Source organism: Geotrypetes seraphini, chromosome 8 (genome assembly GCF_902459505.1).
Source record: "Geotrypetes seraphini chromosome 8, aGeoSer1.1, whole genome shotgun sequence".
Taxonomy (NCBI): domain Eukaryota; kingdom Metazoa; phylum Chordata; class Amphibia; order Gymnophiona; family Dermophiidae; genus Geotrypetes; species Geotrypetes seraphini.
In genome coordinates this window covers 82,159,057-82,295,215 of record NC_047091.1, presented here as the reverse complement: position 1 = coordinate 82,295,215, position 136,159 = coordinate 82,159,057, and the positions used below count along the sequence as shown (strand labels likewise).

The following is a 136,159-nucleotide window of genomic DNA, read 5'->3' as shown; positions in this document are numbered from 1 at the left end:
TGCATTACAGTCTTTAAGAAAGTTATGAGACTTCTTGGTAGGCCTTTTTTAAGTTACCTGTGTGTGAAAGGGGTCCATGTTTTCTTTGTTTGATTCGTACAGTTTTTCTGTCATTGGATAATCCTCTTTTTTTGCATCATGGTCTTTAAGAAAGTAACTCAATCTATGCGTCTTTGTGGCAGTCATTTTGTTTTATGGTTTGAGAACCTTTATTTCTGTTGCTAATAGCTATGAGAACTTTTATTTCTGATGTTGAAAGCTGTTTGTTAAAGATCTAAGGCAGGGGTAGGGAACTCTGGTCCTCGAGAGCCGTATTCCAGTCGGGTTTTCAGGATTTCCCCAATGAATATGCATAAGATCTATTTGCATGCACTGCTTCCAATGCATATTCATTGGGGAAATCCTGAAAACCCGACTGGAACACGGCTCTCGAGGACTTGAGTTCCCTACCCCTGATCTAAGGCATATGTCACTATGACAACACCAGGGGGCCGGGACATGTTCAGACAGGTTTAAACACACCTCCCCCTCTCCCCCTAGGCTTTATCAGGGGGGTTGCAAGAACCTCTATGATAATCAGCTTATCAGCTGTCTCCATGACAATCTGGGTGTTACCCATCCCCACAAACATTAACTATCATTTTCTACTGAAAGTGTCTGTTAAAACCAGGAAGGAAAAAAAAGCTGTAAATGTATTTTTCACTTCTGAGTGGCTTGTGCAGTGCTCTTAAAACCTAGGGTCTGTTTTAAAAAAACAGGAAAGAAAAAAAGCAGCTGTAAATGTCATTTTTTCTTTTGTGATTGGCTTGTTCATTGCTCTAACCATGAGATCTTAAAACCTGTCTTTTAACTAAAATGCTGTTAAAATAAAGACACTCATTTTTCTGGCCACATCATTTCCTGGGGTTCGACTAAATCTGTTTTCGCTAACATAAAAAAATGGATTCCTTCTCATCAGAAAAGCGCATTTCCGGTGCTTCATTTACCCTTTTTCTGCCTACGTCATCAGAATGTGCACTTCCGGTAGGGCAGGCACTCCCATTTCCGCTGACATCATCAGAAAGTGAATTGAATATTGGGTTGAATATTTGCCCATTTAGGTGTTCTTACACCTATTTCCTGCGGACTTTGAGGTGGAGGAAGAGACATTTAGTAATTTACTATTGAATGCTGCTAGACTAGTGGTGGCTGCGGTATGGAAGCAAACACACTCCCCCAGTCTGTTCTATTTTGCTTCAAAAACTGAATACAATACTGTACTTTCTCACTGCTTGAAAGAATCATAAAATGGGGGCATTTACTCAAATATGGGGTAGATTTGACCACTGGAGGGAACTTCATGCAGTTGGAGGTTTGGGGGAGGGGAGACCACTCATTCTTTGCTCTATGCGAGGGGCACTGAAGAACTACTGTACTCCTGTGTATCTTGTCATCACATCGACTGGCTCTGTTTTGTTGCATTTTGTTTTTATTTTTTCATTAAACATTTTCAATTTAAAAAAAAACACCCAGAACTGCATACACCTAATATCTTCCCTAAAAGCCAAAAGTAATTTTCTATTCTTTAGCATGTGGATAGGCCATGCCAAATATAAAACTACCATGTGTTTTCTGAGCTTTCCCTATTTTATTGGTTTTTATCCTTCTGTAAGCGTGCTTTTTAGTGCTTAATACACCTTAGTAAAAACATGCCCATAAGTTATTCGGCAAAAAATAAAAAAAGAAGAACTTGAACTCAGGCATCATTTCCCGTCAAGTCACAACCTCTCTTTTTCTTGACTTTTGATACTTTAAGGAAAAAGAAAAGAAATACAGTAGTAGAAGAATAAACTCAGGGACAGTGACATAGCGAAGGTGAGAGGCGCTCAGAGCAGCGGCGCCCCTTCCCTGCCTACACATGCTCCTTCCCCCACCCCCTTATGCCATTTTCCTTCCCCTGTACCTCTGTAACATTCCAGGCACCAGCAGCAACCTCCAAGCTGCTGTCGTACCAATATCAACACTTCCTCTTATGTCACTTCCTATGCATGAGTCTAGGAAAATGGGTGTTTGCGCCCTCAATAAGATATCGCCTAGGGCAAACCTACTCTTACCACACCGCTGCTCAGGGACTCCAATACAAAACAGAGAGATATCCAAGTATTGAACTCCTATTTAGCCCATTGCCAAACTGTACTTTGTTAAACCTCTTTCATACATTTTCTGCATCCTCAGCTTTAATATATTAATGAGACTATCAATTATAATCCAAAGATTTTTGTTTTTATTGCATAAGAGACTAGACTGTGGTAGATTCTTAGGACAGTGCAGAATGGTGTGTGTTATTTCTTTCCCCTTAGATTTGGGTTCTCGGTCAGTATTTTCCAAGAGGAAAGGCTGATTTATGAGCAAAGCAGTTTTACATCTCCTTAAAAACTATTGCAGGGAATTTCTGCCCATGCAGATCCTGACAGTGATATTATTTTCACAAATAAAAAACAGTTGCACCTCTTTGGAAGGTGGGAAAGACCGAAAGAAGCAATGGAAGGGTTCTTTTAGACTTTATTAATATGCATGAGAAGCAAACACTGATTTTAGGGCAAACTATGAACTCTTCTTTACTGATCCGAACGAGAATAATTGTGCAAACGAATGTTATTTGAGTATAAAAAGTTAATTGAGAGGGCTTCAGAAACACAAGGGCGAGAGGAGCCTTTGTCTGAAGCAGGCAGGCGCTGAGCCCGCAGCCAATCAGTGGGCAGCATCTGTTATAAATAGTGGGAGCGGCTTGGGCCGAGAAGCAACTTCATCGGTTTAATTTTTGGCTTTGGTGCGAGTGCGACACAGCAGAGCATGGCCGAAACTGCTCCAGCAGCAGTAGCTGCGCCGCCTCCTGCATTTGGAAAATCTCCATTCGTCGTTCTCCTTTGCTATTATTTGGGACTGTTCCTCATTTTTCCCTCGAGTGAGGGGCGCTGCTGCTTTTCTGAAATGGCTGTCTTGGTGGCCCTGAAATGTATTTTGACCCATTGGCTTGAAGATACAGCTCCTGATTATTCTTTTTGGCGATGTCGGATGATTACCCTTTTGATGTGGGAACGGAGAGATGTGTCGGACCTTTCTTCTCTCCCAGGCCGGGTCTTTCAACGGACTTGGGAACCCTTCTGGACAACAATGACCCCGCTGGCCCGAAGCCGCTTGCTAAACTGTTGAATTTCTGTATTTTGTTTTCCTTTGTTTCACCTGGTTACCTGGTTAAAATTTTTCTGGACTGAGATCTATTTGGAAGGAGGACCCTGGGGGGAGGGGGGTTATTTATTTTGGGGTGTGGGTTGTGTTGGGTTATTTATAGGTACAGGTTTTGTTATTCAAAATGCTGAGCTTGCTTGTTATTGAACATAAGAACATAAGCAGTGCCTCCGCCGGGTCAGACCATAGGTCCATCCTGCCCAGCAGTCCGCTCTCGCGGCGGCCCAAACAGGTCACGACCTGTCTGAATAACCAGAAGGGGCCCCCTTGCCACCTTGGTTTCCCATTGAAGTCCTATCTTCCCATCGAAGTCCTAATTCTCCGGTCTTGCACATTCACGACTTGGTTGGGTTTCCATACTTATTACCTGGTTAGTTTTCTATACTTGTATTACATCCCAGCACCTCTCTCAGTATCCCACGATCCCTTTATCCCTCAGGAATCCGTCCAATCCCTGTTTGAATCCCTGTACTGTACACTGCCTGATCACTTCCTCCGGTAGCGCATTCCAAGTGTCCACGACCCTTTGGGTGAAAAAAAACTTCCTTGCACTTGTTTTGAACCTATCTCCCTTCAGTTTCTCCGAATGCCCCCTCGTACCTGTTGTCCCCTTCAGTCTGAAGAATCTGTCCCTATCCACCCTCTCTATGCCCCTCATGATCTTGAAGGTCTCTATCATATGTAATGTAATGTAATGTAATTTATTTCTTATATACCGCTACATCCGTTAGGTTCTAAACGGTTTGAAGAAAATATACATTAAGATTATAAATGAGAAGTAAGAAGGTACTTAAAAAATTCCCTTACTGTCCTGAAGGCTCACAATCTAACTAAAGTACCTGGAAATTAATAAAGAAGAGAAAATAAAGATGGTTGAAAAAAGAAAAATTCTATGTGAACTTATAGGATGGAAATTAAACTGACAGTGAAGAACTGTATGAAAAATACATATGAATGCAGTTAGAGAGGGTAGGTTACAATCTATTTATGGTATTTGTTTAATTGTTTAATTGTTTAATTATATCTCCCCTGAGCCTCCTCTTTTCCAGAGAGAAGAGCCCCAGCCTATCCAACCTCTCGGCGTATGGACAGTGTTCCAGCCCTCTTACCAGTTTCGTTGCTCTCCTTTGGACTCTCTCAAGTACCGCCATGTCCTTCTTGAGGTACGGCGACCAATATTGAACGCAGTATTCCAGATGTGGACGCACCATCGCTCGATACAATGGCATGATGACTTCCCGCGTCCTAATTGTTATGCCCCTCTTTATGATGCCCAGCATCCTGTTGGCTTTTTTCGAGGCTGCTGCGCACTGTGCAGATGGCTTCAGTGATGCATCCACCAGCACACCCAAGTCTCTGTCAAGTCTGCTGTCTCCCAACAATGCCCCCCCCCCCAATTTGTAGTTGAACAACGGGTTCTTTTTCCCTATATGCATGACCTTGCATTTTTCCACGTTAAAGCGCATTTGCCATTTGTTTGCCCAGTCTTCCAGCTTGTCCAGGTCCCTTTGCAGGTCCTCACACTCCTCCCTGGACCTAACTCTACCGCACAGTTTGGTATCGTCTGCAAATTTTATAACCTCGCACTTTGCCTCCTTTTCCAGGTCATTGATAAATATGTTGAAGAGTAACGGCCCCAGCACCGATCCCTGTGGCACACCGCTCGTGACTCCCTGCCAGTCAGAATATTGGCCCTTCACTCCGACCCTCTGCAGTCTACCTGACAACCAGTGCTCGATCCATCTGTGCACATCCCCTCCCACCCCGTGGTTCCACAGCTTCCTAAGCAGCCTTTCATGTGGCACCTTGTCGAAAGCCTTTTGAAAATCGAGGTAAATGATGTCTATGGGTTCCCCATTGTCCACCCGACTGCTTATTCCCTCAAAGAAGTACAGAAGGTTCGTTAAACATGACTTTCCCTTACAGAATCCGTGCTGGCTTGTTCTCAGTAGGCCATTTCTCTCGATGTGCTCGCAAATGCCGTCTTTGATCATAGCTTCCACCATCTTCCCTATAATTGAAGTCAGGCTCACCGGCCTGTAGTTCCCGGGGTCACCCCTCGATCCCTTCTTGAAGATAGGTGTGACATTCGCCAATTTCCAGTCCTCTGGTACCTCTCCAGTTTTCAAGGATAGGTTGCAAACATGCTGGATTGTGCCCGCTATTTCTTGTCTTAGTTCCTTCAGAACCCTTGGGTGGATCCCGTCTGGGCCCGGCGATTTGCCGCATTTTAACCTGTCTATCTGTTTGAGGACATCCTCCTTACTTACCTCTATGTGCTCCAATTTTTCGGCCTGTTCCCCACTCATGAGCTCCTCTGAGTCCGGTATATTAGATGTGTCTTCTCTCGTGAAAACCGACGAGAAGAACGTGTTCAACCTCTCAGCTACCTCTTTATCCTCTTTAATCACTCCCTTCCTATCCCCATCGTCCAACGGCCCCACCTCCTCTCTCGCTGGTCGCTTCCCCTTTACGTAACTGAATTGCTTGTTACTTAGTTTTGTTGAGCTCAATAAATATATTTGAATATAAAATGGTCTTGGGAAAATCCTCTGTTTATTTCTAGAATACACAGCATAAAATCTGTTTTACTCGGGATGGGGTAAAATGCGGACCTGACGGACCTCACACATCTAAAACCGCACGTCCTTAAAAATCTGAGATTCGTGTCCATGCAGCTTGTAGTTTCTGTCTCTTACAGACCTCTATGACATTTTAGCTGTGACGGATCCGTCTCAGCATAGGGAGGGAAAAGTATTAGGATCCATCAGCGCTAAAATCTCATAGAAGTCTGTCAGAGCCAAATTCTATGTCGAGCTTAAAGGATAAGCAGAGCGCAAAATGGTTAAACAGCCCTGTTAAGCGCCGGGTTTTCTCGATCTCCTGAAAGAGACCTCCAATTTGCGATCCAGGAAGCCTGATTCACTATAATGTACCCTTACTGTAAACTATAATAAGATCCGGCAGGCTTAAACCTATACATAAGGCTTCTGCTCTGCTGCTCCAGCACTAGTCTCTGGCTCTGACAGACCTCTATGAGATTTTAGCGCTGACGGATCCTAATACTTTTCCCTCCCTATGCTGAGACGGATCCGTCAGCGCTAAAATGTCATAGAGGTCTGTAAGAGACAGAAACTACAAGCGGCACGGACACGAACCTCAGATTTTTAAGGACGTACGGTTTTAGATCCGTGAGGTCCGTCAGGTCCGCGTTTTACCCCTTCCTGTTTTACTCATTGAGATTTTGACAGGAACTTGTGATCTAGGTTGGCCACTGTTAGAAACAGGATACTAGGTACTCCTTTTATCAAGCTGCGCTAGCGAGGTTAATGCGCGCTATGTTTCATTACACATTAACCCTTGCGCTAGCCTAAAAACTGCCGCCTGCTCAAGGGAGGCAGTAGCAGCTAGCACAGCCGGCGGTTTAGTGTGCGGTATGTGCATTAAACCGCTAGCACGGCTTGATAAAAAGAACCCTAGGTTTAATGGAACTTCGGTCTGTCACAGTATAGTAACATAGAAAAATGACGGCAGAAAAGGGCCATAGCCCATAAGTCTGCCCACACTAATGACCCACCCCCCTAACTTTGCCCTCTTAGATATCACATAGCCCACACTAATGACCCACCCCCCTAACATTGCCTTCTTAGATATCCCATAGCCCATCAAGTCTGTCAACTCTGATGACCCTCCCCCAAATTTACCCTCTTAGAGATCCCATATGTGCATCCCATTTATTCTTAAAATCTAGCACGCTGCTGGCCTTGATCACCTGCACTGGGAGTTCATTCCAATGATCAACCGCTCTTTCGGTGAAGAAATACTTCCTGGTGTCGCCATGAAATTTCCCACACCTGATTTTTAGCGGGTGTCCTCTTGTGGCTGAGGGGCCTTTAAGAAAGAAAATATTATCTTCCCCCTCGATACGACCAGTGATATATTTAAACGTCTCAATCATGTCTCCCCTCTCTCTATGTTCTTTGAGAGAGTACAGCCGCAATCTAGTCAGCCTCTCCCCGTATGAGAGATCCTTGATCCCCGAGACCATCCTGGTGGCCATTCGTTGAACTGACTCAACTCTCAGCATATCTTTTCGGTAGTGTGGCCTCCAGAATTGTACACAGTATTCCAGATGAGGTCTCACCATGGATCTGTACTAAGGCATTATGACCTCGGACTTCTTGCTAACGAAACTTCTACGGATATACCCCAACATTTGTCTGGCCTTGGATGAAGCTTTCTCCATTTGATTAGCAGCTTTCATGTCTTCACTAATGATTACTCCTAAATCACGATCTTCTGCAGTCCTAGTTAAGGTCTCACCATTTAGGGTGTAATTTCTGCACAGATTTTTACTGCCAAGGTGCATGACCTTACATTTCTTAGCGTTGAAGCTAAGTTGCCAAGTCAAGGACCAATGTTCCAACAAGAGTAGGTCCTGTGTCATACCGTCAGGCAAATTGCTATTACTTACTAAGTTACATAGTTTGGCATCATCAGCAAATAATGTTATTTTACCTTGAAGCCCCTGAGTCAAGTCTCCTACGAATATGTTGAAGAGGATCGGGCCCAAGACTGAGCCCTGCGGTACTCCACTGGTTACCTCCAATGTTTTGGAGAGGGTACCATTAACCACTACCCTCTGAAGTCTACCACTTAGCCGATCATTGACCCATGTAGTTAGTGTTTCTCCTAATCCCATCGATTTCATCTTGTTCAATAACCTACGGTGTGGAATGCTATCAAAAGCTTTACTGAAGTCCAAGTACATGATGTCTAAGGACTCTCCCAAATCCAGTTTTCTTGTGACCCAGTCAAAGAAGCTAATTAGATTGGATTGGCAGGACCTACCCTTGGTAAATCCATTTTGGTGGGGATCCCGTAGATTCTCCTCATCAGGATTGTATCTAATTCATGTTTAATTAGTGTTTCCATGAGTTTAATAATAATAACTTTATTTTTGTATACCGCAATCCCACAAACAGTTCAGAGCAGTTTACAATGTAAGAGACTGTACCACAACAACAAAGGTCCTTAACTTTCGGGGCACTGATTTCAAACGCATGGGAGATTTCGTCCATCGGGCACTGCAAGACCAGGCTGAAACCGATAATGTGGAGACTATGTGGTCAACCCTGAAATCTATCCTACACGAAGCAACAAACCGCTATATAAAAATGGTAAGCAAACGACGGAGAAACAATAAACCCCAGTGGTTCACTACAGAAATCTCGGACTTCGTTAAAAAGAAGAAAAAAACATTTATTTCCTACAAACAATCAGGTAAAGGAGATGCAAAAAAAGAAGACTATCTGGCCAGGTCTAAAGCTGTCAAAACGGCAGCCAATAGAGGCCAAGCTTTGAATAGAAAAGAATCTAGCGAATGATATTAAGAAAGGGGAAAAATCCTTCTTCAGGTACATCAGTGATGGAAAAAGGAACAGATGGGATAGTACGCCTCAGGAAAGCAGATGGGAATTATGTAGAATCGGATTCTGATAAAGCAGAACTACTAAATGAATACTTCTGCTCAGTCTTTACCTGCGAGGCACCGGGGTCCGGTCCACAGTTCCAAGCAAAGCAAAGCTCGGAAGACCCGTTCAGGAATTTTGAGTTTACACCCTGCAGCGTCTACTGCGAACTATCAAGACTCAAAGTGCACAAAGCCATGGGACCGGACAATCTACACCCCAGGGTGCTTAGAGAGTTGTGTGATGTCCTGGCAGAGCCGTTATCCATGCTCTTCAATATTTCCATGAATACGGGAAGAGTCCCTCTGGACTGGAAAACAGCTAATGTCATCCCTCTCCAGAAAAAGGGATGCAGGGCAGAGGCTGCAAACTACAGACCGGTGAGTCTCACATCCATAGTGAGTAAACTCATGGAAACACTAATTAAGCACAAACTAGATATGATACTGGACGAGGAAAATCTACAGGATCCCCTCCAACATGGATTTACTAAGGGAAGGTCTTGCCAATCCAACCTAATTAGCTTCTTCGACTGGGTAACGAGAAAGCTGGATGTGGGGGAGTCCCTAGATATCGTGTACTTGGACTTTAGTAAAGCTTTTGATAGTGTCCCACACCGCCGGTTATTGAGCATGATGAAATCGATGGGTTTGGGAGAAACATTAACTGCATGGGTCAATGATTGGCTAAACGGTAGACTTCAGAGAGTGATGGTAAATGGCACCCTTTCAAAAACGTCGGAGGTGACCACTGGAGTGCCGCAGGGCTCGGCCTTGGACCCGATCCTATTCAACATATTCGTAGGAGACCTAACTCAGGGGCTTCAAGGTAAAATCACATTATTCGCTGATGACGCCAAACTATGCAACATAGTAAGTAAAGGCATCATGCCCGACAGTATGAAGCAGGACCTACTTCGATTGGAACATTGGTCCTCGACTTGGCAGCTAAGCTTCAATGCTAAAAAATGTAAGGTCATGCACCTTGGCAGCAAAAATCCGTGCAGACCTTACACACTAAATGGTGAAACCTTAGCTAGAACTAGGGCAGAACGTGACTTGGGGGTGATCATTAGCGAAGACATGAAAACAGCCAATCAAGTGGAGAAAGCTTCATCAAAGGCAAGACAAATGATGGGTTGCATCCGTAGGAGTTTCGTCAGCCGGAAGCCCGAAGTCATAATGCCGTTGTATTGATGCATGGTGAGACCTCATCTGGAATATTGTGTACAATTCTGGAGACCACATTACCAAAAAGATGTACTGAGAGTTGAGTCGGTTCAATGGATGGCCACCAGGATGGTCTCGGGGCTCAAAGATCTCCCGTATGAGGAACGGCTGAAAAGATTACAGCTATACTCACTCGAGGAACGTAGAGAGAGAGGAGACATGATTGAAACGTTTAAATATATCACGGGCCGTATCGAGGTAGAAGAGGATATCTTCTTTCTTAAAGGTCCCTCGGCCACAAGAGGGCATTCGCTGAAAATCAGGGGTGTGAAATTTCATGGCGACACTAGGAAGTATTTCTTCACTGAAAGGGTGGTTGATCATTGGAATGAACTTCCACTTCAGGTAATTGAGGCCAGCAGCGTGCCAGACTTTAAAAGGAAATGGGAGGTAGGTAATGTCATGGGGGGGTGGGTCATTAGAATGGGCAGACTTGATGGGCCATGGCCCCTTTCTGCCGTCATCTTCTATGTTTCTATGTTTCTTTACAGCAAAGATACAATGTAAAGGAATGTACTATGCAGTTGAGAGCAAATTACAATGCAGGGACTGTACATATTTAGCATAGGTGTTAATACTGCGGAAAGCAGTGGAAGACCCGTTTCAGAATTTTGAGTTCACACCTGGGGACGTCTACAGCAAACTGACAAGGCTCAAGGTAAACAAGGCCATGGGACCGGACAATTTACACCCAAGAGTGCTCAGAGAATTGAGAGATGTTCTGGCGGAACCGTTGGCAGTGCTCTTCAATCTCTCACTAAGTACGGGGACAGTTCCGTTGGACTGGAAAACAGCCAACGTCGTTCCTCTGCATAAAAAGGGTTGCAAGGCTGAGGCTGCGAACTATAGACCGGTGAGTCTCACCTCAATAGTGTGTAAACTCATGGAAACACTAATTAAGCATAAATTAGATATGATCTTGAACGAGGGAAATCTCTGGGATCCCAGTCAACATGGATTCACCAAGGGTAGGTCATGCCAGTCCAATCTTATCAGCTTCTTTGACTGGGTAACAAGAAGGCTGGACTCAGGAGAGTCCTTGGACGTCGTATACCTGGACTTCAGCAAGGCTTTTGACAGCGTCCCACACCGCAGGCTGCTGAACAAGATGAATTTGATGGGGTTAGGAGAGACTCTAACTGCATGGGTTAAAGATTGGCTTAGTGGCAGACTTCAGAGGGTGGTGGTTAACGGTACCCTCTCTAAAATGTCGGAGGTGACAAGCGGAGTGCCGCAGGGTTCAGTCCTGGGCCCACTCCTCTTCAACATATTCATTGGGGATCTGACTCAAGGGCTTCAAGGTAAGGTAACCTTATTCGCTGATGACGCCAAACTATGCAATATAGTAAACGGCTACAATCTACGGGATACTATGGAGCATGACCTGCGTACTTTAGAAAGTTGGTCCTCGATCTGGCAGCTGGGCTTCAACGCCAAGAAATGTAAGGTCATGCATCTCGGTAACGGAAATCCATGCAGAACTTACACCCTGAATGGAGAAACTTTAACCAGGACTACGGCAGAACGAGACTTAGGATAATCATCGGTGCTGACATGAAGGCTGCCGCTCAAGTGGAGAAGGCTTCATCTAAAGCATGGCAGATGATAGGTTGTATCAAGAGAAGCTTCGTCAACAGGAAGCCTGAAGTCATGATGCCATTGTACAGAGCCATGGTGAGACCTCATCTGGAATATTGTGTGCAATTCTGGAGGCCACATTACCTTAAAGATGTGCTCAGAATTGAATCGGTTCAGCGGATGGCCACCAGGATGGTCTCGGGGCTAAAGGGTCTCCCATACGAAGAAAGTCTGAGCAAACTGCAGCTCTACACTCTCAAGGAGCGTAGGGAGAGGGGAGACATGATTGAGACATTTAAGTACATCACGGGACAGGTCAAGGTGTAAGATGATATCTTTCTTCTCAGGGGACCCTTGATCACAAGAGGACATCCGCTCAAACTCAGGGGAGGAAAGTTTCGTGGAGACGCCAGGAAGTACTTCTTCACGGAGAGAGTGATTGAGCATTGGAACAAGCTTCCAGTGCAGGTGATCAAGGCACGCAGCATCCCAGACTTCAAGAACAAATGGGATACCTAGGTGGGATCCCTACGAGAGTCATGCCAAGGGATAGGGTCACTAGAGTATAGACTTGAAAGAGCGGGTCAGTAGAGTGGCAGTATAATTACAATTATACTTAAGGGGGTCAGTAGACTTAAAAGGGTGGGTCAATAGTGTGGGCAGACTTGATGGGCTGTAGCCCTTATCTGCCGTCATCTTTCTATGTTTTTGTGTTTCTAAAGCAAAGCAGAATTACAGTGCAGGATTCTGTACATCTACAGCAGCGATATTTATACAGTGAAAGAAATGGTACGAGAGAGATCGGAGGAGGAGAGGTGGAAGGGTTTGGTTATTTGGAGGGGAGGGGTTCGAGAAATTTATCATATAGGTAAGATTTGAGAGATTTCCTGAAGTATGAGTAAGATGGGGCAGATGAGATGAGGGTGGTCAGGCAATCTGTCCATCTGCCAGCTTGGAATGAGAGAGTTCTATTAAGGAATCTTTTGTAGGTGCATCCCTTTAGGGATGGGTAGGTAAACAGATAGGCATTGCGTGTGCGAGTGGTACTTGGGAACGCAAAGTGGTGAGAGAGAGATATCAGGGACAAGCCAGTTAGGGTTTTGAAGTAGAGGCAGGCTAATTTGAAGATGATTCTTGCTTCTAGTGGCAACCAGTGAAGTTTTCTGTAGTAAGGGCTGATATGGTCTGACTTTTTGAGGCCAAGATTAGGTAGATGGCGGTGTTTTGAATGAGTCTTAGACGTTTGATGGTTTTCTTGTAGGAGCCCAAATCCTATATAATAAAAAGCTAGCCACGCATGCGCACTCAGACCTGCGTGATCTGTAATCCCTGATCCGTAGGTCCGTGGCCAGAGTGCATATGCGGCGGACAGATCGGGAAAGCACAGCACAACCGGCGACTCCCCCCCTCCCGCCCTCACTCACTGCCAAAACCACCACCTCCTCCTTCTCGCCGGCTCAGCCGCTTCACCCGCTTTTAAAAATAAAGAGAAAAGCGCTGCACTGCGCTAACGCTGGCTTTGCTGTCTTCTGTCCACTGCGGCCCGCCCTTTCTGACTACTTCCTGTTTCCGCTAGGGTTGGCCGCAGTGGATAGAAGACGCCGAAGCCAGTTGAAGAGTTCCACTTTGAATGGGGGGGGGAGCTATTTTCATGATGGAGGGTGGGCAATTATCTAGTAGGCAGTTGGATTTGGAGTATTTGGAGTATAGCTCTAGAAATAGGTTCCAGTCTGGGTCTGCTAGGACTTCACGGAACCGTTTTCCATGCTGTTCAATCTTTCACTAAGTACGGGAAGAGTCCCCTTGGACTGGAAAACAGCTAACATCACTCCACTGCACAAAAGGGGTGCAGGGCAGAAGCTGCGATTTACAGACCAGTGAGTCTCACATCGATAGTAAGTAATGCTTCAGTTCTTATGTTTCTACCACCCCTAACCCCACTCCCAGTTAACCAGTTTCTATCCTCATCCTTCCTCCACCCTGGAATCCGTTCAATCTCTCTCCACTCAGCTGGCTTGCCCTACGATCCACCTACTTATTTCCCCTTACAATCCCCACCGTGGATTAAGCCCCAATCACTTTCCATTTTTCTTCCTCCTTGATTTAGCAACCTTCATCCGGTCCTGCACATCATCATTCACCCTCCACGATTGTTAGTAGGATAGGAGCTGTACAAGGCCTTTGCTCCATATTTCTCCTTCTTCTCCCCTGCTGCTCGGGCCCAATTATCCTGCCTCTATGTCCCATAGGTGACAAAAGGTTAAAAGGATTGCGGAGAAGGCAGTGCTTGGAGACGAGACTGTTGCCTTTGTCATACAAAGTTCAAATTTTGTGGCATTTAAGATGGATACAGAATCAGGATAAACCAGGGTCACTGGACATGGTTATCCTGTCTGCTCTGCAGTGCAACATTTGCGCTTCACTCCTATGTCATGTACTGCTGCCTTGGTTTACCGCATCTCCAGATACATAGTCCTACCCATTTTTGACACAAAATCTTATATTTTGCTCTCTCTTCAAGTTTCCTTAGATCACTACTCATTTTTCCCCTGCCCTATGGAGTGCTCAGGGTGTGGCACATTTGATTTAGAATGGTGCTATTCATTTCTGTTCCACATTTATCCTTCATGCAGATCATGGTGTAATGACAATGCATTGAAAATACTGAGACAATAACTCAGCTTAAATCAACCAACCAAGAGACCCAAGAAAAAGGAAAGTAGCTTTAAGATGGGAGTGAGTGAAGGTTTGAGCTGTGCAGGGTAAATAATACTTCATGTCCCCATAACAGCGGAAGCTGGAGCGGCCCGCTTCCCCAATGCATACCATTTCAACATTAATTACCAATCCCACCCTCACACCAATAAGACACATAGACCTGAGTGGATAAACCTGGCCGCAGCCCTGTTTATTGTAAAACATATTTAAATACAATTTACATATAGTAAACAACATATATAAACATCCTTAACTAACATTTTATCTAATTAAACCGCCACAATGGAACCCACCATTGTGACCCCTGATCCCGAGCTACCGACATAGATGAAAATGGCCCCCGACCCTGCCGTCTAAGCAAGGGTCCGAGGGGTGGCATGTCCCCACATGCCCCATTGTCCAGGGTCATCCGACCCACCGGCACGGCTCCCAGCCGGCCTACCACTCATCCCATGATGAGACCAGCCGCCAGTAGCTCGGGATACCGCCACAGGCCTGAAACTCGTTGCAGGCCCCCCCCCAACAATGAACAGAGCTGCGGTTAGAGGTCCAGCACTCGTTCACAACAAGAAGCAAAATCGTCTAACAATAGATCCCACCCAATGTCTGAAAGATGCACTCTATCCCTGTAAAACAACCCGGAACAAGAGACATCAACCCAAGAGTGCCTAATCTGCAATCCCCCTCTAGATTCCACCCACCGACCGATCTGACGATTAACCTTGATGAGCCCTCTGGTCCACCTGCGCAACACCAACCGCTTAGGGCGCGGTATAATGTCAGACCAAACAATCCGAGCAGCAGGAAACCAACCCCGAATCACCCCGAGATCATCGATTACAGTGTCAATTAAACATTTCCCGCTAAACGAGTCAACATCGTTGCCCCCAAGATGAAGCAGCAACAGATCCGGACGCCGAGCATGATGTCGAAGGTCATCTAGAAGAGGCAGCAGCTGATGCCAACGCATGCCTCGCTGACCCCACCACGAGACGTAGACTCCGTGCCGACGAAGGCCCAAGTGTTGACCGCACGGTCTGATCACCGCACGCTCCCCCGCCCAATGGACGAAGGAGTGCCCAATGATCCAAACCGACAGTAATCGCCGAACAGCATCTGCAAGGCAAAACTCAGCAGTCACGCACAGCACATGTTCCCGTAAACCCAGGGGTTAGTAACAGAAAGCCATGCAGTGAACCAGTGCCACCCACCCCAATGCAAGCACCCCCCAACACCACTAGCTGTATCACCTATCAACTCCGTCCCCCCAGCTGGGATCCTGTCAGTCCAGAACCCGACGGACGAATGTAGCCACAATAGGCCGCGGACGACCAACGGCCAAGCTGTTGAATAGCCGCAGCAGGCACACCCGCTTCAAAAGCACTAGTAGCTGCACCAATGCGGAAGGAGTGAGTGCCGTAGCGCACCGGCTCCTCACCACACCGACTCAGAGCCCGCCGCAAGACCGCCAAAAATTGATATCGCATGAGCCGAGCCCCATCCACATGGATCAACAAGGCCAGATCTAAATGAGGACGAACCGCCATATAGGCAGCCAGGGATAGGACGGGGCACGAAGCGCAACACGCCACACGGTGTAGAACCACCATGCGTCCCCTGCCCAGCTGGTCCGACTTAGAACGGGCGATGAAGAGGCGCACCGAACTCTGATCCATCCGAACTTGGCTAAACTGGAGACCCCTCGAACCCGAGCCGTCCGCTGGGTGAACTAGCAACTCCCCCACTCGCAAGGCTCCGAAAAAGGCCAAGGAAAAGGCAGCACGGAACAAACAGGCTTCGAAGGCTGAACTCGCCACTACCGGCAATACTTCAATAAGACGGGATAGCAAGGCATGCGTGACCGGCAGCCGGGAGTCAGGCAGCCGCGGAGCCACCCTACCCCAGGCCGCCAGCATCCGGCGGGGCAAAAAGCCTGACGCAGGGCATGACCAACCAAAGGCCCTACAAAAGAAAGCAAAGTCCGCTAAGTGGCCAGCCGCCGCACTACGGGAATAGCCCTCCAGATGAGAACCGGCCAAGAAGTCAGCCAGCAATACCTCAGATACGGGGCCTGGTACCCAACCCCGAGCGCGCAGGAATCCGAACACGGTCGAGAAACCCCTATTGTACCGGGTCCAAGTGGAAGGAGCTACCGACTGCTGCAATATTCGCCAGATCCGCTCACCACCAGGTTCCACAAACGCTCTGGCATCGGCGACCCTTCCGCCTTCGCTGTAGGAGCCAGCTCTCGAAACTGCAAGAATTGAAAACGAGAGAGAGCGTCAGCAAGCCTGTTCTGAACGCCTGGTACGTGACGAGCCCTAATGTATAAGTTAAGCCGTAAACAACGCAGAATAAGTTCTCGCATCACAGCATTCACCTGCAAACATCTGGCAGCCTGCCGATTCACAACTTCAACCACACCCATGTTGTCACACCAGAAAACGACACGCCTATTCCGCAACTTCTCCGGCCATAAGTCGCACGCCACCAACAAGGGGAAAAGCTCCAGCAAGGTCACATTGCGGGTAACACCAGCCCGTCGCCAACTCTCCGGCCACGCCGCAGCGCACCAGTCTCCTTGACAATAAAGACCGAAACCCACACCACCGGCAGCATCAGATTGCAGGTCTAGATCTAAACTGGAAACGTCCGGGAACTGGATCGGGAGAGACCCATTAAAATGAGTGAGGAACAACGACCACATCTGCAAATCCGCCCGGATCCCGGCTGTAATACGAACAAAGTGACGACGATCACGAACACCCGACGTCGCCGCCGCCAAACGACGGGAAAAAGCCCGTCCCATAGGCAGGACCCGACAAGCAAAATTAAGGGACCCCAACAAAGACTGAACAACCCGCAGAGTAGGCTTTCGAGTACCCCGTACCAAGGTGATCAAAGACAGCAACTGACGTACCTTGCACTGAGGAAGCCGAGTCACCATGGACAGCGAGTCGATCTCAATGCCCAAAAAGGTGAGAGAGGAAGTAGGCCCCTCAGATTTATCAGCAGCTAATGGGACTCCAAATTCCGCAGCTAGGTGCTCAAACGTAGTCTTTAGCAGTTCACAATCTTCCGAACCCGCCCCCCCCCACGAAAAGAAAATCATCTAAATAGTGAACTACCGACACCTTCCCCGCTCGCCGCACAGTAACCTAATGGAGGAACGAACTAAATAACTCGAACAAGGCACATGATATCGAGCAACCCATCGGCAGACACCTATCAAAATAGAATGTACCTTCGAACCGAAACCCCAGTAAAGGATAGGAGGACGGATGAACCGGTAGCAACCGGAAGGCCGATTCAATGTCAACTTTGGCTAACAAGGCTCCACGGCCTGCAATGTGCACCAACTGTAAAGCACTATCAAAAGAAGCATATCTAACCAAACAGAGGTCACGAGGAATGCCATCGTTCACAGAGTGCCCCACAGGCCTGGATAAATTATGGATCAAACGATATTTACCAGGCTCCTTTTTAGGAATGATCGCTAATGGAGACAACACCATCACCGGGAACGGGCGCTCCCGAAAGGGACCTGCAACCCGCCCCATGTCAAGTTCCTCACGCAACTTCCGCCGCACTACCTCCCGCAACTGAGATACAGAAGACGCGTTAGAAGCCTGTACATTAGACTGAGGCATCGAACAAGGAATCACAAAACCCTCGCGAAATCCCCGAGCTAGAACCCCCGCCGCCCGAACATCCCTGTATTGGTCCAACCAAGGCTGCATGACACCCACCCGGACCGGGCAACCCCTGATCCCCCAAGTCACTTGGCTGGGGCGGAAGGCGCCCCAACTCCTCTCTTGGGGCATTTGAGCGCCGAGTGCGCTTGCCCACACAAGGAACAGGCATAACGGAAGCGACATTCGGGAAAGGAACAGGACGATTTATTAAACAGCCAACAGACGCCTGGGCCACCCCCCGCCCCAGGGCTTCCCGGGGGACGAAAGGAACGAACTCCCACAGGGAATTGAGACCCCGGCTTACCAGAAGCACTCGGACCAGACCCACCGGGTTTCGCCATATGCGTCAACCACAAATTGATGTCTTGCGTGCCCCAAGACAGGTGCCTGTTCTCTTCCATCTTATCCCGAAACACTTCATCATAATTAAGCCACGCCCACCCACCGAACCGCTGATAAGCATCCAGAATGGAGTCCGCATAGGCCAGCAGAAGACCATAGTCCTGTGGATGCTCTCGCCCCCAGACACTGGCTAACCTCAGGAACGCCCGTGTCCAGTTCAAGACATTGCGAGACACCAACCCCACTTTCGGCTTCCCTGCCGCCTTCTTAGTTTTCTTCTTACGTCCGCGCACCCGACCCTCTAAAAGCTGAAAAACATCAATACAAGCACGCTTCTTAATCTTGCGACGCAGGGACCGCGGAACCTTTTCCCATAATTCCGAGAGCGCCACGAGGGCAGGGGCCCCCCGATCATCACCTTCCTGCGCATGCCCATCACCCGCTACCCGCCGCAGTGACTCCGACGAAGAAGACGACGTCGAAGAAGAAGAAGAAGAGGTTAAAGAAGACGAAGAGGACGAAGAAGAAGCCCTAGTCCGACGGCCCCTCTTACCCTTCCCCTTCCCCTTTCCCCTCCCCTTCCTCCCTTTGCCTCTATTCCCAGCCACAAGGGCCATGTTACCCGTGGTCCTGTCGCTGTCAGTCCTGTGTCCGGCAACCTCCGCTCCAGGAGTGGCGCCTTCCGAAGCAACCACCATCGCCGAGCCTCCACGATCTACTCGTGCTGGCTCCTCGACTCTCGGCTGATGAGCAGCAGCCTGTCCTCTGCTTGATACGTCCGCCGCAGACGGCCCGGAACTGCTCTCCCGTCCAGCGATGACATCCTGGGGGAAAAAATCCAAAGAGGGGCCAGCAACCTGCACAGTATGAGGGTATGTTAGCCCCGGATTCCTAGCCCCCGGCTGCCGATCACCCATCCCCTCGAACCCCCTCGGACCACCACCTACCGCAGCCCCAGCGCCCCAAGGCGGAGGCAGAACTGCTCCAGGAAACGGAGGCGGACCCACTGCCCATGGACCAGAACCCCAAGGAGCCCCCCAAGGCCCCGACAACCAAGGCGGCCACCAACCAGGGGAGCTGACTGGAAACCCCTGACCCGTCCCCGACGTAGACGGTAGGACAGGAGGATCAAACGCCCCCCCCCCGCCACAGACTCTCCCCCCCTCGTGGAAGAAGACGCCTCCCCCATCTGGTCTAAACCCGGTCCATCCCTGGCCATCCCGACGGCACCCAGCACAGCCACCGGCAAGCTGGATGCTGAAGGAACCCCAGCAGAAGGAGGGCCCATAACCCCCCCGAGGGCCCCTGCAGGAGTTACCCGCAACCCGGCCCCACACCGAGACGCCCCACGGCTCCTCCCCCTGACAACCGGCCTCCTGCCACCGCCCCTGCGGGTCGACCCCGCACCACTATTCAGAGCCGGCACCACCCCTGCAACCTCCAGCGCTATCGCTGTTCGGGCTGCCGAACGCGAGCGCCGTGGAGGCAAAGATCTACCCCTCCCCGCCGCATTACTCACCGGCTCCGGGTCCGCCTCATCTAGGGAATCACCGGCCAAAAGGGACAGTTCGAAGGGATCTGGGGAGTCATCGACGCACCGAGTAGCCATCGCACGAAAACCAGCCAACCGCACCGTCAGGAGAAAATGAAACTGGACACGTGGTAGGCCTCAGACCGCCCGACTCCGCCGAAAGCTGCCTCGGAGGACCGGAAACCGTTACGGTCCTCCGAGCCTCCAGCTTATATACCCCCCCACCCACCCAACCCTGCGGCCCCAATTTGACCTATAGGAGGTCCGTCCCACGGTGGGAAAGACCTCCTCCCTTCTTTAAAATTTTACCTGCCTACCCACCTCCTCCTGTCTATCTTCCCGACGGACGGCAACGCGGGCCACCCAGCTCCGCGTTAGAGCCGCCCGTCGAGACAGGCTCTCGGGCTTTTTATTAGTGCTTATATTCCATGTTTATATTATTCACAGCACTTTAACAACGCCAGCATGTGTGTGGAGCAGGGAAAGGATCAGTTCAGTTCTCTGTCTTTTGAATACGACCTTGGAGAATTTGCAGAATGGACACAAATTTGGAGGCATAAATTGTAGCTTGGTTTTCCCGCGTTTGCAGAAAACTCAGTTCTCCATCAGGTCGGATCCTCTTGTATATTAAGAGCACTTCGCCTGCCGATTTATCACTGTAGTATTTTCAGCTTTGCTAGCACGAGATGTCTGGACGTGGCAAAGGCGGAAAAGGTCTGGGTAAAGGGGGCGCCAAGCGGCACAGGAAGGTTCTGCGCGATAACATCCAAGGCATCACGAAGCCTGCAATCCGACGCCTGGCGCGCAGAGGTGGCGTAAAACGTATTTCTGGTCTTATCTATGAAGAGACTCGTGGGGTGCTGAAGGTTTTCCTAGAGAATGTCATCCGAGATGCCGTCACCTACACCGAGCACGCCAAGCGAAAGACCGTAACCGCTATGGATGTGGTATATGCCTTGAAACGCCAGGGCCGCACTCTGTATGGCTTCGGAGGTTAAAGAGTGTCATTGATTTTTCAGTTCACAAAACCCAAAGGCTCTTTTAAGAGCCACCTACGCTTTCAAGAACAGAGCTGTAATCTCAGTGTCTTTTTAGCTATCTGTTGCAACAAATTGTCTTAGCCACGGGGATCTTAACCGCCCCTCTTTATATATGTTAATTCACAGCTCAGGTTTCAGATTTCATACTTTCAGGTCCGGGTTTTAGCCACTCATTCCACTCCTGGTATATGTTACCCACAGCTCTGTACTGACAGTCTTATTAATAAATTTGAGGATACACTTTAGCCACAGCAGCAGAGCCCAAGACAGCTGCCCTAACCTCTAGGCTACTCTCTTCGCTTGTAAAATGATAAGTTTTGTCGCTTTTAGGCTCTGATGTCTTGGGCCCAGCTGATCTGAGTTCAAGACCAGTTTGAACCAAGCAAAAATACCTTTTCTTAGCTGAAGTGTTTCCTTAAAAAGACTGTCAGCACACACCCGTAGTGTTAGAAACTGCAACAGTTACAGCGCTGGAATGAGGGGCATGCAGACATGAAACCTGAAATAATTGTTAATGAACATTTTTAAGGATATGAGGCTGAGATCCGCGTTTTACCCCTTCCTGGGAAGACGCGCTCTTGGGTGTTTTATGCTATCTTATTTAGGGTATGCGGGACATGGGGGCTAGCAACAACGAGGTTTTAAAAACAGGTGAGGGGAAAAGGAAAACACCTCGCTCAGAACTTTGAAGAGAAGTGCTGTATAAACTAGAAATCCATCTCTTTATGTGTAGCACGTGGGTGGCTCTGAAAAGAGCCTTTGGGTTTGGTTTGTAGAGCTGTAGGCTAAGCCCGCAATTACTTGGAGCTGGTGTACTTGGTGACTGCCTTGGTGCCCTCGGACACGGCGTGTTTGGCCAGTTCACCGGGCAGCAGGAGGCGCACTGCGGTCTGGATCTCCCTGGAGGTGATGGTGGAGCGCTTGTTGTAATGAGCGAGGCGGGAGGCTTCTCCGGCGATGCGCTCAAAGATGTCACTCACGAAGGAGTTCATGATGCCCATAGCCTTGGAGGAAATGCCGGTGTCGGGATGAACCTGCTTCAGCACTTTATAGACATAAATAGCGTAGGTTTCCTTCCTTCGTCGCTTGTGTTTTCTCCCATCTTTTTTCGGAGTCTTGCTCACCGCTTTCTTGGAGCCCTTCTTGGCTGCGGGAGCTGATTTGGCTGGCTCGGGCATCTCAGTATAGCTCCTAAATGCTTTCCAAAAGTAAGCAAACAGAGTATGCTGAAGAACGGCCGAAGGCTTTATTTATAGTACTCTTATGCAAATTCGTGTTGCTGCGCCTTTCCTTGCTATTGGATCTAGCTAAGTGTTGGCGATATCCTCGGGTTACTTTTTAGAGCGGGATTGGACCGCGATAATCAGCCTCATAGGCGGGGCTGAACTGGTTTATCCAATCAAAAACGATGTAGTGAAGCTTTAGGAAAGTATAAAAGTTCCAGGATTGAAGCGATTGTGATTCTTTTATTCTCACAAAGTCAATTTAATTATAAAATGTCTGGGCGCGGCAAACAAGGAGGGAAGGCTCGAGCTAAAGCCAAGACTCGCTCGTCCCGAGCAGGGCTGCAGTTTCCCGTAGGGCGTGTGCACAGGCTGCTGAGGAAGGGCAACTATGCTGAGCGGGTGGGTGCCGGCGCCCCGGTCTATCTGGCAGCGGTGCTGGAGTATCTGACCGCTGAGATCTTAGAGCTGGCCGGCAATGCCGCGCGCGATAACAAGAAGACTCGGATCATCCCCAGGCACTTGCAGCTGGCCATCCGCAACGATGAAGAACTGAATAAGCTGCTGGGGAAAGTCACCATCGCGCAGGGCGGCGTCCTGCCTAACATCCAGGCTGTGCTACTGCCCAAGAAAACCGAGAGCCACAAAGCGGCCAAAGGCAAATAAAGCTATCCCGTTGAGAGGACGTTAACCAGAAACCCAAAGGCTCTTTTCAGAGCCACCCACTCTTATCATGGAAAGAGCCAGTTTGCTGAATGAACCCGTTTTTCTTCTGTAAACACTAGTTGTAAACTTGGCAAGACTTAAATCTATATATATAAAATCGGAGGTATGTATGTGTGTGTGTATGTGCCGCGATCACGCAAAAACGGCTTGACCGATTTGAACGAAACTCGGTATGCAGATCCCTCACTACCTGGGGTAATATGTTCTGGGGATCTCGCGGCCCACCTGCACACGTGGGCGGAGCTACAAACAGAAAATCAGATTTCACCCATTCATGTCAATGGAAAAAATGTAAAAAGCTGCCATTCTCACAGTAATTCAAAAACGGCTTGACCGATTTGAACGAAACTTGGTATGCAGATCCCTCACTACCTGGGGTGATATGTTCTGGGGGTCTCGCGGCCCACAACTCTATGTTGCTTGCTCAGGGCTGGGTTCACCCAATAATTTATATGTTCTTGCTCCAGGAGGTGAAACTAAAAATGTTGTTTATAATCACGTTTTGCGTTAGTTGTATTGTATTCATTTTGTCAAATATTTCACATTATAATTTGAATATTGTACTTTTTATTAAGCTGTAAAAAATAATTTTATTTACCACTATAAAGTATCTTTATTTGAATCCATTTACAGTGTTATTGCTATAATTAAATACCCGTGCAACGCCGGGGCATCAGCTAGTGTACTATATGGAAGTGGGTGTGTTAATTGTGAGCTAACCTTGTTACAGGGATCGGGACTGGCTGTGTAGTATTTTGGCGCACAGCTCAAGCTTATAAGGAGATGAGGCAAAGTGTTCAGTGGCTTACCTGCTAGTAGAAAGATGTCGAAGAAAAGGGACAAAAAGAACATGACATAGCCAAAATGATAGGAATATCAATGGGGTTTTAGAACAGAAGGTAACATTAGGAAAATGACAGCTTTGAGCCGTCCAGGGAAAATAGGGTTGGGAATAAAAACTTTCCCTCCCACAAACAACACCTTATCAAAATCGATTTCTAGAGTATTCTCTTCCGGCAGGGAAGGAATTCTTGTCTGACCAGTCACTTCAGGGGCGGGCTTTTCAAACTTTGCCAACGAGAGCTGAGAGCTGGGGCCTGAACACTTTTTAAAGACTTCTGTTAGCTTTTTTTAAAGTACTGATGGTTTATTCGTTTCTTAGAGCGCACCGGTGCTAGAATATGTGTGTGTCTGTATTTCTTTCTTTCTCTGTCCTTAGCCTGTTTCTGTATTTCTTTCTTTTCCTCAGCTGTCCACTACCACCCCTTGCCTGTTCTCCCTGTCCATTCTCCCTTCCATTTTCTTCCCCTGTGTCCATCACCACCCCTTCACTGCTCCCCTTATCCAGCAGAAGCCCTTCTCCCTTTGTTTTAACACCCCCCCCTGTCCAGCAGTAGGCCTCCCTTCCTTTTTCTGCCCCCCCCTGTCCATCAGCACCTCTTCCCTTGTCCTGTAGCATCTCTTTTTTGCTCCCCCTGTCGAGCAGTAGGCCTCCCTTCCTTTTTTTACCCCTCCCATCAGCACCTCTTCCCCTGTCCTACAGTACCTCTTTTCTGTTCCCCCTGTCCAGCAGTTGGCCTCCCTTCCTTTTTCTGCCCATCCACCCCCCCCCCCGTCCATCAGCACCTCTTCCCATGTCCAGAAGCAACCCTTACCTCCGTTCTTTTTTGTCTGCCCTTCACCGACATCCGCCTGAAGCCGCCACGGCCTGCAGGCACCGACAGCCTCTGTGGCCTGCTCCCACTCCCTCCTCTCCGTTGCTTGCCGTTCCCCTCCCTCCCAGGGAAGCTTCGTGCGTACACATCTGTGGGAGGAGGAGGAGGCCGGGGTTGCGCGGAGCAGCAACAGCAGCAGCTCGGCTGTGCAGCCAGCGCTAGGCAGAGCCGGGGTCGGGCTGGACCTTGCGCCGCCCGGGCCGGCTCCTCACTTTGTTCGTGTAGGTGATCGGTGGTTGGCTGCGATCCCCGGCCCGTTCGAGAGAGGAGCTGCGGCGGGCGGGTGAGCAGGCAAGAGGGAGGAGGGTGAGAAGATGCTGGCAGGTGCGCCTGTGCCCCCCCCCCCAAATCAGCGGCAGCAGTGAGGCGGCACTCTGGCGGTGAGTGACGGCGAGAGGGAAGTTGCTCCATGTTCGAAAATCGGAGCCAGGAATCACAAAACTCTAAGTGCGCATGCGCGCTTAGAGTTTTATTATATAGGATATATATATAGAGAGAGAGAGCAATGATTTTGAAAACAGGTGCAGCATTACAGGTTTGGCAGGTGGGGCTTAAATATATGAAAGACTTTCTGTTGAACAATGAGACCGATAGCCTTTCCAAAAGTTAGGTCATTTGATCCCAGATTGACATTTAGAATAGAAAGCAAACTGACCTTCATTAAACATTTTCAAGGAAATACCAGAATAAGAAAAATACAGACAAGAAGTAAACAATTAGCACAATATTCCTAAAGGCTACAGTGGTTAATCATATCCGTGCCCTCTTCCTTCTCCTCCCTGTTACTCTCTTTCATGACAATCGGTCTACTCTGATTGCTAGCCTTCTGTTATTGCTCTTCTGGCGCTCACTCAGGATGGCAGGAGAAAAGGCGTACTTTTCAAAGTTTGTAAAATATGTTTATTTATTCATTCATCTGCTACTGTGAGGGGAGAAGAGAGCAGTTTGGCAGAAGGATTTAATGATGTCAATGTATGAGTGAGGTAACAGCAAGGAGTATGGGGCAAATGTGTGTGGAAGTGTATGAGGGAAGTCCAAGCTATGCAGATTTATGCAATTATACTATCTAAGTCACAGTTCTTCAACCGCCAGTCCGCGGACTGGTGTCGGTCCGCAGGAAATTTTTGCCGGTCCGCATAGGGCCAGCAAGATTGACTCCCTTCAATTTCCTGCCGGTCCGCACAGGGCCGGCAAGATCAACAGCTGAAGTCTGCCCTGGGCCGGAGAGATCTTGGGGAGCCTCCGACAGTGGCTTTCTCCCCTCTCTGCAGCTCTCCTTTACTTCCCAGCGCAGCGATTCATAAAGGCAGCCTCGGGGCTTTTGCTGAGTCGCGGCTGCCTCTAATGATGCAACTTCCTCTTTCCTCAGAGGCGGCACGACCCAACAAAGGACCCGAGGCTGCCTTCCTGAATTGCTGCGCTGAGAAGTAAGGAGAGCTGCTGGAAGGGGAGAAAGCCACTATTGGAGTCTGGGAAGCTGCTGGTCAAGGGAAAAAAGGTACAGCTGCTACTGGAGAGGGAGAAGGAAAGATGCTGCTAGGAGGGGAGGAGGGAAAGGAGTCTTGGAAGCTGCTGGGCAAGGGAAAAAAAGAGACAGCTGCTTCTGGAGAGGGAGGAGAGATGCTGTTGGGAGGGGAGGAGGGAAAGGAGTCTGGGATGCTGCTGGGCAAGGGAAAAAAGGGACAGCTGCTACTGGAGAGGGAGAAAGAGAGATGCTGCTGGGAGGGGAGGAAGGGAACAGAGTTACTGCTGGACAGGAGGAGGAGGGAAGGGAGAATGAAAAAAGGAAGGAAACAGCTGGCAGAGAGATTAGAGGAGGGGAAGGGGAGACACAGGCATGATAAAGTAGAGAGATTGATGATAGGAAGGGGTCAGCAGAAAAATAAGCAGAGAGGGACAACAATGATAGATCTGGTGTAGGAGAGATAAAAATGAAGAGAGCAGTGAAGCTGGAATGAATCATGTAAAAAGGAGAGAGGGGGCACAAGCTGGATGGAAAGGGGAGAGGGGCATAGAAAGAAGACAGATACCATATGGAAGGGGGAGAGGACAGACAGTGGATGGAAAGGGGCAGATGCTGGATTGAAGAGACAGAGAGGGCAGACGCTGGAAGGAAGAGAGTGAAAAGAAGATTGAAAGCAGAAACCAGAGACGACAAAAGGTAGAAAAAAATAATTTATTTCTATTTTGTGATTAGAATATATCAGATTTGAAATATATATCCTGCTAGAGCTGGTGTTAGACATAACTGGGGACTGCAAAACCCAGGCAGTTCTTCTTTAGCTTCCAGTTAGCTTAGGGCACTCTCTGACCAGGGGGCAGTTGCCCTTGTTGCACTCCCCTAAAACTATTCCTGTCATGTGTGACTGCAGTATTCTGTTATCATGATATTTCTGTGTAGCATTCTGTAATAATTTGGCTTGTTCAGTTTTCTTGATAGTAGAGGGGATATATGTGAAGGGGAGGGGAGACAGGGGTTTTGTTGATCCTTGCTCTGAATTATTTGTATTTATAAAATGACAATTGTACAGAATATTGTTTCTTTTTATACTTTAATAAAATACATTCAATATAAAATCATAACTGAGGCTTGTGTGGATGGGATCAGATGATTTGTGGGGACTGAGCTCGCGGAGATGGGGCGGAAACAGGGTTTTTAAATTTTAGTCCTAGTAGTTTGCTGGTCAATAAAATAATTCTTTTTTTTCTGCCGGTCCACGGGTGTAAAAAGGTTGAAGAACACTGATCTAAGTTACTCCTAGCGGAATTCTGCTTAAACATTTTGATAATTTTGTGCCTCTGTCGGCCAGGTCCTGCCACTGCTGTTTCCTTGGGAGGCTCCCAGATATATTTGATCTCATGAAGGAGATGGGGAGGTCAAAAGGAGGGAATGAGGCCAAGCCCACTTGGGAGAGAAGGAAGAGATGGGGCAGTTTGGAAGAATTGTGCAAAATTCTGCACAGTTGCGCAGAATTCCACCAGAACTTGTACATAAAACCACTTCAACTGTGGTGTATTTGGATTTTAGCAAAGCCTTTGACAGTGCTCCACACAGGCATTTAATAAATAAACCGAGTACCCTAGCTATGGCCCCCAAAACAATGAACTGGATCAGGATCTTGTTAAGTGGAAGGTGACAGAGGGTAGTGGATACTGACAATGGACACACTGAATAGGCCATTTGGGCCTTTATCTACCGTCATGTTTATATGGCTGTGAACTGATTATTTGAAATATTGTTTTGTAAAGATCCTGGTATTTGAAAGAAACACAACAAAGTCACCTTTAGGCACATTTTTGTTATTTTGAGAGAGATTTTATTTTTTAGGATAGGGATTACAATTAGCGGGGGATGGTTAAACCGCTGCCAGGGTGATGAGAAGAGGGCTGTGGGGAAAAGGGTTTTGAGTCGAAGGCAGAAATTTCTCGGTAATTCATTTCTGTCCAGCTGTTCTCTCTCTAGCAACCCTCTAAACCCAGAGAAGAGTTAAGAGATGTTGCTATGAGAATGTTTGGAAAACAATTCTGACCCTGGGTTTGGCTGCGGGAGTAGTAGAGGACCAGCTTCAGGGTGCATTTCTCACTGTATCCAACATGATTGGGGAGGGGGCTCACACACATCACATTCCTGGCTGCTGATGGCAAATCAATTATTAAGGGCCCTATTACTAAGCAGTGTTAAAAAGTGGCCGGCGTTATCATCGCTGCGAGACTTTTCCGCATGCAGAAAACACTTTCAGCACAGCTGTAAAATGGCCACTTTTCCTATTTTCTCTTCTTCTCCATGCAGTAATTTCCATTTTTATCATGTGGAAATTAATGCATGAGTCCTTGCTAACACCTAGTGTCTCTTTTACAAAGCCATCGTGGCGATGCTGCTGTGGTAAACGCACCGAAGCTTGTAGGAATTGAATGGGCTTTGGTGCATTTACTGCAGCTTTGTTAAAGAAGCCCCTAATTTCTAGCTGGTAAGAGCTCCTGAGCTATGCTAACCTATTACTGGCCAACACTCATTTTGGTGCCTCAAATGTTAGACCAGTTTCTGGGTATATTTGACCTACTGATCCCTGAAATGGCACCAGTTTTCTCCTAGCAGCTCTAGTATTTGAGATACAGAATATGTTCCATATACCACTCTTCACTCTGCCCGCTCATTAATGTTCAATAATTTTTATTGAGTTTTAAAAATAAAATATACATAACAAAAATCTTACAAAGAATATCATCTCAACTCAATTAATACATTGTAGATATAAAAATTCTAAAAAATCAATTATCATTACAATACAGACACGATTAATACCTCTCAACACTCCCTCCTCCCTTCCCTTCCCATCCCCCCTACCCCACTCTCCACCCATCCCATTTCTGAATATTACTAATAAATAGTGCTTCAGTTTATGATTACAAACGTAATGAGTTCACTACAAAACTTCGTGCTCTGAATGATAATTGCTGTATATAAGGTTCCCAGATCATCCAAAATTTACTCTGTTTTTTATAAGATGGGGAGGTCGCCCTAGCTTCCATAATCATAAGAGCATGAAATGCTGCCCTCTAATGCCAAAATGAGGGTGGACTTTCTTCTAACTAATGTTGTAAAATACATTTTTGACATATAAGAAAGGATTTACGAAATAATTCCCTAACTCCTTTCTTAAAAATCCTGTCCCATTGAAGAGATAATACCATCTGGGGGGAAGAAACCACAATTCTAGAAATAATTGATCCAAGAAAAACACAAACAACATTCCAGATGTTCAAACAAAGTTCCCTATCTATATCCCATTCCCAATGTCAAACCTTCCTTTTTCAGCGTGGTAATATAATGAACTGATTGCATATAAGCCTCACACCCGAATTAGTCAATAATACATCAAATAAAATTATATTTTTGTCCTCTCCCACAAAAGAAAATATATGTTCCAACATAGAATCTGCCCATCTACAAATAGGTCCATGTTCCATACCAGGAGAAAAGATGGCATTCCCCACTATTGGTAGAGAGTCAGTATGGAGGTCCCTAAAATTTCCAAACCTTCATCAAAGCAGTCCATATCATCCTCATATATTTCAATATCGGATGATTCCTATTATTTGAATTAAATAGATTGGCCCTAAATATTGATAAAACAAACGTTATGGTCTTTCCTTGGAAAGACAGATGTACTCTTTCTTTCCCAATCACCATTAAAGGCATTTCCTTGAAATTGATTCATAAGATCAGGATTCTCGGAATTATTTTTGATGAAAAACTAACCTACCACGATCATGTTAGTTATGTCATAAAATCTACTTTTTACAGGCTCCGTCAAATTCGCTCAATGGCAAAATTCTTATGCCCAAAATCCTTAAATATATTGGTTCACTCTTTGATTATTTCCAAGATTGACTACTGCAATGCCTTATTTAAAGGAGTAGCTCAAAAAGAAATCAAACGTTTACAAATTATTCAAAATGCCTCAATCAAGCTTATTGAGAAAACTAAGAAATTTGATCATGTTACTCCTTTACTTGAGAAAGCACATTGGAATAATGTATAAATTATGTTTGCTCACTCTCAAATCCATACTATTCAAAACCCCAGCATTTATTCACAAAGTTTTAATTCCTTATACTACTTCGAGAGTACTACGGTCAACAGAACAATATCTATTGGTTGTTCCTTCTTTAAAAGTTATTAGTACACGACGTCATTCTATTTTCTCAGTTACGGCTCCCCAAGCTTGGAATGCCCTGCCAATTTACCTAAGACAGGAAAGAGTTCTAGACAAATTTAAGAGCAAACTTAAGGGCTTCCTTTTTAAAGACGCTTTCAGTGATTAACTGAATTCCTTATGTTTCTAATCTCTCCTTAAATTACAATAAATTTCTTCCCCTTTTCCCAATGTGTTATTAACCTTATTTGTTTCTTTCATATTCAATTGTATTTCTTCCTGTAACTTTCCCATTACTTGATCTTGTAAGTAAAAATAGTCTTGTTAGTTATGTTTAGTCATGTTATATTATGTCATGTATTTTATGATATTTTAAGATGTTTAGTAATAATTTTGTTAGTCATGTATGTTTCCCCTAACTTTGTAATTTTTAGCTATACATCGCTTAGAATTTGGAATAGGCGATTAATCAAATATTATAATAAACTTGGAAACTTATCAAAGGGTATATTACAAAAAGATGTTTGTAAAAGAAAATGAAGGTTCAAAGGCCAAAAAAGAGAGCGTTCCATCTCACACCATGTATATTCCAAAGTTGCAACAAACCAATCTATAAGATGTCGAAGGCCACAAGCCAAATTATATAAATAAAGATTAGGCACCCCCATCCTTCCCCTCTTCCAACTCTCCATCATATAATCCAACCTCAATTTAGGTTTCTTCCTCTTCCAAAAAAACATTGTAAACCAGAATTCAAAGCAACAAGATCTGTCTTCTTAATCCACACTGGTAACTGCTGGAGAGTATATAACCAATGTGGATAAATGATCATCCCATAAAGCTATTAGTCTCCTCACTTAGTTCCAGAGAGGGGTTAATTCACAGGGACTCATGACATCCAGAAAGAAGATTGATGTGGATAAATCATTGGCTCGCCAACCACATGGCATAGGCAAGTATTTGGAGCCTGTGTTTCTGCCAGTGGCCCAGCAGATGGACGACAACGTGAGCAATATGTTAGAAGAGTCAGGTAAGTGGAACGCTGTACTTACCAGAGTGGATATGCAAACCTGGATTGCTGAGATTAAAAGTGAGATCTTAGCAGTAGCCTCTCAAGTAACAGCATCGATTCATGACCTTAAGCAAGATTTAACGGATATGAGGGGTCGCCTGGATGCTTTACCAGGACTTGGCATTCAGCACTTTGCAGAAGCATCACTATTTCAGAGCAGTGACCTGAGCTCTCTCCAAAGCTGACATCCATTATAGATGGACCTTTCTTTTCAGGAAACTGATCACTATCAACGGAGTCCATAAGAGTATCTTCCCTATCTAAGGCCAAGCTGTTAGTGCTGAAAGAGGATATTGAGATCTTGGAGGAGCCAGGCACTTCAAAGGGTGCTCCTACAATACAGCAACGATTGGTTGATCATCTGGAGCTGCAGTTGGGGCTGAGCTGACCTTCCATGGGTGTGCTGTTACCCCTGCATGGTGGTTCCTGCTTCTGGACACAGAACATTGCATTGTTCCATTTTTGTTGGCAATGAGGGAGAGCAGTGAAAGGTTGCAAGTATGGTTTTTCTTTTCTTGGTGTTGGGGTATGTTTTGAGGGGAGAGGTGCCTGATACCTGTTACCCTTCTCCCCTCTTGCTCCACTTCTCTTCAGGACCTCTTCCCCTGATTGGGCCACCTTCCTCCCTACCCCTCACCTTCACGGGCACTCTTCATAGCTTTCTCTTTCTGACATGTCTAGACACGGCAATGTTCTCTCCAAGATCCGCATGACTGCCCCAAAGCTTCTCCTATGATGCAACTTTATCAGCCTTTATCAGCCTGGGTGGCTTGCATCAGAGGAGAAGCTTTAGGGCACTCACATGGGACTTGGTGAGAATGTTCCCGCATCTGGACACCTCAGAAAGAGAATAAAAACATGTTTTAAAAAGCATTTATTTTGAAGAATAATTTATAATCGGTGTCACGGATTAAATCGTTTACAGTCTCTACATATTCACCATCTCTCATGAAATTGACCAATCTATTGAATAGTTGTGGTCTGTTTATAGAGGTTTCAAGAACAGAGCTGTGATCTCAGTATTTTTTTTAGCTATCTGTTGTAACAAATTGTCTTAGCCAGGGGTATCTCAACCGCACCTCCTTAAATATGTTAACTTATTCACAGCTCAGGTTTCAGATTTCATGCTTGCAGGTCTGCATTTTAGCCTCTCGTTCCACTCCTGTAAATGTTACCGTTCTCCCACGGCTCTGTACTGACAGTCTTAATAATAAATTTGAGGAAACACTTCAGCCAGATCAGCAGAGCCCAAGACAGCTGCCCTAACCTGTACTCTACTTTCTTAGCTTGTAAAATAATCAAGTTTTGTCACTTTTAGTCTCAGCATATGTCATGACTCTTGATCCTAGTGATTCTCCCTCCCCATGCTGGGACTAAAAGTGGCACGGACCTCAAGACAAAAGTCGCTTAGAAGCTAGGGTAGCTGTCTTGGGCCCTGTTGATCTGGGTTCAAGACCATGTTGAGCCATGGAAAAATACTTTTTCCTGCCAGACCTCCCTTAGCTGAAGTGTTTCATCAAATGTATTATTCTTAATAAGACTCAGCACCCATCCGTAATGTTAGAAACGGCAACAGTTACAGCGCTGGAATGAGGGAACAGTTGTTAAATAAATGAACATTTTTAAGGATATGCGGTTGAGATCTGCGAGGTCCGCGTTTTACCCCGTCTCGCCTAGAGGTTAGGGCAGCTGTCTTGAGCTCTGCTGATCTCTGGCTGAAGTGTTTCCTCAAATTTATTATTAATAAGACTGTCAGTAAGTGGATAAGAAATCGGTAACATTTACAGCAGTGGAATGAGTGGCTAAAATCCGGACCTGCAGGCATGAAATCTAAAACCTGAGATGTGATATTTAAGGTGGTGCAGTTGAGATCCCCGTGTCTAAGACAATTAGTTACAACAGATAGCTAAAAGGACACAGATTACAGCTCTGTTCTTGAAAGCGTGGGTGGCTCTTAAAAGAGCCTTTTGGTTTTGTGAACTGAAAAGTCAATGACACTCTTTAACCTCCAAAGCCGTACAGAGTGCGGCCCTGGCGTTTCAAGGCATATACCACATCCATAGCGGTTACGGTCTTTCGCTTGGCGTGCTCGGTGTAGGTGACGGCATCTCGGATGACATTCTCTAGGAAAACCTTCAGCACCCCACGAGTCTCTTCATAGATGAGACCAGAAATACGCTTTACGCCACCTCTGCGCGCCAGGCGTCGGATTGCAGGCTTCGTGATGCCCTGGATGTTATCGCGCAGAACCTTCCTGTGCCGCTTAGCGCCCCCTTTACCCAGACCTTTTCCGCCTTTGCCACGTCCTGACATCTCGATCTAATAAAACTGAAAACACTCCAGTGACAAATCCGTTTATAAACATCCTTTAATATACAAGAGGGACCGACCTGAAGGAGAACTGAGTTTTCTCCAAACGCGGGAAAATCAAGGTACAATAAATGCCTCCATCAATCACCAACGACCATTGTTCTCGTAGAGAGAAAAGGACCAATCCCGGCAAAGGGCGGGCTTTTCATATTTAGCGGAGGACAAGGCACAGCCTATAAAAGGAGGCGAGCAAGAGAGTTGATTTCTATCGTTATTTTTTTTTCTGTGGTATAAGAAGAAAGGAGTCGTGTGTTCGATATGGCACGTACCAAACAGACCGCCCGTAAGTCCACCGGAGGAAAAGCTCCTCGCAAGCAGCTAGCGACCAAGGCAGCCCGCAAAAGCGCCCCAGCCACAGGGGGTGTGAAGAAACCTCATCGCTACCGACCGGGCACTGTAGCGCTTAGAGAAATCCGCCGCTATCAGAAGTCCACCGAGCTGCTTATTCGCAAGCTGCCCTTCCAACGCCTGGTGCGAGAGATCGCGCAAGATTTCAAGACCGACTTGCGCTTCCAGAGCTCGGCTGTCATGGCCCTGCAGGAGGCTAGCGAGGCTTATCTGGTGGGGCTCTTCGAGGACACCAATCTCTGCGCTATCCACGCCAAGAGAGTCACCATCATGCCCAAAGATATCCAACTGGCCCGCCGCATTCGTGGGGAGAGGGCTTAGAAAGCGCCCTTGGTCAACAGGCATTTAACCCAAAGGCTCTTTTAAGAGCCACCAAATTCCCACGTGAAAGGGCTTAAATGAGTCTTTGTGGTGTAGTGAAGACAGCAGTTAGTGCATGACACCTACTGCAAAAGGTTTACTCTAAACGGCTTCTAATAAAACACAATAAAATACTGCTCTGTTCTCACGCATGGCTACTGGCCTGGAGCAAAGGAATGCCTTGCCCCAACGTCTAGTGTCCACTGGGTTAATCATATATCAAACGGGCTGAATAATGTGTGTGGGGGTAGTTTTTCTATGAAGTAGAGGATAAAACACTTTCTTGGAAATTATTGCAGAACGAGAGGGAGGGCAGCGGAACTGACCCATCTATGTACTGTTCCAGAGAATATTATCTTTGAAACCTGCTCTTTCATTGATGTGTGAGGTGGCTCTGAAAAGAGCCTTTGGGTTTAATAAGCGTCGCCGGTTGTCGAGCAGAGCTTCACTTTTTCTTTGCGGCTTTTGCTGCCTTGGGCTTGGCAGCCTTGGCCGGGCTTTTCTTCACCTTCGCTTTCACCGCTTTGGCTTTAGCCGGGCTCTTCGCCGCTTTCTTGGCTTTAACCGCTTTGGCCTTTTTGGGGCTCTTGGCTGCTTTCTTGGTGGCGGTTGCCGACGGCTTCTTGGCCCTCTTCGGACTCTTTTTCACTCCGGCCCCTGCCGCCTTTTTCGCTTTCTTCACTGCCGCTTTCTTGCTTTTCGGAGGGCTCTTCTTCTTCGCCTCCGGCTGCTTCTTGTTCAGCTTGAAAGAGCCCGAAGCTCCGCTGCCCTTAGTCTGCAGCAGGCTGCCTTTACTCACCAGACTCTTGACGGCTAGCTTCACGCGACTGTTGTTCCTCTCTACATCGTAGCCGGCTGCCGCCAGAGCCTTCTTCAGGCCAGCCAAGGACACGCCGTTGCGCTCCTTTGAAGCCGAGACCGCCTGCACGATCAGCTCGGAGACGCTGGGGCCCGATGCCTTGCGCGCTTTCGCCGCTCCCGCCGGCTTCTTCGCCTTCTTCTTGGCCGCGCCTGGAGCAGGAGGGGGCGCAGCTGCTGCTGCTGGAGCGGTTTCGGCCATGCTCTGCTGTGTCGCACTCGCACCAAAGCCAAAAATTAAACCGATGAAGTTGCTTCTCGGCCCCAGCCGCTCCCACTATTTATAGCAGATGCTGCCCACTGATTGGCTGCGGGCTCAGCGCCTGCCTGCTTCAGACAAAGGCTCCTCTCGCCCTTGTGTTTCTGAAGCCCTCTCAATTAACTTTTTATACTCAAATAACATTCGTTTGCACAATTATTCTCGTTCGGATCAGTAAAGAAGAGTTCATAGTTTGCCCTAAACTCGGTGTTTGCTTCTCATGCATATTAATAAAGTCTAAAAGAACCCTTCCATTGCTTCTTTCGGTCTTTCCCACCTTCCAAAGAGGTGCAACTGTTTTCTATTTGTTAAAATAATATCGCTGTCAGAATCTACATGGGCAGAAATTCCCTGCAACAGTTTTTAAGGAGGTGTAATACTGCTTTGTTCACAAATCAGCCTTTCCTCTTGGAAAATACTGACCGAGAACCCAAATCTAATGGGAAAGAAATAACACACACCATTCAGCACTGTCCTAAGTATCTACCACAGTTAGTCTATTCTCTTATGCAATAAAAACAAAAATCTTTGGATTATAATTGATAATCTCAATATATTAAAGCTGAGGTATGAAAGAGGTTTAACAAAGAACAGTTTGGCAATCAGTTAATTAAGAGTTTGATACTAGCATACCTGTCTATTTTGTATTGGAGAGTCCTTGACAAGTGGTGTGGTACTGGGCGATATCTTGTTGAGGACGCAAATACCCGTCACTCCTGGACTCACGCATAGGAAGTGACATCAGAGGAAGAGCTGATGTTGGCGCGACAGAGCTTGGAGGTTACAGGTCATACCAGGAATGTTACAGAGGTATAGGGGAAGGAAAGTGGCAGAAGGGAGTGGGGTAGGAGCATGTGAAGGCAAAGGAGTGGCACCGCTGCTCTGATGTCCCTCACCTTCGCTCAGGGCCGGATTAAAGGATAGGCCCAGTGGCACGGGCCTAGGGCCCGAAATGATCAATGGGGACCGCTGGTGCCATGCTTTAGGGTCTCACCCTTGCTGGATTCACCGGAGGCAGCAGTAGCGTCGTCATTGTCTCAGCCCATCCCAACATGACCCGACCCTTCCTCTCTCCATTTGCGAGACTCTAAACAGCACCGCAGTACTCTAAGCAGGCTGCTTGGCAGTTTGTCCTGCCAGTGATTCCCTCTGGCGCATCACTGTGTACTTGTGTGCCTAGGGGCCCTCAAAGTATTAATCCTGTCCTGCCTCCACTATGTCATTGTCCCTGAGTTTATTCTTCTAAATGCTGGTTGTGCCTACTACTATACTCCTTCTTTTCTTTTTCCTTAAAATACCAAAGGTCAAGAAAGGGGAAAAAAAAGAGGCTGGGTCTTGACGGGTAATGATGCCTGATTTCAAGTTCTTTTTTTATTTTTTGGCAAATAACTTAGGGGTATATTTTTACTAAGCTGTATTAAGCACTAAAAAGCATGCTTACAGAAGGATAAAAACCAATAAAATAGGGCAAGCTCGAAAAACATACGGTAGTTTTTTTTATATTTGTTGTGGCCTATCCACATGCTAAAGAATAGAAAATTGCTTTTGGCTTTAGGGGAGGATATTAGGTATACGCAGATCTTGTTTTGTTTTGTTTTTTAATTGGCAATGTTTATTGAAAAACTAAAACCAAAATACAACAAAACACAGCAAGTCAATGTGATGACAAGATACACAGGAGTACAGTAGTTCTTCAATACCCCTTGCATAGATCAAACAATGAGTGGTCCCCCCCCTCCCCTCACCCAAACCTCAAACTGCATGAAGTTCCCTCCAGTGGTCAAATCTATCCCATATTCCAGTAAATACCTCCATTTTATGGTTCTTTCGAGCAGTGAGAAACTACAGTGCATACCAAGTATTCAGTTTTTGAAGCAAAATAGAACAGACTGGGGAGTGCGTTTGCTTCCATACCGCAGCAGCAGTCAATAGTAATTTACTAAATGTCTCTTCCTCCACCTCAAAGTCCGCAGGAAATAGGAGTACAAGCACCAAAGTGGTCAAATATTCAACCCATCTGTTCAATATGGACGAGAGAAGGTCTAAAATATGTATCCAAAATACGCTCCCAATAGCCATTCACACATCAAAATAACACACACACAGGTAGGTATTCCTTAAGCTCAACAATGAAATACTCTTACGGCTAAAACAATCAAGCAAATCCATCCAATTTCCATAGTCACTCAAAGTGATCCACACCATTTTTCCCTTCAAAACAAACCCCAAGACCAAGAAGAAAAAAAACAAACTTGAAACCAACTCTTACCGCTCTACCTCATTGCTATCAAAAATGGAACAATGCAATGTTCTGTGTCCGGAAACAGGAATCACAATACATGGGTAACAGCACACCCAGGAAAGGTCAGCTCTTTCTCAACCATTGCTGGGGCTACTCCCTTCTCCAGCTCTGGATGATCTCCCACCTTGCTGAAAATGGAATCCAGGCAATAGTTGCTGTACTGTAGGAGCACCCTTCAAAATGCCTGGCTCATCCACGATCTCGATACCCTTCTTCAGCAGCAACAACTTGGCCTCAGATAGAGGATAATCTCCTTTTGGACTCTGTTGATAGTGATCAGTATCCTGAGAGAAAAGGTCCATCTATAGCGGATGTTAGTTTTGGAGAGAGCTCAGGTAACCGCTCTGAAAGAGCAACACTTCTGCAAAGTGCTGAAAGCATAGTCCTGGTAAAGCTCACTCGACACTCGTGTCAGGTGATGGTCTCCAGCTCTCTAGCACAGCACAAAATGCACACTTTTAAGGTGAAACTCTGGAGGCACACTACTATGTCTCTAGAGTGGTGAGGGTTGCGGGAACCCAACAAGTGATAGGCCCGCTCAATGCCATGCTCGAGGTCTTCCATATTCAAGAGGAAACTACACAGGCCAGTGACCACCTCTCTGGCATCTCCAAAAGCACTAGTATCAGGCACCTCTCACATCTGGAAGTTATTCCTTCTAGCTCTGTTTTCCAAATCCTCCATTTTAGTGACCAATTCAAACAGTTCAGCCCGCACATTAAGAACATAAGAATTGCCACTGCTGGGTCAGACCAGTGGTCCATCATGCCCAGCAGTCCGCTCACGCGGTGGCCCTCAGGTCAAAGACCAGTATTCTAAATGAGTCAAGCCTCAACTGCGCACGTTCCAGTTTAGCATGAACTTGTCCAACTTTATCTTGAAACCCTGGAGTGTGTTTTCCCCTATAACAGACTCCGGAAGAGCATTCCTGTTTTCCACCACTCTCTGGGTGAAGAAGAATTTCCTTATGTTTGTACGGAATCTATCCCCTTTTAACTTTAGAGAGTGCTCTCTCGTTCTCCCTACCTTGGAGAGGGTGAATAGTCTGTCTTCATCTACTAAATCTATTCTCTTCAGTATTTTGAATGTTTTGATCAAGTCCTCTCTCAGTCTCCTCTTTTCAAGGGAGAAGAGGCCCAGTTTCTCCAGTCTCTCACTGTACGGAAACTCCTCCAGTCCCTTAATCATTTTAGCGCTCTTCTCTGGACCATTTCGAGTAGTACAATGTCCTTTTTCGTGTACGGCGACCACTGCAGGACACAGTACTCCAGATGAGGGCGTGCCATGGCCCAGCACAGCGGCATGATAACCCTCTCCGATCTGTTCGTTATCCCCTTCTTAATCATTCCTAGCATTCTGTTCGCCCTTTTTACCTCCGCTGCGCATTGTGCAGACGGCTTTATTGACTTGTCGATCAGAACTCCCAAGTCTCTTTCCTGGGAGGTATCTCCAAGTACTGCCCCGGACATCCTGTATTCATGCATGAGATTTTTGTTACCGACATGCATCACTTTACACTTATCTACGATGAACCTCATTTGCCATGTCGATGCCCATTTCTCAAACTTGATTATGTCACGTTGCAGATCTTCACAATCGTCCTTTGTCTTCACTACTCTGAATAACTTTGTATCGTCCGCAAATTTAATTACCTCATTCGTTGTACCAATGTCCAGATCGTTTATAAAGACCCGGTGAGTGTTACCCACGTGTAACCCGCCAAAATATGGAGGAAAAAACCTGGTCACCGTGGGTACAGGGACAAGGCCATTCACAGCATCGTGGAGCGGTGAATGGCCTTGTCCACAAAGTAAAGTATCTGCCATGTTGTTTCCCTTCCCAGACATCCTCGCTATCGCTGCACTCGCTCTTTTTCACCAGTGGCAAAAAAAATCAAACAAGCAGCCCATCCGGGCATCACTTCCCTTAACCTAGCCATATCCAGACGTTCTTCTCACCTTTGCGGGCACTCTTCATAGTTTTCTCTTTCTGAGAGCACCAGAAGCCTGAAACCATAACCGAGTTCTGTTAGCCAAAAGATTGGGCACCAGAAGCAAGAAACCATAAGCGAGTGCTGTTAGCCAACAGATTAAATAAAAACAAAACAAGCAGCTTGTGTTGCTAGCCTGTGCTCATCTAATCAGTGCATCCTGAGTGAGCGATTCCGTCGTCTTTTTCTCCTCCTCACTATTGCTTCCTGAGTGCACATCTCATAAACTGTGTGCCCATCGTAGAAGTGCAAGTTGCAAGAATGGCCCCTAAGAAGAAGCAGCATGAAAAGGAAGGCAATAAGAAGGAGATGATTACAGTGGCAGTTAAGAAGGAAATAATCCAGAAACATGAACAAGGTATGCGAGTGGCCGACGTTGCAAGTTGTTATAATAAACCTACATCAACCATTTGCACAATATTAAAAAATAAAGAAACATTAAGAAGGCTAGATGCAGCAAAAGGAGTCACGAGAGTATCAAAGATGTAGAAGGAGTCACGAGTTCTGGAAGATGTAGAAAAGATGCTTCTCCTATGGATTAATGAGAAGCAACTCGCAGGTGATACTGTGAGCGAGAGCATTATCTGTGAGAAGGCAAAGGCATTGCACACCGACCTTGAAAGGAAACTGCCAGGTACGTCAACAGACAATGAAGAAGGCTTCAAGGCGAGCAGGGGATGGTTTGATAACTTTAAGAGGAGAAGTGGCATCCGTGAGGTAAGGAGAGGCTGCAAGTTTGGATGCTCGGGCAAGTTCCCGCAGCAAGTTTTTAACTGCGATGAAACGGGCTTTTTTGGAAAAAGATGCTTAGGAGAACCTACATTACAGCAGAAGAGAATGCAATGCCCAGTCACAAGCCCATGAAAGAACGTCTCACCCTCTTGTTCTGTGCTTATGTAAGTGGGGATCTCAAAGTCAAGCCCCTGCTTGTGTATCATTCTAAGAATCCATGAGCCTTCAAGAAATGCAAGATGCGGAAAAGCCAGTTAAACGTTGTGTGAAAGTCCAACAGCAGGGCTTGGGTCACTCGGATCATGTTCATTGAGTGGGTCAATGAAATCTTTGGTTCTGCAGTGAAGAAATGCCTTTTAGAAAAGAATCTGCCACTCAAAGTCTTGCTAATTATGGATAATGCTCCTGCTCATCCTCCAGGCCTAGAGGATGACTTACTGGAGATATTCCAGTTCATTATGGTCAAGTTCCTTCTTCCAAATACAATTACACTAATCCAGCCCATGAACCAGCAGGTCATTTCAAACTTTTAAAAACTTTACACCAAAGCATTCTTTCAGCGATGCTTTGAGGTAACTGATGGAACAAATCTTACCCTCCAAGAGTTTTGGAAAAATCATTTTCACATTGTTAACTGCCTCAAAATCATCGATAAAGCTTGGGATGGGGTCACCAAGAGAACCCTCAATTCTGCTTGGAGAAAACTCTGGTCTGATTGCGTTCTTGACTATGGATTGGAGAGGTTTGTTCAAGAACATGAGACTCCGCTTGTCAATGAGATTGTGTCCTTTGGGACGACCATGGGACTGGAGATGAATGAGGATGACATCCAGGAGCTGGTGGAGGAACATGAGCTAACCACCGATGAACTGATGGATCTGCATTGTGCACAACAACAAGAGGTGAAGGAGGAGATCTCATCTGAGGAGGAGGATAACAAAACGGAGGAATCTCTCACTTCAAATGAGATTAGGGAGATATTTAAAATGTGGGAAAAAGTGCAAAATTTTGTAGAAAAGTACCACCCAAATAAGGCTGTAGCAGTGCGAGCGATGAATCTGTTTAACGACAATGCATTGTCACATTTCTGAGAAATCCTCAAAAGGAGGCAGAAGCAACTATCACTGGATAGGTTCCTTGTTAAAGTCTCACAGAAAGAAACAGATTCCACTGAGCCAACAGATAGCAATGATTAAGTTGTCCTACACAATAACCCTCATCCTCTCCTCTCCTGCCTCACACCAGCCACGATTTGTGCCATCTCATCAGGGCCTCCATTGTGCCTATCAGTGCATTTTGTGTGCCCATCTCATCAGTGCCTCCTGTGTGTCCATCTTAGAAGCAGAAGCAGCATGAAAAAGGTGGCGGTAAGAAGGAAATTAATATTTTTACTTTAAACAGTACAGTTTAGTACAAAGTTTTTGGGATGTGGAACAAATCATTCGAGTCTACATTATTTCCTATGGGGAAGCTCGCTTTGATATAAGAGCGCTTTGGATTGAGAGCATGCTTCTGTAATGAATTATACTCTCAAAACAAGGTTCCACTGTATTACCAAGGAATTTCTTCCTTCGACTCAAAACCCTTTTCCCCACAGCCCACCTCTCATAACCCCGGCAGCAGCCGCTAACTGTAACCCCTACCCTAGCATCCCATACTTAATCCTAAAAAAAATATCTCTCAAAATAACAAAAATGTGCCTAAAGGTGACTTTGTTGTGCTTCTTTCAAATACCAGCATCTTTACAAAACAATATTTCAAATAATCAGTTCACAGTCATATAAACATGACGGCAGATAAAGGCCCAAATGGCCTATTCAGTGTGTCCATCGGCAGCATCCACTACCCTCTGTCGCCTTCCAATTAACCAGTTCTTGATCCAGTCCATTGTTTTTGGGGCCATAGCAAGTGTACTCAGTTTATTAAATGCCTGTGTGGAGCACTGTCAAAGGCTTTACTAAATTCCAAATGCACCACTATTGATGTGGTTTTATGTACAAGTTCTGGTGGAATTCTGCGCAACTGTGCAGAATTTTGCACAATTCTTCCAAACTGCCACATCTCTTCCTTCTCCCTACATAGGCCTGGCCTCATTCCCTCCTTTTGGCCTCCCCCCTCCTTCATGAAACAGCAGTGGTGGGACCCGGCTGACAGAGGCACAAAATTATCAAAATGTTTACGCAGAATTCCGCCAGGAGTTACTTAGATACTATAATTGCACAAATCTGCATAGCTTGGACTTCCCTCATACACTTCCACACACATTTGCCCCATATTCCTTGCCGTTACCTCGCCCATACGTTGACATCATTAAATCCTTCTGCCAAACTGCTCTCTTCTCCCCCCCACTCCAGCAGCAGATGAATGAATAAATAAACATATTTTACAAACTTTGAAAAGTAGGCCTTTTATCCTGCCATCCTGAGTGAGCGGCAAAGGCAATAATAGAGGGCCAGCAATCAGAGTAGAAGGGTTGACCTGAAAGAGAACAACATGGAGAAGGAGGAAGGCACAAATATGATTAACCACTGCAGCCTTTAGGAATATCGTGGTGCTAATTGTTTACTTCTTGTCTGTATTTTTCATACTCTGTTATTTCCTTGAAAATATTTAATGAAGGTCAGTTTGCTTTCTATTCTAAATGTCAATCTGGGATCAAATGACCTAACTTTTGCTTGCACACACTCTCTTTTTATACATCTATAATAATAAAATGCTAGCCACGCATGCGCACTCTCGCCGCGTGTTCCCTGATATCTGATCTGTCGCACTGTGCCTGCGAGAGTGCGCATGCGCGCATACTACGTCACCAGGATCGACTCCACAAGCCGGGACCGCAGCCAGCCGCTGATCGCCTTCACAGCGCAGAATTACTTCTATGGTCTTCATCGCCGGTCCTAAAAGAGAGACCCGAATCGTAAAAAAGAGAAACGGAGCGAGTGTGACCGGGATGAAGATGCTCGCAGAACGTTTCTCCGGTTGTTTTAGTGCCCTTTCTTTCGTCGGGGCCGGGGGGGGGGGAGGGCCGGCCGTCGAAGAAACGAGATGAAGCGGGCGCGCTTTCCTTGACTACGCGGCTCGCGGCTCTTTCCCTCCATCAATGGCGCCGAAGCCCCGGGTCGAGGATAGCCCCGTGCATGTGGCGGTGCGCGTCCGACCCTTGCTGCCCAAGGAGGTACTGCACGGCCACCAGTCGTGCCTGCGGGCGGACCCCCAGGGGCCGGCGGGTTGAGCCTACCATCCAACCCTCCCACTGCGAGACAAACACAAACCTCCGGCCTGCAGCAGCTACACAGCTGCCAATTGCCTCCACAAACCCACGAGGGGAGGAGGGAGAGGGCTGGGGCTGTCCCGCTGGCAGCATGGCCCCGATCCCCTTGCGCCCGCTCTCCGCCCCACTGACGAGCTCTGGAGCGAAGAAGCCACAGTCCGGCATGGCCCGCTGAGAGGGAGAGCGGCGCTGACACCGGAGAGGGAGGGGGGATACACACGAGAGCTCTGCCGCCAGCTCAGCTCTGCCGCTCCGTCTCTTCCGGGGCTAGCAGCAGCAGCCCCCGAAGCTCCTCACCAGCCTGTACCGCCCCCTCGAGAAGGGCTCCCGCAGTGTCCGCTCACGCTAACGACCAACCCCAGGTCTAGGCCGAGCAGCTGCCATCAGCGCTGCTGCTCGGAGGCCGCCGGGACAGAGCTGTGGGCCTGGAGCCGCTCGGCCCACCTCGGCCACCTGTGAAGCATGAGCAAAGAATGGCCCGGCCTCGCTCCGACCAGGCAGGACATGGCGCCGCCGGTTAGAGAGACAGAGAGACCACCCGCATCACCCCCAGCATTCCATGAAGTGTATGTATTGCCTGGGCTCGACTGGCACATTGAGTCACGCAGCACTACAGTGTCTCACGCTGTTAAAGTGAAATTCTGGCCTGGGCAGCTGTAAAAGGCAGACATGTAACAAAGCACTCTTATGCTTCATAGGGGATCCGATCTGGGAAGGGAAGAAGAGAATTGGCTTGGGGGTAATAAAAGGGGGAGAGGAATAAGATGGGGAAAAAGGAAAAAGAAATGAAGTAGGGGAAAGGAAAGATCAAGATAAAGGGTCAGATAAGGAGAAATGAAGAAGCCTGGTAAGAAGAATTCTGGTAAGAAGCCTGGTAAGAAGAAGGGATGAGAAATTAGATGGTGAGGCTGAAGGAAAAGGCAGAAATGGAACTAGGAGACAGCAATGGAAAACCTAGGAGGGGGAAAAATTGAATAGGATAGTGGAAGGAAAACGGTCTGGTAAGAATATTAAAAGAATAGAGAGAGGCAACAGGAAATGCATTTTTAGAAGGAGAAAAGAATGTAATCGCAGAAAGCATGGGAGGAGAAGAAAGAATGGAAACTAAGAGTTGAACCCAGAAACAGAGACAAGAATGAAATAAAAACATAAAAAGATCAATTAAAGGGGTGCTGCTGGATAAGGTGAGCAGTGATGGGGTGGTGGAGGACACAGGGGAGGTAAAAGGAAGGGAGAAAGGGTGGTGGTGGACAGCCAAGGAAAAAAAAAGAAAGACAGAAATACAGAAAGCGGCTAAGGAGAGAGAAAAATAAATAAAACCACACACACATATTCTAGCCCGTTAATGTAACGGGCTATAAGACGTGTATATATATACACACTCCGCTTCATGTGCGCTCTAGAAAACGATAAACCATCAATCAGTGCTTAAAAAAAAAAAAAAAAGCTAACAGAAGTCTTTAAAAGAGTGTTCAGGACACAGCTCTCGTTGGCAAGGTTTGAAAAGCCCGCCCTGTGAAGTGATTGGTCAGATAAGAATTCCTTCCCTGCCCAGACCGGAAGAGAAGCCTTAACAAATCGCTCTTGCTATGTTCGTGGTGCTATGTGGTGTTCGTGGGAGGGAATTATTTTATTCCTAACCCTGTTTTCCCTGGACGGCTCAAAGCTGTCACCTACCCATTGTTACTTTCTTTTCTAAAACCCCATTGATATAGCTATCCTTTTGGCTGTGTCATGTTTTTTTCTCGCTTTTCTTTGACATCTTTCTACTGCTAACAGGTAAGATACTGCACACTTTGCCTCATTTACGTATAACCTTCAGGTGTGCCAAAACACTGCAGCGGTGATCAATGCCATCTCCGATCCCAGAAGCAAGGCTAGTTGTTAACACACCCACTCCCACCAAGTTTACAACTAGTGTTTACAAAACAAAACCGGGTTCATTCAGCAAACTGGCTCTTTCCATGATAAGAGTGGGTGGCTCTGAAAAGAGCCTTTGGGTTTCTGGTTAACGTCCTCTCAACGGGACAGCTTTATTTGCCTTTGGCCGCTTTGTGGCTCTCGGTTTTCTTGGGCAGTAGCACAGCCTGGATGTTAGGCAGGACGCCGCCCTGCGCGATGGTGACTTTCCCCAGCAGCTTATTCAGTTCTTCATCGTTGCGGATGGCCAGCTGCAAGTGCCTGGGGATGATCCGAGTCTTCTTGTTATCGCGCGCGGCATTGCCGGCCAGCTCTAAGATCTCAGCGGTCAGATACTCCAGCACCGCTGCCAGATAGACCGGGGCGCCGGCACCCACCCGCTCAGCATAGTTGCCCTTCCTCAGCAGCCTGTGCACGCGCCCTACGGGAAACTACAGCCCTGCTCGGGACGAGCGAGTCTTGGCTTTAGCTCGAGCCTTCCCTCCTTGTTTGCCGCGCCCAGACATTTTATTTTCAAATTGGTTTTCTGAGAATAAAAGAATATCAATCGCTTCAGTCTCTGAATTTTTATACCTTCCTAAAGCTTCACTACCTCGTTTTTGATTGGATAAACGAGTTTAGCCCCGCCTATGAGGCTCGCGGACCAATCCCATTCTAGAATTTAAACCGAGGCTATCCCAACACTTAGCTAAGTCCAATAGCAAGGAAAGGCGCGCAGAAAATCGAATTTGCATAAACATACTATAAATAAAGCCATCGGCCTTTCTTCAGCATACTCTGTTTGCTTATTTTTCAAAGCGCTTAGGAAATATACCGAGATGGCCGAGCCGGCCAAATCAGCTTCTGCAGCCAAGAAAGGCTCCAAGAAAGCGGTGAGCAAGACTCAGAAAAAAGATGGGAAAAAACGCAAGCGACAAAGGAAGGAGACCTATGGTATTTATATCTATAAAGTGCTGAAGCAGGTTCATCCCGACACCGGTATTTCCTCCAAGGCTATGGGCATCATGAACTCCTTCGTGAGTGACATCTTTGAGCGCATCGCCGGAGAAGCCTCCCGCCTCGCTCATTACAACAAGCGCTCCACCATCACCTCCAGGGAGATCCAGACCGCAGTGCGCCTCCTGCTGCCCGGTGAACTGGCCAAACACGCCGTGTCCGAGGGCACCAAGGCAGTCACCAAGTACACCAGCTCCAAGTAATTGCGGGCTTAGCCTACAGCTCTACAAACCAAACCCAAAGGCTCTTTTCAGAGCCACCCACGTGCTACACATAAAGAGATGGATTTCTAGTTTATACAGCACTTCTCTTCAAAGTTCTGAGCGAGGTTCATATATCTGTTTCCCTTTTCTCCTAGATGCCATGTGTCTTTTTCCATTTCCTATTTTTAAAACCTCTTGCTGCTAGCTCCCATGTCCCGCTTACCCTAAATGAGAGCATAAAACATCCAGGAGCGCGTCTTCCCAGGAAGGGGTAAAACGCGGATCTTAGCCGCATTTCCTTAAAAATGTTCATTTATTAACAATTATTTCAGGTTTCATGTCTGCATGCCCCTCATTCCAGCGCTGTAACTTGCAGTTTCTAACACTACGGGTGTGTGCTGACAGTCTTAAGAATAATAAATTTTAGAAAACGCTTCAGCTAAGGGAGGTCTGGGCATAAAAAAGTATTTTTGCCTGGTTCAACCTGGTCTTGAACCCAGATCAGCAGGGCCCAAGGCAGCTACCCTGCCACTTTTAGTCTCAGCATAAATGAGAAGCACTAGGGGCCATCATAGCCTAAAAGTGTCGAGACTAAAGAGTGATAAAACTTGATTATTTTACAAGCTAAGAAAATAGCCTAGAGGTTAGGGCAGCTGTCTTGGGCCCTGCTGAAGTGTTTCCTCAAATTTATTAATAAGACTGTGAGTGCAGAGCGGTGGGTTAGAAAACGATACCATTTACAGAAGTGGAAAGAGAGTCTAAAATGCGGTCCTGAAAGCATGAAATCTGAGCTTAGAATTAACATATTTAAGGAGGTACGGTTGAGATCTCCGTGGCTAAGACATTTGTTGCAAGAGATAGCAAAAAAAAAAAAAAAGACACTGAGATTACAGCTCTGTTCTTGAAAGCGTGGGTGGCTCTTAAAAGAGCCTTTGGGTTTTGTGAACTGAAAAATCAATGACACTCTTATCCTCCAAAGCCGTACAGAGTGCGGCCCTGGCGTTTCAAGGCATATACCACATCCATAGCGGTTACGGTCTTTCGCTTGGCGTGCTCGGTGTAGGTGACGGCATCTCGGATGACATTCTCTAGGAAAACCTTCAGCACCCCACGAGTCTCTTCATAGATGAGACCAGAAATACGTTTTACGCCACCTCTGCGCGCCAGGCGTCGGATTGCAGGCTTCGTGATGCCCTGGATGTTATCGCGCAGAACCTTCCTGTGCCGCTTGGCGCCCCCTTTACCCAGACCTTTTCCGCCTTTGCCACGTCCAGACATTTCGTGCTAGTAAAGCTGAAAACACTAAAATGATAAATCCGCAGACGAAGTGCTCTTAATATACAAGAGAGACCGACCTGAAGGAGAACTGAGTTTTCTGCAAACGCGGGAAAATCAAGCTACAATGCATGCCTCCAAATCTGTGTCCATTCTGCAAATTCTCCAAGATCGTATTCAAAAGACAGAGAACTGAACTGATCCTTTGCCTTGCTCCACACACATGTTGGCGTTGTTAAAGTGCTGTGAATGATATATAAAATATGGAATATAAGCACCAATGGGGATATAAAGTATCATCTACCCTGCCCAGCTCAAACCTCCACTCACTCCCATCTTAAAGCTACTTTCCTTTTTCTTGAGTTCCCTTGGTTGGTTGGTTGGTTGGTTCTATCATAGCTGCTTTAAACTGAGTTATTGTCTCAGTATTTTCAGTGCATTGTCATTACACCATGTTCTGTATTAAGGATAAATGTGGAACAGAAATGAATAATACCATTCTAAATCAAATGAGCAGTCCATAGGGCAGGGGAAAAATGAGTAGTGATCTAAGGAAACTTGAAGAGAGAGCAAAATATAAGATTTTGTGTCAAAAAGGGGTAGGACTTTGTATATTGAGGTGCAGTACATGACATGGGAGTGAAGCAGAAATGTTGCACTTCAGAGCAGACAGGATAACCATGTCCAGTGACCCTGCTTCATCCTTATTCTGCAGCCATCTTAAATGCCACAAAATTTGAACTTTGTACGACAAAGGGAACAGTCTTATCGCCAAGCACTGCCTTCTCCGCAATCCTTTTCGCCTTCTATCACCTATGGGGCTCAGAGGCAGGATATTTGGGCCCGAGTAGCAGGGGAGAAGGAGAAGAAATATGCAGCAAAGGCCTTGTACCGCTCCTATCCTACTAACAGTCGTGGAGGGTGAATGATGATGTCCAGGACCGAATGAAGGTCGCTAAATCAAGGATGAAGAAAAATGGAAAGTGATCGGGGCTTAATCCACGGTGGGAATTGTAAGGGGGAAATGAGTGGGAGGATCAGAGGGCAAGCCAGAGGAGTGGAGAGAGACTGAACGGATTCCAGGGTGGAGGAAGGATGAGGATAGAAACTAGCTGACTGGGAGTGGGGTTGGGGGCAATAGAAACATAAGAACTGAAGCATTACTATACTGGGACAGACCGAAGTTCCATCAAAACTAGTATTCTGTTTCTAACAGTGGCCAACCTAGATCACAAGTTCCTGTCAAGATCTTAATGCCTAAAACAGATTTTATGCTGTGTATCCTAGAAATAAGCAGTAGATTTTCCCAAGACCATCTTAATAATGGCTTAGGAATTTCCTTTTATAAAGTTAACCAAACCTTTTTTTGAAATACTGCTAAGCTAACTGCAATCACCCCCATTCTCTGGAAACAAGCTCAGGAGTTTAATCACACCTTTAGTGATGAAAAGTTTTCACCTCTGTTTTAAATCTACTCATTTCCTTCATAGTATGTCCCCTAGTCCTAGTGTTTTTGGAAGGTGTAAACAAGAGATTCACAGGTATAAGCAGCAGATTTTCCTAATTCCATCTTAATAACGACTTATGGACTTTACTTTTAGGAACTTGTACAAACCTTTCTTAAACCCTACTATGCTAATACTCTTACCACATTCTCTGGCAACACACTCCAGAATGTAATAACACATTCAATGAAGAAATGTTTTCTCAGCATGAACGTGGAGGGAGAGATATTCTAGATATGTCTCTTGAGGAGGGGATTTAGGAGCTGTAATATGAGTCAAACAGCACAGGAACAGTCTAAACATTACATAAGTAACAAGAGTGCAGATAATAATAAAGATTATAACAATAAGAAGGTCTTTCACCCACCCCTGCATCCAACTAAAATACAGATCCCAAGGATTAGATAAACCAGAATTACGTTTAAGTTCAGCAGAGAGGTCTTCTAATTTTTTAATGGCCATAGTAACCTTACCCGTGGGACCTGTATTGTCAGGAATAGTAACCTTACCCGTGGGACCTGTATTGTCAGGAATAAAGGTGCAACAGGATAAAGTACTGGGGATAATTTTACAGACACCCCCCTTCTCTGCAAGGATCATATCCAGGGCCATGTGATTTTGGAAAGCCATTTGAGAAGTGGGGCCTAACTGATCAGCAATACTTTGTAAGGCGTCCCTAGAGTAATTCACAAGGCATTGCTGATAAATGTAATTAATCTAATCAACATTCTTATTGATAGTAATAAGGGGAATAAGGGACTCAAACCCAGTCTTAACCTGATCTCGGGCCTTGAATTCATTTGGGACCCCTCTTGGGACCCATAGAGCATCTATGTATACATACGGATCAAAACTACCAAGGAGATCACGTTTATGTCGAGGCAAAGTGGAGGAGGAACCATGCGAATAGGAAGGGTGTCCTTCAGAAAGGATATGCAGGGGCATGATAACCTTAGCTAAAGCGCACTGGCCTATCCACTGGCTGGGTAGTTTAACACGGAGCAGAAGACATCAACATATTAACACCTTTTAGCTAAGCACTCAGGGTCTATCTGCATCTACATTCCAGAGTCAGATTGATATAATTTTCCATAGGCCCTTGCCGACATTAGCTATGCCAACCAAAAATGCTAATTGCTAGCAATAGCTATGCTGACATCTCCCATACTTTGTTTAATTTAATTTTTATTCTTTGAAATGAAGGCAAGCTTGTGGTACCCTTCTATAAACAGCCAGTCTGCATTTTGCAGATGCCTCGCTTACCTCCAACATTATAGCAGCACGTCCCCTGTCCTGCAGAATCTCCAAGCTATGAAGATAAACAGTTCCCATTATGAGTTCAAACCTCTGTCTTAGGTTGTACAGTATGCTATATCTTACCCGTCATTGAGCGAATGAACGGTGCATAAGGGATGCAGGAAACTTTCTCAGGAGGTTCAGGCATAAAGGTACCAAGATGTCAAGAGAGGGTATGCAAGTATGGGATATGAGATAATTATGTCTGACTCTGGTATGCAATGCAATATGCCAAATAAAAAACCAAATTAGCCAAATTAGCAAGTGTCAGAGAAGATACTGGAAATATATGTATAACTGTCTTAAAAGCTAGAAATAACGTTGTGGGATAAAGAAATATACATGTGTTTCACTTCACAGCAAAGGAGAATCATAACAATACATAGCAAAATTTGTAGAATAATTAAGATAATGATAGGGTGAATTAAAACATTAAATACGTGGTTTGCAGTGGGCAAATACTCAAAGAAAAGTTCCCAAACTAGAGGCATGAGCATCTCGGAGCAAATTTTCTACAGTTTGTGCAATCTGTCCATTTTTAAAAGTGATAGTATGATTCACTTCTTTGCAGATTTTCTTAAGTTGTTCAATGTAAGTATGGAGTTCAGTAAAATTCAGCAGCTTGTGAAATGTCTCGTTCCCCATACCAAGAGGTAGTGGATGTGCAGCATATGAAATAAAGTTTGGAATATCCATAGAATCATTAGTTACCAGAGGTGTGCAGTAGTTTCTATTGTTCAGTAAATAGGTTTAAATGTACAGCAGAGCGTTCTTAGGAATGTGGATATCATGAATCCGTAGATCCAACGAACAGGAAACAATGAACAGGAAACATTGCATACAGCATGTGTGAGAAGATAGAGAAGTCTTTGCATTCAGGGTGCAGGAAGATGAATTAGTCCAGCAGGAACCGACAGTCTCTTTAAACTGGAGAGATGCATACTTGGGATGAAATGATGTCTGCACAGGATCTGTGAATCACTGGAAACTGGTGATATTCACCCTTGGGATTAAATGATGTCTGTGTCTACAGGGATAGATACACCGGCTTGAAAAGAGTCCAGATATCATTCAGCAGCTGTACTCCAGTGTGATTCAAATAAGAGATAGAAAACGAGAGATAAACCATGTTGCCTGTACTGAATGTAGAGAGAGAGAGATCAGGTTGCCTGTACTGAATGTGGCAACATGTGACAATATTACTTGGTATAGTTATGGCAAAAGAGAGACAATATTCAGTTACTTAAGGTTCTTAATCGGACATTCCAAAAGATATGTTTTTGTGTGCTGCATATAACTATTATGACATTTCAGAGAGACCATAATTCTGTACTGAATGTATTCGGAAATGTATACTGAATGGTTCATATCTAGTGAGCACCATAGAATAAACACTGTATAACCTTTTCTTAAACATATAACCCCTAACTAAGCTACATTTAGAATATGAAAGCTATAAGTAAAAAGATCATTGCGCAATTAGGCTAGTAAAAAGTGGAAAAAGAGCTCTAGAAATGGCCAATGTTATGTATCCTGGGGTACCTACTAAACTAAAATAGTAGACAAAACACAGACCACATGGCACAGACAAAACATAAAATACAAAGTTTTTTTAAGCGTGAAGCTATTTTTCCATCTGTCAAGTGTGCAGGGCTGAATTTAACTCTGCAAATAAACACATTGTTATAGAAAACCAAAATAAAGATGAACACATGAGTAATACAAATAATGCATATCATAACCATCTCATAATCGGAAAAGGCATAAGGCTAATATCTTTTTTGGAACGTCTTTATCTCTGCAGTGATAAAGAGGATCCTTGGAAAACACTGGAAATATCTTTGTGCCAAAACTGGTCTGGGATGGCTATGTATATATCCGAACTGCTGCTAAGAAAAAGAAAAAAAAAAAACATTTTAAATTGGCAACATCCTAATTTCAGCTAAAACAATAGGAAGGAATTTTTTTTTTTAATTCAGAAACGTGCCAGCTGTGCTTTAAAGTAAATCTGTAAGTGTGTAAAAGGAGAAGTGGGGTAAGTAAGGTGTCGAGCTATATATTTCTGTAGCAGGGAGCAAAGGTCAAGAATGAAAAAATCACTGGCAAGAAGTTGAAATGTCGAGCGAGCACTGCGGTGACCAATGCCATGATATAGGACAATGAATAAGGGAGAGCTAGCAGCTGGTATACAAGGTTTCCCCTCTTTGCACCAAAGTCCTTCCGAAGGGCGGCTTTGGGCACCTGCCAGATGCCAGGCATCAAGTTCAGAGGGGGTAACAAAGGACTGCTGTAGTGAGCTGGATGAGAAGAGGAAAGAAAAGATCACGACCAAGAAGGCTGACAGGACAATGGGGAATAATAATGATTTTCCCAGTTAAGGATGGTTTCTCCTCTTCCGTCCCTATTACAATAAACTCTGTTCCTGTTCAAATAATTATTTCTATTAAACTTCTTGGAGTTATTCTTGATGGAAAATTCTCGTTCCATGATCATATAAGTTCAGTAGTCAAGAAATGTTTTTACCGCCTCCGAATGATTAGATCTCTTTCTACTTTATTAGACCAAACTTCTTTAAATACTCTTATTCATTCGCTAGTCATTTCATGTCTAAACTATAGCAATGCATTATATAAAGGCATCACTAAGAAAGAAATAAAACGCCTCCAAATTATTCAAAATACTACCATTAAAATCATTTCAAAAGCTCAAAAATTTGATCATGTCACACCGCTTTTGATTAACGCCCATTGGCTTCCCATAGATCATCGAATTACTTATAAAATAATGTTACTGATACATAAAACTATAGCTTCCGGTCTAACTGATTTCATCAACAGGTTATTAATCCCCCACACACCCCATTGCACATTACGTTCTTCTTATCAAAACCTGTTATCCATTCCCTCTTTAAGACACATTGGCACCATACATACTAATATCTTTTCTGTTACGGCCCCTACCATCTGGAACTCAGCACCAAATTATATAAGAGAAATTTCATCACTTGATAAATTTAAAAGTAGCTTGAAGGCCTTTCTTTTTAAAGACGCATTTGGAGTATAATAGTCCTTTTAAGGACTATAATGGAACTTCGCTCCTTGCTTTTCTTATTCATTTTAATCTTTTCTACATAGTGCTAGATTATTTATTTTTTGTTCCCTCCCTTTTGTTTTTATCCTTCTCCCTCTCTTTTTCATTACACAAATGTATTTCTACCCTTTTTCATTTTGTTTCGGCAAGTTAATGTTCGTCTATGTGTCTGACTTTCTGTTTTAATAATTATAATTTGTTTTTTAATGTATTTTTAATGTATGTATTGTTTTTATATATTATGTAAAACCGCTCTGAACCTTGACAAGGCGGTATATCAAATCCCCAAACAAACCTGAAACCTAAAACGGAATTTTTTCTTTCCAGAAACACAGCACAAGAAACAGCAGAAGTTTCCTTCTTCGGCAAAAGGATAGCAGCCAAAGAAGGAACTCAAAACATGAGTCAAAGTCAAACTATTGTACGTTCGAGAGGAAGACAAGAAACAGTTCTTGTGTACAAGCTGCGAAGAAAAAAATCTTAAACTGAATACAGCTATCAAAATTCAGGACTGGTGACACAGAGAGATGTTAGCTGGAGGGAGAGTGTCACACACACGAGCAACATAAGCCTTACAAGTCTCATCTGTCTAGGAGGGGGGAATCCTAAGTGTCTTTATGACCCATAACAAGAACAATATAACAATGCAGAAATTTTCGCTTACCTTACCTTATAAGTGAGGTACATTAATAATATACAATAAAATCTTATACTCTATAAAATCTTATCTAAGCAATAGAAAAGAAAAAGCACATGCAAAAGACACAGGCGACAGAATGGGCAGGCGATTATATAAATCCACAATAGAGAGACTTCCCAAAAGTCTTCACTTAATTTCGTTCTTTCCGAAAGAACGGCAGCTGCTTATTTTCACGGCGGGAGCTTCCCAAAAACTCCACGCAATAGAAACAGGTTTCCCAAAAGCCTTACTTAATAAATAAAGGGTTGGAACAGGACGCCAATACCAGTGAGTATTAAAGAACAGAAAAAAATCAGAAATACTCACAAGATATTGGTGATGTCCAGTCCATCCCGGACACAAGCCCCCAACTGAAGCGAACTGGGTCCGTTTCTTGGTCCCGAAACAGCCCTGCACACACCCTGTCATCTGTCCAGATATCTGGAGGCATTCCCCTTAGAAAGATACTCAGACAGTGTCCTAAAGAGATTGCCTGTATTTTATTAGTTTACATCCATTTTTATATCTTTTTACATGGGTCAGTGATAACCAACACAGGAAAAGGGGGTTGGACAAACAAAAGGGGGGTGGGTGAGTGAGCAGGATATGTGCTTCATTGTCTAAATCTAAAGGTGTTAAAGCTTCCCTTATCTCTCTCAACCGGTACATGGCAGTGGGGGGTTGAACCTCCATTGTCTCAAACAGCTAACTTCATTAACAAGATTAAATGGCCTTTTCCCAGAAAATCAAGAGAACAAACACAAACACTGTCTGTGTTTGAGCACCTCCAGCACAGACAGAGACAGAAAACTTATGATATATGTGTCCTTTCAACCATACGTCCTGTTTTGAACGGGACCGTCCTGTTTTTAGATCCCATGTCCCGTTATCCCCATGCACAGCTTCAGGACGCCGAAATGTCCAGTTTTCAGAGACAGCGTCCCGAAGCTGTGCTTGGGGATAACGGGACAGGCAATCACTTCCCCTCTCTTCCTCCCTCCCTGCTGCGCTAAAGCCAGTCTGCCTGTCTGCCTCCCTCTCTCTATCGCCGATGCCTGCCCCCTTTGAACCGGCCCCCGCTGCAGCTTGCTACCCGCCGAAGCCTACCGCCCCTTCAACCCCCCTCCCCCGAGTCCGCTGCCACCCGCCGCAACTAAAAATAAGGAAGGTCCAGGCGCCGGTAGAGAGAAGTTCCAGGCTAGTCAATCGCCGCCTGGCTGGCCCGAAACTTCATCTCCAACGTCCGAATTGACGTCGGGAAGGTTTGTGGGCCGTGCCTGGACCTTCCTTATTTTTTAGTTGCGGTGGGGGGCGGCGGACCAGAGAGAGTGGAGTTGAAGCAGAGGTAGGCTTCTTGGTTGAGTACCTGATTGTAAAAAAAAACGCTTAGATAACCTTGATAGGCGGTATATAAAATCCTAATAATAATAAACTTGATAGCAAGCCGCAGCAGGGGCCGGTTCAGGGAGGGGGGCAGGCTTCGGCGCTGGAGGGAGGCAGACAGGTAGGCTGGCTTTAGTGCAGCAGGAAGGGAGGGAGGGAGGCTGGCTGGAAGGCAGTGAGGGTGGCTGGCTGACTGGCAGGTAGTGAGGGTAGCTGGCTGGAAGGCAGTGAGGCTGGCTGGCTGTGAGGGTGGCTGGATGGCTGGCTGGAAGGCAGTGAAGGTGGGTGGGTGGGTTACTGGCTGGCTGGAAGGCAGTGAGGGTGACCAAGGTACAAAGGAGAACTGATACTGGATCTGGGTGCTCTAAGGACATAGGAAGGAGGCATTGGGGGCACTAAGAACACAGGAAGGGACACTATGGACATAGGTAGGAGGCACTGGGGGCACTAAAGACATAGGAAGGAAGGAGGGAGGGAATAGAAAGGGACAATTGTTGGGCCTGAGTGCAGAAAGAAAGAAAGGATCCACAGTCAGAAGGAAACACAACCAGAGACTCATGAAATCACCAGACAGCAAAGGTAGGAAAAATGATTTTCTTTTCAATTTAGTAATCAAAATGTGTCCGTTTTGAGAATTTATTACTGCTGTCTATATTTTGTACTATATTTGTTTATTTTTCTATAGTTACTAAGGTGACATTGCATATTTTAAAGTCATCTGCCTTGACATCTTGACATCCCAAATATAAATGATAATTAACATTTTCTCTGTGTATAGTATGCTTTGTGTTTTTTAACAATTTTATGGATACCATTATGAATTAATAAGATATTATGTGTACATGAAAAATGAATTGAAGAAATTGGGGGCGGGATTGGGGTGGTGCTAGGGCAGGATTGGGGGCAGGACTGAATATTAATAATGCAAGAAGACAGAGCGAACTACAAGAAATGAACGGATGGCTAAGGAGATGGTGCGAGGAGGAGGGATTCCACTTTGTTCGAAACTGGACGACCTTCTTGGGGAAGAACAAGCTCTACAGGAGAGATGGACTGCACCTGAGCACAGCTGGGACGAGGCAGCTGGCAAGAAACATCCAAAACACCATAGACCTAGCTTTAAACTGAGGAGAAGGGGAAAGCCGGAAGTCGATCTGGCCTCGACACACCGGACATTGGTATCAAAAAATGATACTGAGCAAGGACATTGCAAAAGAGAGCTTGGGACCGAGTGGGATCTGATGGACAAAGGGACTGAGAGAAAATTCTTGGGCAAAGGGACTATGAGGGGCTTCTTGGGCAAAGGGACTGAGGGGACACTTTTTGGTAAAAGGACCGATTGGGAACTCTGGGACAAAGGGGCTGAGAGGAACTTTTTGGACAAAGGGACTGGGAGGGAACTTTTGGACAAAAGGGCTAAGTGGAAATCTTCAGAAAAAGGGCCCACAGATGCAACAGGAGAGCCAGGGGACCATCCAAAAAAGGGGATACTGGCTGGGGGTAGAACAGACACGCCACGGGAGGTGGAGGACCGAGTAAAGGCAAGCCAGGTGGGAGCGCCGAGCCAAGGAAAGAAAACAGCAGGGCGGGCGACAAATCAGGACCTATATTGCCTCTACACAAATGCGAGGAGCCTCAGGGCCAAAATGGGAGAGCTGGAAATTATAGCCAGTCAAAAAGCCCTGGATATAATTGGAATCACAGAAACATGGTGGGCTGATGACAATAAATGGGATGTGGTCATACCAGGGTACAAACTTTACAGGAGAGACAGAACACACAAGAAGGGTGGAGGAATAGCGCTATACATAAAGGACTCCATACCCTCAACCAAAATGGAAACAACAGTAAGGTCGGAAGGCTTGGAATCAATATGGGTTAAACTACCAGGAGGATCTGGAGCAGACATCAAATTGGGCCTATACTATCGTCCGCCTGGCCAATCGGAAGAAATCGACCGGGACCTGGAGACGGAACTGCGGCAGGTATGCAAAAATGGAAGTGTGGTGGTGATGGGGGACTTCAACTACCCTGGGATAGACTGGAGTATCGGGCACTCAAGTTGCGAGAGAGAGACCAAATTCCTGGAAGCCACGAGGGACTGCTTCCTGGAACAGCTGGTCACGGAACCTACACGAGGAGTAGCCACCCTTGATCTAATCTTCGGTGGACTGGGGGGACCTGCAAAGGAAGTAGCAGTATTAGACCCACTGGGGAACAGCGATCACAATATGATCCAGTGCAGACTAGAACTGGGATCAACCAGGGTGAAAAGAACCACAACGACAGCGCTCAACTTCAGAAAAGGGAATTATGATGCAATGAGGAAAATGGTGGGGAAGAAACTCAACGGCAGCACAAGGGAGATAGAGTCCGTAGAAAGAGCCTGGTCCCTGCTCAAATGTACGGTGCACGAAGCACAGAACCTGTACGTCCCCAGGTTCAGAAAAGAGTGCAAGAAAAATCGAATTAAGAACCCAGCATGGATAACGGCTGCGGTAAAAAAAGCGATCAGTGACAAGAAAGCATCGTACAAAAAATGGAAACAGGACCAAACGCAGGCCAACCAAAAGGAACACAAGGAAAGCCAAAAGGAGTGCCACCGAGTGGTTAGGAGAGCAAAGAGGGAATATGAAGAGAGACTAGCGGGAGAGGCAAAAAATTTCAAATCATTCTTCAGGTACGTAAAGGGAAAGCAACCAGCGAGGGAGGAAGTGGGGCCCTTGGATGATGGGGATAGAAAGGGAGTATTGAGGGAGGAAAAAGAAATAGCGGACAAGTTAAACGACTTCTTTACGTCGGTCTTCACGAGGGAAGACACATCCAACATTCCGGAACCAGAGGAAATAGAAAATGGAGATCAAGATAGCAAGCTGGTCCAATTAGAGGTGAGCCAGGAGGAGGTCCTCAGGCAGATAGACAAGCTAAAGAGCGACAAGTCGCCAGGCCCGGACGGCATTCACCCAAGGGTGCTCAAGGAATTAAGGAATGAAATAGCAGAGACACTTCAGCAAATATGCAACCTATCCCTAAAAACTGGAGAGATCCCGGAGGACTGGAAAATAGCAAATGTCACGCCCATCTTCAAGAAGGGTTCAAGGGGCGACCCGGGAAACTATAGGCCGGTAAGCCTCACATCGGTCCCGGGAAAAATGATGGAGGCGCTGATCAAGGACAGCATCTGTGACCATATCGAAAAAAATGGACATCTAAGGTCGAGCCAGCATGGGTTCTGCAAGGGTAGGTCGTGCCTCACAAACTTATTGTACTTCTTTGAGGGGGTAAATAACCAGGTGGACAAAGGTGAACCCATAGACATAATCTACCTAGACTTCCAAAAAGCCTTCGATAAGGTACCACATGAGCGGTTGCTCAAGAAGCTATGGAATCACGGGGTGCGAGGGGAGGTCCACCGATGGATCAAAAACTGGCTGGCAGACAGGAAGCAGAGGGTTGGTGTAAAGGGCCACTACTCGGACTGGCAAGGGGTCACGAGCGGGGTTCCTCAAGGGTCAGTGCTGGGACCGCTCCTGTTTAACATATTCATTGACGACCTGGAGGCGGGAACAAAATGCGAGGTCATCAAATTCGCAGATGACACCAAACTATTCAGCAAGGTTGAAACCACGGTAGACTGCGAGAATCTCCAAAGGGATCTTACGACATTGGAAGAATGGGCGAAAAAGTGGCAAATGAGCTTCAATGTAGGGAAATGCAAGGTCATGCATATAGGGAGAAGGAACCCGATGTTCACTTACAAAATGGGGGGATCAATGCTAGGGGTCAGTAACCTTGAAAGAGACCTGGGAGTGATGGTAGACACGACACTGAAGGCGTCGGCACAATGCGCCACAGCCTCGAGGAAAGCAAATCAAATGTTAGGTATCATTAAGAAGGGTATCTCGACCAGAACGAAGGAAGTCATCCTGCCACTGTACCGGGCTATGGTGCGCCCGCACCTGGAATACTGTGTACAGTACTGGTCACCGTACCTCAAAAAGGACATGGCAATGCTTGAGGGAGTCCAGAGAAGAGCAACTAAACTGATTAAAGGTATGGAAAACCTTACATACACTGACAGACTGAAGAAGCTGGGGTTGTTCTCCCTGGAAAAGCGGAGACTCAGAGGAGATATGATAGAGACCTTCAAGATCCTGAGGGGCATCGAAAAGGTTGACAAGGATAGATTTTTCAATTTGAAAGAAACCACAAGAACAAGGGGTCACTCGATGAAATTGAAGGGGGACATGTTTAAAACAAACGCAAGGAAATTCTTCTTCACACAGAGGGTGGTGGACACATGGAACACCCTTCCGGAGGCCGTAGTAAGAAATAGCACAGTACAGGGTTTCAAGGATGACCTGGATAGGTTCCTGGAGGACAAAGGGATTGAGGGGTACAGATAAGAGTAGTGGAAAGTTTAGAGATAAGTGTTGAGGTAGGCATAAAATTAGTCAAGGACCGCAGATCAGGCAATATGCCTGATGGGCCACCGCGTGAGCGGACCGCCGGGCTAGATGGACCTCTGGTCTGCCCCGGCGGAGGCGACTACTTATGTACTTATGTACTTATGTCACCTTATCTGTGACTGAATTTGGCCACAACAAGCTGCATGTGTACAGGTGTATGATGTCATCATAAATGTTAGTTTGGCTGCAGCTGGCTTTGCTGTATTGGCTGCTGTTAACTTTGCTGATTTAAAAAAAAAAAAAAATTCAGAAGTACAAAATGAGGAACTAATGAGTTGTCTCCTTCTGCAACTACAAACTTCATCTGTAGCAGTCATAAAAGTTTCAGTTGATTCCACTCGTTAATTCTCTGCCAAACCGCTTTCTTCTCCCACAACAGCATGGGTGGAAGAGATTATTGAAAGGTTCAAACACATAGTCATATATAGAAAAGGTGGGGGTTTATTGAAATTGGAATATGTTTATTTTATTATGTATATTATCTTATTATATTTGATGCATTATAGTTGTAATCAGTGACTTGATGTTGTATTTGATGATGTTTGCATCAATAAAACTGTTTGAATCCTAAATATACATATTTTACAAACTTTGAAAAGTACGCCTTTTCTCCTGCCATTCTGAGTGAGCGGCGGAAAGGCAATAATAGAAGGCCAGCAATCAGAATAGAAGGGTTGACATGAAAGAGAGGAACAGGGAGGAGGGCACGGATATGATTAAACACTGCAGCCTTTAGGAATATTGGGGTTTTTTTTAAATCTTTATTGATTTTCAAACTTTGACAGTGCATTACAATTAATTGAACATAAAATACTGCATAAAACGCACTATTATTACACACATAATACATAAAACAAATAATTTTCTCCCACCTTCCTCCCAATTATCTAATATAATAAAACGGTAAGCCGCGCATGCACACTTCCTATGCGTGCGCCGGTTTTCCGTGAGTTGTAGCGACCCATAGGAAGTGCGTATGTGCGTGAATCTATCTCTCTCCCTCCCCCGAGGCGGATGACACCGAACCAGTTCTGAGACCGCGCTGGAGGGGGGAGGCTAAATATTTATTCCGCTGGCCCTCTCAGCTCTTACCGCGTCTGCCAGAGAGTTGGGATATAGGACGCTGTCATGTCACCGTCTCCAAACTTCAGCACGGGACCGCAGCCACCTGCTGATCGTCTCCAGAAGCCCGCTCCGCTCCTGCAACAGCGGAAGGCCCCGTGCCCGAGTCAGCTCGCGCCGCCTTCAAAATTAAAAATAAATGGCCCCACACCACCTCTCTGCTCGCCCAGACCTCCATCAAGGAAACACAGCACTACTGGCCAAAGTTTTTTTAAAGTTTAAAGCCACTGCGGCGGCTCCTCTCATGAGGCTTCCGACGCAGGCAGTGATAGTGCAAGGAGCTGCCGCAGCGGCTTTAAACTTTAAAATAAACTTTGGCCGGTAGTGCTGTTTTTCCTTGATGGAGGTCTGCGCGAGCTCTCCCAGAGCCTGGCCCGCACCAAGACGCGCTCCTAAGGCAGTACGGCTAATGTGACGGCGCCTCTGGCCGAGATCTACGTGGCGCACCGGGTGGGCGACGGCGATACGCTGCAGGGCATCGCGCTCAAGTACGGAGTTACAGTAAGGCGCATTAGACCAAATACCCCACCCGGAAGCACTTCCCCCGCGGTGAGGGAGCCCTGTGGAGGTCCTAGACAGCCCACCTTCTAATTATTGACAGCGGTATTTTGAAGGGCCACAGAGGCTTCCTAGCACTCTACAAACACACCGAAGTGGCCTGTTAACAGAGAGAGATGCTGGCTTTCTCCATGGACAAGCAGTATAAGTCAGCCCCACTTTTGGTGACGTCATCTACGTCCCCAATTCGGATTTGCTCTCCCAGAGCTCAGGTGAGGCTTTGGGAGCCTCATCTGAGCATGTGCAGGTAGCCCTATATATACCTGTGCTGTCCCTCATTTAATCCAGTTTAGTTCATCCGCCCTCCCAACGGCCGGATCACAGCTCTCCACAAAAAAAAAAAAAAAAAAACGAAAAACAGAAAGAAAGAAGAAGAAGAAGACAAAGAAACCAGAAGAAAAGGGCAAATGGAAGCAGAAAAAACCACTGCAAAACCGGGATTCAAGAAGTGCCCGACATGCAAGAGGAAAATGAGCTCCACAGACCCCCACGAGGTGTGTGTCCGATGCCTAGGAGAGGCTCACCTCATGGCCGCCTGCCCTCAGTGCCTCAAGATGTCCCCGAGAGCCTGCAAAAATCGCCTGCACACGCTTCAGAACCCGGGGGAAGACAAGCAGAAGGGGAAAATAATCCCCACCAGCAGCAGGGAAAACACTATCGGCACACCCGACGCTGGAAAAGCCCCCCCGGGGAGCCCAATCGGCAGCTACAGCTAACTAAAGAAACCCAGCAACAGCAGAGCAGGCTGCTTTTAAAACTCTCTGGCCTAATGAGACATTCCCCGTCGGCTGCTCCATGGCCCGGGTCGAATGCAGAGGCACAGACAGTGGCAGAAACGGCCGAGGGTCTCCTATCCCCTCCGCCTGCTTGCCCCAGTGCTCCGACAGTGCCATGCGTCGATACAGCACGGCGCCATGTTGCCTGCAGCCCAGGATCACTCTCTGCTCCGATTCCAGCTCCCGATGACGTCAGCACGTCGGGATCCGCCCCCTTAAAGGCACAGCTACACCTAAAAGCTGCACAGCCTAAAGACAGTGCTTTTTCAAGCATGAGCACTGACTCTGCCCAGCAAACCAGCCAAGATGCAAAAAACAACAATCACCAAAGCTGCAAACAGGGAAAAAGAAGGAAACGATACAGGACAACTTCATCTTCTTCCTCCACCTCCTCCTCCTCTGCCTCTTCGCCGAGACGGCACAGACACCACCACGGAGCCAGAAGCAGGGGCAGGTCCCGCCAACACAGCGCCAGTGCCCCCGACCAACCAGCCGCCACCATGGACCACCAACTATTTAATCTATTCAGCAGAATCATCTCACAACAGCTGACAGGAAGTCCAGCACAAAATGCAGAACAAGTGCGGCAACCATCACCGGCAGGGAGGCATGGAGCACAGACAGCGGCATCTCACTCACCGACCACAGGCGGCTATGCCTCCGACCAGAGTGAGTGCTACCAGCCAAGCTATGCCACAACAAAAAGCAGCCCACATGCATCAGCAACTGGGGAGACTCCAGACACTGAGCCTGCAAATGGGACAGCACAATCTGACACTCCCGCAGAAGACCTCACCTATCCCAAGTTCCTCCAGAAGGTGGCCACCCGCCTAGCACTTGCTCCAACACCGGAGCGAGAGGCGACAAACGAAGTGCCGAGACTGCTAAAATACCTACAAGTGCAAAAGGCCACAGCGATACTACCAGCCCACAAGTTGCTACTAGATCACCGGGACGAGATCTGGAAGACCCTAATGTCAGGCACCGCTGTGTCCAAGAAACTGGACCAAAAATACCAGATCAGTGAGGCACCAGGCTTTGACAAACCACAGCTCCCTCACCATTCTATCATAGTGGAATCTGCACTCAAAAAAGCGAAGAGCAACCGCCCTCATGCCAACGATCCCCCGGGCAAGGAACACAGGACCCTGGATTCCATTGCAAAAAAGGTCTACCATGGCTCTATGCTCAATGCAAAAATTGATACCCACTTATTCCACCTGACCCTGTATAACGATGCCCTCCGGAGGAAAGTAGAGGAAACCCTGGACACTCTACACCCGGAGGGAAAAGCCTGCATAGCTTCCATACTGCAGGACATGGAAGAATGCAGAAAACATATGATAAGAGCGACCTTCGACGCATTCGAAACCTCGACCCGCACAGCTGGAGTAGCCATAGCAGCCAGACGCCTGGCATGGCTACGAGCCTCGGGACTCCGAGAGGACACCCATGAGCGTATTGCAGATGCGCCATGCTCAGGGGAGAAATTATTCGGAGACAAAGTGACGGAAGCAGTGGACAAAATGAAGGAGCATTGCACTACTCTCCAAACCCTCTCCTCAGATGGCCTGGTAAAAGCCGCAACAATAAGACGGCACATCAACCAGTATCGCCGACAGAACACCAATGGAAGGCGGTATGACAGCCAGACCAGATGGCCGCCACACAGACAGAAAGCACATCAACCCAGCGCCCCTTACCAGCAAAGGCAGCGCCAGAGGGAACGAAAACAACACAAGCCAGCCACTTCCACCGGCACGAAAGCGGGGCCCAGTTTTTGACTCATCAACAACGCCCCCCACCCCAGTAGGGGGCCGCCTCTACCTTTTCCACAAGGCCTGGGAGAGGATAACCACAGACAAATGGGTGCTGCGAATCACAAAAAATGGATACCGCATCAGATTCCGCACCCACCCACCATCCAACCCACCAAAAAGAAACTACAGGGAACCGCAGCCAGAACTCATCTCCAGAGAAATAAAAGCTCTCCTCCAAGCGAGAGCAATAGAGCCAGTACCCAGGTCACAGCACAACCAGGGATTCTACTCTCGTTATTTTCTCATCCCCAAGAAGACGGGAGGGTTCAGACCCATCCTAGACCTACGAGGCCTGAACGAGCACGTAGTCAGGGAAAAATTTTGGATGCACTCCCTAGGGACAATCCTACCATTAATTCAAAAAGACGACTGGCTGGCCTACCTGGACCTTCAAGATGCATATTCCCACATCCCTATGCATCACTCCCAAAGAAAATTTCTACGATTCAGGACCCTAAACCAGCACTTCCAATACCGGGTCCTGCCCTTCGGACTCTCATCCGCACCGAGAGTCTTTACAAAATGTGTCGCCGTAGCAGCGGCCCATCTCCGCAAGAGCGCCATATGCGTGTTCCCCTACCTGGAGACTGGCTACTGGTGGGTCCATCGGCCCAGGCAACAGCAACAGTAGTAAAGACAACGATGTCACTCCTGCAATCCCTGGGTTTCCTCGTAAACATAAAAAAATCCATAATACAACCAACACAATCAATAGAGTTTATAGGGGCAAGAATTTGCACACCCCAGAATGCAGCCTTCCTGCCCCACTCAAGGGGAACAGCAATACGAAAACTAACTCAGAGTATATCAGAGACACGTACAGTCACAGCTAGAACGATACTACGTCTCCTGGGCCATCAAGCTGCCACCATACACGTCGTCCCGCTTGCCAACCTCCTCATGCGACCCCTGCAATGGTTCCTCAGAAAAAATTGGAACCAACACACACAACCTCTGTCACACAGAGTCATAATGGACCAGAAAATCTGCAACAGCCTCGAGTGGTGGACACAGCAGCAGAATTTGTTCAAGGGCAGGCTCTTCCAGCAGCCACAACACCAACTGACACTCACCACAGATGCCTCAAAGCAGGGGTGGGGAGCCCATCTCCTCCACCTGAGAACCAAGGGCCCCTGCTAGAACTCAGGGCAATTGGGAATGCCCTACAAGCCTTTGTCCCCTGGATCTCCAACAAGACCTTACTGATTCAGACAAACAACCAGGTGGCAATGTTCTATATCAACAAGCAGGGAGGCACGGGCTCACTCACCCTCTGCAGAGAGGCCCATAAAATCTGGACATTCGCTTTAGCAATCAACACTCTCATTCAGGCCACCTACCTCCCGGGCCAGAACAACGCCCTGGCGGACAGCCTCAGCAGAAAGCTGGACCCCCACGAATGGTCCCTCTACCCGGAAGTAATCCAGGAACTCTTCCACAAGGCCTCCCAACAAGAGACCTCTTTGCAACGGAGGACAACAAAAAGTGCCCACAATTCTGCTCCAAAAGACCAGCACAATACAGCCAAACCAGAGACGCTTTTGCCATACATTGGGGAAAACACCTACTCTATGCCTTTCCCCCCATACCACTTATCCACAGAGCGCTCCAGAAGATCAGGCAAGAGGAAGCCTCAGTGATCTTCATCGCGCCCTACTGGCCGAGACAAGTGTGGTTCCCCTTCCTACATCAGCTGTCGACACAGCCGCCGATCAGCCTACCACTGCGACCGGACCTGATCACCCAGAACCAGGGACAAACTCTGCATCCCAGTCTGAAAACTCTAGCACTTACAGCATGGATGTTGAAAGGCTAATCCTGGACCCTTTCCACATGTCAACAGAGGTGACTGAGGTACTACTAGCAGCCAGACGCCCGTCCACTAGAAATCATACAGGCTCAAGTGGAAAAGATTCCACATATGGTGTGTTTCGAAAAGAGAAGACCCATTGAACTGCCAGGTCCCAACTGTACTCCGATACCTACTTAACCTATCCAAGACGGGCCTCAGAACATCCTCCATACGGGTCCACCTGAGCGCTATATCAGCGTTCCACAGCCGCATTGAGGACAGGACCCTAGCCACACACCCGCTAGTGTCCAAGTTCATGAAAGGGCTTACAAACCTGCACCCCCCGGTCCGCCGCCCGCCACCCGCGTGGGACCTGGGCATCATCCTCCACAGGCTAACAGCGCACCCCTTCAAGCCGTTGGAGGAGGCGCCAATCAAATTCCTCACCTGGAAAGTAGTTTTTCTCATCACCATCACATCAGCAAGACGCATTAGTGAGCTACAGGCCCTGGTGACATACCCACCATACACACAGATCCTTCATGATCATGCAGTGCTGAGAGCTCACCCGAAGTTCCTACCAAAGGTAGTCTCACTTTTCCACATAAACCAAGCAATAGTACTTCCCTCCTTCTACCCGGGACCACATAACAACAGCACGGAACTCCTACACACTTTGGACTGCACCCGTGCACTCCGCCTATACATTCAACAAACACAATCCTGGTGAAAGGCAGTACAACTGTTCGTCTCCTTTGATCCCAACAAACCAGGATCACCAGTGGGAAAATGCACTATTTCCAACTGGATCTCAAACTGCATCGCCTTCTGCTATGAGCAGGAGGGAGCGTCCCTTGAAGAAAAGGCCACAGCACACCAACTAAGAGCCATGGCCACTACATTGGCAAACCTCAGCAACACGCCACTCCAGGACATTTGCAGAGCAGCCACATGGTCTACCCCACACACCTTCACCAGACACTATTGCCTGGATCGCCCACTGCAGACCTCCAATGACTTTGGCCTCAACATATTACGATTGGTGACCAAAACAGACACAGCAAAGGACACCAACACCTGAACTAGCTGATCAGGACTATTAGCCAAATCAGATAGAACAGACTGTCAGCAGATTATATTCTGCCATGTTGGCACAATTTGCACTGTTTGCACATGTTAGCACAATTTGCACTGTTTGTACATGTTAGCACAAATTTGCACAGTTACTTGTTATAATCGCATCTGTTATTGAGATACATACTCTACCATGTTGTAAGAAAGAAAGTGTTGGTCCAGTTCTGAGGACCAAAATAAAGTACCTATTGTTTACAACACATAACCTCTGACTGGTCTCAGTAATTGGGGGTTTATCTCTGTCCCTCACCTGACCTTTATGCAGCCTCACCCTACCGCAGCAAGGTAGCGGAGACGCAGAGGGGACCATCCCCTGATGGGGACCCTGTCCTCTTACACCCTCTGCCCCCCGCAGCTGGAGAGTCACCAAAAGTGGGGCTGACTTATACTGCTTGTCCATGGAGAAAGCGAAGTTACTTACCTGTAACGGGAGTTCTCCGTGGACAGCAGGATAAGTCAGCCACACTGACCCTCCCTCCTCCCCTAAGGGGTGACACTGCAATAAGACTCAAGCTATGGAAATCACTGGATTAAATGAGGGACAGCACAGGTATATAGGGCTACCTGCACATGCTCAGATGAGGCTCCCAAAGCCTCACCTGAGCTCTGGGAGAGCAAATCCGAATTGGGGACGTAGATGACGTCACCAAAAGTGTGGCTGACTTATCCTGCTGTCCACGGAGAACTCCCGTTACAGGTAAGTAACTTTGCTTTGCCTGTGGGTTTTACTTTATTTAAGATGCTTATAAACAGTCTTCCAGGGTAACTACAAAGATAGAAGTAGACTTGGTTATCCAAGTGATCACCCCCCCCCAACTCCTCCCCCCGCACAAAAAGGCTGGTGTTAACTTTTGTCAGATCAATCTGTTTCTTGAAACATTGCCTTTCAATGGCAGGAGTCATATACCTCAGATGTAGGATGTCAGAGCTAATTTGCTTTAGTTAGGTTGGGGGAAGAAAAATAGACCAGTGACTGGATAACTGGGGGGCAAAACTATTCTCTGAAAATATAATGGAAAGGTACCAAATTTGATGTGGTTAAAGCTGCTGCCTCAGCACTGTGAGGTTCTAGAGAATGACACGGTGACAGAATTTGTCCCCATCCCTGCGGATAACCGCTATAAACCTTCTGCATTCTTTCAGGAGAGAGGGAAGAATCAAAAGTATGAATGGACACAACCACTGACCCTCAAGCCTTGCATTGAAGAATGCTGGTGTAAAAGGACTGAAGTTGAGATAAACACTAAAGAATGGCATGGGATGGTTTCCCACGGTTATGTGTGGAGGCGGTGGCAGTGACGGATTCTGTCACCGTGTCATTCTCTAGAACCTCATAGTGCTGAGGCAGAGAGAAACAATGACAGATGGGGGCCAGAGAGACAGACAGAAAGAAAGACAGACATCTATTCTAGCACCCGTTAATGTAACGGGCTTTGAAGGAGGTGGTGATGGACAGGGGGGAGGTAAAACAAAGGGAGAAGAGCTGCTGCTGGATAAGGTGAGCAGTGATGGGATGGTGGAGGACACGGGAGGTAAAAGGAAGGGATAATGGACGGGGAGTAGAATACAGAAAGCGCTAAGGAGAGAGAAAAAGAAATAAAGACAGACACACACACTTATATTCTAGCACCCGTTAATGTAACGGGCTATAAGACTAGTTAATACAATAAGACATATTAAGTGACTACAATATTATAATTAAGTAACTTTAATCCTCAAAAAACATTTCACTCCCCCACCCCCTACCCTGGATGTGTAAGGAAATCTAAGAAAAGAGATGCATGACCATTATTTCAGGTAACAAATGTAGTCAATGGGCTCCACACTTTATTAAATGAATTACTAACCCCCAAACATTCCGCATTCATTCTCTCATATTTATATATGGTACACACATTTGCCTAACAAAATGTGTAATTAAGTCTATCCTGGCTCTTCCAGTTATGTGTGACCATTTGGACAGCTATTCCCGTCATGATCAAGAAAAGACGGCTTTTTTAATGAGCCTTAAGGAATATTGTGGTTTACTTCTTGTCTGTATGTTTCTTACTCTGGTATTTCCTTTAAAATGTTTAATCAATCTGGGATCAAAGGACATAACTTTTGGAAAGATTATCAGATTCACTGTTCAACAGAAAGTCTTTCATATATTTAAGCCCCATGTGCACTCTAGGAAACGATAAACCATCAGTGCTTTAAAAAAAAGCTAACTGAAGTCTTTGAAAGGAAGTGTTCAGGCCTCATCTCTCATTGGCAAGGTTTGAAAAGGCGCCCTGTAAAGTGATTGGTCAGATAAGAATTCCATCACTGCCCAGACAGGACGAGAAACCTTTACAAATCTCTCTTTCTAAGGTGGTGTTCATGGGAGGAAAAGTTTTTATTCCTAACCCTGTTTTCCCTGGACGGCTCAAACCTGTCACTTACGTAATGTTTCCTTCTGTTTTAAAATCCCATTGATAGAAACATAGAAAGATGACGGCAGAAAAGGGCTATAGCCCATCAAGTCTGCCCACTCTACTGACCCCCCCACCCCCCCTTTAAGGCTGAGTGCTAATGTCCTAGTTCCTTATCTCGACCCTCGTAAGGATCCCACATGGATGTCCCATTTATTCTTAAAGTCAAGCACGCTGGTGGCCTTGATCACCTGCACTGGAAGCTTGTTCCAGTGATCTACTACTCTTTCTGTGAAGAAATACTTCCTGGTGTCACCATTAAATTTCCCTCCTCTGAGTTTGAGCGGATGTCCCCTTGTGACCGAGGGTCCTTTGAGAAAGAAGATGTCGTCTTCCCCTCGACACGTCCTGTGATGTTTTTAAATGTCTCAATCATGTCCCCCCTTTCCCTGCGTTCCTCTAGAGCAGCGATGGCAAACCTATGGCACGCGTGCCAGCTGTGGCACGCGAAGGCTTGCAGCTGGCACGCGGGAAGGTCCGCAATAGAGAGCTGCACGGGTCGCGGGGATCCCGTGGGGACGCCTCCGAGGGTCGCGGGGTTCCTGCGGGACTGGATGTACTAAGTCGCGCGGCTTTTCTCCCTACCTGCTCTGCTTGCAGCACAGAGCCGAACGGAAGTCTTCCCGACGTCAGCGCTGACGTCGGTAAACAAAGCCCTCCCTCCCTCCAATGTCTGCGCTGACGTCGGGAAGACTTCCGTTCGGCTCTGTACTGCAGGCAGGGTAGGTAAGGAGGAGTAGCCTCGCGGCTACCAAGAGAGGGGGGCGGTCCGCCCCGCCCCGTGTGCAGCACAGCCGGCCAGGTCCCCTTATTTTTGTGGCGCTAACCCGACCGACCGACAACGGCCCTGGTCCGACAAACCTCCCTGCCCTTAACCGCAAATCTAAATTACCTTCTTACAGCAGCTGTAAGAAGGAAATTTAGATTCGCGGTTAAGGGCAGGGAGACTTGTCAGACCGGGGCTGTTGTCGGTCACGGAAGCACCACAAAAGTAAGGGGACCTGGCCGGCTGTGCTGCACCCGGGGCGGGAGAGAAGGAGGGGGGAGAAGGATGCTGAAAGCACTGGGGAAGACAAAGGGGTGAAGAAGGACGCTGAAAGGCCATGGGGAAGACGGGGTGGGGGGGAAGGACACTGAAAGCATTTGTGGAAGACAGAAGGGGGAGAAGGACGCTGACAGGACATGGGGAAGACGGGGGGAGAAGGACGCTGAAAGCACATGTGGAAGACAAAGGGGTGGAGAAGGACGCTGAAAGGACATGGGGAAGATGGGGGATGGGGTGGAGAAGGACGCTGAAAGGCCATGGGGAAGACGGGGGGTGGAGAAGGATGCTGAAAGGCCATGGGGAAGACAGAGGGGGGAAAAGGACGCTGACAGGACATGGGGAAGATGGGGGGGAGAAGGACGCTGAAAGGAAATGGGGAAGAGAGAGTGGGGAGAAGATGCTGGCAGGGAAGAAGACAGAGATGCCAGACTATGGGGGGAGCGGAGGGAAGAAGATGGGTGCCAGACCAATTTGGAAGGGGGGAGAAAGGGAGAGGCACGGTAACAGAGCAAATGGAAGACGCAGAAGGAAGAGAGACAGTGGATGGAAGGAACTGAATGAGAACATGAGGAAAGCAGAAACCAGGCAACAAAGGTAGGAAAAGAATTCTATTTCTTTTTTCCTTTTTTTTTTTGCTTCAGGATAAAGTAGTATATTAGTTGTGTTGATAAAAATTTATAAACAAAAGAGGCTCTGGTAGAAACCCGTTTATAAAGTGTGTATTCTTCCCAATTAATATTTCCAAATTAATAAAGTCTTTTTGCTTATTTGTAAATGGGTTTCTACCAGAGCCTTTAATTCAGTAGCATAATTAAATGAAATAACTATTTCTGAAGTTTATAGGGATGGGCGGGGCAGAGGGGATTCCTCACGGGGACGGGCGGGGACGGAGGACATTCCTCGCGGGGACGGGTGGGACTTTGGCGGGGACGGGTGGGATTTCTGTCCCCGCGCAACTCTCTAGTCCGCAATTAAGATATGCGGCGCGGCGTGAGGCGAGTGTGCCGGTGTCTGCTTTGCAGCTCACCTGGCAACAGGGCCGGACTGGCCATTGGGAGGACCGGGCATTGTCCCAGTGGGCCGCGGCCCATCCTCCTGTGCTGGCTGCAGTCCTGTGAGTAGATGTTTAGCCTGCCTGTCTTCCCCTTAGTATCCTATGAGCCAGGCAGTGTGTGAGGGGGAAGTAGGGGGAGGAAGAGAAGCTTCACACTGAGTCTGTCACAGGAACTCAGTGAGGCTGTAGTGTGACTCCACATGTGACATCTGTAATCAGGAACAGTTCCTAGTGCTCCCATGCTAGAGAGGTGAGGATATGGGGGGAAGTTACATTACATTAGTGATTTCTATTCCGCTTGTGCCTTGCGGTTCTAAGCGGATTACAAGTTAGAAGACTGGACATTTCCAGTAGCATTGCAGTACATATAATCAAGAATGCGTTAAGTTACAATTGTTATTCTGGACTTTTCCAGGATAGATTGGTAGGAGATAGTAGATAGTGATAGGTTGTTTAGACGAATAGAGATAATATTGTCCGGATTCTGTTGTTTAGACGAATAGCGCTAATACTGTCCGGATTCGAGGTGTTGCTGGTGGTGGTGTTAGGGTAGTCATGAGAGCATTTTCTAATACTTTTGTGAGGTTATGATGATGGGAAGTGTTTTTTGAAGAGATGAGTTTTGATTTCTTTTCGGAATGCTTTAATGTCTATTGATTTGGTCAGTAGATTGGTGATGGTAGTATCGATCTTTGCTGCCTGTGTCGCTAAAAGGCTGTCATATAGTTTCTTTCGTCGTGTTCCTTTGAGAGGGGGGTGAGTGAATAGGCTCTGAGTTCTCCTTAATCTGTGTGAGAGGTTACGGTGTAGTCTGTTGTTTAGGTAGCTGGGTGCTGTTCCATGTATTACTTTGTATAGTAGACAATAGAATTTGAACTGGGATCTTGCTTTTATTGGTAGCCAGTGTGAGTCTAGGTATGCTTTGGTGATGTGGTCATATTTGCCTAGTGAGTAGATGATTCTGAGGGCTGTGTTTTGAACTGTCTGTAATTGTTTTATCATGTAATTTGGGCATGATAGGTATAGGCTGTTACAGTAATCTACTATACTCAGTACTAGGGATTGTACTAATATCTTATATTGATCTTTGTTGAAGAATTTTCTTATTTTTCTTAGGTTACGTATTGTGAAGAATGCTCTTTGGATGATTTTGTGGATTTGGGACTGCATTGTGCAGTTTCTGTCTAGTAGAATTCCCAGGATCTTGAGTGTGCTTTGCATTGGGTACTTGATTGTATTTACTTCTAGTTCTGTGAGAGATGGTTTTTTTTCCCTTTCCAGTAGTAGGAATTTAGTTTTTTCCGAGTTCAGTTTTAGTTTATGACTTGACATCCATTTTTCTACCGTTTCCATTATCATTTTCAGGTGGTTTGTGGATAAGGGGTCTTGAATATTAAAGGGGAGGAGGATAGTTATATAATCTGCGTAGCTGAATGATACTGTGTTTAGGGTGTCTAGGGTTATGCCTAGGGATGCTATGAAGAGGTTAAATAATATGGGTGACAATGGTGATCCTTGTGGTACTCCACATGGGTTTGACCATGGGTTGGATATGTGCTCTTTTGATTTGACTTTGTATGTTCGTGTTTTGAGGAAGCTTTGGAACCATTTGTGAACATTACCTGAGATTCCTATTGCGTCTAATATCTGGAGTAGTGTGTGATGGTCAACTAGGTCGAATGCCGCAGAAAGATCGAGTTGAATGAGAAGCAGCTTGTTTCCTTTGCTGAGGTGTTGTCGGGCAATGTCTAATAGTGATACCAGTAGAGTTTCTGTGCTATGGTTGGATCTGAATCCAGATTGTGATGGATGTAGTATGTGATGGTCTTCAAGGTAGTTGGAGAGGTGTTGTGCGACAAGGCCTTCTGTTATTTTAATATATAGTGGGATTGAAGCGATTGGTCTATAGTTTGCAGGATTGTCTATAGGACCTTTGGGATCTTTTAGGATAGGTGTAATTATGATTTCTCCTAATTCCGGTGGGAAATGACCTTCACTTAGTGTTGTTTGAAGCCATAGTGTGAGGCTAGCTTTAAATTTGGTGGAGGCTGTTGTTAGTAAGTATGAGGGACAGTTGTTCAAGTCACATGAGGATTTGCTGTATTTTTTGTAAAGCCTGTTCAAGTCTGACCATTGTATCTTTGGGAAGTTTGTCCATATCCTGTCTGCTGGGATTGCTTCGTCTGTTTTGGGATTGATTCGTATTTCTTCTATGTTGATTCTTGAATTGTTGAATGTGGATCTGGTTGTGATGATTTTGTGTTTGAAGTGATCCGCTAATTGGGTGGCTGTGGGAGTTTGGTTTCCTTGGGTGGCGAGAAATGGTTTGGTATCAGTGAGATTTCTTAAGATGTCAAAAAGTATTCTTGTGTCTGGTTTTTTCGGTGCTGATGAGTTTGGAGTAGTAGTTTTTTCGTTTTTCCTTCAGTTTGGTATTGTATTGTTTGATTAGGATTTTCCATTCATCTTTGATGTGATTGTGTTTTTGTTTTTTCCATGTCCTTTCTAATTGTCTGCATTTTCTTTTTAGTTGTAGAAGTTCGTCGTCGAACCATTTATTAGATGGTCTGTCTATTTTGTTTTTGTTTTTTATTGGAGCTAGTTCGTTTAGTGTAGATTCACTGAGGGTCCGCCAACTGTTTATGAATTCTTTGGGGTTGTTGGGGTCGATTTTGGGGTCGACTGTATTCCAGAATGTGTGAGGTTCGATTTTCGGTCTGAATTTGATGAGTGTTTTCTTTGGGATGGGTTTGTTGTTATTTTGAGCCCAATTGATGGTGAATGAATATTTGAAATGGTCTGACCATAGAGTAGGGTGCCAGGACCCGTTTGAGATGTAGATGTTTTGTGTGTTTTGATTTGGAGATGAATAAGCTGCTATATCGAGTTGATGACCTTTTTCGTGTGTGGGTTCTGGGTTGAGAATTTGATAGGATAGAGTGTTGAGGTATGAGAGTATATCTGTTGTTTGTTTGGATGATTGATCTTCTAAGTGGAGATTTAAGTCTCCGAGGATCAAGTTATGTGTGGAGGAGAGTGAGTTCTGGAAGATGAATTCTTCAAGTTCTTGTTTTGAAGTGTTCCATTTACCTGGTGTAATGTAGCAAATAAGACAGTTCAGGTTTCCATTGAGTGATTTGTCAGATATTTGGCAGGCTAGCAGATCAAGATAAGGGGTGGAGTGTTTGGTTAGTACGTCGATGTTGAGATTGTTTTTTGTTATGATTGCTAGACCTCCTCCTCTTCTGTTTTCTCGACATACTACTTCAAGTTTATATCCTTTGGGGCAGAATTCTGTGATGCTTGGATCTGACTCAGAGGTGAGCCATGTTTCTGTTAGGAAGAGACAGCCTAGATTGTCTTTGGTCAGCCAATCTTTGATTAATTCTGCCTTTGGGCTGACGGATCTGATGTTCATATAAGCGCAAGCAATTGTAGTGTATTTTGTGGTTGGTGTAGTGGTTGTATTGATGATAGTTCTTGGTGAGGTTTGGTATTTTTGTGTGTTTGAGTTAGGTTTTGGTGGGGGTCTTTTTCCCCAGATGGTGGGGATGCTGGCTTGGCTGGATAGTGGGCATGGAGTTAGCGTTCTAGTGGTATGCAGTTTTCTGGTATGTTGAACAGGTCTGTGTGTTGTTGTTAGGATAGGGATGGTTTGTATTTGGTAGCCTGTGGTTTTCCATTTTGCTATGAATGTGGCAATTAGTATGAGGGCAAGAATGAGGTTGTGTGTACGCAGTGCCATTTTTTTTTTTTTTTATATTTGTGAAGACTGCGGTTTAGTAGTTATTTGAGTTGGTTGTGAGAGTGGATGTATGGGTTGTGTTCAGAGTTCGCTGGAGAGGTGGCTGGAGAGGCAAGGGCTCTAATAGAGAGCAGAGTCCTCCTGCTTGCACGGTGTCGGGCGGAGGGAGGAGGGACAAGATGGCAGAAACTTCCTCCTTCCTCTGCCTAGGAAGTCGCTGGGTGGGGGAGGCTGTCGGTGGCCCTCGAGGGCTGAAGAAAAAGTCCGACTCAAAAGTCGGTCTGCGTTCGGCGATCCGCGGTTGCTGGAGCGGCAGGGGCTCTAATAGAGAGCAGAGTCCTCCTGCTTGCACGGCGTCGGGCGGAGGAAGGAGGGACAAGATGGCAGAGACTTCCTCCTTCCTCTGCCTAGGAAGTCGCTGGGTGGGGGAGGCTTTCGGTGGCCCTCAAGGGCTGAAGAAAAAGTCCGACTCAAAAGTCGGTCTGCGTTCGGCGATCCGCGGTTGCTGGAGCGGCAGGGGCTCTAATAGAGAGCAGAGTCCTCCTGCTTGCACGGCGTCGGGCGGAGGAAGGAGGGACAAGATGGCAGAGACTTCCTCCTTCCTCTGCCTAGGAAGTCGCTGGGTGGGGGAGGCTTTCGGTGGCCCTCAAGGGCTGAAGAAAAAGTCCGACTCAAAAGTCGGTCTGCGTTCGGCGATCCGCGGTTGCTGGAGCGGCAGGGGCTCTAATAGAGAGCAGAGTCCTCCTGCTTGCACGGCGTCGGGCGGAGGAAGGAGGGACAAGATGGCAGAAACTTCCTCCTTCCTCTGCCTAGGAAGTCGCTGGGTGGGGAGGCTTTCGGTGGCCCTCAAGGGCTGAAGAAAAAGTCCGACTCAAAAGTCGTTCTGCGTTCGGCGATCCGCGGTTGCTGGAGCGGCAGGGGCTCTAATAGAGAGCAGAGTCCTCCTGCTTGCACGGCGGAGGGCGGAGGGAGGAGGGACAAGATGGCAGAAACTTCCTCCTTCCTCTGCCTAGGAAGTCGCTGGGTGGGGGAGGCTTTCGGTGGCCCTCGAGGGCTGAAGAAAAAGTCCGACTCAAAAGTCGTTCTGCGTTCGGCGATCCGCGGTTGCTGGAGCGGCAGGGGCTCTAATAGAGAGCAGAGTCCTCCTGCTTGCACGGCGTTGGGCGGAGGAAGGAGGGACAAGATGGCAGAAACTTCCTCCTTCCTCTGCCTAGGAAGTCGCTGGGTGGGGGAGGCTTTCGGTGGCCCTCAAGGGCTGAAGAAAAAGTCCGACTCAAAAGTCGGTCTGCGTTCGGCGATCCGCGGTTGCTGGAGCGGCAGGGGCTCTAATAGAGAGCAGAGTCCTCCTGCTTGCACGGCGTCGGGCGGAGGAAGGAGGGACAAGATGGCAGAGACTTCCTCCTTCCTCTGCCTAGGAAGTCGCTGGGTGGGGGAGGCTTTCGGTGGCCCTCAAGGGCTGAAGAAAAAGTCCGACTCAAAAGTCGGTCTGCGTTCAGCGATCCGCGGTTGCTGGAGCGGCAGGGGCTCTAATAGAGAGCAGAGTCCTCCTGCTTGCACGGCGTCGGGCGGAGGAAGGAGGGACAAGATGGCAGAAACTTCCTCCTTCCTCTGCCTAGGAAGTCGCTGGGTGGGGAGGCTTTCGGTGGCCCTCAAGGGCTGAAGAAAAAGTCCGACTCAAAAGTCGGTCTGCGTTCGGCGATCCGCGGTTGCTGGAGCGGCAGGGGCTCTAATAGAGAGCAGAGTCCTCCTGCTTGCACGGCGTCGGGCGGAGGAAGGAGGGACAAGATTACAGTTATATCTGGAAAAATAAATTCAATGACCTGCGTGCGGCTCTTGAACATATTGAGTGTGAAAGGGTGACAAATGAAATCACTGCTAGCAGTTCTGAAAATGAAATCCTAAAAGCGTGGAATTCTCTGCCAGACAATTTTAAGTCCATGAAAGCACTTGGGATTGCTCTTCTTACTTTGTTTGGGTCATCCTATGCTTGTGAGCAGCTGTTTTCGGCTTTGAATCATATAAAATCTGATGCTAGAAACAGATTAACGGATGACATGAGTGCTGCATGTGTTGCTCTGAAATTAACGCACTATGAGCCAAGGATTGACAAGTTATCAGCATGCATGCAACAACAAAAATCACATTAATTTTTTTCAGAGCATGCCCAATGCATATGTTTACATGAAGCAGTGTTTTCAGTTTGCAGTTAAGACACTTTCTAAGTTATTTAAATATTATTTAAAGGTGTTATTTAAAAAAGGGACTTTACATGGCCTTGTTGTATTCAAATCTGGAATTTCCAATAAAAACGGTTGGTTTAATTGAAAGCTCTTTTGTTTTCTTTACATCATATTATTAGAAATGTAATGATTTAACTATTTTCTAATTTGATTGTAAATGTTACAAAAAAACATGTATAGACTCTTTGGGAATGCACACCGAGTCTTGACACAGTAAACAGTTTTAAGAAGTTTATCTTTTTTTTTACTCAGGATACATTTGACATGTTATGTGAATAATACATTTAAAATATATTGTGTAACTGAATCAAATTCTTCCTAAATTCATTAAATTGAATGAAATCATTAAAACATTATAAATTGCCAATAAATTGAAATGAAAACCAAAGGATTGTAAATCAAATTGATTCTCTGACAATACAAAGATTCCAACCTTTAAAAATGATGTTACATAGTTCAGGCCACTTTATAAAGAGTTTTTAGATACTAAAATCTTGTTATTAAGGTTTAATTGACGTGCTGGCACTTTGAGGAAATTCTTTGGTTTTGTGCGGCAGTTTGGGCACTCGGGCTCAAAAAGGTTAGCCATCACTGCTCTAGAGTGTAGAGCTGCAATTTGTTTAGTCTTTCTTCATACGAGAGACCCTTGAGCCCAGAGATCATCCTAGTGGCCATCCGCTGAACTGACTCAACTCTAAGCACGTCTTTATGGTAATGTGGCCTCCAGAATTGCACACAGTATTCCAGATGAGGTCTCACCATGGTTCTGTACAGTGGCATTATGACTTCAGGTTTGCGGCTGACGAAGCTTCTATTGATACATCCCATCATTTGCCTTGCCTTGGATGAGGCCTTCTCTACTTGTTTGGCAGCCTTCATGTCTGCACTGATGATTACTCCCAAGTCTCGTTCTTCTGAAGTCATAGCTAGTGTTTCTCCATTTAAGGTGTAAGTTCTGCATGGATTACCACTGCCGAGATGCATGACCTTACATTTCTTAGCGTTGAAGCCCAGCTGCCATGTCGAGGACCAGTTTTCCAATGTAAGCAGATCCTGCGTCATACTATCCTGCAGATTGCTTTCACTCACTATATTACATAGTTTGGCGTCATCGGCGAATAGTGTTACTTTACCCTGAAGCCCTCGGGTCAAGTCCCTTATGAATATGTTAAAAAGGAACGGGTCCAGGACTGAGCCCTGGGGCACTCCGCTAGTCACCTCCTATACTTTTGGCTCTGTCATGTCTTTTTCTCGCTTTTCTTTGACATCTTTCTATTCCTAACAGGTAAGCGGTGATCAATGCCATCCCCGATCCCAAAAGCAAGGCTAGCTCACAGTTAACACACCCACTTCCATATTGTACATTTAAGTCTTGCCAAGTTTACAACTAGTGTTTACAAAACAAAAACGGGAAACTGCAGCCCTGCTCGGGACGAGCGAGTCTTGGCTTTAGCTTGAGCCTTCCCTCCTTGTTTGCAGCGGCCAGACATTTTCCTTTCAAACTGGTTTTGTGAGAACAAAAGAATTTCAATCTCTTCAGTCCCGGAACTTTTATACGTTCCTAAAGCTTCACTACCTCGTTTTTGATTGGATAAACGAGTTCAGCCCCGACTATGAGGCTAATTATCATCCAAGGTTTGCATGCGGTCCAATCCCACTCTAGAAAGTAACCCGAGCATATCGCCAACACTTAGCTAGATCCAATAGCAAGGAAAGGCGCGCAGCAACACAAATTTGCATAAGTATACTATAAATAAAGTCTTCCGCCTTTCTTCAGCATACTCTGTTTGCTTACTTTTGGAAAGCACTTAGGAACTATACTGAGATGCCCGAGCCAGCCAAATCAGCTCCCGCAGCCAAGAAAGGCTCCAAGAAAGCGGTGAGCAAGACTCAGAAAAAAGATGGGAAAAAACGCAAGCGACAAAGGAAGGAGAGCTACGCTATCTATGTGTACAAGGTATTGAAGCAAGTTCATCCCAACACCGGCATTTCTCCAAGGCTATGGGCATCATGAACTCCTTCGTGAGTGACATCTTTGAGCGCATCGCCTGAGAAGCCTCCCGCCTCGCTCATTACAACAAGCGCTCCACCATCACCTCCAGGGAGATCCAGACCGCAGTGCGCCTCCTGCTGCCCGGTGAACTGGCCAAACACGCCGTGTCCGAGGGCACCAAGGCAGTCACCAAGTACACCAGCTCCAAGTAATTGCGGGCTTAGCCTACAGCTCTACAAACCGAACCCAAAGGCTCTTTTCAGAGCCATCAAAGTAGTATAAGGCAAGAGAACAGATTAACCACTATTAACAAGATCCCCAAAAGGTTAATCTACCGAAAACTATAGACCATTAAATATAATGGCAGTTTTACAAATGAAGGAAAGATCTCAGAGTTGCCACTCCCAGGATAATATTGTTATTGTCCAGAAGGGAATTGTGGCTTGTGGTATCTTTCATTGATCAACCTTCATTGTTAATATGTAATAATATAATTATTCTTTAAATCTACTTTAAAAATTATTAAATGCTACCACTCTAAACTATTTTCTCATTTTCTTTATGGAGTATTTATCCTATATATTTTTTCTTATTTTTTTGTGCAAAAATGCAAATATTTCCTGAAGTGACTAGTGCAAATCTAGCTTAATATAAGGCAAACGGGTTATATCACAACAACAGCCCGGATTGCTATGTGATATAACCCGTTTGCCTTATATTACCCTGAGGAAGCCGCTCGAGTGCGGCGAAACGGGTTCCCGTTGGTTGGGATACACGGGTTTCTTACGGCTAGATGAATGTGCCGTTTTTCTGATACATCATGTTTAACAGATAAGTGCCAGTTTTAGGCCTCTCTCATGATGCTTTATCTTTGCTATTTTGCACAGCATATTTAGATAAATAAGCTAGATTTGCACTAGTCACTTCAGGAAATATTTGCATTTTTGCACAAAAAATAAGAAAAAATTAAGAAAAAATATATAGGATAAATACTCCCTAAAGAAAATGAGAAAATAGTTTAGAGTGGTAGCATTTAATAATTTTTAAAGTAGATTTAAAGAATAATTATATTATTACATATTAACAATGAAGGTTGATCAATGAAAGATACAAGCCACAATTCCCTTCTGGACAATAACAATATTATCCTGAGAGTGGCAACTCTGAGATCTTTCCTTCATTTGTAAAACTACCATTATATTTAATGGTCTATAGTTTTCGGTAGATTAACCTTTTGGGGATCTTTTCAGAGCCACCCATGTGCTACACATAAAGAGATGGATTTCTAGCTTATAGAGCTTCTCTTCAAAGTTCTGAGCGGTGTTTTCCTTTTCTCCTAGATGCCATGTTTCTTTTTCCCTCCCCTGTTTTTAAAACCTCATTGCTGCTAGCCCCAATGTCCCGCATACCCTAAATAAGATAGCATAAAACATCCAGGAGCGCGCCTCCCCAGGAAGAGGTAAAACACGGATTTCAGCCGCATGTCCTTAAAAATGTTCTGTTATTAAAAATTGTTCCAGGTTTCATGTCTGCATGCCCCTTATTCCAGCGCTGTAACTGTTGCCGTTTCTAACACTAAGGAAACACTTCAGCTAAGGGAGGTCTGGGCATGAAAAAGTATTTTTGCATGGTTCAACCTGGTCTTGAACCCAAATCAGCAGTGCCCAAGACAACTACTCTGCCACTTTTAGTCTCAGCATAGGGAGGGTGAAGCACTAGGGTCCATCTGAATCATGACCTACTAGTCATTAAGCCCGTTACATTAACGGGTGCTAGAATACTGTTCACCCTCTATGTTGCCCCTTCCATTCACTGCCCTCTCTTCTCTTTCCATCCAGTGTCCGCCCCCTCTCTCTCTGTCCCATATGGCCTCTCTCCATCTCCTCTTTCCTTTTCCCTTGGTCTGGCATACCTTCCTCCTTCCCTCCATGCCCTGCCATCTGTTCTTCCCTCCAAGCCATTCTCTCCCCCTCTGCTCACTTTCCTCTTTCAACTACTTCATCGGGCAACAGCAGCATTCACAATTCATTGCTGTTGCTGGCTTCAGGTCTTCCTCTCTGGCCGGTCCTGTGTTCATGAGTGGAATGAGGGGCTAAAATGCAGTCCTGAAAGCATGAAATCTAAGTTGTGAATTAACATATTTAAGAAGGTGCGGTTGAGATCCCCGTGACTAAGACAATTAGTTACAATAGATAGCTAAAAAGACACAGATTACAGCTCTGTTCTTGAAAGCGTGGGTGGCTCTTAAAAGAGCCTTTTGGTTTTGTGAACTGAAAAGTCAATGACACTCTTTAACCTCCAAAGCCGTACAGAGTGCGGCCCTGGCGTTTCAAGGCATATACCACATCCATAGCGGTTACGGTCTTTCGCTTGGCGTGCTCGGTGTAGGTGACGGCATCTCGGATGACATTCTCTAGGAAAACCTTCAGCACCCCACGAGTCTCTTCATAGATGAGACCAGAAATACGCTTTACGCCACCTCTGCGCGCCAGGCGTCGGATTGCAGGCTTCGTGATGCCCTGGATGTTATCGCGCAGAACCTTCCTGTGCCGCTTAGCGCCCCCTTTACCCAGACCCTTTCCGCCTTTGCCACGTCCTGACATCTCGATCTAATAAAACTGAAAACACTCCAGTGACAAATCCGTTTATATAACATCCTTTAATATACAAGGGAGACCGACCTGAAGGAGAACTGAGTTTTCTCCAAACGCGGGAAAATCAAGGTACAATAAATGCCTCCATCAATCACCAACGACCATTGTTCTCGTAGAGAGAAAAGGACCAATCCCGGCAAAGGGCGGGCTTTTCATATTTAGGGGAGGACAAGGCACAGCCTATAAAAGGAGGCGAGCAAGAGAGTTGATTTCTATCGTTATTTTTTTTTCTGTGGTATAAGAAGAAAGGAGTCGTGTGTTCGATATGGCACGTACGAAGCAGACCGCCCGTAAGTCCACCGGAGGAAAAGCTCCTCGCAAGCAGCTAGCGACCAAGGCTGCCCGCAAAAGCGCCCCAGCCACAGGGGGTGTGAAGAAACCTCATCGCTACCGACCGGGCACTGTAGCGCTTAGAGAAATCCGCCGCTATCAGAAGTCCACCGAGCTGCTTATTCGCAAGCTGCCCTTCCAACGCCTGGTGCGAGAGATCGCGCAAGATTTCAAGACCGACTTGCGCTTCCAGAGCTCGGCTGTCATGGCCCTGCAGGAGGCTAGCGAGGCTTATCTGGTGGGGCTCTTCGAGGACACCAATCTCTGCGCTATCCACGCCAAGAGAGTCACCATCATGCCCAAAGATATCCAACTGGCCCGCCGCATTCGTGGGGAGAGGGCTTAGAAAGCGTCCTTGAACAGGCATTTAACCCAAAGGCTCTTTTAAGAGCCACCAAATTCCCACGTGAAAGGGCTTAAATGAGTCTTTGTGGTGTAGTGAAGACAGCAGTTAGTGCTTGACACCTACTGCAAAAGGTTTACTCTAAACGGCTTCTAATAAAACACAATAAAATACTGCTCTGTTCTCACGCATGGCTACTGGCCTGGAGCAAAGGGATGCCTTGCCCCAACGTCTAGTGTCCACTGGGTTAATCATATATCAAACGGGCTGAATAATGTGTGTGGGGGTAGTTTTTCTATGAAGTAGAGGATAAAACACTTTCTTGGAAATTATTGCAGAACGAGAGGGAGGGCAGCGGAACTGACCCATCTATGTACTGTTCCAGAGAATATTATCTTTGAAACCGCTCTTTCATTGATGTGTGAGGTGGCTCTGAAAAGAGCCTTTGGGTTTAATAAGCGTCGCCGGTTGTCGAGCAGAGCTTCACTTTTTCTTTGCGGCTTTTGCTGCCTTGGGCTTGGCAGCCTTGGCCGGGCTTTTCTTCACCTTCGCTTTCACCGCTTTGGCTTTAGCCGGGCTCTTCGCCGCTTTCTTGGCTTTAACCGCTTTGGCCTTTTTGGGGCTCTTGGCTGCTTTCTTGGTGGCGGTTGCCGACGGCTTCTTGGCCCTCTTCGGACTCTTTTTCACTCCGGCCCCTGCCGCCTTTTTCGCTTTCTTCACTGCCGCTTTCTTGCTTTTCGGAGGGCTCTTCTTCTTCGCCTCCGGCTGCTTCTTGTTCAGCTTGAAAGAGCCCGAAGCTCCGCTGCCCTTAGTCTGCAGCAGGCTGCCTTTACTCACCAGACTCTTGACGGCTAGCTTCACGCGACTGTTGTTCCTCTCTACATCGTAGCCGGCTGCCGCCAGAGCCTTCTTCAGGCCAGCCAAGGACACGCCGTTGCGCTCCTTTGAAGCCGAGACCGCCTGCACGATCAGCTCGGAGACGCTGGGGCCCGATGCCTTGCGCGCTTTCGCCGCTCCCGCCGGCTTCTTCGCCTTCTTCTTGGCCGCGCCTGGAGCAGGAGGCGGCGCAGCTGCTGCTGCTGGAGCGGTTTCGGCCATGCTCTGCTGTGTCGCACTCGCACCAAAGCCAAAAATTAAACCGATGAAGTTGCTTCTCGGCCCCAGCCGCTCCCACTATTTATAGCAGATGCTGCCCACTGATTGGCTGCGGGCTCAGCGCCTGCCTGCTTCAGACAAAGGCTCCTCTCGCCCTTGTGTTTCTGAAGCCCTCTCAATTAACTTTTTATACTCAAATAACATTCGTTTGCACAATTATTCTCGTTCGGATCAGTAAAGAAGAGTTCATAGTTTGCCCTAAACTCGGTGTTTGCTTCTCATGCATATTAATAAAGTCTAAAAGAACCCTTCCATTGCTTCTTTCGGTCTTTCCCACCTTCCAAAGAGGTGCAACTGTTTTCTATTTGTTAAAATAATATCGCTGTCAGAATCTACATGGGCAGAAATTCCCTGCAACAGTTTTTAAGGAGGTGTAATACTGCTTTGTTCACAAATCAGCCTTTCCTCTTGGAAAATACTGACCGAGAACCCAAATCTAATGGGAAAGAAATAACACACACCATTCAGCACTGTCCTAAGTATCTACCACAGTTAGTCTATTCTCTTATGCAATAAAAACAAAAATCTTTGGATTATAATTGATAATCTCAATATATTAAAGCTGAGGTATGAAAGAGGTTTAACAAAGAACAGTTTGGCAATCAGTTAATTAAGAGTTTGATACTAGCATACCTGCCTATTTTGTATTGGAGAGTCCCTGACAAGTGGTGTGGTAAGGGGAGGTTTCGTACTGGGCGATGTCTTGTTGAGGACGCAAATACCCGTCACTCCTGGACTCACGCATAGGAAGTGACATCAGAGGAAGAGCTGATGTTGGCGCGACAGCAGCTTGGAGGTTACAGCTCATACCAGGAATGTTACAGAGGTATAGGGGAAGGAAAGTGGCAGAAGGGAGTGGGGTAGGAGCATGTGTAGGCAAAGGAGTGGCACCGCTGCTCTGATGTCCCTCACCTTCGCTCAGGGCCGGATTAAAGGATAGGCCCAGTGGCACGGGCCTAGGGCCCGAAATGATCAATGGGGACCGCTGGTGCCATGCTTTAGGGTCTCACCCTTGCTGGATTCACCGGAGGCAGCAGTAGCGTCGTCATTGTCTCAGCCCATCCCAACATGACCCGACCCTTCCTCTCTCCATTTGCGAGACTCTAAACAGCACCGCAGTACTCTAAGCAGGCTGCTTGGCAGTTTGTCCTGCCAGTGATTCCCTCTGGCGCATCACTGTGTACTTGTGTGCCTAGGGGCCCTCAAAGTATTAATCCTGTCCTGCCTCCACTATGTCATTGTCCCTGAGTTTATTCTTCTAAATGCTGGTTGTGCCTACTACTATACTCCTTCTTTTCTTTTTCCTTAAAGTACCAAAGGTCAAGAAAGGGGAAAAAAAAGAGGCTGGGTCTTGACGGGTAATGATGCCTGATTTCAAGTTCTTTTTTTATTTTTTGGCAAATAACTTAGGGGTATATTTTTACTAAGCTGTATTAAGCACTAAAAAGCATGCTTACAGAAGGATAAAAACCAATAAAATAGGGCAAGCTCAAAAAACATACGGTAGTTTTTTTATATTTGTTGTGGCCTATCCACATGCTAAAGAATAGAAAATTGCTTTTGGCTTTAGGGGAGGATATTAGGTATACGCAGATCTTGTTTTGTTTTTTAATTGGCAATGTTTATTGAAAAACTAAAACCAAAATACAACAAAACACAGCAAGTCAATGTGATGACAAGATACACAGGAGTACAGTAGTTCTTCAATACCCCTTGCATAGATCAAACAATGAGTGGTCCCCCCCTCCCCTCCCCTCACCCAAACCTCAAACTGCATGAAGTTCCCTCCAGTGGTCAAATCTATCCCATATTCCAGTAAATACCTCCATTTTATGGTTCTTTCGAGCAGTGAGAAAGTACAGTGCATACCAAGTATTCAGTTTTTGAAGCAAAATAGAACAGACTGGGGAGTGCGTTTGCTTCCATACCGCAGCAGCAGTCAATAGTAATTTACTAAATGTCTCTTCCTCCACCTCAAAGTCCGCAGGAAATAGGAGTACAAGCACCAAAGTGGTCAAATATTCAACCCATCTGTTCAATATGGACGAGAGAAGGTCTAAAATATGTATCCAAAATACGCTCCCAATAGCCATTCACACATCAAAATAACACACACACAGGTAGGTATTCCTTAAGCTCAACAATGAAATACTCTTACGGCTAAAACAATCAAGCAAATCCATCCAATTTCCATAGTCACTCAAAGTGATCCACACCATTTTTCCCTTCAAAACAAACCCCAAGACCAAGAAGAAAAAAAACAAACTTGAAACCAACTCTTACCGCTCTACCTCATTGCTATCAAAAATGGAACAATGCAATGTTCTGTGTCCGGAAACAGGAATCACAATGCATGGGTAACAGCACACCCAGGAAAGGTCAGCTCTTTCTCAACCATTGCTGGGGCTACTCCCTTCTCCAGCTCTGGATGATCTCCCACCTTGCTGAAAATGGAATCCAGGCAATAGTTGCTGTACTGTAGGAGCACCCTTCAAAATGCCTGGCTCATCCACGATCTCGATACCCTTCTTCAGCAGCAACAACTTGGCCTCAGATAGAGGATAATCTCCTTTTGGACTCTGTTGATAGTGATCAGTATCCTGAGAGAAAAGGTCCATCTATAGCGGATGTTAGTTTTGGAGAGAGCTCAGGTAACCGCTCTGAAAGAGCAACACTTCTGCAAAGTGCTGAACGCATAGTCCTGGTAAAGCTCACTCGACACTCGTGTCAGGTGATGGTCTCCAGCTCTCTAGCACAGCACAAAATGCACACTTTTAAGGTGAAACTCTGGAGGCACACTACTATGTCTCTAGAGTGGTGAGGGTTGCGGGAACCCAACAAGTGATAGGGCCCGCTCAATGCCATGCTCGAGGTCTTCCATATTCAAGAGGAAACTACACAGGCCAGTGACCACCTCTCTGGCATCTCCAAAAGCACTAGTATCAGGCACCTCTCACATCTGGAAGTTATTCCTTCTAGCTCTGTTTTCCAAATCCTCCATTTTAGTGACCAATTCAAACAGTTCAGCCCGCACATTAAGAACATAAGAATTGCCACTGCTGGGTCAGACCAGTGGTCCATCATGCCCAGCAGTCCGCTCACGCGGTGGCCCTCAGGTCAAAGACCAGTACTCTAAATGAGTCCAGCCTCAACTGCGCACGTTCCAGTTTAGCACGAACTTGTCCAACTTTGTCTTGAAACCCTGGAGTGTGTTTTCCCCTATAACAGATTCCGGAAGAGCATTCCTGTTTTCCACCACTCTCTGGGTGAAGAAGAATTTCCTTACGTTTGTACGGAATCTATCCCCTTTTAACTTTAGAGAGTGCTCTCCTGTTCTCCCTACCTTGGAGAGGGTGAATAGTCTGTCTTCATCTACTAAATCTATTCTCTTCAGTATTTTGAATGTTTTGATCAAGTCCTCTCTCAGTCTCCTCTTTTCAAGGGAGAAGAGGCCCAGTTTCTCCAGTCTCTCACTGTACGGAAACTCCTCCAGTCCCTTAATCATTTTAGCGCTCTTCTCTGGACCATTTCGAGTAGTACAATGTCCTTTTTCGTGTACGGCGACCACTGCATGGACGCAGTACTCCAGATGAGGGCGCTGCCATGGCCCAGCACAGCGGCATGATAACCCTCTCCGATCTGTTCGTTATCCCCTTCTTAATCATTCCTAGCATTCTGTTCGCCCTTTTTACCTCCGCTGCGCATTGTGCAGACGGCTTTATTGACTTGTCGATCAGAACTCCCAAGTCTCTTTCCTGGGAGGTATCTCCAAGTACTGCCCCAGACATCCTGTATTCATGCATGAGATTTTTGTTACCGACATGCATCACTTTACACTTATCTACGATGAACCTCATTTGCCATGTCGATGCCCATTTCTCAAACTTGATTATGTCACGTTGCAGATCTTCACAATCGTCCTTTGTCTTCACTACTCTGAATAACTTTGTATCGTCCGCAAATTTAATTACCTCATTCGTTGTACCAATGTCCAGATCGTTTATAAAGACCCGGTGAGTGTTACCCACGTGTAACCCGCCAAAATATGGAGGAAAAAACCTGGTCACCGTGGGTACAGGGACAAGGCCATTCACAGCATCGTGGAGCGGTGAATGGCCTTGTCCACAAAGTAAAGTATCTGCCATGTTGTTTCCCTTCCCAGACATCCTCGCTATCGCTGCACTCGCTCTTTTTCACCAGTGGCAAAAAAAATCAAACAAGCAGCCCATCCGGGCATCACTTCCCTTAACCTAGCCATATCCAGACGTTCTTCTCACCTTTGCGGGCACTCTTCATAGTTTTCTCTTTCTGAGAGCACCAGAAGCCTGAAACCATAACCGAGTTCTGTTAGCCAAAAGATTGGGCACCAGAAGCAAGAAACCATAAGCGAGTGCTGTTAGCCAACAGATTAAATAAAAACAAAACAAGCAGCTTGTGTTGCTAGCCTGTGCTCATCTAATCAGTGCATCCTGAGTGAGCGATTCCGTCGTCTTTTTCTCCTCCTCACTATTGCTTCCTGAGTGCACATCTCATAAACTGTGTGCCCATCGTAGAAGTGCAAGTTGCAAGAATGGCCCCTAAGAAGAAGCAGCATGAAAAGGAAGGCAATAAGAAGGAGATGATTACAGTGGCAGTTAAGAAGGAAATAATCCAGAAACATGAACAAGGTATGCGAGTGGCCGACGTTGCAAGTTGTTATAATAAACCTACATCAACCATTTGCACAATATTAAAAAATAAAGAAACATTAAGAAGGCTAGATGCAGCAAAAGGAGTCACGAGAGTATCAAAGCAAAGGCCACGAGTTCTGGAAGATGTAGAAAAGATGCTTCTCCTATGGATTAATGAGAAGCAACTCGCAGGTGATACTGTGAGCGAGAGCATTATCTGTGAGAAGGCAAAGGCATTGCACACCGACCTTGTAAGGAAACTGCCAGGTAAGTCAACAGACAATGAAGAAGGCTTCAAGGCGAGCAAGGGATGGTTTGATAACTTTAAGAGGAGAAGTGGCATCCGTGAGGTAAGGAGAGGCTGCAAGTTTGGATGCTCGGGCAAGTTGCCCGCAGCAAGTTTTTAACTGCGATGAAACGGGCTTTTTTGGAAAAAGATGCTTAGGAGGACCTACATTACAGCAGAAGAGAATGCAATACCCAGTCACAAGCCCATGAAAGACTGTCTCACCCTCTTGTTCTGTGCTTATGTAAGTGGGGATCTCAAAGTCAAGCCCCTGCTTGTGTATCATTCTAAGAATCCATGAGCCTTCAAGAAATGCAAGATGCGGAAAAGCCAGTTAAACGTTGTGTGAAGGTCCAACAGCAGGGCTTGGGTCACTCGGATCATGTTCATTGAGTGGGTCAATGAAATCTTTGGTTCTGCAGTGAAGAAATGCCTTTTAGAAAAGAATCTGCCACTCAAAGTCTTGCTAATTATGGATAATGCTCCTGCTCATCCTCCAGGCCTAGAGGATGACTTACTGGAGATATTCCAGTTCATTATGGTCAAGTTCCTTCTTCCAAATACAATTCCACTAATCCAGCCCATGAACCAGCAGGTCATTTCAAACTTTTAAAAACTTTACACCAAAGCATTCTTTCAGCGATGCTTTGAGGTAACTGATGGAACAAATCTTACCCTCCAAGAGTTTTGGAAAAATCATTTTCACATTGTTAACTGCCTCAAGATCATCGATAAAGCTTGGGATGGGGTCACCAAGAGAACCCTCATTTCTGCTTGGAGAAAACTCTGGTCTGATTGCGTTCTTGACAATGGCTTGGAGAGGTTTGTTCAAGAACATGAGACTCCGCTTGTCAATGAGATTGTGTCCTTTGGGACGACCATGGGACTGGAGATGAATGAGGATGACATCCAGGAGCTGGTGGAGGAACATGGCCAGGAGCTAACCACTGATGAACTGTTGGATCTGCATTGTGCGCAACAACAAGAGGTGAAGGAGGAGATCTGATCTGAGGAGGAGGATAACAAAACGGAGGAATCTCTCACTTCAAATGAGATTAGGGAGATATTTAAAATGTGGGAAAAAGTGCAAAATTTTGTAGAAAAGTACCAACCAAATAAGGCTTTAGCAGTGCGAGCGATGAATCTGTTTAACGACAATGCATTGTCACATTTCTGAGAAATCCTCAAAAGGAGGCAGAAGCAACTATCACTGGATAGGTTCCTTGTTAAAGTCTCACAGAAAGAAACAGATTCCACTGAGCCAACAGATAGCAATGATTAAGTTGTCCTACACAATAACCCTCATCCTCTCCTCTCCTGCCTCACACCAGCCACGATTTGTGCCATCTCATCAGGGCCTCCATTGTGCCTATCAGTGCATTTTGTGTGCCCATCTCATCAGTGCCTCCTGTGTGTCCATCTTAGAAGCAGAAGCAGCATGAAAAAGGTGGCGGTAAGAAGGAAATGAATATTTTTACTTTAAACAGTACAGTTTAGTACAAAGTTTTTGGGATGTGGAACAAATCATTCGAGTCTACATTATTTCCTATGGGGAAGCTCGCTTTGATATAAGAGCGCTTTGGATTGAGAGCATGCTTCTGTAATGAATTATGCTCTCAAAACAAGGTTCCACTGTATTACCAAGGAATTTCTTCCTTCGACTCAAAACCCTATTCCCCACAGCCCACCTCTCATAACCCCGGCAGCAGCCGCTAACTGTAACCCCTACCCTAGCATCCCATACTTAATCCTAAAAAAAATATCTCTCAAAATAACAAAAATGTGCCTAAAGGTGACTTTGTTGTGCTTCTTTCAAATACCAGCATCTTTACAAAACAATATTTCAAATAATCAGTTCACAGTCATATAAACATGACGGCAGATAAAGGCCCAAATGGCCTATTCAGTGTGTCCATCGGCAGCATCCACTACCCTCTGTCGCCTTCCAATTAACCAGTTCCTGATCCAGTCCATTGTTTTTGGGGCCATAGCAAGTGTACTCAGTTTATTAAATGCCTGTGTGGAGCACTGTCAAAGGCTTTACTAAATTCCAAATGCACCACTATTGATGTGGTTTTATGTACAAGTTCTGGTGGAATTCTGCGCAACTGTGCAGAATTTTGCACAATTCTTCCAAACTGCCACATCTCTTCCTTCTCCCTACATAGGCCTGGCCTCATTCCCTCCTTTTGACCTCCCCCCTCCTTCATGAAACAGCAGTGGTGGGACCCGGCTGACAGAGGCACAAAATTATCAAAATGTTTACGCAGAATTCCGCCAGGAGTTACTTAGATACTATAATTGCACAAATCTGCATAGCTTGGACTTCCCTCATACACTTCCACACACATTTGCCCCATATTCCTTGCCGTTACCTCACCCATACGTTGACATCATTAAATCCTTCTGCCAAACTGCTCTCTTCTCCCCCCCACTCCAGCAGCAGATGAATGAATAAATAAACATATTTTACAAACTTTGAAAAGTAGGCCTTTTATCCTGCCATCCTGAGTGAGCGGCAAAGGCAATAATAGAGGGCCAGCAATCAGAGTAGAAGGGTTGACCTGAAAGAGAACAACATGGAGAAGGAGGAAGGCACAAATATGATTAACCACTGCAGCCTTTAGGAATATCGTGGTGCTAATTGTTTACTTCTTGTCTGTATTTTTCATACTCTGTTATTTCCTTGAAAATATTTAATGAAGGTCAGTTTGCTTTCTATTCTAAATGTCAATCTGGGATCAAATGACCTAACTTTTGCTTGCACACACTCTCTTTTTATACATCTATAATAATAAAATGCTAGCCACGCATGCGCACTCTCGCCGCGTGTTCCCTGATATCTGATCTGTCGCACTGTGCCTGCGAGAGTGCGCATGCGCGCATACTACGTCACCAGGATCGACTCCACAAGCCGGGACCGCAGCCAGCCGCTGATCGCCTCCACAGCGCGGAATTACTTCTATGGTCTTCATCGCCGGTCCTAAAAGAGAGACCCGAATCGTAAAAAAGAGAAACGGAGCGAGTGTGACCGGGAGGAAGATGCTCGCAGAACGTTTCTCCGGTAGTTTTAGTGCCCTTTCTTTCGTCGGGGCCGGGGGGGGGGGGCCGGCCGTCGAAGAAACGAGATGAAGCGGGCGCGCTTTCCTTGACTACGCGGCTCGCGGCTCTTTCCTTCCATCAATGGCGCCGAAGCCCCGGGTCGAGGATAGCCCCGTGCATGTGGCGGTGCGCGTCCGACCCTTGCTGCCCAAGGAGGTACTGCACGGCCACCAGTCGTGCCTGCGGGCGGACCCCCTGGGGCCGGCGGGTTGAGCCTACCATCCAACCCTCCCACTGCGAGACAAACACAAACCTCCGGCCTGCAGCAGCTACACAGCTGCCAATTGCCTCCACAAACCCGCGAGGGGAGGAGGGAGAGGGCTGGGGCTGTCCCACTGGCAGCATGGCCCCGATCCCCTTGCGCCCGCTCTCCGCCCCACTGACGAGCTCTGGAGCGAAGAAGCCACGGTCCGTCATGGCCCGCTGAGAGGGAGAGCGGCGCTGACACCGGAGAGGGAGGGGGGATACACACGAGAGCTCTGCCGCCAGCTCAGCTCTGCCGCTCCGTCTCTTCCGGGGCTAGCAGCAGCAGCCCCCGAAGCTCCTCACCAGCCTGTATCGCCCCCTCGAGAAGGGCTCCCGCAGTGTCCGCTCACGCTAACGACCAACCCCAGGTCTAGGCCGAGCAGCTGCCATCAGCGCTGCTGCTCGGAGGCCGCCGGGACAGAGCTGTGGGCCTGGAGCCGCTCGGCCCTCCTCGGCCACCCGTGAAGCATGAGCAAAGAATGGCCCGGCCTCGCTCCGACCAGGCAGGACATGGCGCCGCCGGTTAGAGAGACAGAGAGACCACCCGCATCACCCCCAGCATTCCATGAAGTGTATGTATTGCCTGGGCTCGACTGGCACATTGAGTCACGCAGCACTACAGTGTCTCACGCTGTTAAAGTGAAATTCTGGCCTGGGCAGCTGTAAAAGGCAGACATGTAACAAAGCACTCTTATGCTTCATGGGGGATCCGATCTGGGAAGGGAAGAAGAGAATTGGCTTGGGGGTAATAAAAGGGGGAGAGGAATTAGATGGGGAAAAAGGAAAAAGAAATGAAGTAGGGGAAAGGAAAGATCAAGATAAAGGGTCAGATAAGGAGAAATGAAGAAGCCTGGTAAGAAGAATTCTGGTAAGAAGCCTGGTAAGAAGAAGGGATGAGAAATTAGATGGTGAGGCTGAAGGAAAAGGCAGAAATGGAACTAGGAGACAGCAATGGAAAACCTAGGAGGGGGAAAAATTGAATAGGATAGTGGAAGGAAAACGGTCTGGTAAGAATATTAAAAGAATAGAGAGAGGCAACAGGAAATGCATTTTTAGAAGGAGAAAAGAATGTAATCGCAGAAAGCATGGGAGGAGAAGAAAGAATGGAAACTAAGAGTTGAACCCAGAAACAGAGACAAGAATGAAATAAAAACATAAAAAGATCAATTAAAGGGGTGCTGCTGGATAAGGTGAGCAGTGATGGGGTGGTGGAGGACACAGGGGAGGTAAAAGGAAGGGAGAAAGGGTGGTGGTGGACAGCCAAGGAAAAAAAAAGAAAGACAGAAATACAGAAAGCGGCTAAGGAGAGAGAAAAATAAATAAAACCACACACACATATTCTAGCCCGTTAATGTAACGGGCTATAAGACGTGTATATATATATATACACACACTCCGATTCATGTGCGCTCTAGAAAACGATAAACCATCAATCAGTGCTTAAAAAAAAAAAAAGCTAACAGAAGTCTTTAAAAGAGTGTTCAGGACACAGCTCTCGTTGGCAAGGTTTGAAAAGCCCGCCCTGTGAAGTGATTGGTCAGATAAGAATTCCTTCCCTGCCCAGACCGGAAGAGAAGCCTTAACAAATCGCTCTTGCTATGTTCGTGGTGCTATGTGGTGTTCGTGGGAGGGAATTATTTTATTCCTAACCCTGTTTTCCCTGGACGGCTCAAAGCTGTCACCTACCCATTGTTACTTTCTTTTCTAAAACCCCATTGATATAGCTATCCTTTTGGCTGTGTCATGTTTTTTTCTCGCTTTTCTTTGACATCTTTCTACTGCTAACACTTTGCTTCATTTCCTTATAACCTTCAGGTGTGCCAAAACACTGCAGCGGTGAGCAAGGCTAGTTCAGTTAACACACCCACTCCCATATAGTACATTTAAGTCTTGCCTAGTTTACAACTAGTGTTTACAAAACAAAACCGGGTTCATTCAGCAAACTGGCTCTTTCCATGATAAGAGTGGGTGGCTCTGAAAAGAGCCTTTGGGTTTCTGGTTAACGTCCTCTCAACGGGACAGCTTTATTTGCCTTTGGCCGCTTTGTGGCTCTCGGTTTTCTTGGGCAGTAGCACAGCCTGGATGTTAGGCAGGACGCCGCCCTGCGCGATGGTGACTTTCCCCAGCAGCTTATTCAGTTCTTCATCGTTGCGGATGGCCAGCTGCAAGTGCCTGGGGATGATCCGAGTCTTCTTGTTATCGCGCGCGGCATTGCCGGCCAGCTCTAAGATCTCAGCGGTCAGATACTCCAGCACCGCTGCCAGATAGACCGGGGCGCCGGCACCCACCCGCTCAGCATAGTTGCCCTTCCTCAGCAGCCTGTGCACGCGCCCTACGGGAAACTGCAGCCCTGCTCGGGACGAGCGAGTCTTGGCTTTAGCTCGAGCCTTCCCTCCTTGTTTGCCGCGCCCAGACATTTTATTTTCAAATCGGCTTTTCTGAGAATAAAAGAATCTCAATCGCTTCAGTCTCTGAATTTTTATACCTTCATAAAGCTTCACTACCTCGTTTTTGATTGGATAAACCAGTTCAGCCCCGCCTATGAGGCTCGCGGACCAATCCCACTCTAGAATTTAAACCGAGGCTATCCCAACACTTAGCTAAGTCCAATAGCAAGGAAAGGCGCGCAGAAAAACGAATTTGCATAAACATACTATAAATAAAGCCATCGGCCTTTCTTCAGCATACTCTGTTTGCTTATTTTTCAAAGCGCCTAGGAAATATACCGAGATGCCCGAGCCGGCCAAATCAGCTCCTGCAGCCAAGAAAGGCTCCAAGAAAGCGGTAAGCAAGACTCAGAAAAAAGATGGGAAAAAACGCAAGCGACGAAGGAAGGAGACCTACGCTATTTATGTATATAAAGTGCTGAAGCAGGTTCATCCCGACACCGGCATTTCCTCCAAGGCTATGGGCATCATGAACTCCTTCGTGAGTGACATCTTTGAGCGCATCGCCGGAGAAGCCTCCCGCCTCGCTCATTACAACAAGCGCTCCACCATCACCTCCAGGGAGATCCAGACCGCAGTGCGCCTCCTGCTGCCCGGTGAACTGGCCAAACACGCCGTGTCCGAGGGCACCAAGGCAGTCACCAAGTACACCAGCTCCAAGTAATATGCTGGCTTTAGTCTCAACGCTCCGACAAACCAAACCCAAAGGCTCTTTTCAGAGCCACCCACCTGCTGCACATAAAGAGTTGGAATTCTAGTTTATACAGCACTTCTCTTCAAAGTTCTGAGCGAGGTGTTTTCCTTTTCCCCTCACCTGTTTTTAAAACCTCGTTGCTAGCCCCCATGTCCGCATACCCTAAATAAGATAGCATAAAACACCCAAGTGCGCGTCTTCCCAGGAAGGGGTAAAACGCGGATCTCAGCCTCATATCCTTAAAAATGTTCATTTATTAACAATTATTTCAGGTTTCATGTCTGCATGCCCCTCATTCCAGCGCTGTAACTGTTGCAGTTTCTAACACTACGGGTGTATGCTGTCAGTCTTAAGAATAGTAAATTTTAGAAAACGCTTCAGCTAAGGGAGGTCTGGGCATAAAAAAGTATTTTTGCCTGGTTCAACCTGGTCTCGAACCCAGATCAGCAGGGCCCAAGGCAGCTACCCTGCCACTTTTAGTCTCAGCATAAAATGAGAAGCACTAGGGTCCATCAGAGCCTAAAAGTGTCGAGACTAAAGAGTGATAAAACTTGATTATTTTACAAGCTAAGAAAATAGCCTAGAGGTTAGGGCAGCTGTCTTGGGCCCTGCTGAAGTGTTTCCTCAAATTTATTAATAAGACTGTGAGTGCAGAGCGGTGGGTTAGAAAACGATACCATTTACAGAAGTGGAAAGAGGGTCTAAAATGCGGTCCTGAAAGCATGAAATCTGAGCTTTGAATTAACATATTTAAGGAGGTACGGTTGAGATCTCCGTGGCTAAGACATTTGTTGCAAGAGATAGCAAAAAAAAAAAAAAAAGACACTGAGATTACAGCTCTGTTCTTGAAAGCGTAGGTGGCTCTTAAAAGAGCCTTTGGGTTTTGTGAACTGAAAAGTCAATGACACTCTTTAACCTCCAAAGCCGTACAGAGTGCGGCCCTGGCGTTTCAAGGCATATACCACATCCATAGCGGTTACGGTCTTTCGCTTGGCGTGCTCGGTGTAGGTGACGGCATCTCGGATGACATTCTCTAGGAAAACCTTCAGCACCCCACGAGTCTCTTCATAGATGAGACCAGAAATACGTTTTACGCCACCTCTGCGCGCCAGGCGTCGGATTGCAGGCTTCGTGATGCCCTGGATGTTATCGCGCAGAACCTTCCTGTGCCGCTTGGCGCCCCCTTTACCCAGACCTTTTCCGCCTTTGCCACGTCCAGACATCTCGTGCTAGCAAAGCTGAAAACACTAAAGTGATAAATCCGCAGACGAAGTGCTCTTAATATACAAGAGAGACCGACCTGAAGGAGAACTGAGTTTTCTGCAAACGCGGGAAAATCAAGCTACAATGCATGCCTCCAAATCTGTGTCCATTCTGCAAATTCTCCAAGATCGTATTCAAAAGACAGAGAACTGAACTGATCCTTTGCCTTGCTCCACACACATGTTGGCGTTGTTAAAGTGCTGTGAATGATATATAAACATGGAATATAAGCACCAATGGGGATATAAAGTATCATCTACCCTGCCCAGCTCAAACCTCCACTCACTCCCATCTTAAAGCTACTTTCCTTTTTCTTGAGTTCCCTTGGTTGGTTGGTTGGTTCTATCACAGCTGCTTTAAACTGAGTTATTGTCTCAGTATTTTCAGTGCATTGTCATTACACCATGTTCTGCATTAAGGATAAATGTGGAACAGAAATGAATAATACCATTCTAAATCAAATGAGCAGTCCATAGGGCAGGGGAAAAATGAGTAGTGATCTAAGGAAACTTGAAGAGAGAGCAAAATATAAGATTTTGTGTCAAAAAGGGGTAGGACTTTGTATATTGAGGTGCAGTACATGACATGGGAGTGAAGCAGAAATGTTGCACTTCAGAGCAGACAGGATAACCATATCCAGTGACCCTGCTTCATCCTTATTCTGCAGCCATCTTAAATGCCACAGAATTTGAACTTTGTACGACAAAGGGAACAGTCTTATCGCCAAGCACTGCCTTCTCCGCAATCCTTTTCGCCTTCTATCACCTATGGGGCTCAGAGGCAGGATATTTGGGCCCGAGTAGCAGGGGAGAAGGAGAAGAAATATGCAGCAAAGGCCTTGTACCGCTCCTATCCTACTAACAGTCGTGGAGGGTGAATGATGATGTCCAGGACCGAATGAAGGTCGCTAAATCAAGGATGAAGAAAAATGGAAAGTGATCGGGGCTTAATCCACGGTGGGAATTGTAAGGGGGAATGAGTGGGAGGATCAGAGGGCAAGCCAGAGGAGTGGAGAGAGACTGAACGGATTCCAGGGTGGAGGAAGGATGAGGATAGAAACTAGCTGACTGGGAGTGGGGTTGGGGGCAATAGAAACATAAGAACTGAAGCATTACTATACTGGGACAGACCGAAGTTCCATCAAACCTAGTATTCTGTTTCTAACAGTGGCCAACCTAGATCACAAGTTCCTGTCAAGATCTTAATGCCTAAAACAGATTTTATGCTGCGTATCCTAGAAATAAGCAGTGGATTTTCCCAAGACCATCTTAATAATGGCTTAGGAATTTCCTTTTATAAAGTTAACCAAACCTTTTTTTGAAATACTGCTAAGCTAACTGCAATCACCCCCATTCTCTGGAAACAAGCTCAGGAGTTTAATCACACCTTTAGTGATGAAAAGTTTTCACCTCTGTTTTAAATCTACTCATTTCCTTCATAGTATGTCCCCTAGTCCTAGTGTTTTTGGAAGGTGTAAACAAGAGATTCACAGGTATAAGCAGCAGATTTTCCTAATTCCATCTTAATAACGACTTATGGACTTTACTTTTAGGAACTTGTACAAACCTTTCTTAAACCCTACTATGCTAATACTCTTACCACATTCTCTGGCAACACACTCCAGAATGTAATAACACATTCAATGAAGAAATGTTTTCTCTGATATGTTTTAATATTTACTACTTAGCAACTTGGTTGCGTGCAAACTAATCCTTGTATTCTAGGAAAGAGAAAACAAGTGATTTATGTCTCTCTGTTCCACTTCTACCATACATATCTTCAGTCTGCTGTCTTTTCTCTTAGCTGAAGAGCCATTGCCACCCCCCCCACCCCACATCATGCTTGTCGCCCATCTTGGCAGTGGGGTAGTAAGATGAGTGCGGCCCGCCCCGTGTGCCATGTTGGAGGAGGCGCTGACACCCCTTTTCCTCTCTGCCTCTTCCCATACCTCCATTCGCCACGCGCCCCTATCCTTCCCCATACCTCTAGTTGATCACTGTTGTGAATAACAACTTTAACGTGCTCTTTGTGACCGCATCAACTCTCCCGCTGATGTAAATTTCGGGTGCCGTGTATAGGAAGTGACATCAGAGGGATAGTCGCTGGGGTCACGAGGTACACATTGAAGTTGTTACTCGCAGCGGTGAACTAGAGGAATGAGGGAAGGTAAGGGGTTGCACACTAAGGACCTTGTCCTATGCCGGCAGGGGGAGCGGCGGACAGAGATGAGGGTTGAGGAAGGGCTCCGGGGAAAGAGCGAGGAAGGAGATGAGAGTGGAGGAGGGGCTCCTCTGATCCTCGCTATGCCTCTGCATCTCAATACTGAGTTGTGAGATTGTAGCGGTATATAAGAGTACTGTTATGTTATGGTACCTTTTGTATTTCTCTGTATCTTTTTCTGTCATGTGGTGACCGCTGTACAGCTATTTCATCACCTGACACATCATCGCTGTTGATATTTCCTCATCACTCAACATTTCATCACATACTTATAATTTGAATAGATTTATCTTGAAAGGGTGTTGGAATGTCGCAACCTAGACTGTAAGCTCACTTTACACAGAGAAAAGTACCTTATATAATATGTAAGCTTGTACCATAGAAAATACATAATCTGCAAAAGCCATGACATGTCCACAATGATGAAGTGTATCGGTCATGATGTATTAGCTGAAGAAATGTTGTCAAAATATTTGAGGTGCCATTGCACCATGGAGTGATAAAAAGCCATTATAATATTCTCAGTTTTGTTCTCTATTTCAGTCCTAATAATGTTAGAGAATTTGATCGTTTTTGTATTTAGTTATTAATACTTTTTTTCTCCTTCAGATAGTCATCTTTTCTCCCCCACACGTTTGATATTTCTGACCTTAAATGTGTGCCAACACCCTAGTGATAAGCTGTACTGTATTTAAAGAGAGAGTCTATTTTGAATGGTCATGACATCCTTTCCTTATGAGCCTGATGTAACAAGGTCTGCATACTTGTTCTATAGCAGTTGTGATAATAGTTTTAGAAGTATAGACAAGTAACTGAACAGATTGGATGGTCCAGACACCCTGTTGCTGCTATCATCTACTATGTTATTTTCATATACCGTATATCATGCTACAAGATGTAGGAAAAAAGTCAGGACAGCAAATGGTATAAGCTGTGTTAAAAATAGGAGATAAAGCAAGGTGACTATGCTTTTTTAGATATGTCACTTAAAGGAGAAAAAGAAGAGGCAGAATTGTAATATAGAAATATAGAACATGGCAGTACAAGAGACTATATGGTATATATAATCTGAAGATCTCATGATGACAAAACAATGTGATAAGGGGTTGGCCAGAGCCAGAGGGATACTAGGAGTCTTCGGGAGAGTTATAACCCCAGGAGAGAGATAAGTGGAAGTGATAATGCCTCTGTGCAATTTATTGGTGAGGCTTCATCTAAGTAGACACACAAAGGAACAGATAAGGCAACCTGTAGTGCTCAATATATTGTGAACAAGACTCGACACGTTTGTGTTTCGGCCATAAGGCCTGCCTCAGGAGTCTATAAACATATAAGGAAACATTTTTTTGTTTAAACTTAAGACACTTAAATAGAAATAAATTAAGAACAGCTTAAAAAATAAAAACATGTTGACTTAATTGACAACTAACAAAATTGATATATGAAAAATGAAAATTTTGAAGTAAAATTATAAAACCGTAAGGGCCTTCCAATAAAAATTAAAATATAATACTAATATGATAAAAACCAATGGTAACATGTGTTACATGTAAATATGAGGACACAAAATCTGAGACCTTGTGACATGTTCCTAACAGCTTGCTTTCTAAAGTGCAACCAGTCAATGGGTGCAGATTTGAAACATATTCTAGGATATTTAACATTGCTTAGCTGTGAATGCAGTACAACAGTCATGAAAACGTATACAAATCTTAAATGTTACAAAGGTGTACCTGAGCCTTGATGCAGTATAGTATATCACAATATCTTTCTCTGTAAAGAAAAGTAATTAAATGACAAAATTACAAAAACGCTCATCATCAATTTTGAGACAAAAAAAGGGGAAGAACAAACAAAAGAAAAAAGGCAAAGGAAGATAAAAAGAGGGGAAAAAAGGGGGATGCAGGAATAAGGGAAGAAAAAAGTGAAGTGAGAAATGTAAACATGCCTTATGACTTTGGTGCCTGACTCAAACAGTCAATTAAACAAATGAAACAGACAAGACAACCAGTGAATTAACACATATTAAATACATCTTTAGTTTTAGTTAATACATGAGATTTTGAGCAGATGTCCAATGGTTTCTTATGGAATGAATCACAAATATCAATTAGAAAAATGATTGTTTGAATTATTTTATATTTCTTCAGGTGATCGAGATATGAGCTCATCTAACATCATAAAGTCAATTTTCAATATGGTAAAATATCATGGTATAGTGTGACTACTTCTTAAAAATGTTAGTGTGTTCTCTGTCAAAATGGTCTCAATCAGCTACTGTGCGAGCTGTGTGACTTAGTCGCTTTGAAGTAAGGAACACAAAGAAGCCTATGTATAAACATGGTGAATGAAAACATCTTATGTGGGAATAACCCACTGAACTAAACCTCGCATCCATTTGATGAAATTAGTATATTTATAAGCGTTATAAAATTGTTACATATCTAATTGATTAATTAAAAATTAAGAGAACAATTACAGAGGTGGCGTCAAGACTCTAAAATGACGGGTTGCTCATTTCCTATTATAAAATACTGGAGGCATATTAGGATAGGCTGGATGCGCTGAGAGGATCACTGTAGAGCTGTGCATTATTGAAGCCAAACTTTTCTTCTACTTATCTAAGATACCGACACGGAGAGGCTGGTGCGCAGCTGCCACCGCACAGCACACTGAGGTGCCCGTTCTCAGAAATATCGAGGAGCTCTTGAGACATAAGGGTTCTGCCCCCTGTGACAAACTTACTACATTCCCAAGGTTTGCCACAGGGAAATGTAGGAAAGTATACAAACCCAGGTGCAGAAGGGCTGACCAGGTCAGTGCCCAAGATAATAAGTTAGCTGACTACCCTGTGAGTAAGGATAAGGAAATGGAAATAGAACAGGAAAGCTTAGACTTACCTGAAGCAGTCCCAAAGCCAGGCAGGAAGTATCTGCCTTGCTATTGTCCAGTGCCTGTAAGGCAGAAAGCTCGCAAGCAGTTTCCCCTCAGAGAAACGGCACAGGCTGAGGAAGGAATTCCCTTCCCCCATCCAAAGCCAAGGGGGAGTGGTTCTTCCCCTCAGCTTAAAGCCTTAAAGTCAGAGAGCAAGGGGGACGGGGAGGAGAACGAGGCTTGGCAAAAAGAGCAGGATGAGAGCAGCGGCAGGAAGTGCAGGACGAGGCTGAGCTTGCCTCAGACCCTGCAGGGCAGTTCATCAGCACGGACTTGGAGATGACTGAGGAGCAGACTGGTAATTTGGCCACAGAAATCCTTCCCCCCAGAGCCAATGGTGTTCGAGACAGTAGTGCTGAGGAGAGCTGGCCAGAGGAAATGGAGAGCTGAACACACTGGGAAAAATTCTGTGAAATGGTTTTTCTTTCTGGCTGTTTTTTCTGTTTTCTCATTGAGCTAATGACTGTGGGAGTTATCAAGGATCGTAGTTCTCTATTGCAGTTTTCATATGCTAGTTTGCTGGACTTTGTGAAAGACACAGTAATCTCCTCTTCAGGAAATGTGCACAGCTGAACCAAACACTAGGCTGTAATTCTAGCCAGGTTAAACACAGAGGTTCCTGGTTTCAGGACTCCGTGCAAGAGCCCAGCTGTGAATTGATTGCCATAGCAACTAGGTAATTGAATTACCCTGATGCCTCTTAGGAAAAGGAGATTAATCCTCTCAGCTTGTAAAGCCTGCTCCCTTTCTGTGTGGAAAGTCCAGCCCAGCTGGAGAGAGTGAGTGCACTATAGGAAAAGCACAGAATGTCTCTTAGGCATGAATATGAATAATTCCTCTGTAGCTCTACAATGAAAAGTTATTTTTGCCAACTGTTTCACCTATAAGCCCTATGAAGAGCTAAATGACTGTATATGATTTGCCAAGAAAGCTCAGAGCTGATTCCTGAGTTATAGTGAGTGAAATGAACTTTTTCTTTTTGGTTTTGTATTATCTTCATGCTACCAGGGGAACCTGGAGTGGCACAGTGATTCTACGGCCGGTGGCCAAATAAAAGCTTATGTTTTTGCACCAAGGCCATTCTGACAAATGTGTTTTCTTCAAAGCCCTTGGGAGTAAGCTTAGTTAGGCATTTGCCTAGAGGCGGCCAACTTGAAAGGACAACCTAATTCTAAAGGTACCACGCCAGTAGCAAACATCGTGTCACTATCCGACGGCTCAGGGTGTCCACAGAGAGCACGGTTGTGACACCCCGCAGCCTCAGATTACCAGCTCTCCAAGGGGTGTGGAAACCCTGGAGCTTGGGGTGTTTCACTCTCCAGAGGCGAGTATTATTTAAGCGATGAGTCTGGAAGTTGGAGCTCCGATTCAAGGGAGCCCTATTGAAATGTCTGGGGCAATTCCAATTTCGGAGGATGGTTTGGGCCAAGCGGGTGAACAACAAGAAAGTCTACAGACTGGTGAGCACCCTTTTACTAGCAAACCATTAATACCATTTGGAAAAACCCTTGGTGGTAACCCTGGGGTCTTTATGGGATCTTATGGCCGGTTTGATGAAGGCCATAAGTCCCAATCTTCAGCAAATTGAAGGGAAATTACTTGAACATTCTAAAGAGTTAAAAGATTTGAAAACTGAAGTGACTGCCTCTAATTCTTTGCTTCAGAAACGTGAACAGGACATGATAACTTTTAAACAATTGCATGAGAACTTGATGAAGGATAATATCAATCTTAGAAGAAAAGTAGATATGCTTGAAAATAATTCATGGTATAATAATTTAAGATTTATTAATTTCTTTAGGCTTATGTTGGTAACTCCTAGGGAAATGCTTAAGAGATACGTATTAGAAATATTAGGAACCTCGGAGGAAACGCTACCTCCATTTTCTCGTGTATATTATCTCCCTGATAAAAATCAATCTCAAAAAAGTTCTCCAGATCAGGAGCTTCTGAATGTATCAGAAATGCTGGAGATATCAGATAAAGAGGCAGCAGTGCCATCTACTTTGATTATACCTGTAGCTCTCTCAATTGATAAAATATGGTTGTTGAAACTTTTCTTTAAAAACAGGCAAGCATAATTTATGGGCCTTAAAGTACAAATGTTCCCTAATCTTGCACGGGAGACGCAGAAGCGTCACCGTAAATTTCTTTTGATTAAATCTGGGGTTACATCCTTGGGTGCTACTTTTTACTTACGGTATCCTTGTAAGTGTATTGTGTGCTACCGTGCTGTTAAATATGTATTTTTTTGAGCCAATTCAGTTGACAACTTTTTTGTTGTTATCCCGCTTGGAGATGGAAAAAGCTTGAGACCTAGTAAAATGAAATATGCACCTTCGTACTCAGCTCTATAGCCAGCATTATTCTTTAATATATTCTCCTTTTTTGCTCAATAAATCTTAACATTTTGGATTTCATTGGAGGACTTGAGCCCCTGTTTGTGTATCATTCTGAGAATCCACAAGCCTTCAAGAAATGCAAGATGCAGAAAAGCCAGTTAAATGTTCTATGGAGGTCCAACAGCTGGGCTTGGGTCAATCGTATCTTGTTTGTTGAGTGGGTCAGCGAGGTCTTTGGTCCTGCAGTGAAGTAATACCTTTTAGAAAAGAATCTGCCACTCAAAGTCTTGATAATTATGGATAATGCTCCTGCTCATCCTCCAGGCCTAGAGGACGACTTACTGGATGAATTCCAGTTCATTAAGGTCAAGTTCCTGCCTCCAAACACAACTCCACTAATCCAGCACATGAACCAGTAGGTCATTTCAAACGTTAAAAAGCTTTACACCAAAGCACTCTTTCAGCGATGCTTTGAGGTAACTGATGGAACAAATCTTAACCTCGATAATGCTTGGGATGGGGTCACCTAGAGAACCCTCAATTCTGCTTGGAGAAAATTCTGGTCTGATTGTGTTCTTGACTATGGCTTGGAGGGGTTTGGTCAAGAACATGAGCCTCCGCTTGTCAATGAAATTGTGTCCTTGGGGACGACCATTGGACTGGAGATGAATGAGGATGGCATCCAGGAGCTGGTGGAGGAACATGGCCAGGAGCTGACCACCGATCTGCATTGTGCGCAACAACAAGAGATAATGGAGGAGATCTCATCTGAGGAGGAGGAAAACAAGACGGAGGAATCTCTCACTTCAAATGAGATTAGGGAGATGCTTAAAATGTGGGAAAAAGTGCAAAATTTTGTAGAAAAGCACCACCCAAATAAGGCTGTAGCAGTGCAAGCAATGAATTTGTTTAACAACAATGTATTGTCACATTTCAGAGAAATCCTCAAAAGGAGGCAGAAGCAACTATCACTGGATAGGTTCCTTGTTAAAGTCATACAGAAAGAAACAGATTCCACTGAGCCAACAGATAGCAATGATTAAGTTGTCCTACACAATATCCCTCATCCTCTCCTCTCCTGCCTTACACCAGTTACGATTCTGTTCAAAAGTAAAGTGCAGGCTATTTGTGCCATCTCATCAGTGCCTACATTGTGCCTTTCAGTGCATTTTGTGTGCCCATCTCATCATTGCCTCCTGTGTGTCCATCTTAGAAGCAGAAGCAGCATGAAAAAGGTGGTGGTAAAAAGGAGATGAATATTTTTACTTTATACAGAACAGTTTAGTACAAAGTTTTTGGGATGTGGAACAAATCATTCGAGTTTCCATTATTTCCTAAGGGGAAACTCGCTTTGATATAAGAGCACTTTGGATTGAGAGCATGCTTCTGTAACGAATTATGCTCTCAAACCAAGGTTCCACTGTATTACAGAGGAATTTCTGCTTTTGACTCAAAACCTTGTTCCCCACAGCCCTCTTCTCATAACCCCGGCAGCAGCTTAACCATTCTCCGCTAACTGTAACCCCTACCCTAGCATCCTATACTTAATCCTAAAAAAAATCTCAAAATAACAAAAATGTGCCTAAAAGTGACTTTGCTGTACTTCTTTCAAATACCAGCATCTCTACAAAACAATATTTCAAATAATCAGTTCACAGTCATATATACACGACGGCAGATAAAGGCCCAAATGGCCTATTCAGTGTGTCCATCGGCAGCATCCACTACCCTCTGTCACCTTCCAATTAACCAGTTCCTGATCCTGTCCATTGTTTTCAGGGCCATAGCAAGGGTACTCAGTTTATTTATTAAATGCCTGTGTGGACCACTGTCAAAGGCTTTACTAAAATCCAAATACACCACTATCGAAGCGGTTTTATGTACAAGTTCTTGTGGAATTCTGTGCAACTGTGCAGAATTTTGCCCCATCTCTTCCTTCTCCCCACGTGGGCCTGGCCTCATTCCCTCCTTTCGACCTCACCCCTCCTTCATGAGATCAAATATACCTGTGGGCCTCCCAAGGAAACAGCAGTGGCGGGATCCGACCAACAGAGGCACAAAATTATCAGCATGTTTACGCCAAATTCCGCCAGGAGTAACTTAGATAGTATAATTGCCTAAATCTGAATACACTTCCACACACATTTGCTCCATATTCCTTGCCCTTACCTTACCCATACGTTGACATCATTAAATCCTTCTGCCAAACTGCTCTCTTCTTCCCCCCCCCCCCCACCAGCAGCAGTTGAGTGAATAAATAAACATATTTTACAAACTTTGAAAAGTACATAGCTAGGTAATCTGATACTTAATACATGAGAAAGTCGCATTAGGGGACATAATTTTCCATTCCAGGTGTAGTCAGTCTGGCATATGTTCCATGAGCTCGGGGAGGATCCAATACATTCCCTGGCGCATAATATAGGCCTGATGGTATCTATAAAAATTGGGAAAATTTACCCCTCCCTCCGCAATCGGCTTTTGTAAAGTTACCATAGCAATTCTAGCATTTTTACCCAGCCAAATAAATTTAGTGAGAATACTATTCAATTTTTTTATAAAAAGACCCTTGAAAGTATACCGGTATCATACCCATTTGGTAACAAACTACAGGCAGAACCATCATTTTTACAGTCTGAATTCTCCCCCACCAAGACAAATGCAGTGGATTCCAATGCTCACACATCTCTGAGACCTTTAGCAATATGGATTTTTTATTTACCTGCATTGTTTCTTCCAACGTTTTCTGGATCCAAATACCTACATTTTTAATACCTCTTTCCTTCCACAAGAATAATCCTTTGGAACAGTGAACGTTTAAAGGAAGGACCTCTGATTTACAACTGTGTAGTGCGTGCGGCACTGTAGCGCATGCTACCCCGCACTCTAAAGCCCCAACACAGCTCAGCAAAAGGAGCCCCCAGTATTTCTAATAAACTTCTCTCAAACTTAATATTTTTTCTTTATATAACCATATATAAAAATCCATTTACACTTGCCTATTTATACTTATACATATGCATTTATATAATTAAATAAATAAATATATAATTAACTATATAAATAAACTGTGTAAATTTTAAAATTTTCTAAATATTTCCATATTCAGGCACCACTAAATAAATATTTACCTAATAAATAAGTATACCGATGTGTGTAAATGAACAAATAATTAGCTATATCATTAGATAAAGTAAGAAATAAATAGATAAATAAATATATTAATAAACAATTGGTCAAATTAGAGACTAAATCATTAACCCCCCCTTTTACCAAAGTGCACCAACTGACCAGCGTATGCTAATCAAACCAGCACGCACTAATCACCAACATGTGGCAAATCAACCAGCCAATCAGCCAGCGCGCCCCAGCAAAAGAGGTCCCAAGTATGATAAGAAATAAATGGATATATGTTTCAACTGAAATTTAAATAAATAGATGTTTGTATACTTATATATAAATAAATAGGCACATAACTAAAAAATCCCCCTAATTTTACAATTTAAATTCAAATTATCAACAAGTGCCAAATATAAGGGAATAAGGGGATTGAGGGGTACAGATAGAAGCAGAGGTAGGTTATAGAAATGGTCAAGAACCACTTCACAGGTCATAGACCTGATGGGCCGCCGCAGGAGCGGACCACTGGGCGCGATGGACCTCTGGTCTGACCCAGTGGAGGCAACTTCTTATGTTCTTATATCATTTCACAAGTATTACAACTCAAAACATTTAAGAATCATATACATAACTAACAAAGTCTGCAATATAAAGATTCTGGTAGCCACAAAGGAAAAACTTGTCAGATGACTATTAACTCCTCAGATTATTAAAAAGCACTATTGCCTTCTCACATAAACATTCAATTTATTGTAATAGGGAGGCTGCACTTTTAGGAATAAATGAGTTAATTGTATGCTTCTAATCAGAAAAATGTCTCTGGTCTGATCTAATTGAGTGAGCTGAGGTGAGTAATAACCCTCTGACTTTGGTGGCAGAGAAGAATACTCCCTATAGTGAAGAACAAATGTATCAACAAAATCCTTCAATGAACCAAGGAAATTATTAAACAGAAGAGGCATTTCAGCTTGACTGTGAGCACTCTATGACTAAGGTGGCCATTGAAGCGAAAGGGGTCCGTTTCATGGTCCCGAAACCGCCCTGCACACACCCTGTAATCTGTTCAGATATCTGGAGGCATTCCCCTTAGAAAGGAAAGATACTCAGACAGTGTCCTAAAGAGATTGCCTGTATTTTATTAGTTTACATCCATTTTTATATCTTTTTACATGGGTCAGTGGTAACCAACACAGGAAAAGGGGGTTGGACAAACAAAAGGGGGGTAGGTGAGTGAGCAGGATATGTGCTTCATTGTCTAAATCTAAAGGTGTTAAAGCTTCCCTTATCTCCCTCAACCGGTACATGGCAGTGGGGGGTCGAACCTCCATTGTCTCAAACAGCTAACTTCATTAACAAGATTAAATGGCCTTTTTCCAGAACATCAAGAGAACAAACACAAACGCTGCCTGTGTTTGAGCACCTCCAGCACAGAGACAGAAAACTTATAAGATATATGTGTCCTTTCAATCCCCTCTTATGTCATGAAAATGACATCATAAATGCACAGCATGAACGTGGAGGGAGAGATATTCTAGATATGTCTCTTGAGGAGGGGATTTAGGAGCTGTAATATGAGTCAAACAGCACAGGAACAGTCTAAAAATTACATAAGTAACAAGAGTGCAGATAATAATAAAGATTATAACAATAAGAAGGTCTTTCACCCACCCCTGCATCCAACTAAAATACAGATCCCAAGGATTAGATAAACCAGAATTACGTTTAAGTTCAGCAGAGAGGTCTTCTAATTTTTTAATGGCCATAGTAACCTTACCCGTGGGACCTGTATTGTCAGGAATAGTAACCTTACCCGTGGGACCTGTATTGTCAGGAATAAAGGTGCAACAGGATAAAGTACTGGGGATAATTTTACAGACACCCCCCTTCTCTGCAAGGATCATATCCAGGGCCATGTGATTTTGGAAAGCCATTTGAGAAGTGGGGCCTAACTGATCAGCAATACTTTGTAAGGCGTCCCTAGAGTAATTCACAAGGCATTGCTGATAAATGTAATTAATCTAATCAACATTCTTATTGATAGTAATAAGGGGAATAAGGGACTCAAACCCAGTCTTAACCTGATCTCGGGCCTTGAATTCATTTGGGACCCCTCTTGGGACCCATAGAGCATCTATGTATACATACGGATCAAAACTACCAAGGAGATCACGTTTATGTCGAGGCAAAGTGGAGGAGGAACCATGCGAATAGGAAGGGTGTCCTTCAGAAAGGATATGCAGGGCATGATAACCTTAGCTAAAGCGCACTGGCCTATCCACTGGCTGGGTAGTTTAACACGGAGCAGAAGACATCAACATATTAACACCTTTTAGCTAAGCACTCAGGGTCTATCTGCATCTACATTCCAGAGTCAGATTGATATAATTTTCCATAGGCCCTTGCCGACATTAGCTATGCCAACCAAAAATGCTAATTGCTAGCAATAGCTATGCTGACATCTCCCATACTTTGTTTAATTTTATTTTTATTCTTTGAAATGAAGGCAAGCTTGTGGTACCCTTCTATAAACAGCCAGTCTGCATTTTGAAGATGCCTCGCTTACCTCCAACATTATAGCAGCACGTCCCCTGTCCTGCAGAATCTCCAAGCTATGAAGATAAACAGTTCCCATTATGAGTTCAAACCTCTGTCTTAGGTTGTACAGTATGCTATATCTTACCCGTCATTGAGCGAATGAACGGTGCATAAGGGATGCAGGAAACTTTCTCAGGAGGTTCAGGCATAAAGGTACCAAGATGTCAAGAGAGGGTATGCAAGTATGGGATATGAGATAATTATGTCTGACTCTGGTATGCAATGCAATATGCCAAATAAAAAACCAAATTAGCAAGTGTCAGAGAAGATACTGGAAATATATGTATAACTGTCTTAAAAGCTAGAAATAATGTTGTGGGATAAAGAAATATACATGTGTTTCACTTCACAGCAAAGGAGAATCATAACAATACATAGCAAAATTTGTAGAATAATTAAGATAATGATAGGGTGAATTAAAACATTAAATACGTGGTTTGCAGTGGGCAAATACTCAAAGAAAAGTTCCCAAACTAGAGGCATGAGCATCTCGGAGCAAATTTTCTACAGTTTGTGCAATCTGTCCATTTTTAAAAGTGATAGTATGATTCACTTCTTTGCAGGTTTTCTTAAGTTGTTCAATGTAAGTATGGAGTTCAGTAAAATTCAGCAGCTTGTGAAATGACTCGTTCCCCATACCAAGAGGTAGTGGATGTACAGCATATGAAATAAAGTTTGGAATATCCATAGAATCATTAGTTACCAGAGGTGTGCAGTAGTTTCTATTGTTCAGTAAATAGGTTTAAATGTACAGCAGAGCGTTCTTAGGAATGTGGATATCATGAATCCGTAGATCCAACGAACAGGAAACAATGAACAGGAAACATTGCATACAGCATGTGTGAGAAGATAGAGAAGTCTTTGCATTCAGGGTGCAGGAAGATGAATTAGTCCAGCAGGAACCGACAGTCTCTTTAAACTGGAGAGATGCATACTTGGGATGAAATGATGTCTACACAGGATCTGTGAATCACTGGAAACTGGTGATATTCACCCTTGGGATTAAATAATGTCTGTGTCTACAGGGAGGGATACACCGGCTTGAAAAGAGTCCAGATATCATTCAGCAGCTGTACTCCAGTGTGATTCAAATAAGAGATAGAAAACAAGAGATAAACCATGTTGCCTGTACTGAATGTAGAGAGAGAGAGATCAGGTTGCCTGTACTGAATGTGGCAACATGTGACAATATTACTTGGTATAGTTATGGCAAAAGAGAGACAATATTCAGTTACTTAAGGTTCTTAATCGGACATTCCAAAAGATATGTTTTTGTGTGCTGCATATAACTATTATGACATTTCAGAGAGACCATAATTCTGTACTGAATGTATTCGGAAATGTATACTGAATGGTTCATATCTAGTGAGCACCATAGAATAAACACTGTATAACCTTTTCTTAAACATATAACCCCTAACTAAGCTACATTTAGAATATGAAAGCTATAAGTAAAAAGATCATTGCGCAATTAGGCTAGTAAAAAGTGGAAAAAGAGCTCTAGAAATGGCCAATGTTATGTATCCTGGGGTACCTACTAAACTAAAATAGTAGACAAAACACAGACCACATGGCACAGACAAAACATAAAATACAAAGTTTTTTTAGGTGTGAAGCTATTTTTCCATCTGTCAAGTGTGCAGGGCTGAATTTAACTCTGCAAATAAACACATTGTTATAGAAAACCAAAATAAAGATGAACACATGAGTAATACAAATAATGCATATCATAACCATCTCATAATCGGAAAAGGCATAAGGCTAATATCTTCTTTGGAACGTCTTTATCTCTGCAGTGATAAAGAGGATCCTTGGAAAACACTGGAAATATCTTTGTGCCAAAACTGGTCTGGGATAGCTATGTATATATCCGAACTGCTGCTAAGAAAAAGAAAAGAAAAAAAACATTTTAAATTGGCAACATCCTGATTTCAGCTAAAACAATAGGAAGGAATTTTTTTTTTTTCAATTCAGAAACGTGCCAGCTGTGCTTTAAAGTAAATCTGTAAGTGTGTAAAAGGAGAAGTGGGGTAAGTAAGGTGTCGAGCTATATATTTCTGTAGCAGGTAGCAAAGGTCAAGAATGAAAAAATCACTGGCAAGAAGTTGAAATGTCGAGCGAGCACTACGGTGACCAATGCCATGATATTGGACAATGAATAAGGGAGAGCTAGCAGCTGGTATACAAGGTTTCCCCTCTTTGCACCAAAGTCCTTCCGAAGGGCGGCTTTGGGCACCTGCCAGATGCCAGGCATCAAGTTCAGAGGGGGTAACAAAGGACTGCTGTAGTGAGCTGGATGAGAAGAGGGAAGAAAAGATCACGACCAAGAAGGCTGACAGGGCAATGGGGAATAATAATGATTTTCCCAGTTAAGGATGGTTTCTCCTCTTCCGTCCCTATTACAATAAACTCTGTTCCTGTTCAAATAATTATTTCTATTAAACTTCTTGGAGTTATTCTTGATGGAAAATTCTCGTTCCATGATCATATAAGTTCAGTAGTCAAGAAATGTTTTTACCGCCTCCGAATGATTAGATCTCTTTCTACTTTATTAGACCAAACTTCTTTAAATACTCTTATTCATTCGCTAGTCATTTCATGTCTAAACTATAGCAATGCATTATATAAAGGCATCACTAAGAAAGAAATAAAACGCCTCCAAATTATTCAAAATACTACCATTAAAATCATTTCAAAAGCTCAAAAATTTGATCATGTCACACCGCTTTTGATTAACGCCCATTGGCTTCCCATAGATCATCGAATTACTTATAAAATAATGTTACTGATACATAAAACTATAGCTTCCGGTCTAACTGATTTCATCAACAGGTTATTAATCCCCCACACACCCCATTGCACATTACGTTCTTCTTATCAAAACCTGTTATCCATTCCCTCTTTAAGACACATTGGCACCATACATACTAATATCTTTTCTGTTACGGCCCCTACCATCTGGAACTCAGCACCAAATTATATAAGAGAAATTTCATCACTTGATAAATTTAAAAGTAGCTTGAAGGCCTTTCTTTTTAAAGACGCATTTGGAGTATAATAGTCCTTTTAAGGACTATAATGGAACTTCGCTCCTTGCTTTTCTTATTCATTTTAATCTTTTCTACATAGTGCTAGATTATTTATTTTTTGTTCCCTCCCTTTTGTTTTTATCCTTCTCCCTCTCTTTTTCATTACACAAATGTATTTCTACCCTTTTTCATTTTGTTTCGGCAAGTTAATGTTCGTCTATGTGTCTGACTTTCTGTTTTAATAATTATAATTTGTTTTTTAATGTATTTTTAATGTATGTATTGTTTTTATATATTATGTAAAACCGCTCTGAACCTTGACAAGGCGGTATATCAAATCCCCAAACAAACCTGAAACCTAAAACGGAATTTTTTCTTTCCGGAAACACAGCACAAGAAACAGCAGAAGTTTCCTTCTTCGGCAAAAGGATAGCAGCCAAAGAAGGAACTCAAAACATGAGTCAAAGTCAAACTATTGTATGTTCGAGAGGGAGACAAGAAACAGTTCTTGTGTACAAGCTGCGAAGAAAAAAATCTTAAACTGAATACAGCTATCAAAATTCAGGACTGGTGACACAGAGAGATGTTAGCTGGAGGGAGAGTGTCACACACACGAGCAACATAAGCCTTACAAGTCTCATCTGTCTAGGAGGGGGGAATCCTAAGTGTCTTTATGACCCATAACAAGAACAATATAACAATGCAGAAATTTTCGCTTACCTTACCTTATAAGTGAGGTACATTAATAATATACAATAAAATCTTATACTCTATAAAATCTTATCTAAGCAATAGAAAAGAAAAAGCACATGCAAAAGACACAGGCGACAGAATGGGCAGGCGATTATATAAATCCACAATAGAGAGACTTCCCAAAAGTCTTCACTTAATTTCGTTCTTTCCGAAAGAACGGCAGCTGCTTATTTTCATGGCGGGAGCTTCCCAAAAACTCCACGCAATAGAAACAGGTTTCCCAAAAGCCTTACTTAATAAATAAAGGGTTGGAACAGGACGCCAATACCAGTGAGTATTAAAGAACAGAAAAAAATCAGAAATACTCACAAGATATTGGTGATGTCCAGTCCATCCCGGACACAAGCCCCCAACTGAAGCGAACTGGGTCCGTTTCTTGGTCCCGAAACAGCCCTGCACACATCCTGTCATCTGTCCAGATACCTGGAGGCATTCCCCTTAGAAAGATACTCAGACAGTGTCCTAAAGAGATTGCCTGTATTTTATTAGTTTACATCCATTTTTATATCTTTTTACATGGGTCAGTGATAACCAACACAGGAAAAGGGGGTTGGACAAACAAAAGAGGGGTGGGTGAGTGAGCAGGATATGTGCTTCATTGTCTAAATCTAAAGGTGTTAAAGCTTCCCTTATCTCTCTCAACCGGTACATGGCAGTGGGGGGTCGAACCTCCATTGTCTCAAACAGCTAACTTCATTAACAAGATTAAATGGCCTTTTCCCAGAAAATCAAGAGAACAAACACAAACACTGTCTGTGTTTGAGCACCTCCAGCACAGACAGAGACAGAAAACTTATAAGATATATGTGTCCTTTCAACCATACGTCCTGTTTTGAACGGGACCGTCCTGTTTTTAGATCCCATGTCCCGTTATCCCCATGCACAGCTTCAGGACGCCGAAATGTCCAATTTTCAGAGACAGCGTCCCGAAGCTGTGCTTGGGGATAACGGGACAGGCAATCACTTCCCATCTCTTCCTCCCTCCCTGCTGCGCTAAAGCCAGTCTGCCTGTCTGCCTCCCTCTCTCTATCGCCGATGCCTGCCCCCTTTGAACCGGCCCCCGCTGCAGCTTGCTACCCGCCGAAGCCTACCGCCCCTACACCCCCCTCCCCCGAGTCCGCTGCCACCCGCCGCAACTAAAAATAAGGAAGGTCCAGGCGCCGGTAGAGAGAAGTTCCAGGCTAGTCAATCGCCGCCTGGCTGGCCCGAAACTTCATCTCCAACGTCCGAATTGACGTCGGGAAGGTTTGTGGGCCGTGCCTGGACCTTCCTTATTTTTTAGTTGCGGTGGGGGGCGGCGGACCAGAGAGAGTGGAGTTGAAGCAGAGGTAGGCTTCTTGGTTGAGTACCTGATTGTAAAAAAAAACGCTTAGATAACCTTGATATGCGGTATATAAAATCCTAATAATAATAAACTTGATAGCAAGCCGCAGCAGGGGACGGTTCAGGGAGGGGGGCAGGCTTCGGCGCTGGAGGGAGGCAGACAGGTAGGCTGGCTTTAGTGCAGCAGGAAGGGAGGGAGGGAGGCTGGCTGGAAGGCAGTGAGGGTGGCTGGCTGACTGGCAGGTAGTGAGGGTAGCTGGCTGGAAGGCAGTGAGGCTGGCTGGCTGTGAGGGTGGCTGGATGGCTGGCTGGAAGGCAGTGAAGGTGGGTGGGTGGGTTACTGGCTGGCTGGAAGGCAGTGAGGGTGACCAAGGTACAAAGGAGAACTGATACTGGATCTGGGTGCTCTAAGGACATAGGAAGGAGGCATTGGGGGCACTAAGAACACAGGAAGGGACACTATGGACATAGGTAGGAGGCACTGGGGGCACTAAAGACATAGGAAGGAAGGAGGGAGGGAATAGAAAGGGACAATTGTTGGGCCTGAGTGCAGAAAGAAAGAAAGGATCCACAGTCAGAAGGAAACACAACCAGAGACTCATGAAATCACCAGACAGCAAAGGTAGGAAAAATGATTTTCTTTTCAATTTAGTAATCAAAATGTGTCCGTTTTGAGAATTTATTACTGCTGTCTATATTTTGTACTATATTTGTTTATTTTTCTATAGTTACTAAGGTGACATTGCATATTTTAAAGTCATCTGCCTTGACATCTTGACATCCCAAATATAAATGATAATTAACATTTTCTCTGTGTATAGTATGCTTTGTGTTTTTTAACAATTTTATGGATACCATTATGAATTAATAAGATATTATGTGTACATGAAAAATGAATTGAAGAAATTGGGGGCGGGATTGGGGTGGTGCTAGGGCAGGATTGGGGGCAGGACTGAATATTAATAATGCAAGAAGACAGAGCGAACTACAAGAAATGAACGGATGGCTAAGGAGATGGTGCGAGGAGGAGGGATTCTACTTTGTTCGAAACTGGACGACCTTCTTGGGGAAGAACAAGCTCTACAGGAGAGATGGACTGCACCTGAGCACAGCTGGGACGAGGCAGCTGGCAAGAAACATCCAAAACGCCATAGACCTAGCTTTAAACTGAGGAGAAGGGGAAAGCCGGAAGTCGATCTGGCCTCGACACACCGGACATTGGTATCAAAAAATGATACTGAGCAAGGACATTGCAAAAGAGAGCTTGGGACCGAGTGGGATCTGATGGACAAAGGGACTGAGAGAAAATTCTTGGGCAAAGGGACTATGAGGGGCTTCTTGGGCAAAGGGACTGAGGGGACACTTTTTGGTAAAAGGACCGATTGGGAACTCTGGGACAAAGGGGCTGAGAGGGACTTTTTGGACAAAGGGACTGGGAGGGAACTTTTGGACAAAAGGGCTAAGTGGAAATCTTCAGAAAAAGGGCCCACAGATGCAACAGGAGAGCCAGGGGACCATCCAAAAAAGGGGATACTGGCTGGGGGTAGAACAGACACGCCACGGGAGGTGGAGGACCGAGTAAAGGCAAGCCAGGTGGGAGCGCCGAGCCAAGGAAAGAAAACAGCAGGGCGGGCGACAAATCAGGACCTATATTGCCTCTACACAAATGCGAGGAGCCTCAGGGCCAAAATGGGAGAGCTGGAAATTATAGCCAGTCAAAAAGCCCTGGATATAATTGGAATCACAGAAACATGGTGGGCTGATGACAATAAATGGGATGTGGTCATACCAGGGTACAAACTTTACAGGAGAGACAGAACACACAAGAAGGGTGGAGGAATAGCGCTATACATAAAGGACTCCATACCCTCAACCAAAATGGAAACAACAGTAAGGTCGGAAGGCTTGGAATCAATATGGGTTAAACTACCAGGAGGATCTGGAGCAGACATCAAATTGGGCCTATACTATCGTCCGCCTGGCCAATCGGAAGAAATCGACCGGGACCTGGAGACGGAACTGCGGCAGGTATGCAAAAATGGAAGTGTGGTGGTGATGGGGGACTTCAACTACCCTGGGATAGACTGGAGTATCGGGCACTCAAGTTGCGAGAGAGAGACCAAATTCCTGGAAGCCACGAGGGACTGCTTCCTGGAACAGCTGGTCACGGAACCTACACGAGGAATAGCCACCCTTGATCTAATCTTCGGTGGACTGGGGGACCTGCAAAGGAAGTAGCAGTATTAGACCCACTGGGGAACAGCGATCACAATATGATCCAGTGCAGACTAGAACTGGGATCAACCAGGGTGAAAAGAACCACAACGACAGCGCTCAACTTCAGAAAAGGGAATTATGATGCAATGAGGAAAATGGTGGGGAAGAAACTCAACGGCAGCACAAGGGAGATAGAGTCCGTAGAAAGAGCCTGGTCCCTGCTCAAATGTACGGTGCACGAAGCACAGAACCTGTACGTCCTCAGGTTCAGAAAAGAGTGCAAGAAAAATCGAATTAAGAACCCAGCATGGATAACGGCTGCGGTAAAAAAAGCGATCAGTGACAAGAAAGCATCGTACAAAAAATGGAAACAGGACCAAACGCAGGCCAACCAAAAGGAACACAAGGAAAGCCAAAAGGAGTGCCACCGAGTGGTTAGGAGAGCAAAGAGGGAATATGAAGAGAGACTAGCGGGAGAGGCAAAAAATTTCAAATCATTCTTCAGGTACGTAAAGGGAAAGCAACCAGCGAGGGAGGAAGTGGGGCCCTTGGATGATGGGGATAGAAAGGGAGTATTGAGGGAGGAAAAAGAAATAGCGGACAAGTTAAACGACTTCTTTACGTCGGTCTTCACGAGGGAGGACACATCCAACATTCCGGAATCAGAGGAAATAGAAAATGGAGATCAAGATAGCAAGCTGGTCCAATTAGAGGTGAGCCAGGAGGAGGTCCTCAGGCAGATAGACAAGCTAAAGAGCGACAAGTCGCCAGGCCCGGACGGCATTCACCCAAGGGTGCTCAAGGAATTAAGGAATGAAATAGCAGAGACACTTCAGCAAATATGCAACCTATCCCTAAAAACTGGAGAGATCCCGGAGGACTGGAAAATAGCAAATGTCACGCCCATCTTCAAGAAGGGTTCAAGGGGCGACCCGGGAAACTATAGGCCGGTAAGCCTCACATCGGTCCCGGGAAAAATGATGGAGGCGCTGATCAAGGACAGCATCTGTGACCATATCGAAAAAAATGGACATCTAAGGTCGAGCCAGCATGGGTTCTGCAAGGGTAGGTCGTGCCTCACAAACTTATTGTACTTCTTTGAGGGGGTAAATAACCAGGTGGACAAAGGTGAACCCATAGACATAATCTACCTAGACTTCCAAAAAGCCTTCGATAAGGTACCACATGAGCGGTTGCTCAAGAAGCTATGGAATCACGGGGTGCGAGGGGAGGTCCACCGATGGATCAAAAACTGGCTGGCAGACAGGAAGCAGAGGGTTGGTGTAAAGGGCCACTACTCGGACTGGCAAGGGGTCACGAGCGGGGTTCCTCAAGGGTCAGTGCTGGGACCGCTCCTGTTTAACATATTCATTGACGACCTGGAGGCGGGAACAAAATGTGAGGTCATCAAATTCGCAGATGACACCAAACTATTCAGCAAGGTTGAAACCACGGTAGACTGCGAGAATCTCCAAAGGGATCTTACGACATTGGAAGAATGGGCGAAAAAGTGGCAAATGAGCTTCAATGTAGGGAAATGCAAGGTCATGCATATAGGGAGAAGGAACCCGATGTTCACTTACAAAATGGGGGGATCAATGCTAGGGGTCAGTAACCTTGAAAGAGACCTGGGAGTGATGGTAGACACGACACTGAAGGCGTCGGCACAATGCGCCACAGCCTCGAGGAAAGCAAATCAAATGTTAGGTATCATTAAGAAGGGTATCTCGACCAGAACGAAGGAAGTCATCCTGCCACTGTACCGGGCTATGGTGCGCCCGCATCTGGAATACTGTGTACAGTACTGGTCACCGTACCTCAAAAAGGACATGGCAATGCTTGAGGGAGTCCAGAGAAGAGCAACTAAACTGATTAAGGGTATGGAAAACCTTACATACACTGACAGACTGAAGAAGCTGGGGTTGTTCTCCCTGGAAAAGCGGAGACTCAGAGGAGATATGATAGAGACCTTCAAGATCCTGAGGGGCATCGAAAAGGTTGACAAGGATAGATTTTTCAATTTGAAAGAAACCACAAGAACAAGGGGTCACTCGATGAAATTGAAGGGGGACAGGTTTAAAACAAACGCAAGGAAATTCTTCTTCACACAGAGGGTGGTGGACACATGGAACACCCTTCCGGAGGCCGTAATAAGAAATAGCACAGTACAGGGTTTCAAGGATGACCTGGATAGGTTCCTGGAGGACAAAGGGATTGAGGGGTACAGATAAGAGCAGTGGAAAGTTTAGAGATAAGTGTTGAGGTAGGCATAAAATTAGTCAAGGACCGCAGATCAGGCAATATGCCTGATGGGCCACCGCGTGAGCGGACCGCCGGGCTAGATGGACCTCTGGTCTGCCCCGGCGGAGGCGACTACTTATGTACTTATGTACTTATGTACTTATGTCACCTTATCTGTGACTGAATTTGGCCACAACAAGCTGCATGTGTACAGGTGTATGATGTCATCATAAATGTTAGTTTGGCTGCAGCTGGCTTTGCTGTATTGGCTGCTGTTAACTTTGCTGATTTAAAAAAAAAAAAAAAATTCAGAAGTACAAAATGAGGAACTAATGAGTTGTCTCCTTCTGCAACTACAAACTTCATCTGTAGCAGTCATAAAAGTTTCAGTTGATTCCACTCGTTAATTCTCTGCCAAACCGCTTTCTTCTCCCACAACAGCATGGGTGGAAGAGATTATTGAAAGGTTCAAACACATAGTCATATATAGAAAAGGTGGGGGTTTATTGAAATTGGAATATGTTTATTTTATTATGTATATTATCTTATTATATTTGATGCATTATAGTTGTAATCAGTGACTTGATGTTGTATTTGATGATGTTTGCATCAATAAAACTGTTTGAATCCTAAATATACATATTTTACAAACTTTGAAAAGTACGCCTTTTCTCCTGCCATTCTGAGTGAGCGGCGGAAAGGCAATAATAGAAGGCCAGCAATCAGAATAGAAGGGTTGACATGAAAGAGAGGAACAGGGAGGAGGGCACGGATATGATTAAACACTGCAGCCTTTAGGAATATTGGGGTTTTTTTAAAATCTTTATTGATTTTCAAACTTTGACAGTGCATTACAATTAATTGAACATAAAATACTGCATAAAACGCACTATTATTACACACATAATACATAAAACAAATAATTTTCTCCCACCTTCCTCCCAATTATCTAATATAATAAAACGGTAAGCCGCGCATGCACACTTCCTATGCGTGCGCCGGTTTTCCGTGAGTTGTAGCGACCCATAGGAAGTGCGTATGTGCGTGAATCTATCTCTCTCCCTCCCCCGAGGCGGATGACACCGAACCAGTTCTGAGACCGCGCTGGAGGGGGGAGGCTAAATATTTATTCCGCTGGCCCTCTCAGCTCTTACCGCGTCTGCCAGAGAGTTGGGATATAGGACGCTGTCATGTCACCGTCTCCAAACTTCAGCACGGGACCGCAGCCACCTGCTGATCGTCTCCAGAAGCCCGCTCCGCTCCTGCAACAGCGGAAGGCCCCGTGCCTGAGTCAGCTCACGCCGCCTTCAAAATTAAAAATAAATGGCCCCACACCACCTCTCTGCTCACCCAGACCTCCATCAAGGAAACACAGCACTACTGGCCAAAGTTCTTTTAAAGTTTAAAGCCACTGCGGCGGCTCCTCTCATGAGGCTTCCGACGCAGGCAGTGATAGTGCAAGGAGCTGCCGCAGCGGCTTTAAACTTTAAAATAAACTTTGGCCGGTAGTGCTGTTTTTCCTTGATGGAGGTCTGCGCGAGCTCTCCCAGAGCCTGGCCCGCACCAAGACGCGCACCTACGGCAGTACGGCTAACGTGACGGCGCCTCTGGCCGAGATCTACGTGGCGCACCGGGTGGGCGACGGCGATACGCTGCAGGGCATCGCGCTCAAGTACGGAGTTACAGTAAGGCGCATTAGACCAAATACCCCACCCGGAAGCACTTCCCCCGCGGTGAGGGAGCCCTGTGGAGGTCCTAGACAGCCCACCTTCTAATTATTGACAGCGGTATTTTGAAGGGCCACAGAAGCTTCCTAGCACTCTACAAACACACCGAAGTGGCCTGTTAACAGAGAGAGATGCTGGCTTTCTCCATGGACAAGCAGTATAAGTCAGCCCCACTTTTGGTGACGTCATCTACGTCCCCAATTCGGATTTGCTCTCCCAGAGCTCAGGTGAGGCTTTGGGAGCCTCATCTGAGCATGTGCAGGTAGCCCTATATATACCTGTGCTGTCCCTCATTTAATCCAGTTTAGTTCATCCGCCCTCCCAACGGCCGGATCACAGCTCTCCACAAAAAAAAACAAAAAAAACAAAAACGAAAAACAGAAAGAAAGAAGAAGAAGAAGACAAAGAAACCAGAAGAAAAGGGCAAATGGAAGCAGAAAAAACCACTGCAAAACCGGGATTCAAGAAGTGCCCGACATGCAAGAGGAAAATGAGCTCCACAGACCCCCACGAGGTGTGTGTCCGATGCCTAGGAGAGACTCACCTCATGGCCGCCTGCCCTCAGTACCTCAAGATGTTCCCGAGAGCCCGCAAAAATCGCCTGCACACGCTTCAGAACCCGGGGGAAGACAAGCAGAAGGGGAAAATAATCCCCACCAGCAGCAGGGAAAACACTATCGGCACACCCGACGCTGGAAAAGCCCCCCCGGGGAGCCCAATCGGCAGCTACAGCAAACCCTGCTTACCTGCTAACTAAAGAAACCCAGCAACAGCAGAGCAGGCTGCTTTTAAAACTCTCTGGCCTAATGAGACATTCCCCGTCGGCTGCTCCATGGCCCGGGTCGAATGCAGAGGCACAGACAGTGGCAGAAACGGCCGAGGGTCTCCTATCCCCTCCGCCTGCTTGCCCCAGTGCTCCGACAGTGCCATGCGTCGATATAGCACGGCGCCATGTTGCCTGCAGCCCAGGATCACTCTCTGCTCCGATTCCAGCTCCCGATGACGTCAGCACGTCGGGATCCGCCCCCTTAAAGGCACAGCTACACCTAAAAGCTGCACAGCCTAAAGACAGTGCTTTTTCAAGCATGAGCACTGACTCTGCCCAGCAAACCAGCCAAGATGCAAAAAACAACAATCACCAAAGCTGCAAACAGGGAAAAAGAAGGAAACGATACAGGACAACTTCATCTTCTTCCTCCACCTCCTCCTCCTCTGCCTCTTCGCCGAGACGGCACAGACACCACCACGGAGCCAGAAGCAGGGGCAGGTCCCGCCAACACAGCGCCAGTGCCCCCGACCAACCAGCCGCCACCATGGACCACCAACTATTTAATCTATTCAGCAGAATCATCTCACAACAGCTGACGGGAAGTCCAGCACAAAATGCAGAACAAGTGCGGCAACCATCACCGGCAGGGAGGCATGGAGCACAGACAGCGGCATCTCACTCACCGACCACAGGCGGCTACGCCTCCGACCAGAGTGAGTGCTACCAGCCAAGCTATGCCTCAACAAAAAGCAGCCCACATGCATCAGCAACTGGGGAGACTCCAGACACTGAGCCTGCAAATGGGACAGCACAATCTGACACTCCCGCAGAAGACCTCACCTATCCCAAGTTCCTCCAGAAGGTGGCCACCCGCCTAGCACTTGCTCCAACACTGGAGCGAGAGGCGACAAACGAAGTGCCGAGACTGCTAAAATACCTACAAGTGCAAAAGGCCACAGCGATACTACCAGCCCACAAGTTGCTACTAGATCACCGGAACGAGATCTGGAAGACCCTAATGTCAGGCACCGCTGTGTCCAAGAAACTGGACCAAAAATACCAGATCAGTGAGGCACCAGGCTTTGACAAACCACAGCTCCCTCACCATTCTATCATAGTGGAATCTGCACTCAAAAAAGCGAAGAGCAACCGCCCTCATGCCAACGATCCCCCGGGCAAGGAACACAGGACCCTGGATTCCACTGCAAAAAAGGTCTACCATGGCTCTATGCTCAATGCAAAAATTGATACCCACTTATTCCACCTGACCCTGTATAACGATGCCCTCCGGAGGAGAGTAGAGGAAACCCTGGACACTCTACACCCGGAGGGAAAAGCCTGCATAGCTTCCATACTGCAGGACATGGAAGAATGCAGAAAACATATGATAAGAGCGACCTTCGACGCATTCGAAAACTCGACCCGCACAGCTGGAGTAGCCATAGCAGCCAGACGCCAGATGCCTCAAAGTAGGGGTGGGGAGCCCATCTCCTCCACCTGAGAACCAAGGGCCCCTGGTCCCCATCCGAGGCCAAACAACACATCAACCTGCTAGAACTCAGGGCAATTGGGAATGCCCTACAAGCCTTTGTCCCCTGGATCTCCAACAAGACCTTACTGATTCAGACAAACAACCAGGTGGCAATGTTCTATATCAACAAGCAGGGAGGCACGGGCTCACTCACCCTCTGCAGAGAGGCCCATAAAATCTGGACATTCGCTTTAGCAATCAACACTCTCATTCAGGCCACCTACCTCCCGGGCCAGAACAACGCCCTGGCGGACAGCCTCAGCAGAAAGCTGGACCCCCACGAATGGTCCCTCCACCCGGAAGTAATCCAGGAACTCTTCCACAAGGCCTCCCAACAAGAGACCTCTTTGCAACGGAGGACAACAAAAAGTGCCCACAATTCTGCTCCAAAAGACCAGCACAATACAGCCAAACCAGGGACGCTTTTGCCATACATTGGGGAAAACACCTACTCTATGCCTTTCCCCCCATACCACTTATCCACAGAGCGCTCCAGAAGATCAGGCAAGAGGAAGCCTCAGTGATCTTCATCGCGCCCTACTGGCCGAGACAAGTGTGGTTCCCCTTCCTACATCAGCTGTCGACACAGCCGCCGATCAGCCTACCACTGCGACCGGACCTGATCACCCAGAACCAGGGACAAACTCTGCATCCCAGTCTGAAAACTCTAGCACTTACAGCATGGATGTTGAAAGGCTAATCCTGGACCCTTTCCACATGTCAACAGAGGTGACTGAGGTACTACTAGCAGCCAGACGCCCGTCCACTAGAAAATCATACAGGCTCAAGTGGAAAAGATTCCACATATGGTGTGTTTCGAAAGGAGAAGACCCACTGAACTGCCAGGTCCCAACTGTACTCCGATACCTACTTAACCTATCCAAGACGGGCCTCAGAACATCCTCCATACGGGTCCACCTGAGCGCTATATCAGCGTTCCACAGCCGCATTGAGGACAGGACCCTAGCCACACACCCGCTAGTGTCCAAGTTCATGAAAGGGCTTACAAACCTGCACCCCCCGGTCCGCCGCCCGCCACCCACGTGGGACCTGGGCATCATCCTCCACAGGCTAACAGCGCACCCCTTCAAGCCTTTGGAGGAGGCGCCAATCAAATTCCTCACCTGGAAAGTAGTTTTTCTCATCACCATCATATCAGCAAGACGCATTAGTGAGCTACAGGCCCTGGTGACATACCCACCACACACACAGATCCTTCATGATCATGCAGTGCTGAGAGCTCACCCGAAGTTCCTACCAAAGGTAGTCTCACCTTTCCACATAAACCAAGCAATAGTACTTCCCTCCTTCTACCCGGGACCACATAACAACAGCACAGAACTCCTACACACTTTGGACTGCACCCGTGCACTCCGCCTATACATTCAACAAACACAATCCTGGTGAAAGGCAGTACAACTGTTCGTCTCCTTTGATCCCAACAAACCAGGATCACCAGTGGGAAAATGCACTATTTCCAACTGGATCTCAAACTGCATCGCCTTCTGCTATGAGCAGGAGGGAGCGTCCCTTGAAGAAAAGGCCACAGCACACCAACTAAGAGCCATGGCCACTACATTGGCAAACCTCAGCAACACGCCACTCCAGGACATTTGCAGAGCAGCCACATGGTCTACCCCACACACCTTCACCAGACACTATTGCCTGGATCGCCCACTGCAGACCTCCAATGACTTTGGCCTCAACATATTACGATTGGTGACCAAAACAGACACAGCAAAGGACACCAACACCTGAACTAGCTGATCAGGACTATTAGCCAAATCAGATAGAACAGACTGTCAGCAGATTATATTCTGCCATGTTGGCACAATTTGCACTGTTTGCACATGTTAGCACAATTTGCACTGTTTGTACATGTTAGCACAAATTTGCACAGTTACTTGTTATAATCGCATCTGTTATTGAGATACATACTCTACCATGTTGTAAGAAAGAAAGTGTTGGTCCAGTTCTGAGGACCAAAATAAAGTTCCTATTGTTTACAACACATAACCTCTGACTGGTCTCAGTAATTGGGGGTTTATCTCTGTCCCTCACCTGACCTTTATGCAGCCTCACCCTACCGCAGCAAGGTAGCGGAGACGCAGAGGGGACCATCCCCTGATGGGGACCCTGTCCTCTTACACCCTCTGCCCCCCGCAGCTGGAGAGTCACCAAAAGTGGGGCTGACTTATACTGCTTGTCCATGGAGAAAGCGAAGTTACTTACCTGTAACGGGAGTTCTCCGTGGACAGCAGGATAAGTCAGCCACACTGACCCTCCCTCCTCCCCTAAGGGGTGACACTGCAATAAGACTCAAGCTATGGAAATCACTGGATTAAATGAGGGACAGACAGGTATATAGGGCTACCTGCACATGCTCAGATGAGGCTCCCAAAGCCTCACCTGAGCTCTGGGAGAGCAAATCCGAATTGGGGACGTAGATGACGTCACCAAAAGTGTGGCTGACTTATCCTGCTGTCCACGGAGAACTCCCGTTACAGGTAAGTAACTTTGCTTTGCCTGTGGGTTTTACTTTATTTAAGATGCTTATAAACAGTCTTCCAGGGTAACTACAAAGATAGAAGTAGACTTGGTTATCCAAGTGATCACCCCCCCCCAACTCCTCCCCCCGCACAAAAAGGCTGGTGTTAACTTTTGTCAGATCAATCTGTTTCTTAAACATTGCCTTTCAATGGCAGGAGTCATATACCTCAGATGTAGGATGTCAGAGCTAATTTGCTTTAGTTAGGTTGGGGGAAGAAAAACAGACCAGTGACTGGATAACTGGGGGGCAAAACTATTCTCTGAAAATATAATGAAAAGGTACCAAATTTGATGTGGTTAAAGCTGCTGCCTCAGCACTGTGAGGTTCTAGAGAATGACACGGTGACAGAATTTGTCCCCATCCCTGCGGATAACTGCTATAAACCTTCTGCATTCTTTCAGGAGAGAGGGAAGAATCAAAAGTATGAATGGACACAACCACTGACCCTCAAGCCTTGCATTGAAGAATGCTGGTGTAAAAGGACTGAAGTTGAGATAAACACTAAAGAATGGCATGGGATGGTTTCCCACGGTTATGTGTAGGGGCGGTGGCAGTGACGGATTCTGTCACCGTGTCATTCTCTAGAACCTCATAGTGCTGAGGCAGAGAGAAACAATGACAGATGGGGGCCAGAGAGACAGACAGAAAAAAAGACAGACATCTATTCTAGCACCCGTTAATGTAACGGGCTTTGAAGGAGGTGGTGATGGACAGGGGGGAGGAAAAACAAAGGGAGAAGAGCTGCTGCTGGATAAGGTGAGCAGTGATGGGATGGTGGAGGACACGGGAGGTAAAAGGAAGGGATAATGGACGGGGAGTAGAATACAGAAAGCGCTAAGGAGAGAGAGAAAGAAATAAAGACAGACACACACACATATATTCTAGCACCCGTTAATGTAACGGGCTATAAGACTAGTTAATACAATAAGACATATTAAGTGACTACAATATTATAATTAAGTAACTTTAATCCTCAAAAAACATTTCACTCCCCCACCCACCTACCCTGGATGTGTAAGGAAATCTAAGAAAAGAGATGCATGACCATTATTTCAGGTAACAAATGTAGTCAATGGGCTCCACACTTTATTAAATGAATTACTAACCCCCAAACATTCTGCATTCATTCTCTCATATTTATATATGGTACACACATTTGCCTACAAAATGTGTAATTAAGTCTGTCGTGGCTCTTCCAGTTATGTGTGACCATTTGAACAGCTATTCCCATCATGATCAAGAAAAGACGGCTTTTTTAATGAGCCTTTAGGAATATTGTGGTGCTAATTGTTTACTTCTTGTCTGTATGTTTCTTACTCTGGTATTTCCTTTAAAATGTTTAATCAATCTGGGATCAAAGGACCTAACTTTTGGAAAGGTTATCAGATTCACTGTTCAACAGAAAGTCTTTCATATATTTAAGCCCCATGTGCACTCTAGGAAACGATAAACCATCAGTGCTTTAAAAAAAAGCTAACTGAAGTCTTTGAAAGGAAGTGTTCAGGCCTCATCTCTCGTTGGCAAGGTTTGAAAAGGCGCCCTGTGAAGTGATTGGTCAGATAAGAATTCCATCACTGCCCAGACAGGACGAGAAACCTTTACAAATCGCTCTTTCTAAGGTGGTGTTCATGGGAGGAAAAGTTTTTATTCCTAACCCTGTGGAACGGCTCAAACCTGTCACTTACGTAATGTTTCCTTCTGTTTTAAAATCCCATTGATAGAAACATAAAAAGATGACGGCAGAAAAGGGCTATAGCCCATCAAGTCTGCCCACTCTACTGACCCCCCACCCCCCCTTTAAGGCTGAGTGCTAATGTCCTAGTTCCTTTTCTCGACCCTCGTAAGGATCCCACATGGATGTCCCATTTATTCTTAAAGTCAAGCACGCTGGTGGCCTTGATCACCTGCACTGGAAGCTTGTTCCAGTGATCTACTACTCTTTCTGTGAAGAAATACTTCCTGGTGTCACCATTAAATTTCCCTCCTCTGAGTTTGAGCGGATGTCCCCTTGTGACCGAGGGTCCTTTGAGAAAGAAGATGTCGTCTTCCCCTCGACACGTCCTGTGATGTATTTAAATGTCTCAATCATGTCCCCCCTTTCCCTGCGTTCCTCTAGAGCAGCGATGGCGAACCTATGGCACGCGTGCCAGCTGTGGCACGCGAAGGCCTTGCAGCTGGCACGCGGGAAGGTCCGCAATAGAGAGCTGCACGGGTCGCGGGGATCCCGTGGGGACACCTCCGAGGGTCGCGGGGTTCCTGCGGGACTGGATGTACTAAGTCGCGCGGCTTTTCTCCCTACAAGCTCTGCTTGCAGCACAGAGCCGAACGGAAGTCTTCCCGACGTCAGCGCTGACGTCGGTAAACAAAGCCCTCCCTCCCTCCGACGTCTGCGCTGATGTCAGGAAGACTTCCGTTCGGCTCTGTACTGCAGGCAGGGTAGGTAAGGAGGAGTAGCCTCACGGCTCGAGTGGCTACCAAGGGAGGGGGGCGGTCCGCCCCGCCCCGTGTGCAGCACAGCCGGCCAGGTCCCCTTATTTTTGTGGCGCTAACCTGACCGACCGACAACAGCCCTGGTCCGACAAACCTCCCTGCTCTTAACCGCGAATCTAAATTACCTTCTTACAGCAGCTGTAAGAAGGAAATTTAGATTCGCGGTTAAGGGCAGGGAGGTTTGTCAGACCGGGGCTGTTGTCGGTCGCGGAAGCGCCACAAAAGTAAGGGGACCTGGCCGGCTGTGCTGCACCCGGGGCGGGAGAGAAGGAGGGGGGAGAAGGACGCTGAAAGCACTGGGGAAGACAAAGGGGTGAAGAAGGATGCTGAAAGGCCATGGGGAAGATGGGGTGGGGGGGAAGGACACTGAAAGCATTTGTGGAAGTCAGAAGGGGGAGAAGGACGCTGACAGGACATGGGGAAGACGGGGGGGAGAAGGACGCTGAAAGCACATGGGGAAGACAAAGGGGTGGAGAAGGACGCTGAAAGGCCATGGGGAAGACGGGGGGTGGAGAAGGATGCTGAAAGGCCATGGGGAAGACAGAGGGGGGAGAAGGACGCTGACAGGACATGGGGAAGATGGGGGGGATAAGGACGCTGAAAGGAAATGGGGAAGAGAGAGTGGGGAGAAGATGCTGGCAGGGAAGAAGACAGAGATGCCAGACTATGGGGGGAGTGGAGGGAAGAAGATGGGTGCCAGACCAATTTGGAAGGGGGGAGAAAGGGAGAGGCACAGTAACAGAGCAAATGGAAGACGCAGAAGGAAGAGAGACAGTGGATGGAAGGAACTGAATGAGAACATGAGGAAAGCAGAAACCAGGCAACAAAGGTAGGAAAAGAATTCTATTTCTTTTTTTCTTTTTTTTTTTGCTTCAGGATAAAGTAGTATATTAGTTGTGTTGATAAAAATTTATAAACAAAAGAGGCTCTGGTAGAAACCCGTTTACAAAGTGTGTATTCTTCCCAATTAATATTTCCAAATTAATAAAGTCTTTTTGCTTATTTGTAAATGGGTTTCTACCAGAGCCTTTAATTCAGTAGCATAATTAAATGAAATAACTACTGTAGTTTATAGGGACGGGTGGGGACGGAGGGGATTCCTCGCGGGGACGGGTGGGGATGGAGGACATTCCTCGCGGGGACGGGTGGGACTTTGGCGGGGACGGGTGGGATTTCTGTCCCCGCGCAACTCTCTAGTCCGCAATTAAGATATGCGGCGCGGCGGGAGGCGAGTGTGCCGGTGTCTGCTTTGCAGCTCACCTGGCAACAGGGCCGGACTGGCCATTGGGAGGACCGGGCATTGTCCCAGTGGGCCGCGGCCCATCCTCCTGTGCTGGCTGCAGTCCTGTGAGTGGATGTTTAGCCTGCCTGTCTTCCCCTTAGTATCCTATGAGCCAGGCAGTGTGTGAGGGGGAAGTAGGGGGAGGAAGAGAAGCTTCACACTGAGTCTGTCACAGGAACTCAGTGAGGCTGTAGTGTGACTCCACATGTGACATCTGTAATCAGGAACAGTTCCTAGTGCTCCCATGCTAGAGAGGTGAGGATATGGGGGGAAGTTACATTACATTACATTACATTACATTAGTGATTTCTATTCCGCTTGTGCCTTGCGGTTCTAAGCGGATTACAAGTTAGAAGACTGGACATTTCCAGTAGCATTGCAGTACATATAATCAAGAATGCGTTAAGTTACAATTGTTATTCTGGACTTTTCCAGGATAGATTGGTAGTAGATAGTAGATAGTGATAGGTTGTTTAGACGAATAGAGATAATATTGTCCGGATTCTGTTGTTTAGACAAATAGCGCTAATACTGTCCGGATTCGAGGTGTTGCTGGTGGTGGTGTTAGGGTAGTCATGAGAGCATTTTCTAATACTTTTGTGAGGTTATGATGATGGGAAGTGTTTTTTGAAGAGATGAGTTTTGATTTCTTTTCGGAATGCTTTAATGTCTATTGATTTGGTCAGTAGATTGGTGATGGTAGTATCGATCTTTGCTGCCTGTGTCGCTAAAAGGCTGTCATATAGTTTCTTTCGTCGTGTTCCTTTGAGAGGGGGGTGAGTGAATAGGCTCTGAGTTCTCCTTAATCTGTGTGAGAGGTTACGGTGTAGTCTGTTGTTTAGGTAGCTGGGTGCTGTTCCATGTATTACTTTGTATAGTAGACAATAGAATTTGAACTGGGATCTTGCTTTTATTGGTAGCCAGTGTGAGTCTAGGTATGCTTTGGTGATGTGGTCATATTTGCCTAGTGAGTAGATGATTCTGAGGGCTGTGTTTTGAACTGTCTGTAATTGTTTTATCATGTAATTTGGGCATGATAGGTATAGGCTGTTACAGTAATCTACTATACTCAGTACTAGGGATTGTACTAATATCTTATATTGATCTTTGTTGAAGAATTTTCTTATTTTTCTTAGGTTACGTATTGTGAAGAATGCTCTTTGGATGATTTTGTGGATTTGGGACTGCATTGTGCAGTTTCTGTCTAGTAGAATTCCCAGGATCTTGAGTGTGCTTTGCATTGGGTACTTGATTGTATTTACTTCTAGTTCTGTGAGAGATGGTTTTTATTCCCTTTCCAGTAGTAGGAATTTAGTTTTTTCCGAGTTCAGTTTTAGTTTATGACTTGACATCCATTTTTCTACCGTTTCCATTATCATTTTCAGGTGGTTTGTGGATAAGGGGTCTTGAATATTAAAGGGGAGGAGGATAGTTATATCATCTGCGTAGCTGAATGATACTGTGTTTAGGGTGTCTAGGGTTATGCCTAGGGATGCTATGAAGAGGTTAAATAATATGGGTGACAATGGTGATCCTTGTGGTACTCCACATGGGTTTGACCATGGGTCGGATATGTGCTCTTTTGATTTGACTTTGTATGTTCGTGTTTTGAGGAAGCTTTGGAACCATTTGTGAACATTACCTGAGATTCCTATTGCGTCTAATATCTGGAGTAGTGTGTGATGGTCAACTAGGTCGAATGCCGCAGAAAGATCGAGTTGAATGAGAAGCAGCTTGTTTCCTTTGCTGAGGTGTTGTCGGGCAATGTCTAATAGTGATACCAGTAGAGTTTCTGTGCTATGGTTGGATCTGAATCCAGATTGTGATGGATGTAGTATGTGATGGTCTTCAAGGTAGTTGGAGAGGTGTTGTGCGACAAGGCCTTCTGTTATTTTAATGTATAGTGGGATTGAAGCGATTGGTCTATAGTTTGCAGGATTGTCTATAGGACCTTTGGGATCTTTTAGGATAGGTGTAATTATGATTTCTCCTAATTCCGGTGGGAAATGACCTTCACTTAGTGTTGTTTGAAGCCATAGTGTGAGGCTAGCTTTAAATTTGGTGGAGGCTGTTGCTAGTAAGTATGAGGGACAGTTGTTCAAGTCACATGAGGATTTGCTGTATTTTTTGTAAAGCCTGTTCAAGTCTGACCATTGTATCTTTGGGAAGTTTGTCCATATCCTGTCTGCTGGGATTGCTTCGTCTGTTTTGGGATTGATTCGTATTTCTTCTATGTTGATTCTTGAATTGTTGAATGTGGATCTGGTTGTGATGATTTTGTGTTTGAAGTGATCCGCTAATTGGGTGGCTGTGGGAGTTTGGTTTCCTTGGGTGGCGAGAAATGGTTTGGTATCAGTGAGATTTCTTAAGATGTCAAAAAGTATTCTTGTGTCTGGTTTTTCGGTGCTGATGAGTTTGGAGTAGTAGTTTTTTCGTTTTTCCTTCAGTTTGGTATTGTATTGTTTGATTAGGATTTTCCATTCATCTTTGATGTGATTGTGTTTTTGTTTTTTCCATGTCCTTTCTAATTGTCTGCATTTTCTTTTTAGTTGTAGAAGTTCGTCGTCGAACCATTTATTAGATGGTCTGTCTATTTTGTTTTTGTTTTTTATTGGAGCTAGTTCGTTTAGTGTAGATTCACTGAGGGTCCGCCAACTGTTTATGAATTCTTTGGGGTTGTTGGGGTCGATTTTGGGGTCGACTGTATTCCAGAATGTGTGAGGTTCGATTTTCGGTCTGAATTTGATGAGTGTTTTCTTTGGGATGGGTTTGTTGTTATTTTGAGCCCAATTGATGGTGAATGAATATTTGAAATGGTCTGACCATAGAGTAGGGTGCCAGGACCCGTTTGAGATGTAGATGTTTTGTGTGTTTTGATTTGGAGATGAATAAGCTGCTATATCGAGTTGATGACCTTTTTCGTGTGTGGGTTCTGGGTTGAGAATTTGATAGGATAGAGTGTTGAGGTATGAGAGTATATCTGTTGTTTGTTTGGATGATTGATCTTCTAAGTGGAGATTTAAGTCTCCGAGGATCAAGTTATGTGTGGAGGAGAGTGAGTTCTGGAAGATGAATTCTTCAAGTTCTTGTTTTGAAGTGTTCCATTTACCTGGTGTAATGTAGCAAATAAGACAGTTCAGGTTTCCATTGAGTGATTTGTCAGATATTTGGCAGGCTAGCAGATCAAGATAAGGGGTGGAGTGTTTGGTTAGTACGTCGATGTTGAGATTGTTTTTTGTTATGATTGCTAGACCTCCTCCTCTTCTGTTTTCTCGACATACTACTTCAAGTTTATATCCTTTGGGGCAGAATTCTGTGATGCTTGGATCTGACTCAGAGGTGAGCCATGTTTCTGTTAGGAAGAGACAGCCTAGATTGTCTTTGGTCAGCCAATCTTTGATTAATTCTGCCTTTGGGCTGACGGATCTGATGTTCATATAAGCGCAAGCAATTGTAGTGTATTTTGTGGTTGGTGTAGTGGTTGTATTGATGATAGTTCTTGGTGAGGTTTGGTATTTTTGTGTGTTTGAGTTAGGTTTTGGTGGGGATCTTTTTCCCCAGATGGTGGGGATGCTGGCTTGGCTGGATAGTGGGCATGGAGTTAGCGTTCTAGTGGTATGCAGTTTTCTGGTATGTTGAACAGGTCTGTGTGTTGTTGTTAGGATAGGGATGGTTTGTATTTGGTAGCCTGTGGTTTTCCATTTTGCTATGAATGTGGCAATTAGTATGAGGGCAAGAATGAGGTTGTGTGTACGCAGTGCCATTTTTTTTTTTTTTTTTTTTATATTTGTGAAGACTGCGGTTTAGTAGTTATTTGAGTTGGTTGTGAGAGTGGATGTATGGGTTGTGTTCAGAGTTCGCTGGAGAGGTGGCTGGAGAGGCAAGGGCTCTAATAGAGAGCAGAGTCCTCCTGCTTGCACGGTGTCGGGCGGAGGGAGGAGGGAGAAGATGGCAGAAACTTCCTCCTTCCTCTGCCTAGGAAGTCGCTGGGTGGGGGAGGCTTTCGGTGGCCCTCGAGGGCTGAAGAAAAAGTCCGACTCAAAAGTCGGTCTGCGTTCGGCGATCCGCGGTTGCTGGAGCGGCAGGGGCTCTAATAGAGAGCAGAGTCCTCCTGCTTGCACGGCGTCGGGCGGAGGAAGGAGGGACAAGATGGCAGAGACTTCCTCCTTCCTCTGCCTAGGAAGTCGCTGGGTGGGGGAGGCTTTCGGTGGCCCTCAAGGGCTGAAGAAAAAGTCCGACTCAAAAGTCGGTCTGCGTTCGGCGATCCGCGGTTGCTGGAGCGGCAGGGGCTCTAATAGAGAGCAGAGTCCTCCTGCTTGCACGGCGTCGGGCGGAGGAAGGAGGGACAAGATGGCAGAAACTTCCTCCTTCCTCTGCCTAGGAAGTCGCTGGGTGGGGGAGGCTTTCGGTGGCCCTCAAGGGCTGAAGAAAAAGTCAGACTCAAAAGTCGGTCTGCGTTCGGCGATCCGCGGTTGCTGGAGCGGCAGGGGCTCTAATAGAGAGCAGAGTCCTCCTGCTTGCACGGCGTCGGGCGGAGGAAGGAGGGACAAGATGGCAGAGACTTCCTCCTTCCTCTGCCTAGGAAGTCGCTGGGTGGGGGAGGCTTTCGGTGGCCCTCAAGGGCTGAAGAAAAAGTCCGACTCAAAAGTCGGTCTGCGTTCGGCGATCCGCGGTTGCTGGAGCGGCAGGGGCTCTAATAGAGAGCAGAGTCCTCCTGCTTGCACGGCGTCGGGCGGAGGAAGGAGGGACAAGATGGCAGAAACTTCCTCCTTCCTCTGCCTAGGAAGTCGCTGGGTGGGGGAGGCTTTCGGTGGCCCTCAAGGGCTGAAGAAAAAGTCAGACTCAAAAGTCGGTCTGCGTTCGGCGATCCGCGGTTGCTGGAGCGGCAGGGGCTCTAATAGAGAGCAGAGTCCTCCTGCTTGCACGGCGTCGGGCGGAGGAAGGAGGGACAAGATTACAGTTCTATCTGGAAAAGTAAATTCAATGACCTGCGTGCGGCTCTTGAACATATTGAGTGTGAAAGGGTGACAAATGAAATCACTGCTAGCAGTTCTGAAAATGAAATCCTAAAAGCGTGGAATTCTCTGCCAGACAATTTTAAGTCCATGAAAGCACTTGGGATTGCTCTTCTTACTTTGTTTGGGTCATCCTATGCTTGTGAGCAGCTGTTTTCGGCTTTGAATCATATAAAATCTGATGCTAGAAACAGATTAATGGATGACATGAGTGCTGCATGTGTTGCTCTGAAATTAACGCACTATGAGCCAAGGATTGACAAGTTATCAGCATGCATGCAACAACAAAAATCACATTAATTTTTTTCAGAGCATGCCCAATGCATATGTTTACATGAAGCAGTGTTTTCAGTTTGCAGTTAAGACACTTTCTAAGTTATTTAAATATTATTTAAAGATGTTATTTAAAAAAGGGACTTTACATGGCCTTGTTGTATTCCAATCTGGAATTTCCAATAAAAACGGTTGGTTTACTTGAAAGCTCTTTTGTTTTCTTACATCATATTATTAGAAATGTAATGATTTAACTATTTTCTAATTTGATTGTAAATTTTACAAAAAAACATG

At 45.9% G+C, this 136,159-nt stretch overlaps 12 protein-coding genes and 2 pseudogenes across 12 annotated transcripts; 5 read left to right on the top strand and 9 right to left on the bottom strand.

The window, feature by feature from the left end:
- Positions 1-20,458: 20,458 nt before the first annotated feature.
- Positions 20,459-20,845, top strand: LOC117364915 (histone H4). Its single transcript, XM_033954647.1, has one exon. It carries the CDS (start codon positions 20,479-20,481, stop codon positions 20,788-20,790), a length of 312 nt encoding a protein of 103 aa, XP_033810538.1. The 5' UTR covers positions 20,459-20,478; the 3' UTR covers positions 20,791-20,845.
- Positions 20,846-21,571: 726 nt separating this feature from the next.
- On the bottom strand, positions 21,572-22,049 carry LOC117364907 (histone H2B 1.2-like). Its single transcript, XM_033954638.1, has one exon. It carries the CDS (start codon positions 22,008-22,010, stop codon positions 21,630-21,632), a length of 381 nt encoding a protein of 126 aa, XP_033810529.1. The 5' UTR covers positions 22,011-22,049; the 3' UTR covers positions 21,572-21,629.
- A 262-nt stretch (positions 22,050-22,311) lies between these two features.
- Positions 22,312-22,752, top strand: LOC117364906 (histone H2A type 1). Its single transcript, XM_033954637.1, has one exon. It carries the CDS (start codon positions 22,329-22,331, stop codon positions 22,719-22,721), a length of 393 nt encoding a protein of 130 aa, XP_033810528.1. The 5' UTR covers positions 22,312-22,328; the 3' UTR covers positions 22,722-22,752.
- Positions 22,753-33,171: 10,419 nt separating this feature from the next.
- Positions 33,172-33,557, bottom strand: LOC117364914 (histone H4). The gene has a single exon (XM_033954645.1). It carries the CDS (start codon positions 33,536-33,538, stop codon positions 33,227-33,229), a length of 312 nt encoding a protein of 103 aa, XP_033810536.1. The 5' UTR covers positions 33,539-33,557; the 3' UTR covers positions 33,172-33,226.
- A 1,140-nt stretch (positions 33,558-34,697) lies between these two features.
- On the bottom strand, positions 34,698-35,413 carry LOC117364902 (histone H1.01-like). Its single transcript, XM_033954635.1, has one exon. The coding sequence runs from the start codon at positions 35,361-35,363 to the stop codon at positions 34,749-34,751; it is 615 nt and encodes a 204-aa protein (XP_033810526.1). The 5' UTR covers positions 35,364-35,413; the 3' UTR covers positions 34,698-34,748.
- A 10,278-nt stretch (positions 35,414-45,691) lies between these two features.
- LOC117364904 lies at positions 45,692-46,141 on the bottom strand (annotated as a pseudogene).
- A 258-nt stretch (positions 46,142-46,399) lies between these two features.
- LOC117364908 (histone H2B type 2-E-like) lies at positions 46,400-46,892 on the top strand. Its single transcript, XM_033954639.1, has one exon. It carries the CDS (start codon positions 46,454-46,456, stop codon positions 46,832-46,834), a length of 381 nt encoding a protein of 126 aa, XP_033810530.1. The 5' UTR covers positions 46,400-46,453; the 3' UTR covers positions 46,835-46,892.
- An 855-nt stretch (positions 46,893-47,747) lies between these two features.
- Positions 47,748-48,129, bottom strand: LOC117364912 (histone H4). Its single transcript, XM_033954643.1, has one exon. The coding sequence runs from the start codon at positions 48,110-48,112 to the stop codon at positions 47,801-47,803; it is 312 nt and encodes a 103-aa protein (XP_033810534.1). The 5' UTR covers positions 48,113-48,129; the 3' UTR covers positions 47,748-47,800.
- A 31,966-nt stretch (positions 48,130-80,095) lies between these two features.
- On the top strand, positions 80,096-80,522 carry LOC117364910 (annotated as a pseudogene).
- Positions 80,523-82,499: 1,977 nt separating this feature from the next.
- On the bottom strand, positions 82,500-82,888 carry LOC117364913 (histone H4). Its single transcript, XM_033954644.1, has one exon. The coding sequence runs from the start codon at positions 82,864-82,866 to the stop codon at positions 82,555-82,557; it is 312 nt and encodes a 103-aa protein (XP_033810535.1). The 5' UTR covers positions 82,867-82,888; the 3' UTR covers positions 82,500-82,554.
- A 1,118-nt stretch (positions 82,889-84,006) lies between these two features.
- Positions 84,007-84,757, bottom strand: LOC117364901 (histone H1.01-like). Its single transcript, XM_033954634.1, has one exon. It carries the CDS (start codon positions 84,686-84,688, stop codon positions 84,074-84,076), a length of 615 nt encoding a protein of 204 aa, XP_033810525.1. The 5' UTR covers positions 84,689-84,757; the 3' UTR covers positions 84,007-84,073.
- A 10,259-nt stretch (positions 84,758-95,016) lies between these two features.
- Positions 95,017-95,481, bottom strand: LOC117364903 (histone H2A type 1). The gene has a single exon (XM_033954636.1). The coding sequence runs from the start codon at positions 95,464-95,466 to the stop codon at positions 95,074-95,076; it is 393 nt and encodes a 130-aa protein (XP_033810527.1). The 5' UTR covers positions 95,467-95,481; the 3' UTR covers positions 95,017-95,073.
- Positions 95,482-95,741: 260 nt separating this feature from the next.
- Positions 95,742-96,160, top strand: LOC117364909 (histone H2B type 2-E-like). The gene has a single exon (XM_033954641.1). It carries the CDS (start codon positions 95,780-95,782, stop codon positions 96,158-96,160), a length of 381 nt encoding a protein of 126 aa, XP_033810532.1. The 5' UTR covers positions 95,742-95,779.
- Positions 96,161-97,046: 886 nt separating this feature from the next.
- LOC117364911 (histone H4) lies at positions 97,047-97,434 on the bottom strand. The gene has a single exon (XM_033954642.1). It carries the CDS (start codon positions 97,411-97,413, stop codon positions 97,102-97,104), a length of 312 nt encoding a protein of 103 aa, XP_033810533.1. The 5' UTR covers positions 97,414-97,434; the 3' UTR covers positions 97,047-97,101.
- Positions 97,435-136,159: the final 38,725 nt, after the last annotated feature.

Bases quoted from the DNA above. Each gene is read 5' to 3' on its own strand.
- LOC117364915 (XM_033954647.1), top strand. From the start codon at position 20,479: ATGTCTGGACGTGGCAAAGGCGGAAAAGGTCTGGGTAAAGGGGGCGCC.
- LOC117364907 (XM_033954638.1), bottom strand. From the start codon at position 22,010: ATGCCCGAGCCAGCCAAATCAGCTCCCGCAGCCAAGAAGGGCTCCAAG.
- LOC117364906 (XM_033954637.1), top strand. From the start codon at position 22,329: ATGTCTGGGCGCGGCAAACAAGGAGGGAAGGCTCGAGCTAAAGCCAAG.
- LOC117364914 (XM_033954645.1), bottom strand. From the start codon at position 33,538: ATGTCAGGACGTGGCAAAGGCGGAAAAGGTCTGGGTAAAGGGGGCGCT.
- LOC117364902 (XM_033954635.1), bottom strand. From the start codon at position 35,363: ATGGCCGAAACCGCTCCAGCAGCAGCAGCTGCGCCCCCTCCTGCTCCA.
- LOC117364908 (XM_033954639.1), top strand. From the start codon at position 46,454: ATGGCCGAGCCGGCCAAATCAGCTTCTGCAGCCAAGAAAGGCTCCAAG.
- LOC117364912 (XM_033954643.1), bottom strand. From the start codon at position 48,112: ATGTCTGGACGTGGCAAAGGCGGAAAAGGTCTGGGTAAAGGGGGCGCC.
- LOC117364913 (XM_033954644.1), bottom strand. From the start codon at position 82,866: ATGTCAGGACGTGGCAAAGGCGGAAAGGGTCTGGGTAAAGGGGGCGCT.
- LOC117364901 (XM_033954634.1), bottom strand. From the start codon at position 84,688: ATGGCCGAAACCGCTCCAGCAGCAGCAGCTGCGCCGCCTCCTGCTCCA.
- LOC117364903 (XM_033954636.1), bottom strand. From the start codon at position 95,466: ATGTCTGGGCGCGGCAAACAAGGAGGGAAGGCTCGAGCTAAAGCCAAG.
- LOC117364909 (XM_033954641.1), top strand. From the start codon at position 95,780: ATGCCCGAGCCGGCCAAATCAGCTCCTGCAGCCAAGAAAGGCTCCAAG.
- LOC117364911 (XM_033954642.1), bottom strand. From the start codon at position 97,413: ATGTCTGGACGTGGCAAAGGCGGAAAAGGTCTGGGTAAAGGGGGCGCC.